General features: G+C 44.6%; 1 protein-coding gene across 9 annotated transcripts; it reads left to right on the top strand.

Annotated features, from left to right (window-relative positions):
- The first annotated feature begins 51,987 nt into the window (after positions 1–51,987).
- PDP1 (pyruvate dehydrogenase phosphatase catalytic subunit 1) lies at positions 51,988–124,736 on the top strand. Of its 9 annotated transcripts, none has more exons than XM_085605273.1 (2): positions 51,988–52,381; positions 120,264–124,736. In XM_085605273.1, exon 2 carries the CDS (start codon positions 120,308–120,310, stop codon positions 121,913–121,915), a length of 1,608 nt encoding a protein of 535 aa, XP_085461399.1. In that variant the 5' UTR covers positions 51,988–52,381; positions 120,264–120,307; the 3' UTR covers positions 121,916–124,736. The 9 variants fall into 9 exon arrangements, with proteins under 9 accessions (XP_085461399.1, XP_085461401.1, XP_085461398.1 ...); XM_085605275.1 differs by having other exon boundaries at positions 51,988–52,385; XM_085605272.1 differs by having other exon boundaries at positions 51,988–52,385; positions 120,261–124,736.
- The last annotated feature ends 19,443 nt before the right edge of the window (positions 124,737–144,179 follow it).

Below are 144,179 nucleotides of genomic sequence, written 5' to 3'. Positions count from 1 at the left end.
AGGGTACTTGACAACCACGACAGCCAAACTGCGGGGCTGGCAGTAGGTGGGGATCCAGGATACAGGAGATTTATACCGAGAGTGTGTCCTCATCCCATATGACATATTAGTAGAAGATGACGGATTACACCAAGGTCAGTTCTTACTACACTGCTCACTACTGGGTGCCCTTGCTTCCAAATGGGGAAATGTAACCAATGAAACCCAAACTCACCTCAACATACAGTATTTACACATAATGGGACATGGTGGACACCTTTCTCGATGGTTCGCTGTTTTCCTTAGACAACACACAGCAGTCACATTGGCAGCGCTTCGGTGTCACTGGGAGGATGACTTGTGACATCCACTCACAGACCGCGAGTGGGCCTTAGTATTGGAGAGCCCTGAAAACATCCCTAGGAATGTGCGCCTACGCCAATTACAATACATTACACAGAGAGCATACCTCACACCCGCAAAAATTAACCGGTATTTTGGCCGAGTGGATGCCGCCTGTCACTGTCGCTCCCTCTTAGACGCCGATCTACTGCTTGTGTTATAGGGATACCTCAACATGCATAGGTATTGGACAGAGGTGGCAGACACTCTCACCCAATGTACCGACCGCTCCCTTCCATTTGAATGGAAAGTATACATTTTGTATCTATACCATAGAAGCCGGGCACACAAAGTGACTTCAAGGTTTCTCGATCTGGGCATCGCGGTAGCGAAAAGACTAATCACCCGGAGATGGCAGGTTCCGGATCCCCACACATAGTAGAGTGGCGATACTCCATGCTGACATGGGCTAAGATAGAGAGCATTGCCCTACACCATGGGTATCCACAGGACTCCGCTCGCGGCAAGTTTGGATGTGGTACTAACCGAGCTGCAAAACATACACAATACCAATACAGAAAGTTCACCTTCAGTGAACCTCACTGTATAGGCGTACACACTAAAAGAATAGGATACTGACTGCTAAAAAGTTGATCTGAGAAAACAGGAAGCAGACATAAGTGTGCATTGCCCAATATTCCCCTTTAGACACACAACAGATTACTTTACCTGTGCGACAATACAGAAGATACACTAGGCGGGGGGCCAGGGAACACTCTGGTTCACTATCATACAGGCTATACTTTAAGAACGCTGAAAAAGGTTCTGATCCTGCTTCCCTACGAATGTCGAAAACCTGTGGTAATGGCCCCTGTAACATCCAGATTAGACTACTGCAATAGCCTGTACCTTAACCTTCAGGAAAATCTGCTGCACAGATTGCAGTTATTACAGAATGCTGCAGCTACACTTCTAACCGGCATCCCGAAATCTGCCCCCATATCTAAGGCCACCCGAGACCTACACTGGCTTCCAGTCAAAAGCAGAGTCCAGTTCAAGTCTCTATGCCTGGTCTTCAAGGCCTTAAATGGAGATGGTTCCGACTACCTAATAAAACAATTTAAAAGGTATGTCCCTCCCCGACGTCTTCGATCATCTGACGCCAATCTGATTATGGTCCCCGTTATAAAAAAAGCTCGCTGGGGGGGACGTAGTTTTTCTTATGGTGCAAATGGGGGGGGCCTGCCACCCCATTTGAGACGCATGGATAGCCTACTGCATTTTAGAAAAGCGCTGAAGACCTGGCTGTTCGGTAACTAGTTCTGCCACTTAGGATTATGGAGTAGTGGACAGAAGTAAGTAATATCGACAGTCATAATATAGTTGTTAAAAATATCAATTTTTTTTATAGTGTTTTAAGTGTTAGTATATGTGTTAAAAGTATGTATCAATTTTGGAATGTATGTTTGAAAATTTTTTAAGTAATGAATTTTATGTTATTTAATTTTTGTGTAATTTAATCCCGTAGCGGGTTGTGGGTTTATAGGGGATTAGGGTGGAAGTAATTTATTTATAGTACATTAAATAATAATTTTTAGGAATTATTAAATATTTTGATTTTAATTTTGCGTATTACTTCTGTTGCAGGTTGTGGGTTTATAGGGCAATAGGATGGGAAGTAATTTAATTGTTATTAGGTAATTATTAATTGGTATTGAAAATTAATTGGTTGTTGATTAATTATTAATTGGTAAATAATTTGTGTTAATTGGTAATTAATTTATATTAATTGTTTAATTGACAATTATGTCAATTGTATTAATTTATTATTTGTAGCGGGTTGTGGGTTTATAGGGGAATATGGTGGGAAGTAATTTAATTGTAAATAATTAATTATTGAAATATTTTTTGTATATTGATAATTAATTTCTTATTAATTAATTATTAATTGGTATTATTTGTATTTATTAATTTTTGGTATAGAAAATTAATTGGTTGTTAATTAATTATTAATAGGTAATTAATAAAAAAAATGTATTGGTATTTATAATTAATTAATTAATAAATATTGTGTGATTGGTAACTAATTGTAATACTTTTTTTTTTGGTATTAATAATTTATTTTTAATAAAATATTAAATTATTATTTTCCCTACTTTTGCACTCACTGGAGTGGGAATAGTAATTTTTACCCCTACGCTATCCAACGCTTTCCCTACTGTTGCACTCTTTGGAGTGGGAATAGTAATTTTTACCCCTATGCTATCCAACGCTTTCCCTACAGTTGCACTCACTGGAGTGGGAATAGTAAATTTTACCCTCCCGCTATCCAACGCTTTCCCTACTGTTGCACTCTCTGGAGTGGGAATAGTAATTTTTACCCCTACGCTATCCAACGCTTTCCCTACTGTTGCACTCTTTGGAGTGGGAATAGTAATTTTTACCCCTACGCCATCTGACGTTTTCCCTACTGTTGCACTCACTGGAGTGGGAATAGTAAATTTTGCCCTCCCACTATCCAACGCTTTCCCTACTGTTGCACTCTCTGGAGTGGGAATAGTAATTTTTACCCCTACTCTATCCAATGCTTTCCCTAGTGTTGCACTCTTTGGAGTGGGAATAGTAATTTTACCCCTACGCTATCCAACGCTTTCCCTACTGTTGCACTCACTGGAGTGGGAATAGTAATTTTCACCCCTACGCTATCCAATGCTTTCCCTATTATTGCACTCTCTGGAGTGGGAATAGTAATTTTTACCCTCCCGCTATCCAACGCTTTCCCTACTGTTGCACTCTCTGGAGTGGGAATAGTAATTTTTTACCCTCCCGCTATCCAACGCTTTCCCTACTATTGCACTTACTGGAGTGATAATAGTAAATTTTACCCGCCCGCCATCCTACGCAAAAAATATTGAATATTTTTAATGAATATTACGTTAATATATATGTATTACATTTTTTTTTTACTTACATTAATTATTTATTAATTTTAAAGTTATTTAAGTATTTTTAATTCTGTTTTAGTTAATTATATGTATTATTTCCTTAATTTTACAATACTTTTAAGACATTTAAAAAAATTCGATATTTTGACCAACTATATTTTTACAACGATAGTTTGGATTCTATATTTTTGTACTTACCTGTTTGGAGATAGGGATTCGATATTATGTCATTCTATATTTTTTCCACGATATTTTTGTAGGTCGATATTCTCCTTCTCGATATTTTGTCAGTGATCCTGTATGTCTGCCCTGTTTAAGAAAACCTAATAATAAAAACAGATTAAAGAAAAAAGATGAGCGAATTGCTGCAGAAACTATGGATAGTACCCTTCTAATTTCCTCAATTCGGAGTTTTGTGTCACACACTGCTGATTACAATATTCTGTCTTTCATTAGGAAGACTCTGATATCATAGCACTAATCACAGACCTTTTACGAAAGAACATATTTTAAATTGAATTCATAAGCTACATACACTTTTAATAATCTGAATGAAGAATTCATCCAGACTCTCATTGTGACACAGTCTGATGTATCCAAATCCTTCATCCTTGAAACCAATGCCTCTATCTTGGCTATTGGGGCAGTTTTAATACCCGAAAGACCAGATGGATGGATATCCTATTGAGTATTTTTCTTGGAAATTCACTCCACCAGAATTCAGTTAATCTGTATTAGAGAAAGAACTGTTAGCCATTATAATGTTAATGTTACTTGTATTTATAGAGCGCAAACTGCTACCCGAAGGTGTCCTGGTGCTGTGAGAAGTCCTGCTGTAAGCTAGAAAGCAGAGACATCCAGTTAATTAGAAAAAAGCCATGTTTTTAACGCCTTTCTAAAAGGCAAGAGGTTCGGTATACTTCTGATGGTTAGTGGTAGAAAGTTCCACGACTTGGCCGCATTGATCGTGAAACTCCTACCACCCCAGTTAGCTTTTTTTACTCGAGGAATGCTGATAAGTTTTTGGTCGGCTGACCGTAGTACTCTCTTAGGTGTATACCAGGTAAAGCGAAGTTGTAAAAATTCTGGTCCAATACCATGAAGAGCTTTAAATACCAGGCATAGAGACTTAAATTGAGTATGTTTATTGACTGTAAGCCAGTGAAGTAGTTTTATTTTGGCTGACATAGATTTGTATTTAGGTGCTGCTGTTATCAGTCTGGCTGCAGCATTTTGCAGCATCTGTAGCTTGTTCATCGACCCTTTATGTACCGTAAGATATAGACTATTGCAGTAATCTAATCTGGACATTATAAGGGCCGAGACTACCATTTGTTGTGCTTCCTTTGGCAACAGGGGCATTATGTTTTTGCAGGATTTGAGGATGTATGAGGTGGTGGAGGCAACATGGTTGATTTGATCCCTAAAACTCAATTTATCATCAATCAAGATTCCTAGGTTCTTGACCTTTTTAATTGGCGCAGGTAGTGGTCCCAACTCATCTGGCCAGCAACTAGGGGTCCAGAAGGTGGGGTTATTTCCAAAAAGAACAACTTCCGTTTTACCGGAATTGAGCTTCAGACAGTTCTGGAATATCCAGTCTCCCACAGCGTTCATACATTCCTGCAGTCTTGTGGTTTCCTGTATGTTCTCTGGTAGTAGCGTCATGACAATTTGGGTGTCATCGGTGTAGGACGTAAGGGTAAACCCAAAGCTCTGAATTGGGGGAGCTATAGATGACACATAAACATTGAATAACGCTGGGCTCAATGACGAACCTTGCGGTACCCCACACGGCAGGGAGAAGAATTTAGCTTCAAATCCATCTAATGACACTGTTTAGCTTCTGTCAGTGAGGAAAGTTTTGAGAAGCTTCCACTCGTTGTTTTTGATCCCTAACTTATTTAGTCGGTCCATCAACAACGTGTGATGGACCGTGTCGAAAGCCGCTGACTGATCCAGCATGATCAATACGGCTTTCCCCCCTTGATCCATGATAGTTCTAATTTCTTCTGTGGACTTCAGGAGCGCCGTTTCTGTACTATGGGCCTCTCTGAACCCATACTGGGTTGGATCAAGGGCCTGTGAGTCCTGCAAAAACGTATTAAGTTGGGAATTCAAATTACTTTCTATGAGTTTGGCAGGAAGGGGTAGCCTAGAAATAGATCTGAAGTTGTTGGGGTCACTAGCATCCAAATTAGGTTTTTTAAGAAGAGGCAAGATGGAGGCATGTTTCCATTCCTTGGGGAAGTATCCCTCTAGATAAATGTTGTTAAAAATATAAGTCAATTGTTTTGCAACAGGCCCGCTGCCATTTTTAAAATTGAGCATGGACAAGGATCAGTTGGAGAGCCCGATTGAATTTTTTCTAATAGTTTGTGAGTGCCTGCTACCTCTAAACCAGAAAAAAAGTTAAGAGTCGACATATCAGGATTAGTAACCTGTTGACCTTCAGTTAGACTGATGCTGTGGCCAGATGAGGATTCTGAAAATGTTAAAAAAATACTGTTAACTTTGTCAAAGAAACTTTGAGCAATTTTATTACAGAGCTCTTGGCTGGCCACTATAGGAGGAGTGTGAGGATGAGCCAAAGAGTTTACTATTTTAAAAAGCTCTTTAGGGGAGTTTTTGGTTGATGTAATCTTGTTGCTAAAAAAATCTTGTTTTGTGTTTTTAAGTAGTTGTTTATATAGTGCCAGACCTGCTTTGTATTCCTTTTTATCATTTTCCTTTTAACCCCCCCTCCATATTCTCTCCAGATGTTTGCAGGCCAGCTTTTGGACCTTCAACTTCGAATACCATGGTGAGGAGTTATGCTTTCTGGTATGGCTAAAGCTTTTTAAAGGGGCTAACTGCAGTTACCAACCATTTAGTGTATGCTCTGGTTGCATCATCTAGATTGCTAGGAATAGGAGTGATGGTGTCAGTTAGTGTTTGAAGTAGATCCTTTGCTTCTATCTTGTTCCAAGCTCTATTCTTAGAGTAGATTAGAGATAAATTCTGTACTTTGCGGTCCGGTATTGAGAGCTCAAAGAAAACTGCCGAATGGTCAGACCAAACTAGCAGCAGAGCTTTAGTTACTGAGAGCTGCAAATTATTTGAGAAAATGCCGTCTAAAGTATGACCGGCTAGATGGGTGGCATCCCTAACCAATTGCTCCAGGTTTCCACCTCTCATCAGATCAAGTAGAATAGAGGTATCTGGATCAAGGGGCAATTCAAGATGGTAATTAAAATCACCAAGAATGGTATAGGAGTTAGAGCAAATCCCTCTTTTAAGTATGCTGCTGAGTTGTGTTGGGAAAAGACCTCTCAGGCCTGGTGCTCTGTATAGGAGAGTGCCTCTAAACATATAGCAGGGAGAGAGGTTGAGACAAAACTCAAGTGCTTCGCAATCTTCTATAGCTAAAGGGTTAAAAGATTCAGTGATGGAATGGTGATAAATGATTGCAAGGCCCCCTCCGCATTTCTGTTGTCTATTGGGTGTTTAATGAGATCAGGTCCGCATGTCTGTCCACGTCTCACTGATGAATGCCATGTGTATTCTCTCCTCAGTAATGAGGGAGGCAATTTCTATACTATGTTTCACTAGAGACCTGGCATTAAACAGAGCAAATTTCCAAGGGTAGTTGGAGGCATCCTGCTTGGTTGGGGTTGAATGAGACTCCTATCAAAAATGGGCAGGACGATGAAATTAGGTATATTGACATTGCAACCCGAACAATTGAAACGGCCCCTAGGGTGTATGACCTCAGGGTGAAAGATAGTGCAGTTATGATTACTGAAAGTAAGGTTAAGTTTTTTCATATCTTCCCCTGAATATCTTATACATGGGGTCATGCCAGTAGAATTTGGTCCAAGGGGCTGGCGCTGAGCGCGTTTCGAGTGCGGACGGGTGCAGACAGGCTTGCCTTGTGTGTGCGTCCGCTGCGGGCTCACGGCATGGTGTTCTTAAATAGTGTAAGGGGCATGAGACCTAGCCCGCTGAGCTGTTACCACCAAGATGGCTGCCTCAGTGTCGGAAGTCCCGCTAAGACCGTGCGGTAGACTTCTAACCAAAAGCGGTGAAAGTGCAAAGTAGGCAAGTTATTTTTAAAACAGGATTCATTAAAAACAAAGTACCTCTTAAAAGTTTTAAAACCAATCAGCATAAGCAAAGTGCAAATCAAACAGCGTGGGTCTCTCCTGGCTGAGCCTCAGGAGAATTGAGACATTTCCTTCTCGGAGCCCAGTTCAAGGTAACCGTCCACACCGATCATCGAAATTGAGCAGTTCTATAACAACATGAAGTGCAGGAATAGTAGACAAGCCAAATGGTCCTTTTTATCCCTGCAGTTTTATTCACGATCATGTATATTTTTGGAACATATAACACTGTGGCAGACAGCTTATCTAGGCAATATTCAGAAAAAAAGTTTGTAAAACATGAGGAATAACCCTTCCTCAGGCCTTTGTTACTACAGTAACATCTACCTTTATAGATCCCGTTCGTCTCAGCACTAAAGGACTTTAATTTTATCAATTTAATAAACACTTCCATACTTCTCATTTTAAAATGATTAACTGATTAATCAGTTATCAATACAAATTATTGATTCTCCCCAGAAGTGTTCAATAAGTAATCTTACAACTATGCCATAATTCATTAGTTTCTCGACATAGAGGAAGAAACTCCATTGAGTAACTTATGTAGGAAATGTGGGTAGACAACTCTTCATTAAGATGTTTCCAACTTTGTAGCCTCTTGTAAGATCTGCGCTCAAAATAAATGTGAAAACCAGAAGAAATCTGTTATTAAACCCTACTAAATATAAGAGCTTGGATCAGCCAACACCAGAACGTGTTATATGACAATGCCTTTGACCTTCTACTGACCTGATCTCCAATGATTTTTATTGTGGATTTACCTATGTCAGGAGGATGTACCACCATAATAGTCACTGTGGATTCCTTTACAATATCGTTTTTTTTTCTACATTACCAAGACTTCCGTCTGAGTCAGAAATGGCTATGGTTTTGTATTCAGACATCTTTAGGCTTCAAGGACGATCTGCTAAAATAATTTTTAACCAAGGCCCACAAATAATTTTCAAGTTCTAGAAATCTCATTGTATGAAATTGGGTATTCACAAAGTATTGACCTCTGGATTTCACCCCCAAACTAATAGCGAAACAGAAGGGTTGAATCGAACCCAGGAAGAATTTCCATGCCGTTATATTTTAGCCTCCCATGATAACTCAAAATCCCTGCTTCCAGTGGCAGAAATTGCTTATGGTAACCCTGTTCACTCCTCCTTTTTAATGGGCTCTATCCACAAGAAATTCCAGAAGTCATAGCGATGAAAGACCTGGTTTCTGTGGTTCAAGACTTTCTACAGAAAATTAATCAAGCCAGAAAAATTCTCATATAGAGTTTACAGTCTTCTAACGTGAGACAAAATCAACAGGCCAATCAACTCAGATGACCAACTCCATCCTATAAAGTAGGGAAAAAGCTCTGGTTATGTTAAACATTTCTTACTAAATACTTCAGTAATCCCATAGCTCCTAGGAAAGGGCAGAATCTTACAGAACCATGGGGAGCTTATTGTGCGCACCGCCAGTGGCCTTTGCAGCTTCAAGGTCAATGCAGTGGTCTCCTGGGCAGGCATCTGGGACATTGTTTGTTCTTTGATGGCGCTTGGGCTGCAGGGTCCTGCCACAGCGCCTCAGTTGTTTTCTCAAAGCAGAACGTGAATCAGCACAATAAGCATTACGGGGCAAGTTTGGGTTTCCTCACATGCAGCATGTCTGTAACATGGCATGTGAGGAAAGATCTGAATAATTAAAAACTGCGGCATTTTGAAAATTGCATCCAATTACAAACTGGTTTTGAGGATGTTCCATTTTAATAATTGGATTTTTTTTTTTCTTGACTAGTCCAGGTCAGGCCGGTAATTCTTTATTCAGCCAATATAGAACATAAAAGCACATAAAATAAAATATATATGTCACCTAAAATCAAGCTATGTACACGATTACATAAAGGACAGAGTTTATACATATTCATTTTAACATGTTTACCAGCAATCTAAAAACTTTTGTACAAAAATGCTAATTAAAAACTAATAAGATATATTTATATATAAAGTGTTTGTGCCTCAGTGCATTAATAAGAACATATTCGACAGGCTCAGTCCTTAACAAAAAAAATACCACATTTGAATATATGTAACTATTGACCGATATGCGCAGAATCAGTAGGACGCCCTCTATTCCTTAAATGACTTTTTCCTGTGTCTGAGGGCTCCTGAAAGGAAACTTGCATCTCTACAGCAAATCATGGGGGAAGATAACATTTGTAAATGCAACAACGCTGGCCTTACTTGTGCAAATTTGTTGTTTCTTACCAAATGGGTGAAACTGAAAATTGCACCCAAAGGACCTTTCACAAGGGTGCAGTCTAGTTGACATAGATGTATGTTAAAGTCACCCAAAATTATAACCTGAAAATAAGAGATCCTTGTCTCCCCATTATGTTCCAAAAAACACTCCAATGTACAATATTTGACTTCTACAAAAGGAATTATAGAAATGTACTACTAACAAAGGGGGATTCTTTTTGAACACCGACTCCTCTACTGCCAGGAGGTGCATGGAATTTTAAGAGAGACCAGGACAAGGAGGGCTCCCTTAGCAAGTCCAGCCAAAGAAGGGGGCTCGACCTTAAAAAAAGATGAAAATCCATCCATGTAGAAGGATTTTCCAGTGCCCCATGTTTCCTGCAGAGTGACTATGTGACAGCCCCCAAGAATTTCTAACCATTTTACGTTATCTCTTTTGGCCCTCAGACCTGCAGTATTCCATGTCATAACCCTCTTAAAAGAGGGAATAGGAGGAATGGGGTCTACGTGATGGGACAGAAGGGGTACAGAATCTGTTGGACCCGTGGACCTGGAGCCCGGCAACCAATCCTGTTGTCACATCTGTCAATCGTTGTCATCTAGCCCTATCAAGGGTGTGAACCTATTGCCAAGTGAAATATCAGTACTGGCAATCTCACCCTGAAACATCTTGAGGGGCCTGGGGGCAAACTGACCCCAACAGCCGGGGAAAAAAGAATGGGTGGGATAAAAATATTGTAGAGGGACAATCTTGACCGTTGTACAGTGGTCCTGGGAATGAGTTACTCTGAACCAGGACAGTGGTCCTGGGAATGAGTTACTCTGAACCAGGACTTTTGTATATCTAAGGTGCCTTAGATTGACCACGATGCAATCCCCCTCAATGTTTTTCTTCACATTAGAATCCACCCAAACCACTCTTCTTGCTATTATGATGTATGGGGACAAAATATGCCCTTTTACTATGGTACTATCACACCGGTGTTTGATCTTATGCATAAGATCTACGTGTACTATTGCATGCCTTGCCAATTAGGTCGAACTCCCATCAAAATAACAACCAAGGGTGCTGACTCTGGGGGTAGATGTAAGGAGATAGTGTCACCCACTCATGCCGTGAGAGGCCTACTTGATGTGGGTGTAATAGCACTACCCTTAGTGGACTGAAATGGACCTCTGAGGAGATCCACCTGACAGAGGACAGCTGCGGCCTGTGTAACACAGTTTGACCCTGTCCCAAAAAGACCCCCTCGAGTGATTGACATAACACTCTGGACCCTGGGTGCTGGGCGACTATGCTCACTAGAGGCCTCCCCAAAAGCAGAATAACCCTCAGATGAGGGCCCAGCTTGACAACTGGATCCCATGGCCGCTGTCATGGCCTAACTATTAGGAACACACTAATCAGGAGGGGACAACAAACTGATCTTGCCCTATATTCCTTCAAGCCGCAACAAAATGGGAGACAACATGCTTTTAAACAGTGTTTCAAGCTTAGGGAGTGACTTGTCCATTACATGATCTAAATCAGAGTTGGCACATGTAACCGGAGAGACCACCTTCTTGTGCGACTGGGATGCTCTCTTCCCCCTGACCTTCTTCTTTTTAACCAGGGGTTCAACTAGCGTGGTGTCATCATCTGATAAAGTCTCAGCATGCGTAACTGCTTCAGGTAACAAACTTCTGGCAAGGTACCAACTGCTCCCTCAGAGTCAACAGGGGGAAGTAATCCCTGAGTACTTCTATCCGTCTCGAGAGAAAGTCTCCTTTCAGTCAGGTCTATTTCCTTCCAGATAACACTCGCTGCTCTGATCAAAAAGGAATCTATAGTAGTAATAGTGTCTCCCCCAGATGTGCCTGCATTCATCTTCCTTTTGCCCATAATGACTCATGTTTAGCAGTTTGGATGGTAATGGGTGCACCTGACAATGACTCAAAGTACAATAACCGCAGGCTGGCCCGACCAGGCGTCTATTGCTCTATGTTGGCCTAGGCAAGACCGCTCAAGTGAGCACCACATACCTTATAGGCTCCGGGGGGAATAGGCAGCAGTACCTCAATATTGATGAGTCGAATAGAGGTACCGAGAGGGGTGGCCCAGCCCAGCCTCGACAGTCCGCGGACGGGTGCAGATAGGCCTGCTCTTGGCCTGGACTTGTGCCTCACAGCAGGAGCCCCAGTGGTTTTTGTAGAGCGCCTTCGGGCGCAAGCTGGCAGTGTCAGCAGCTTCCTGCCGCTATGTCACCTTGTAGGCTGCCCCCTGGACAATCCTCTTCCGCTCCCCGGCGGGAGCACTGGTGTTTTTTTGTAGAGTGCCTCCGGGTGCAAGCTGGCAGTGTCTGCGGGTTCCTGACACGATGTAACTTGGGGCTTGTAGGCTACCCTGTGGAAACGTGTAATATTTTACATTAGCATAAGCGACAGCCATTATGGCTGTGGCATCCATTTAGCTTTCTCGTAATTCTTTCGTCGTCTGCTGTTTGCCTTTTCACCCTGCTTGTGTCATCAACTTTAGTTGACCTCTTTCGACATGGCTAAGCAATGTACGTGCTGGGGGGTTTGTAGCTGCCGGTGCACCTGGTCTTAGAGGCTATCTATTGACCATTTACTGCTGTCATAAACATTCCTGCTCCCCCTCCTTATTTGCCGACCAAGTGGTCATCCACCTGCCCTTGTTTGCTGATAGTTATTGCTGTGTCTAAACTCGCTCTTTCCATTTCTGTCCACATGCTTGCATTGCAACAAAATTGTATATAAGGACAATGGTTTGTGAATTCAGTGTACTTCCTCCCACAACACTTGAGGGTGTTGTTCGGACGCAGTCCTGCTCATGAGCATTTAATAAACTTGGTTTGTTTTACTCCACTCCAGTGTCGATCTCTCTTTTGTTAAGTCTTCAGACCCATGGACGAGAAGGGTGACCCTGCACCAGCGTGCCCTCACGGGGGTACATTTCCACAGTTGGCGCCCATTACGTGGGGCCCCATCGGAGACGCTGCCGTCTGAAGGAGTGGTCTCGACAGAGGATCGAAATATTACTGAGGATGCGCACTACAGGCCGAAGTGACTTTTCCGGTTTTCCCGATATGACCCTCCGGGTGGTGGACGGTCTCGACTGGGGCTTTCTTTGGCGTATTCTGAAGTGACCATTAGGTCGACCAGAGATCAGCAGATGGGAATTGGAGACTTCTGTTTGGTAAGGTCGCTGAAGAGCACTCTTGATTTGCCTGGTTTGTTTTTTTTGGTTTGGTTTTAGTATTCATTCTTTGCAAAGACTGAAGGCAGGTAATGTGAAGATGTTTCTCCTTTTGGAATATTTGTTTTGAGTAGTAATATTTTACATATACTTGTGAAAACATGCCTGTTCTCAGCACACTCCGTAAGTGGTGTTGCTGCTCTTGTGGTACCAAGAATGCTTTAGAACAAAGTCAGCCGGCTCCTCCAGAAGGGACGCCAAAAAGAGAGATGTATATTAAATATGGTATTTGTCCCACAATGTACGGTTCATTGTGGAATAAATACACAAAGAAAGAGTACGATTTACAATGGCCAGTGAATGGGTCATTCGATTTTAAGAAAGCTCAGTATGTAGAACAGTTTTTATTTAAAAGAAGGAGTAGACAGGATATGTTTAATTGTGTGCGTATGTAGGATAAGGAAGTGTGAGAGAGAGCAAAGAGAGAGGAAGCTCTAGCAGAGAAAGAGCAGCGGAAAACAATATATCAGAAAAGGGTGGAATTAAAAGACAAAGAAATGAAGGAAAGAATAGAAAAGGAAGATAGAGAACATCGATTGGCGTAAATAGCCAGTATCCTATTAGGAGCCCTATCTATCCACTACTTAATACACCTCAGGATGATTGCATCCTATTAGAAAGACCCCCACCCCATATAAATTCCCCACTCCAAGTGCCCCTGAAGGAGGTGCTTCTGATGAGGAAATCTCCTCATCAGATGATAAGGACAAAGATCAGCGATCCATGCGACAGACTCGCTCTACTCTGTCTAGCGCAGATAAAGATAAATTGAAGAGCAGTGCTAGAGAGGAATCTCGTCGGAAGACTACTGCGACGATCCTCACAACTACAGTTCAGGCTTCGGAAGACGCAAAACAGTTATATTTTTTAGGAAAGTTCTGTTGGGAGATATTATATAATTGGCAACATATTTCTGACGAATTAGGCCCATATGATTTGAAGACAGATTATAAGCAGTTAAGAGATGGGACTTACACTTTCAAAAACATATCTGACACAATTAGATGAGCGGTTAAATTACGGGCTGATACATTACAAATGCAAAAGGAAAAAGAATTAGCTAAAAAGCAGCAAGCAGGCGTTGAGACCACAGAATCTCAGACAGGGAAGACGGATATTACGGTGGATGCGAAGGATCCCAGCAGTAGTGAGTCTGCTATGAGACCAATGCCTGAAGCTGCACCCCTATATGTTCCCCCGAAGGGTGTGGGAACAAATGATGATAAGACTTCCGATGATGCAAAGGGATATTTTATATATAATTGGGTCTATACTCCCTGGAGTAGAACAGATGTTATGGCCCTTAAGGCTGCCTTGCCTGACCCCCGGAAAAATCCTGCCGCCTTTTGAGAGGAGGTGGAAGGAGCATTAGTTCTTGTACTATGATATTAGCAGATATAGATATGTTCTTTGGGCTTATTTTGCCCCCTGATATGTGGAGAACGATACACAAAATCAATGACGCTGAGGCATTTGGTTACACTTGGGTAATATTAGAAGAAATAGATACGGATAGGTTACCTGCTCAGAAAACCCAACAGGAGATATTAGATCTTAACTAAAGCTATTGTGACTAAATTGAAGACTCTCATACCCCTAAGAAAATTGATTGGACTACGTTAGCGGCTTGTAAACAGAAAAAAGATTAATCAGTCTCTGATTTCTTTTCAAGGTTTGAGGAGACATTTCATGATTTTAGTGGCCAATCACTGGCCGATGACACGGGCAAACATTTGTTTGTCGACAAATTTGTTGCTAATATGTTACCAGAAATATCTAGTCGCCTTAAAGCAAGGGAAAGTTTTTGGACTACTTCCTCCCCAGTTTCCCGTTTGACAATGGCACAATATTATGAGCGACAGGAACTAGAAGCGAAGGGAAGGGAGGATAAAAAGGTTAAGGAATTGAAAACAAAGGTGATGATGGCTCAAGCGTATGGTCCACCATTTAGGAGAGGTGGAGGGGGCGCACGTGCAATGCATGCGCCGCCTGATCAGTGTGCCTATTGTAAAGATACAGGGCACTGGCATTCTGAGTGCCCTGTTTAGCAAGGTCAGCAATATCAGCCGGGACGGGAAGTATGAGAGGGCGTCCAGGGAACGTAGGGAGCAGGGGTGGTGCAAGTGTTCGCCCCTGGTTTGAGGCAGTTGAACAGGGACCGAATTACCCTAATGCTTTTGACAAATGACATCAGTATCAAATGATTGACTATTCTGCTGATACACCCATAGATTCCAATTATGCATAGGGATGCCTAGGACGGTGTGTGGGACTAGTTGAGGTGCCAGTAGATCAAATGAGTCCCTATGTTGACACAAATGTCTTGGGATCTAGCGATCAATTTCTGGTTGATACAGGGGCTACCCGTAGTGCCCTGTCTAAAAGACTGGTTCCTAGGGTTCCCCTGTCTGACACAATGATAACATTGATAGGGTTTGATGGAACACCTACACCTAGCCCACTATCGCAGCCACTTGAATTTGGACTAGATAAATTCACTACAGAATGCCCATTTTTGCTCTCCCCTAACACTCCAGATAACATTGTAGGTATCGATATGCTAAAATATTTTCGTGCTACAATACGCTTTTCCCCGGAAGGTGTACGTGTTATCCTCAATGACAACTATCCAAACATTGATAGATCTTGCCTTATCAATGAGGGCACCGCTCTGGCATCCTTGCCTTGCACTCTGAGGGCTAGATCAGATACTGATGTGGGTCAAATGGTTATTCCTCCTATACAAATTCAAGTGAGAGAAGGTGTCTCATTGCCTCGTTTGCCTCAATACAAGATATCTCGAGAGGGTGAGGAGGCACTAGCAGGTATTGTCCAGGACTTGATTAAAGTAGGTGTAGTGGAAGAGGTTCCCTATAATACTTGCAATAGCCCTATCCATCCCATTTTGAAAAAGGACACTGATACTAAAATCTACAGATTCATTATTGATTTGCAGGAGGTTAATAAAATTGTAGTGCCCCAATATACGGTAGTTTCTGATATCACAGCCCTCCTCACTATGGTTCCTCCCACTGCCACCACATTTTTTGGTCATTGGCTTGAAAAACGCATTTTTTTCAATACCTATTCACCCTGAAAGCTGCTATCTTTTGGGATTTACACAAAAAAATAGATCCTTCCCTTTCTGTAGCGCTCCACAGGGCTACACAAAGAGTCCTAGTATTTACAGTCAGGCTTTGAAGAGGCAACTTGATTCCTTCCCCGTACCAAAAGGGGTGGCCCTCATTCAGTATGTTGATGATATTCTATTAGCTGCTGACACTCCTGAGCAATGTGAAGAAGGTACATTGTTACTGCTATCGTTTCTTGCATCACATAATCACAAAGTCTCGCAAAAGAAATTGCAATATTGTAGACAGAAGGTTACCTATTTGGGTCACCTCCTGTCTAAGGAGGGACGTGCACTCATACCAGATCGCATCCGACCATTCTAGACACTCCTGTTCCCCGTACTCTGCACTGACGAGATGTAGGATTCAAATGTCTTATTCTGTTTGTTCGTACAATGTAATGTTAGCACAATGTATCTATGATGTTTAATCAATATGAAGTCGCAGTTTGTTATTCATGTGCTGCAACCCACTGAGCTATATTTGTAATGTGCAAGCTTCAGGTGTATAGAATTGTTCCTGTAATGAGGAAGCTTTTATCTTATTCTTGCCTTCTCAGTAAAAGACCTGTTATGCTACATTGCTTTCCTCCAGTTAGGTTTATAATAATGGATGTTTTGTATGTTGCTGTTATATGGAATAGAGGCTTGTTAATGACAGAAAGACCTCTGATGCAAACGCTTGATTCTGCAGCTCCGTGCAGGGCACAGTTCCCCCTCCCTCTTGGAGTTTGATTTACTGAGAGCAGCTGAAAGTGAACTGTCTTTCCTTTCTATCTGAGGCCCAAGGCCGTGTCGGGCCTTGAGCCTATGATAAGCGCATTCTTGCAGTCTCTGTTCCTGTACTCCCATGCCTGAGATAGAAAGGGAGGCACCTTCCTGACCTTCCCAGCTCTGAGCTAATTATGTTTGCCATATATTGACCTTCCTTTCTCTCTGAGCCAATTTGTAGATTTCCATGTGCTGACTTCATGTGTTCACTGAAAGTATATCTGTCTGGTTTTGACTGTAAGTCTTCAGTCTTCCTCGGCGCACCTGATGGGTGAGGGTCGATGAGGCTCCTCTATGTAGAGTTCTGTTGTGGCCAATAAACGCTTGAACCTTCTACGTTGCCAACTGCTTATTATTGACTTGATATTGCGGGCCACTGGTAAGTGTGGCCCTTGGGATTACTATTAGATTACTACAGTTGGCGACCCACGAAGGGACCCCGTGATAGGGCCTTCCTCCCCCGTAACCGGATGGTTAGGATTGGGGGTGTTCTGGTCAAGTGAGTGAGAGAAGAGAAAAAAATTGAAAATCTACCATTTTTGGTCTGCACCCACGATCAGAGTGCCCTCTACTGCTAGTGGCCCTTCACCGGGGTCCTACGAGCTTAACCCAGGAACTGACCGTGTTGGTTGTAAGAAGTTGGCAGCGGAGAACGAACATTCGTACCTGGGTGCACCCGGTGAGTTATTTGTTTGTTTGAAGCATGCGCTGTTGAGCGGTGCATTTGTTTGAAGCACGCGCTGTTAAGCGGTGCATTTGGAACAGTTAACTGTATTTGATTTGAGGGGTCGTGAGTACCCTAGGAGAATTACGGAGGTCTTGCAGGGTGGTCCGGTAGGGACTGACTGTAGAGACTCCGCGGATCTTTTGTGATATTTTGAGATACTGATCAGATGCCTAGTTGTTACCTGTGAGTAATACACGGCCGGATTGCACTCGGAAAAGCCTGTGGCTGTAACTGGGTAGCCATGAGACATATCTGAAGTACGGCTTGGACTACATCAGAACAGTCTCAGTGGTGAACCAGGGAGGTCATGGGATGGTCCGTAGTCCAGTTCGTGGTTACCCCTGTCTGACAGCCTCTTGCCAGTCTGTTGGAAGACTGCTTGTTGTGATTCTGTCGGTCCCTTTTGAATAATTCTCCACGAACGGGAGTCGACGGGCTCGGTTCGTTTGTTTGGATGCATCAAGTTTGGATAGGTTGAACTGCAGAAAACGTTATATAGGAAATGTACATGTCATTTTGGTATTTGGACCTATTTTGCATTTTGTTTTGGTAAAAAGTGCCGGCATGCTTTCAATCACGTGTTGAAAAATGTGTGTGAGTGGCGAATATATGCCTGCAGTATAAAATATGGGAGTGTGTGTAACATGGCCATGTAGATATGAGATTGTATGTTGGTAAGATTGCTCATTTGAATGTAAGTAAGCTATTAGTGAATAAGAATGTGAATAAGAATGTTGTGGTATGGTAAATTGTGTTTTGGATGTTGCTAGCACTGGAAAAAGCGTGTGATTGAATGACTGTGAATATGTAAAAGAATTCTGAGAAAAGCATGTGATTGAATGACTGTGAATATGTGAAAGAAGTCTGAGAAGTGAGATTGTTGAGGAGTAAGTTTAATTTGGTCTCATCACCGTCAATGCGTCGCAAAAGGAAATTGAGAGGGGTGTAGCTAGAGAAACAGCAACTCCCGTGATTTGATGACACCCCGAATGTACAAAAGTATTAATGAAAAGTAATTAGGGACCGGTTAAAAGTTTAGCTTGAGAAAAATTTTGGGTATTTCGAATTTGCAAATTGTTCCTATGCAGCTTTGTGTTCTTGGTGGTTCAGTGAGCCAATGTGCTGGGTCCAGACGGTTGTAGGTTCTGATTCAAGCTGAACCTACTGAGACTCCCATCCATTAGAGGTTGATAAAATAAGTACCATTGAGTGAAGTAATAACCAATAATCTGCTCTGTGCTAGTATGTTATGTGCTGTACATTATTCACGGTGAGCGTTTTACTAATCTGAGATTAGAAAATAAAATTATGATCCCCTGAAAAGAAATTGTATATCGAAATTAATTTTTCAATAGGGCGAATTATTGCAGTTTAGATAGAATTGGGAAGACTTTTTGTCTTTGACAGCTTCAGAGTGAGGAGAAGGTGGGGGCTAAAGAGCGCAGAATGCGATGCAGAAATTGAAGGCAGATTTTGACCTTGAAGACTGTAAGGTGGGGGCTAGAAACAGGAGCGAGTAAACCAGGAGGTGAAATCACTGCTTAGAAAGCTTCTCTGACATGAAAATGTGTAATGCTTGCAGCAGGAGAGCCTTGGAAGGAGGTGGGGGCCAGGAGTGCTCACATTGGCTGGCTCTGCGCTGAGGGGCTATTTTTAGCTTCTCTGATAAGACAGGGCAGCTGAGAAAGGAAACTCAAGAAGCCTTCCTTGGTTCTATTTTGTGCAAGACCAGTTAGAAAACAAAAACAAAAAAGAAAAAGGTGCAGTGCCTTGAAAATGTCTATGGCAGACTGTTTTTATTATTTTTTAAAATGTTGCATTAATTCTAGACAAAAAGTAAAATGATGCTCTTGCTTGAAATTTTAAGGGCTATATGCCTATATAAAAACGATTTTCAAATTAAGAATTAATTTTCACAGTGGAAATTGTGGCCCAAAGCTAACATGGAATATCAGTGAAGTAATTTCACTTTTTAGAAAGTTAAACTTAGGTGGCCTAGTGTCACCAGCTGACTGACAAGATGATAACAGTTAAGTAATGGAAATTCATTTTTGTGCATTATGTTTTGTCTTTTGATTAAAAGTTATAAGTGTTATTCTGTCTGTTATGGGACATGTCTCTGTTTTGTGTGTACTGTATTTTTCTGCTTCTGCCCACAGATCATTCATGGATTGTCCGGGGTGGTTTTAAGGCTGACAAGACACGTGAGTTGTATTGGCAAACTGATCAAAAGGTTATAACTATGAGAGGAAAAGTGAGATATGCGCCTTCAAATGGGAAATCAGGGTACATTGTGTTGAAATAAATGTATTTTTGTCATAACACCTTTCCAAAAAGAAATGTTCGTGTGTTTTTCATTTTGATTATTCTTGCTGGTCCTGTGCGTCAGAAGCGACACAGTCAGTTCAGCTGACAGCTGGTCATCATTAAGATGACCTGCTGTCAGATGGGGGTGAGTAAGGTAAGAAAATCAGTTATTGATTTTCAGCCTGACAAATTAAGCAGGCCAAACTGTTCGACTCTGAGCTGTAGGTTCAGTAATTGCGCATCACTGCTCATTTATATATGCTATCGTAATTTGTCTATGCTTTCTGTGCTTGGTATATTGATGGCTTGGCATATGTATTTTTATTTTATATATGTTTTGTTTTTGTGTCGTATTGACAATTCTATTTTTATACTAATACAAGTTCTCCTGTGCGGTACAGAGATGGTCGTGACGACGTCAATCCCTGCGCAGCAGTTGGCTGGAACTTGTTCAAAATTACTAAATTCCACAGACATGATATTATCATTATCATGCTGTCAAAATAGCAGACAACACATTATCAGTGTTTGTCTAATTGGTATTGGAGATGAATAAAACAAAAAAAGTTATGCAAGACTAAAATATGTGTCACCTGTGGTTAGCCATGACTGCCCTTCTCTTATAGACAGGCAGCCGTCGGTCATATGTTTCCAGATTGGATATTATGGAACCATTATGATTTGTAGCCCCTGCCAAAAGGTGACAAATGGCACAGGAATGTTTACTTAGTTAAGACTTCCTCAGAGTGAAAACTCTGCATTTTAGACTGCTGTAAAGGTTTTCCACAAATGAGGTTCAGTATTTTGGGTAATGAGAAAATATCTGACAGGATTTCCTTTTCTTAAAAGTCTTCTTTTAATAAGCTCATTCTTGTAAATGGTGGCGCAAGCTAAGGCAATGAGATTTGTACATTTGCTAGAAGGATTTCATAGTGCTATGTATCTCCTATACTTTTGCTTATGCCCAGTTGCTACACACAGGGATTGATAGTGTTGACAGCATTGAAATCTGTTTCAGATTTCCTCCTGTCAAACCGGGGGGAGGAAGGAGGAGGTTAGCTTCCCGCTAGCCTCTTAGAAGTTAAGCCTAGGTAATTATGTGTGTTGCTCTTCCCTTTTCTCATGTTTTATTGTGATGTTTACGGGGAATTAGCTGTGGGTAGTTTTTGTTCTACTAATCTTAGGCGACACGGCTAGTTCTTCATTAACTAGTCTGTGTGAATACACTCACAGTCTTTACTAGAAGCTGATGTTGAGTAATTTGGATTAGGGAAAAGCAGTTTTTGTCTTCTTGCAGCCCTTGGTACGTTGTTCATGTATGCATTCCCAGGCTATGTACCATGGACCCCCATATACCAGATGGGTTTATGTCCACTTGGACTATAGTAGACACGTTTTCCCACCTCAATAGAGAATACCTTACGCTGATTTCTGGAACATGGCATAATTACAATGCCTATTTCAGCTGATTCTTACCTGTATGTTCCTGCTGTTTTGAATGTTGGTGGGATCAGATGGGTTTCAATAGTGGAAATACCAGGACTCTCTAGTCCTTGTCTTTTGTCCCCACATTTCTGATCATCAGCCTGCATTTCATCATGCACCTAATACACTATTATTTAAGGAAGGTATCTGTATGCCTCTGATAAGTCGTCTCATACGTTTCCTTTTTGATAGGTTCCAGATAAGAACTATAGGAGCACATAGATGTAGTATTTCAGGAGATGTTTACCCCATTATACGATGCTATTATGTGTGAAGACATACATACAGATAGAATTCCCCTGTAGCTATCTACCCCTAGATGACAGAAGATAATAGAAAGTGCCCAATTGAAAAACAGTACATTTTAGAGTAGTCCCATGGCGTATGGCCACTCCCTCAAAGATTGCAGGCCACCTGCTTGCAGTCACCTTGTTAAATACTAGGAATTGTTTTTCTGTACTTGGAAGAAAATTGATAACTATGTTACATTTCCTACATCACTAGGTTCTGCGGGATCTTCTAGAGTAAAAGGGAGAATGATACCCTGCAGAACGGTGATAAAGATGAGTCCTAATTCCCATCAGTGTCAGCTACAGATGAGGGCTACATGTCCTGGCCCTACAGTCTCAACACCCAGAAAGTAGTAAAATTGGACCGCGATTGCCAATGCTTCATCAACTGCAGCATCGTGCTTGCTTCATTGGATGGCGTCGGACATCAGAGAAGGAGGAGGCCTGTTGGCCGCAGAATTTCAGTGCAAAAGTACGAAGGAGAGGGATCCCCGTTGTTGATGGCAGGGCCGTCGTTCAGTTTCTTCAGTTTTCTACCTGTCATGTGCTAGTAACCTCTGACAGCGCGCGGTCCCCTGATCCCCTTGGCCTGAGTTTTGGCCAACCCCCTTTTCCTTTGTATCAGCGGAAAGGCAGTGCACCGGAGAATCTACGATTGGCAAAAGGCACTATATTTGTGGTACCCATGAAACAGCAGCCCGAATGTTCTCTGACACTGAATGACGAGTGTTGGAGCCTGAGGGTGTAGCTGAACTTGAAACTTTCTGCACGATATGATCTGTGTCCATGATAGTGCCTGCCACAGAGGAAAGATGTTGGTGCACTGCCTAGTGACATTGAGACTTTCGAGTGAGTGTTTGCCAGGAGGGCACTCCAACAGATACTACGAAGAACTATTTTCATGGAGGGCCTGATCAAGAGGCTAAATATGATGATGGAAGCAGACTTGATGAACAATAGAAGCCTGCCAGAGAGGCTTCGAACGGACTCTGGGCATAGTCGTATTTGCACGAGCAGTTGGGTGTTATGAGACTGATTCTTACTGTTTTTGCTGGCACTGTTTTAGAATAGTATTCTGATTAGTGGAAGTAGGGTCAAATTCATCCTATGATGAAACGTACCCCCAAGACTGACGCAGATGGAGTAATGATAGTATCTATTAGTTGTAGGGTCCACGGATCGCTTCCCACTCTGTCTAGTAAAGGATGATCTGGTTTTGTCCCTATTCTTGTTATAAGTGTATAGGTAGATGGGCCTAATTATGGTAATGTAAATATTTATCGCGCTCCCAAGTGAAGTAAAATTGGTTTATGAAGATGTCCTGAGGTACAGTGTATTGCATCGGAGATAGATCTTGAGAGAACTGTAACGAGGTATTATGCATCTAAATGCCTGTCCAAAATGTAATGAGGGAAGCATGAATTTTCCTTAACAGATATGAAAATGAAGTGTAGGATTCCAATGGTTCAACCTCACTGAGTATGCTGGTTCTTTCCCTTGAGCAGAATGTTTTCTTTGAGCAAGGCAGTGATTTTGTGTAACAATGTGTGCATTCAGTTGAATCAGTAAGATGTATATAATGTGAAAATGTCATTATTAGAAAATGTATCTGAGTACATGTATATAATAATGCAGAACATATCATTCCATATCTGTCATCCAAGAGTATAGGCTGACCTAGGCTTTAGGTCTCAATTTGAATTTTCCTCATGCCATCTCTTTGGCTTTCAGAGACATGATTGATTAAATGAATGTTGGTTTAGTGCAAAGTAGTGGTGATCTCACCCTCTGCAGACAATGGAATGTCCGATTCTTAGTTTCAATGGCACTTACGGATGAGGGAGTGTTCTCTGTTTAGTTTTTGTTTAAATATTGGCTACATCACGCCAAAAAGGGCCGATCCCATTCAAAGGCTGCACTGACTAGTATCTGAAATTCATGCAGATACAGGTACCTGGTCCATTTCTGGTTGGTTTTGGGGTCTCCTTACCACTTGGGGATGGAAAATATTCATGACTCTCTTAGGAATAACAGGTGTCCTTTTCACCTGTTGTGTCTGCATACAATGTGGACCTGCTTGCTGTTCTTATTGTACTGATCGAAATCGTCTTGCCCTCCCTGAACCTAAAATAAACCCAGCAAAGATAGGTACTCAATTAGCACAGAAGGAAATATACGACATGGTGCAGATAGATGAAGGTATCTTTGAAGATTAATTTGGTATGTTAGCTACATTGTGCTAAAAGGGCCGTTCTGTAGGATTCAAATGTCTTATTCTGTTTGTTCGTACAATGTAATGTTAGCACAATGTATCTATGATGTTTAATCAATATGAAGTCGCAGTTTGTTATTCATGTGCTGCAACCCACTGAGCTATATTTGTAATGTGCAAGCTTCAGGTGTATAGAATTGTTCCTGTAATGAGGAAGCTTTTTTCTTATTCTTGCCTTCTCAGTAAAAGACCTGTTATGCTACATTGCTTTCCTCCAGTTAGGTTTATACTAATGGATGTTTTGTATGTTGCTGTTATATGGAATAGAGGCTTGTTAATGACAGAAAGACCTCTGATGCAGACGCTTGATTCTGCAGCTCCGTGCAGGGCACAGTCCCCCCCCCCTCTTGGAGTCTGATTTACTGAGAGCAGCTGAAAGTGAACTGTCTTTCCTTTCTATCTGAGGCCCAAGGCCGTGTCGGGCCTTGAGCCTATTATAAGCGCATTCTTGCAGTCTCTGTTCCTGTACTCCCATGCCTGAGATAGAAAGGGAGGCACCTTCCTGACCTTCCCAGCTCTGAGCTAATTATGTTTGCCATATATGGACCTTCCTTTCTCTCTGAGTCAACTTGTAGATTTTCATGTGCTGACTTCATGTGTTCACTGAAAGTATATCTGTCTGGTTTTGACTGTAAGTCTTCAGTCTTCCTCGGCGCACCTGATGGGTGAGGGTTGATGAGGCTCCTCTATGTAGAGTTCTGTTGTGGCCAATAAACGCTTGAACCTTCTACGTTGCCAACTGCTTATTATTGACTTGATATTGCGGGCCACTGGTAAGTGTGGCCCTTGGGATTACTATTAGATTACTACAGAGAGCATGTGAGTTTAGTACAGACTTACTTGTCAATATTTTTACCGACAGCCAGTACGCATTTGGGGTGGCACACAATTTTGGCCGCTTATGGAAAGAAAGGGGTTTCCTTACCTCACATGGGACACAGACATTGCATGGAGAATTAGTACATAATCTTCTTACTGCCCTAACCTATCCTAAGAAAGTGGCAATTGTTAAGTGTAGTACACACAAGAAGGTGACTGATAAAATAAGAGCAGGTAATGCCTTTGCGGATCACACAGCCTGTGAGCAGCCCGTGAGACCGCAATGCAGTGAAGCACCACATCTATGTATGTGGTTAAGTCACAAGCTGAACGTTGGCATGATGCCAGACAGGAAGTGCTGGACATGCAACAATCTGCCTCTGCTGACGAACTAGACCAATGGTTTAAGGAGGGAACACTGGATGATGAGGGCTGCTGGAGGAATAAAGATATGACCAAATGGAGGTTACCCACAGCATACTTATACCCCTTGATTCACATGGCACATGGGTCGGCACGTGTTGGTGCATCCTCAATGGCAAAACAACTCATGCAAGTTTGGGATCATCCTGATATCACCGGCACCGCTAAAAAGACAGTTCAGTCTTGTCTGGTCTGTCTCCAGTATAATCTTGGAAAGGGAACGCAAACTCCAACAGGAGGGTTTGTGACACCATCTGCACCTTTTGAGGTCCTGCAAATGGACTACATTCAGTTTGAGCGCTGTAATAATATGAAATATGTCCTAATAGGGGTTTGTGCCTTAAGTAAATGGGTGGAGGTGTATCCTACAAAGGATAATACAGCTCTCACGACTGCGAAAGTTCTCTTAAGGGAGTTCTTTCCCCGCTTCGGCGTTTGTCGGGTCCTATGGAGTGAAAACGGACCTCATTTTATTGAGCAAGTTGTAGAATATGTCATGAAAGGGTTGGGGATTAAGCAAAAATGTTATGCTTCTTTTCACCCACAGTCAGCAGGCCTGGTGGAGCGTTACAACTCCACCCTGAAACTGAAATTGGCTAAAATACAGGCGTCCACGTCTTTGAAATGGTCTGATGCACTGCCCCTAGCCTTGCTTTCTATCAGATCAATACCACATACACGATCTGGCCTTACGCCACATGAGATCGTCTTTGGGAGGCCCATGAATACTTGTGGGTTCCCTAAGCCTCGCCCTATACATGATGTTCCCCACATGTTGATGAGTGACTATTTGTCCCAGTTAACTGACAGCTTGTCTTCTATTTATCAGCAGGTGCGGGAAGCTCTTCCAGACAGGTCGCAAGGTGATGATCATGATCTGCGGCCTGCAGATTTTGTCCTCACAAAATCATTTCAACAGACAAGTTGCCTGGCACCTCGCTGGCGAGGCCCAGAGCAGGTCCTCCTTGCTACCAGAACTGCAGTCCGAGTGACCAACAGGAAGAACTGGGTCCACGCCAGCCACTGCCGAAGGATTCCGCATACCTTTGTGAGCCCTGCTGTGCTGACAGATCACCGCGACATTCTGGTCACCGAGAGAGGACGAGCTGCGTCACATGAAGGGCCTGAGGAAGTCTTCCCAGACCACACGATTCTCGGTGCATCTAGATACCTACTTTGATCCAGGAAGAGTGACACTTCATCGCAAAAAGAGACTGTTTGAGCCACTGTCCTGGGTGGTTAAAGACTGACTACAATGTTAGTGAAGAAAACCAACGCCTGCCCAGGACCTTAGGGCATCATCTATTTTGTTGTTTGTCGACGAGATGAACATGCCTGAGGAGAAGAAATCAAATCCTACAAGATCTGTAGCGGCTGCACAATGTTTATTACTGGATTGATTGACTTTGACTGCTGTCATCATTGCCGTGGTAATGTGGGTTGTGGAAGAAGTAACTCTGGTTCGAAACTTATTGCCAGCTACTACTCCTGTCCCCATGGAACATTATTACTTCACTCTTCCCTATAATAAAAAGAAGCATCGAATGTCATATCTCAATAACCCTTTCATACAAATGTTGCATCATACTCATAATGCTACGAATACTACCAACTGCTGGATATGTGGAATGATGGCAGCCCATCAGAAGAAGGGAGGAACGCCTCTCATTCCCCTGCCATTTTCATACAATGGCTCTTGTAAAGCCTGGTTCGCACTTTTGTGGGCCTCTGATGTTAGTAATATTGCTCCAGCTGATGTAGGCGGACTTAATACACAGTTAAATAAAGTTTGTTACAGGGATGATGAAGGCCTTCCACAGCCAAAGGAACTATATGGGAAATGGAGGAGTATCGCTAAGGAAATTCCTCCGCAAGCTACGTTTTCCCCAATACTCGAACGGCCAAGGGTAACAGGCCTCCCGTTATCGCTGTTACTAGAGCCCAAGCAAATCTTTGTGTGAGCAGTTTTGGCAGTATCCCTGTGGGAAAAAGTGACTGTACTACAGTATTGAATATCACTGGAACGAACAATAGCAGTTTTCTATCCTCACATAACACTTATTTCATTTGTGGAAGTAAAGGTTACTACTATCTACCAATTGGATGGTCTGGAATAAGCCATGTGTCCTTGCTTCCCCCTGTGTTCTTAGAACCTGCATCTTATCAGAAAGATCACAAATTGTTTAATGACATTTCTTTGAACCGATTCAAAAGAACTATAAATAATGATGAAGTGGATCAAACTGACACTGCATTACAGCAATGTGTTGACTTTAATTTGGGACTCTGTTTCTTTGTTGGTGCGGGTTTTAATAGTAGAAAAATAAGACGCTTGACCCGAGTGGTAGTGGCAGTGACTAATGGAACAGCGATGGTTCTTGGAAACATTACAGAAGAACTCCAAATCACGAGAATTGTGACTTTTGCAAAATAGAATGGTTTTAGATGTAATATTAGCTGATCGTGGTGGAGCATGTCGCATTATCGGGAGTAGTTGTTGTGTGTTTATCCCTGAACACGTCCCTTCTGTTTATGATGCCATTTCCAAACTGCATAAAATAGCCACTGAGATACATCAAGACCCAGGAACATGGACTTGGACTGGATGGTTCTGGAACTTATTTTCTGTATGGGGTCTGAAAGTATTGTCTGCCCTATTCATAATTATTGCAATTATCTTCTCTTGTTGTTTATGCATACATGTGGACCAATGCTCTGTTCCCTCTGTATTTCCACTTGTACTACTTGTGTACCATCAAAAATGAGTGTCCAAAATGCAAATGCCCGTTTAGCAATGGAACGAGAAATTTGTGAAATGATGTTAATTGATATTCACGATGTATATCATATCCCTTAGAAGGGACAAGAAAATGTCTTAGCTTATTCTAAAAGGGTCGTCTGTGGAAACGTGTAATATTTTACGTTAGCATAAGCGACAGCCATTTTGGCTGTGGCATCCATTTTGCTTCCTTCGTAATTCTTTTGTCCTCTGCTGTTCGCCTTTTCACCCTGCTTATGTCATCAACTTTAGTTGACCTCTTTCGACATGACTAAGCAATGTACGTGCTGGGGGGTTTGTAGTTGCCGGTGCACCTGGTCTTAGAGGCTATCTATTGACCGTTTACTGCTGTCATGAACATTCCTGCTCCCCCTCCTTATTTGCGACCAAGTGGTCATCCACCTGCCCTTGTTTGCTGATAGTTATTTCTGTGTCTAAACTCACTCTTCCAATTCCTCTCCACAGGCTTGCATTGCAACAAAATTGTATATAAGGACGATGGTTTGTGAATTCAGTGTACTTCCTCCCAAAACACTTGAAGGTGTTGTTCGGACGCAGTCCTGCTCATGAGCATTTAATAAACTTGGTTAGTTTTACTCCACTCCAGTGCCGATCTCTCTTTTGTTAAGTCTTTGGACCCGTGGACAAGAAGGGTGACCCTGCACCAGTGTGCCCTCACGGGGGTACATTTCCACAACCCCCGGTCAATCCTCTTCCCTGCAAAGAGGGAAGCCCAGCTGTTTTTTGTAAAGCATCTCAGGAGGCAAGCTGGCTTTGTTGGCAGCTTCCTGCCGTGATGTCACCTGGGGCATGTAGGCTGCACCCTGGTCAATCCTTTTCCTGACAAGTCCATTTCACATTTTACTTTGGAATCTTGTAATTTATGTTCCTTACTTGACACTGTGGTTTCCAAAGAAACATGGAGGAAGATTCCTTCCTGTTTCTTCTGTGCCACTTCCTGAATAATCCATACAAAAGTAGATGGGTAAAGCGAGTTCTTGTTGTGTCGCAATTATGTTCATTGCCCACTTGTTGGACTAGTTTGGTTCTTCTCGTGTATCAGTCTTCCTATTTTTTGTCCTGATGAATCCTGGAGTCCAACTTGCTGCTTGTCCAGTTGATTGACCTGAAGTAGTTGGAGAGTTTCTTTCTTGTTTTCAGTTTTTTTCCTTCCTTCTGTATTATTACTTTTAGACTTGCAGGTAGAGGTATTTGCCCATCCACCTCGACCCTGTCCAGATGGGTCAAACTGGCCATTTCCAAGGCTTTCGAATTAGCAGGGAGGGAGCTTCTGGGTTCAGCCCAGGTGAGATCGACAAGGGGGTCTCTACTTCCTGGGCAGCCTTCAAAGGTGCTAGTTTGAAAGATGTTTGTTGTGTGGCTACACCTCACATGTTTATGACACCCTACAGTCTTCAGTAAGGAGGTTGTTCTTCAACAAAGTTATCTGCAGTGCTTGATACTTGAATATTTATATTTTTGTTATTAAAATACAGGTGTAGCATTACTTCTGTGCCTTCTATAATTCTAGGGACTCAAACCTAATTTTCTGTTCTACTTGGGTACTGACTCATCAAGTAAGGACTGGACGAGGGGGTAACGTCCAGATTACTTACCGGTATTCTTCATTAATGCAAGTCCAGGTCTTCCTCATCACAGTCATGAATTCCTACCCACCCAGATCCCTACCAGCTATTATTGGGTTTGAATATTTTTATAATTTTTTTCTGCTTGAGTTTATACAGGAGGATGTGATGTCATCTTCCGGTTTTAAGGCATGTTGGGATCCATAGGTACTATTATAGGTGCTTTTGTTTTAGTTGGGATTGGCAATCAATATCCACGTGAAGGAGATCAACACAGGAAGTAAGGACTACGGCGAGGAAAACCTGGACTTAGGAGTAATGAAAATTACTGGTAAGTAATCAGGACATTATATACCTTGCAAAAAATAGCAAGATGTATTTTTGATACAAATATGTTTTCATTATTTCAATAAAATAAAAATATCTAAAGCACAAACAAGAACATACACTGCAGTTTGAAATGGGGTAACTTCTGAGATTTCCACTTCTCGCATGTCATGTTTGGCTTCACCATAACAGTTTAATACTTTATTTTGTCTGTCTCTCTTATTTCATAAGGCTTCACATTTTTTTGTTTGAAGCACATGGCCACTTAACTCTCTGCCCAAATGTAAACAGGCAGTCAGGCAATGATGGGAGGTCCAATACGCATCCACGAGAATCATTCTTACATAGGGCTTATCTGTTTACAGCCCGGTATTTTGATAAGGAAGGCGCCAGACCACTGACGTAAATGCCACTAATTAATATTGGTCTTACAGGGCCATGCACATTCAAGCCCTATGTGAGGATGTCAGGTCTGTCAAGTCTCTGAAAGACCACAGTTTAACAGCAGTCTGTCTTGAGTGTTTCCTTGAAGGCAGATGTATGTAGGTAAGTGAAACCTTCATAAAAATTCACCACACCACGTTCTTTATTCACAGACTTTGCAACTCATATCCTAATGAATTTTCTCAGCAAATGTATCCTTTTTCTTTTTTTTTTTTTAAAGCAAGCAATTCGGTTGGTGTTGAACCTGGCGGTGGGTCCTCCCTGGATCTTACTGCGGTGTCCATCTCCTCTGAGGTCTTCAGACCTGCTGGTCCCTCTCATCTTAGCGGTCTGGAGGTTGAGCGGCAGTCGCTAATGGCCGGGGTTTACCTGACCACATTATTTCTACATGTCTTGTAGGTTGTCCACTTTGTCCTCTTATTCTAAGCACTGGTCTGCTTTCAACCGGTGGTGTTCTCTCCATTCTCTATGCTCTTCTTCTTGCTCTATCTCTGCCATTCTTCAGTTCTTTTAGAAGGGTCCAGTAAAGGCTTTGCTCTCTCTACTTTGAAGGGACAGTGAGTGGCTGTCTGGGCTTTCAGGGATCCGACTTCTTTGTCCTCTGCGGATGCCCTGTTGGTGCCCCAGCTGTTCTGCAGCTTTTCTCTCTCCTCCCCTACTGTCCGGTCTTTGGTGCCTCCCTGGGATCTTTCTCTGGACCTGCGTGCCCTGCCGTCCTCTACTTTTGAGCCTTTGTTGGCGGTGGATGTGAAATTCCTGTCTTTTAAAGTGGCTTTCCTGGTGGCCATCACTTTGGCTCAGAGGTTGGGGTACTTTCTGCTTTGCATGGTTCTCCTTTTTTTTTAGGTTTATAGAGGATGCTGTGGTGTTGCGTTTGGATCCTAGTTTTCTTCCAAAGATTCCTTCTAGGTTTCATACGCCTCAGGAGTTGGTGTTGCCTTCTTTATGCCCTTCCCCTTCTTCTCCTGGGGAACTTGTTGCACACTCTTGATGTGAAGCGTGCTTTGTCCATGTATGTAGACAGGTCTGCTGCTTTTCACTCGTCTGACAGTCTGTTTGTGACTTTTGGGCTGGCTGGCCGTGGGAAGGCTGCCTCTCAGCTGACCCTGGGTCATTGGATCAAGTCCACTATTTCTTTGGCTTATCAGGGCTATGGTTTGCCGTGTCCTTCAGGAGTGCAGGCCCGGTCCACAAGAGGGGTCTCAGCTTCCTGGGCTGCCTTTAATGGGGTGGCTTTGGATGAAATCTGTAATCCTGGGACTTGGGCTTCTGAGTCTACCTTTATTAAGCATTACAGGTTGAATTGTGCTCTGGGTGACCGTTTGAATTTTGGGTATGGTGGTTTGCGTATTGTGGAGCTGGATGCTCCTAATGAATCTTTCATGCCATCAAAAATTCACTATGGTGCGCTTGTATCCTGTGTGCTGTCTGGTTTGTTTTCAATTGTGTTCCAAAGGCCTTCACTTTGGGGAGGTTGCTTTGGAAAGCCTCATGTGTAATGACTGGGTTGAGGGATGTAAAGGTAATGTCTTGATCACTCACTGGTAATCCTCATTACTCTTAGTCCTACTTCTCCTCGGCCCAGTGATGTTTCCCACCCAATCTCCCTCTGTTAGGCGTTTGTTGAGCTTGTATGTCAGGAAGTGCTTTGTGCTGGCTATTGTATTACAGCTTTGTGCCGGACAATTGTTGAAATGCACCTATGTTTACCTATGTTTAGGTCTCGCCTAGGTAGTGCGCATGCGTTGCTCTAGGAGAGAGCCTTTAGGAATCAGTCTTCACTTTTCAAGCACTTGTGCTTGTGGCGGCATCCCCCTTGCAGGAGCGAGCAGCGGCGCGGCCACGTTAATTACAAACAGATGGCCCTGCACGCCGCTGCTCGCTCCCGCAAGGTGGATGCCGCCACAAGCACAAGTGCTTGAAGAGTGCAGACCGCTTGTTATATAGTGCTACATTCAGCATTTTTAACACACCTGCTATAGTCCCGCTCAACCATGTCTTTTATGTACCCATTTGCACCTAATAGAAGGGGGAAGGGTATATTTTATGCATATTAGGTCTTAAAACGTGCATTACTGAGTGCAGTTTGGTTTTTAGAAGACTGTAAGGCCTCACACACTTAAGAGTTAGAGCCGCCCCAATCCATTCCATGATTTTGCATCCTTTACCCAGCAGCTTAAAAATACGGCATAATACAGTGATGCCTACGTGCGTAAAAGGAATCCATACCTGACTCAGGGCGTTGTTTTCTCGGCTGTGCCTCGGAGCGTCTCCCTAAGTCGTACTCTCAGGCGCTGTCGTTTATTAAGGGTCTGTCTGTTTCCTAAGAGAAGGTCCTTGGGCCAGGTCTGTAAGGATTTCGCAGCCTGCTGCTTGTCTGTACCGCTCCCCCAGCAGGATGGGCTTTAGGTACCGTACAAGCTTCTGTCCACACTGACTGCCCCTGCTCCTTCTTATTGGGCCATTTGGTTTGGAATTTCCACCCCCTCCTTCCGACAACTACCCCTTTCCCAGGCAGGCTTCCGGTCAGAGACCCCCCCTTCCCTCGGGGTGTGTGCGGGCCCCACCCATGGCGCTGCAGGTGCATAGGCAGAGAAGCACATGGTTTACAACACAAACAGTTCAAACCAAGTATTGTGCACTCCGAGGTGAGTAAATGGCAATTTTCTACACTTCCTTAACCTGTTTCCTGCGAAACACAGCTATCCCAGGGCCTGAAATGGAAATATAAAAACAGGTCCTCAGTATCCCAGAATACTCGTTTGTCCTAAGAAGTGCTGGTACTCTCCCTCTCAAATTAAAGACATGCAGACAGCCAGCCTCTGGTGGAGGCAGCAGGCTTCTCGATTTTCCTGTCACTTTTCTCTACACGCGGAGGCCTACTTGGCCCCCATATCTCAGAAATGGTTTCCCCCAAGGGTAAGGCACAGTCTTGTCTTAGGTCTCAAAAGTTCTCCGCGTCCGGCAGAAGACAGTGACGTAGCAGGGCTGCCAGGGAGCGCAGTGCTAGCAAGGGATATGGGTCCCTTTCTCTAAGGTTTGATATCGGGGGCCCCAAAGCCCCAACTCGGGTACCTCCGGGCTGCCTGCGTCAGCAGCGACTCCCAATTCTTGATCCCCTTTCTCTTTCTAAACACTAAACTCCACCATCGCATTCCCCTTGCAGAAATGTGGTTCTGACCGTGACCTCCATTCGAAACCTGCTGTAAACAAGCATTGGCATAGCCAATAGGTCTCGTCTTTGGGACGTCATACGTGTTTAGCCATGCAACAGTTGATGTTGTTGCACCAAGGATATTGTGCTGGAAAACTAAACACTTATAAGGTCCCAAAGGCAAGAGCTATTGGCTATGCCAATGCTTGTTTTTCTATTTCTAGGGATTTGCAGACCAGCATGTTCAACAATACAACCTTTGTTTGAGTGGTGGTTATTGGCACTCAGTTTTCTTGCACTTTTTTGTGGTCCTTATGATGGCTGCTGCATTCCTTGTGGGAGCATCGGGCTAAAACGTCGACTCATCCACTGTTTTTTACATATTGAATTTCCCTGTGTCTTACCTAGTTTCTTTTATTCCTAGCCTACGTATGTATCATTAAAAGTAGTTTAGCATAACACAGAGCGACTTTTAATCTACACTTCACTTGTTCACATATCCCCTCCCCAGACCCTGCTCATCTAGAGGTTTAGTCTACCTCATCACCTCCATTAAAACACCCCTGAGCTCCTCCCACTCAGAGAGGGGGTTGTAGCCCGCACTACGACTAGGTTCGTAGTGCGACGAGATCCCTTATGAGGAAGCATGCCACCCTTGGGTGGGTGAGGGGAATCGTCCTAAGAAAGGGATACCCCAATCCTTCATTCTGGTATTAGACACATTGGCCTTCTATTGTGTTTTGAATTATATAGTGGGGACTCGGTCTCTTAAATTCCTCAGGTAGTCTTTTGGTGTGAAATATTGTATTATAGCCCCTGGCATGAGGGTGGGTGGAGCAAGCAAGCATTTCCTTTTTTGTTTCCTGTCAGTGAATATACCTCATCAGTAATGACTGGCTCGAGGACGAGTAAGACTAAGAATAATAAGGATTACCAGTAAGTAATCAGGCAATGCATCTGCATAGTTCCTTAGATGATGGCGGCCTCTTGGGGGACTTAGGGTGCATGACTGAGGCTTTCTGGGTGAGATGCTGCGTGAACCTGACTGCAACTCTCATTTGCAGATGTTTAGTTGCCCTCTGCCTGAGAATTTGTATCAGGTGTAACCCATTTATTGAGAATGTTTTCATCTTGTAAATGGTAGCCCCTGTTCCTATTATTGATGCCTTAATAAACTTTATGTCAAGGTGGAACACCACCATTACGAATCTCCTTGGAAGAACTGTGCTTGGTTGTTCGCTGCAATACACGTTGGTTCTCTCTGCCATACCACTTTCAAATTTTACTGGCGTAAAGGTGAGAGTTGAAGACATTGGAACTAGGGAACCAGGTTTGAGTCTTTGCGCTGGGTCAACATCCTGTGATTCTGGGCAAATCACTTAATCTCCCTTTGCCTACAAAAATGAACGTGTCCTTGTGTGATGTAAATGGTGCTCATATGGAAATCTTTATTGTTTGATTAATTAAAATCATGAAAATCAAAACAGTACTTCTTATATACAAAAATAATTTTAAAAAGCGAGTCATTATTGCAAGGTAGTTTAAAAAATTTGGTGTTCTTACAAAGAGTTAATAAGGGTAAAATGTCCCTGGTAACTAATTGATCAGGATTGTCCGGGTTTCTAGTTTATCGGATGTAAAACGTAAGCGAACTAGAGCCGTATCATAATTATTGAAGACAGGCAGAAACAACGAAACGTTAACATTCTAAAAGATGTAGTAAAGATGAGTAAGACAATAAAAACAAAGGAGCGTTATCGAAATCAGTTCAAAAGGTTCAATAGTTTGTTTACGGCACTCGTGACATCATGTGTTCTGGTTGAAGCAGGGATGCTTGCAAGCCCATCATTCCGAGGTTTTTGGCCGCTCTGGTGAACCGGATGTTGAGCATTGTGTTTTCTGGTTTCATAGCAGCTATGATGGCTTGACAGCACGATCGGACTCCAAGTTTGTTCCATTCGCTCCGCAACAGGGAACTTCTATCATTAAACAGAGCGGGACAGTCACAAACCACATGCTCGATTGATTCCGAATGGTAGCCGCACCCCCTTCACTCAGTGTTGTCACTTGAGCGACGCCATTCAGGTAAGTGTCCTAAAAAAGACCATTCATCCATTCTCAGTGCCACAAACCTTTTCTTTCATAAAAGTGCATAAGTGCTTCAGCCCCTTGCCTAAATTCCGAGATAACTGTTCAAGCGTGTTTTATTTTGGACAATTTTGCCCTGTCTGAGTGAAAGGACCAGGGTCGAACACTTCTCTTGATTAAGAGTTTTAGGGCCTGCCGAGGTGGGTTTGTTCCCCAGTGTTCTTCACCGTTGAGTAGTTGCAGGGAGTGTTCCAGGTGGCGTCGATTTTATGTCCGTTTTGGCCAGTTGATATTTCTTGTCACAACCTGGCCTCCAGGTTCTTTCCCGGGAATTGCGCGGTCTATTGCACAGCTTGATAAACACGCCAGCCTCAGTGCCTCGATGATCTATTAGTCCGAATTCAAGCCTAACCTGGGCTGGTGAAGATGATCTCGGGAGGTGCAATACTTGCTTGATGACTCTGGTTGTTATTTTGTTCAGTATGTTAAAGTTGGTCCCCAGCACGATCTCATGACCGTATGATAAATAATTTGTAATCTTTGCTTTCATTACTGTTAACAGCGGGGATAGGCTTGGGCCAAGTAGCGGCCTCGCGAGCTTCATTAGTGCAGCCTCAAGTGACAGGGCTTTTGCCCTGACCACTTCTTTCTGTTTTAGGAAGATTCATTTGGATTCCAAGAAAATCCAGAGGTATTTATAGGATGACACTGCTTCAATGTTTTTTTCTGTTAAAGAACCACCCGCCACCAAACTGCTTCTGCTTCCCAAAGGTTATTGACTTTGTTTTTGATAGATTAAATTCCAGGGCATTGCTTATTGTATAGGGAAGCAGATGATCAAGTAGTCTCCGACCCTTGTGTGGCTGAGTAGAACCAAGTCGTCAGCAGATAGCAAGTTGGTAATGCGAATTCCACCCAAATGGGGAGGGTGGGAATTGATGTTGTCCATACATTGAGATAAATCAGAAATAAAGAGATTAAAAAGGATGGGAGCCAACACGCACCATTGCTTAACACCACTAGAAGTCTGTATTTTTCTTGACACGTGGGATCCCTCTCCCAGCTTTATAAGGATCCATGTGTTTGAGTGGAGTTGGATTATGGCCTTTAAAAGAATGGGGGGTATACCTAATTTCTGCAGTGTTTGCCACAGCCGACCCCGCGGTACCCGATCAAAGGCCGCTTTGAAGTCAACGAAGCAACAGTGTAGTGGCATTCTTTGTGCCACTGCTTTTTCCATCAGTACCGATAATGCAAGTAAGTTACTTGTGGTACCTGATTTGGCCACAAAGCCTGTCTGATTGAAAGGTAGACGCTGAGTTGTATGTGCCCAGGATGATAGTTCTTCAAGCAGTAGGCTGGCGTAATATTTGGATTCGACGTCTAGAAGAGCTATCATCCTATAGTTTTTAGGATCATTTCTCCTGCCACTTTTGTAGATGGGATGAATTATGGCTCCTTTCCACGACTCCGGTATGTTGTGGTTGAGCCAGCAATATGAAATCAGGGGGGCCAAGTGTTCAGACCACACCAAATGGTGCTCATGTAGGGGGGGCGCTAGAGGGCGCACGGCAAGATGGCTGTGCCTTAGTGCAGCTCCGCTGGCTGAACTATCTATCCGCCCAATATCCTTCGCTCATCGTGCCATCCTTCACCCTAGACTCTGGGGGCAACGTCTGTATCGCATCCTAAGCACAGTGAGGGTGCTCACACCATGCTGCTAGGTGCGGAAATCGTGAATTGGAGTGCCCTGTTTGATCGGGCCTGCAGGCATCATGGCAGCAGCTCTTGCGCCCAAGCCTTGAGAGGCTGAAGCTGATCTTCATGTCTGCCGGCCGAGTCCCTGCACAGCTGCTTCCATACTGCTGGCAGGAGAAGCGTCTGGTCAGACGGACCAGACGCAGTACTATCGGAGACCCGGAGTTTGTCCCGAGTGGTGGCGGTGATATCCTGTGTGGGCTGCGGACTGCAGCCGGCGGCGTGATTCCCTCAGGGGGTCGGTGGAGCGTCGGAGGTGACTGCGCTCCATATGCAATGCCCCTGCACACATCGGCGGTGAGTGTTCACCCCTGGGGGGCCGTACAACCAGCGGCGCAGGGACTGTGATCTGGAGCCGGGTGGCGCGGCGCCCCTCTCCACTGAGGTAAGCCGCCGGCATATAGAAAGTCTCACGCTGGTTCCTGCTGGGCCATTCAAGTGCACCCGCATCGCCATGGGAGGCGACATCAGAGGCCTGGGTTGGTGCCCCGCGCCAAAGCGCTGCTGTGCCTATATCATTGTTGCGGGGACCCGCGCCCCAGCGCAAAGAAACCTGCATAATTGAACTGCTGTTTCATACCTGCTGGAGCTAGGATCCGGTGAAGGCACCAGTATATTAGACTGCCTGTAGGCCTCAGGAGAGTAGCTGGGAATTGCAGTGCGCGCGGAGCCTGAGCGCCTACACAAAAATTCTGTAAGGTGCGTGTAGGAAGCACGAGGACTGCCTTTCATCCCCGAAGTTCCATACTAGTCAAGGGAGATCCTGGCTCATCTGGGCAATGGTTTAGCCTACCTACTGCATTGCATCACTATCGTTGACACTGAAGTGACGGTAGGGCGCATGTGGGTGTTCTGTGTCGCGGATTGGAAAGCACTGTTTAGATTCTGAGGCGGGTCCTGCAGGACCACCATCTTGAGTTTGTGCACCGGCACACCAGCACAGATGGCGGCGGGAGTCCTGCTCGGGCAACGTGGTCGGCAGCAGTATTTTGTGGACATCACCAGGCTGCACAATGGGCAAGCCGAACAAAGCTCAGCCACGGCTCAATTTTGAAGGGCGCAAATCTTATAAGGCACTACGAGGGGCCACTTCGGATTCCGAACTGGAGGCCCCGACGGAGAGTAACACCGCATTGGAATCGACTTTGCCGGCCATACAGAGAAGCCTGTAGGGCTATTGATGGGAAAATTGATGCCCCCAACTTAAGGATGGACCACACGTCTGCTAAATTGGACAAAACGTATCTCGGTTGCAGAGGGTGGCCAGGAAGTGGTCACCACTAAGACACATGACACGGAGAAGATGCTTGCAGTCATTCAGGTGAAAAACGAGGACTTGGAGGCATTATTCCACCGCAACAACATCAGAATCACGGGTCAGCCAGAATCAACGAACACAGGCAGGATGGAGACGTATATTGAAGACCTGCTCAGAGAAATCTTTAGATCTGAGCACCTGTCTGCTATGCTAGTGGTCGAGAGAGCACACCGCGCTCTGGCTGCCCCTCCTCAACCAGGAGCCCCTCCAAGGCCGGTAATTGCCCGCCTTTTGAATTACCGGGACCCTATCCTCAGAATGTCCAGTGAGAAAGGGGAGATAGCACATCAAGGTAATAGGCTGTCCTTTTTTCCAGACTTCACACCGTCGGTCCAGGCAGCCAGGAGGGAATATCAGGCGGTCAAGAAGCTACTGATTGCTGAGAAAGTTCTGTATGCCATGTTGTATCCTGCCAGGCTGCGAATAGGCGACGACAAAGCTAAAATTTACACAAATCCCAAAGCTGCCATGGAGTATGCACAGTCGTATCGGAGATCCCGACGCGAGAAATCTCTACAACCGGAGGATGAGGAGGACTAACATGTGACTGGATGCCTGCGGCACTGAAATGTTGGGAAACCGGCGGCTCCACAGATGGATGTTTGTATCTCCAGTGAGGCCTGTATACATACTCATATGCATATATTCAGTTATTTCCTAAATGCTGTACTGTTGGCAAGTTCTGTGTCTGTCGGGCTGTGGATGCTTGCGGTTGGCTTGGGGATAATGTTGCCGGAGGATCCACAACATGTAGGACAATGTCTGCAGAGACAATAGTTGCCTACTATTTTATACTTAGGCCTGCATTGATTCATTTCCGTTTCTACCAGTTTTTTAGTTAATGCCACATTATAACCGATTGGTACATGCTGGTTTATAACTGCACTGTATGCCACTGTATGGTCCACTGGGTTTTGCCCTGCGGTTTAGAAATTAGTGGATGAATGGTAGAGATACTGTTCAGCCCCTCCCCTCACACCTGGGAGGTTGAAGGCGCTCTAGCAACCCTCTGTGGGTATATCCCGCATCTATTTCCTGTGCATGTTTGTTGTTTTTGCTAGGGGATGGCTTTGGCAGGTTGGGGACGCTAAAGTGGGAGAGGGGCGGGCTGGTTGGGTGGGGTTTACAGCAAGTGCGGTGTTCTGCTTACACTATACTGATGATGTATTAAATAAGGTCACTAGTTGGGAAGGAATGTATGTTCAGATTGACGATAGTCTGCGGGCATGGGTCGTTTAACAAAGTTTATAACTTCGAACATACGTGGGCTCAATAATCCTAAAAAGATCAGGGCTGTGTTCGCCTATTTGGATAGAGTGAATGTCAACATTGTTTTCCTACAGGAAATGCACCTTACCAAATGGTCGGACAAGAATGTGGTGGCAAAATGGGCCACACTGAAAGTTGCATCATCATACTCCTTGTATGCACGGGGTGTGCTAATCTTAGTTAAGAAAGGAACCCCATTTACATTGATCCGTTCTGAAATAGATGAGCAGGGCAGGGTGGCGATGGTATTGGGTAGACTAGGGGGTACGACAGTACTACTGGTCAATATTCATGGTCCCAATGTAGATGATCATGCGTTCTTTAGTGATGTATGGCGACAGATAACCTTGTTTCCCCCTGCAGCGCTGATCTGGTGTGGGGATTTTAACTTGTGTATTGATGCTGGCACGGACAGGTCACAGGCTGTGGGAGTGAAGGGAACACATGCCTCACGGGTACTAAAGGAGGTAATGCACGCGGAAGGGCTTCGTGACATCTGGAGACTGCGCTACTCCACTGCTCTCGAGAGCACTTTTGTCTTCAGAGTGCATGGATCGTGGTCCAGACTGGACTACTGGATTGCACCAGAAGAGGTGTGCCCCTGGGTAGTCACAATAGCTCATCTGCTGAAAACGCTTTTGGATCACTCTCCTGTTTTAATGGGCCTGCAGGTCTCTCATTGCGTTAGACCCCCATTTCAATGGCGACTTCAGCAGTCTTCTCTTAAGCACCCGATCTTCCTACACACTATTGGCACTGCTATTGGCAACTTTTTCGGTGAAAATGAGGGATCTGTGGAGAGTGCAGGCATCTTATGGGAAGCTTTTAAAGTCACGATACATGGGGAATGCATAGGTGCCCAAGCTGGGGTCCTGAAAGATCTTAGACGCAGAATGCAGTCGCAAGCTACGCAAATTACAACGCTGGAGAGGGACTATGAACGAAGGCCTGACTCAGAAATACTCGCTAAAATAATAGATCTAGTCACGGAGTACAGTCAAACTGCGGAGCAGGAGATCTTGCATTGTTCACGAGGCTGGAGGGCACGCTATTATGGGGAGGGCGGCAGGCCGAGTCACTCACTTGATATGAAAATAACAATGCCCAGAGGACAAGCAAACATTATAGAAATGACAGTACAAAATACTCCAACTCTGATATATGCAAGATTTTTCTAGATTTTTACACATAGCTATATGGGGACAGGCCGGACGTCGGGGAGGAAGAGATAGGTAACTACTTAGATGACATAGTGCTGGGCTGGCTGTCAAAGGGACAGAGGGAATATCTTGTACAATCCTTCGATGTGGACGATGTGAAGGCTATTATGTCATTACGAACCTGTAAGGCTTGGACGGCCTACCAAGTGAATTTTATAAGACATATATTGATGAGATAGCGCCCAGACTCTTAAATGTGTATGCTGAGACCTATGAGACTGGGATTCTACCTCCGACTGGGATTCTACCTCCGACACTAAGAGAGGCATTGATAATAACCATATTGAAACCAGAAAAGGAACCCAATAAATGCGAATCCTATAGGCCTCTATCTCTCTTCAATATAGATGTTAAAATTCTAGCTCAGATAATTGCTAAAAGGCTACAACCGTTAGCCCCGAAACTGGTCCTGCTGGATCAGTCCCGCTTCGTCTCCAAACGCTCCACAATGCATAATTTAAAAACGCTGTTCGCAGAGCTTCACTGTTTTGAACCAGACTTTCAGGCAGTTGCGGAGTTACTGGACGCCGCAAAGGCCTTTGATTCTCTGCGGTGGGTTTATATGTTGAGTGTTCCAAAGGATGGGCATGTCGCCCTTTTTTTAAAAAAAATGGATTTGCCTTCTTTACGCCGAGCCTGTGGCCAGACTGTGGGTAAACGGGTGGATGTCTGAGGCCTTCCCAATACAGAGGGGCACGCGACAGGGCTGACCCTTGTCCCTGATGCACTTTTCCCAGGCGCTAGAGCCGTTGGAGTGTAAACTACGACAGAAACACGCGCAGGCTGCTTTGAGATTTAATATGCGGCCGCTTGCTGTCTCCCTCTACGCGGACAACATGGTGCTGTACGTCCGCGAACCAGGGACATAGCTCCACGCTCTGCTTCGTGAATACTTAGTGTTCGAGCACTATTCTGGCCTCGGCATAAACTGGGCCAAATCAACTGTATTCCCTCTGACTGCCGGTACTAGGGAGGTGGCACTGGACTTTCCATTAGCATGGTCCATGGACCCGGTCAAGTTTCTAGGCATATGGGTTCACAGAGACCCTGAGGTGGTGGTCACCATGAACTATGGGTGGACTAGTGCTAAAATCTCAGATCAGGTCACGAGATGGACTCACCTCCCCCTCTCACTCGCAGTTAGGATCGCTATCTTAACAAGCATCTGCAATGCAATAGGTCTCGCATTACTGAAAGTTTGAGCTAATGGCGTTGCATTATTATTTGCCACGCCAATAGCTCAAACTTTCAGTAAAGCGAGACCTATTGCATTGCAGATGCTTGTTTAAAAAGTATCTATTACATGTTGTATGTGCAAGCGATCATTTTTAAATATAAAAGGACTTGAGAATAGTGAAGGCCCAAACAAGGTGTTTTACTCGGAAATATGGCCTGCAGCATCCCCAGCCCACGGCACGATGGGGGAGGGGTAAACTATTCCAGCCCAAAGGGCATTGCACGCCTGTTTTGGCACTCCTGTTAGAGAAAATCCACGCTGGAGAACGTTCGCTGATGGCTGGGTGGGATAATGTGTGTCAGGGTCGCAGGGCAGCGTGTTTGTACAGCATGGCTGACAAGGGCGTAGCGAGGTGGGGCCGGAGGTTCATGCTGCAAATTCGGACAAGCTTGTCAAAAGGGGCCCAAAAGACAGATTGGCAGGGGCGGTTGTCTATTAGAAGCAGGAGACAAGTGGGAGGAAGGGAGAGTGTCCAAGCGTGTCAAGTTGGATGGGGGGATGCAAGATTTGTTCTGTTTCGGTCAGTAAATCAGATTTGATGGTGAAAAGGATCTCCACTGTACTGGGTTTTCATAAGGTTAGATCAGAGAAAGGGGGAGGGGATCTGTGACAGACTTTATTGATGGCCTTGTCATGTCGTTGTATGTTGAGTCTATGAAACAAAAACACGTAGAATCCATGCAAAGCAGAGACAGTAGGAAGTCGTAGACAAAGAAACGGAATGCCAAGGTTTCATAAGAGAGGCCAAAGAGGACGTTTTTTTAGGTGATCCCAGACCGGAAAACAGGGCATATAACATCCACAAAGGATTTATGGGCCGGAAGTGTGGATTAGCGCCATGAAACTCTTCACACTCACCAAATCGCATACAAAATAGTCTGCTGAGAAGAGCCGCCAGCTTCAGGTGAGGCGCTTTATACATTTCAGAAAGTGAACATCGTGTAGCTAAAAAAGTAATGTGCACGGCTGCCATGAAGATCAAGTGTGGTGTGCCGCTGCATAACAAAGTATCATTTCAATAAAAAATGATGTGGCGAGCCACGTTATAAGAAAGGTGCGTGGCCGCCATTGATCCAGCTGAAACGCGGCATGCCAGTTCGTTTGAAAAAGTTTTACGAGCCATGCATAACAAATCTTTTTTTAAAGGCGTGGCCGATATTCTTAAAAGTGAAGCTGGCGTGATGCGCTCCTTTACTCTGAGATTGTGCCTGTGTTAATAAACAAGACAAGCCCGGCTTCTAAAGTGGTCCGGACGCGAGCGGCCGCCGCGCGAAAGTGAAAGCAAATTTGTCATATGGCGTGGCGCGCGCACTTGGCGGGGGAGCGCATTCCAAGCGGGGGAGCGGACCCTTTGAAGTATGATGCCAAGGGCGCCAGTGGGCTGAAGCGCTTCCCCAAACGGATTGCATGGCAGCACGATGCACGTGATTGTGCGCGTGCTCGCCATGCAATCCACTTTTGGGAGCACTTTGAAATGCCCCTCTTACTAGAGTCTCGCATAGCAATTGCGTGAACGCAATAGCTAGGCGAGACCTAAAAATGACCATTTTACCGAAGCTATTATATCAATTTGTTAATATCCCGATTAGGCTTAATATGGCTCTCTTTCAGTCCCTCCAATCTTGTTTGCTGTCCTTGGTGTGGGCTCGAAAAAAGCTGCGCTGTAGCTGTAAAGTGCTCACACAACCATTTGACAGAGGCGGATTTGAGGCACCTGATTTCCGACTATATTATTTATGCGCGCAAGCGCAGTATGCGCATTACTGGTCCTTCCCCCAAAAGTTTCTGCCCCACATGGCTGTGGAGGCTGACACTGCACTTCCGACACCGCTGATAGCAATGACTCTGCAGGGCGGGGATGGTGCAACAAGCAAAGAAATAGAGACAGTGAAGTTTACTGCGTGGGCCTGGAAGAGTCTCGCCAGGCGTTCCGGCTTTGAATATATTTATGCTCCTGAACTCCCGCTGGCGGCGCACCCGGCATATCTGCGGCGCAGGAACAGGGAGCGCTGAGAGTTTTGCAGAAATCAAGGCTTACCGTGATAGGAGACATGTACCATAATGGGACGTTCAGGTCCTTGGCCGATTTCCAGGCAGGGAGCACATATAACACCATGCTGGGACATTTGTAAGAGTGCACCAAGTGATGCGATCCATTTACCCAGGATTTCCTGCCGAGCCGACGGTACTCAAAGCATTGCAGGTAGTGCTGGCTGGGGAGGAAAGCAAGGGGCTAATCACTAGGCTTTATATGGTTTCTCAGGCAGAGAATGCGCTAATAACCCCCCCCCCAATCGCTGGTAAAATGGAATACTGTGCTGGACTCGCCGATAACGCTCGAGAATCAAAAATTAGCTAGCATTCGCGCCAAGAATTTTCAATTCTATTAAGGACACGGAGGCGAGGATTATGCTTCTCTTTCTTATATTTGCTACTCACAGCAGCCAATGAACAACGTTTTGTATGCAGACAAAAACTACATTTCCCATGATGCTCGCCCATACATCACATCCTGTATAGCCCCATAAGAGCCACAGTGTGCCGTTTCTCCTCCTCTTTCTTTGCTCGAACTTAATAATCAATAACAACATTAATACTTTAGTCCAAAATAGGAATAGGAGTCCAATAATCATCCTCCAACGTGGCAGAACCATATCCAAACTGGAATTGCACGTCCTCTACACCAGAAGTACACCTGCTCCGTCTTCTTTTCCCAGAACCTGAAAGGAATGAGACAGGGAAAACCCGTAACTTCTGCTTACACAGAATATCAAATACATGCGGGTGGGTAATTATTACCAATATCGTAATAAACCGGGTGGGATAATCCTCGCCTCCGTGTCCTTAATAGAATTGAAAATTCTTGGCGCGAATGCTAGCTAATTTTTGATTCTATTACAGGACCGGAGGCTTCGGATTATGCTAGTTTAACGCTTGTCCAACTCAACTACATTCATAACACCCACCGGTTGAATAATAAACAGTTTAAATAGTACAGTCATAACACCCACCAGTTGGAAAATAAACAGGTTAAAAATAGAGTGAGAAATCAATCAGTATATCTTGAAATATCCTGTACTATAGGAATCCGCCAAACACTATTGAAAGATAAGGTCCCACAAACAGACTGTCTCAAACATTTGGGTATGGATATCGTATCCCGGCATAACTGCCATCCACCACCGGCTATAATAGCCGTGGACATATGTAGAGGGTCTATAATGTAATCCACAGTTATAGCACAACAATTATATCACAGCCTCAGGAGTAACACCAAGTAAACTCCCTTGTAGACCTTGAGGCCTGGAAAACACACGTAAATTGCATCAGTTGGAAACATAATGTGAACAGGGTAACACCAAGTAAACTCCCTTGTAGACCTTGAGGCCTGGAAAACACACGTAAATTGCATCAGTTGGAAACATAATGTGAACAGGCCTTGACCAGATGTAAATCTGACATTAAGTATAATGAAACTTCTCGGAGTAGATACTGTACCTGTAACATCGTGGGCCTGTCCCGACAGTGGAACACCGAAAGGTAGAAGGTCTCGTAACACAGCCAGACGATAGGCTATTCTCCGCCGACATATTTTGTCGGCCGCGGTTCCAAAGAAGAAAACGAGAAAATCTCCCACAGAGGATTATTCTGATTTGGGTTTTAATGTTACTCTATCTAAACTGACCTACATAAATGGCTACTGCGAAGCGAACGTCGCGCAAAAACCGAATAACAGTACCTGCTGAAATATACACACAGTAGGAAACTCAGCCCTCACGGAGATAACACGACGGTACCGACCAACAACGCGATCCGCTGACGCCTAAAATATTGTGGTTGCGCGGGAGCGCTCAGGGAAGCTAAATGAGCACCGACAGCGTGTCCGAAAAGTGTAGATCGTAACAAAAAACAATGTGTTTAAAATATATATATACCACCTAGGGAAACAGAATGTACAGGCCTGACATGTTTCGAGCCCGGACCCCGTGCCATCAAAAGGCGCCTGACTAACCTTTGAGCTAGTTCCTTGGTATACCATAAGGACCACTGCCCCCAATTCACCCTGCGCGCCACGTGCAGGAAATGGAATGCTGTAAGGGGTCACGGAGACTGCAGAGTCGGACGCCGCCGACTCGAGGAGTACTGAAAAAACAAAATGGAGACTTCCCTACCAGAGTTATAAAGATCGCTTCCGCTAAGCAATGCAATTTTTTGCGTCACATTCCCTGAAATGTGGGTGGAATGGAGGAAAGAACATAGTTCAGTCCCACCGACAACCGTGAGACACGGCATACACCTGTACCCCCTGGATTTTATCTCCATCCGAACGTCCGTGATGAATCCTTCCTGCCACTAACGGTCTGCGGAACGAGAACCCAGAAAGGCTACAACCACTGAATATCCTTCGGGTGAAGCTGCCCCCTACCGCTATCAGGAGATACCCGAATTACCAGTCGGCCACTGCGCCCTGTCGCTACGGATTCTATTCCGTAATGACTCAAATCTAATACCTCCGGCAGAATGCCACAAGTCCGTGACCAAGTCCCCTAGGAACATAACCTCGTACCCTTTGTCCGGCCGAGGACTCTCACACCCGAGATATTATATGGTGTGGGAAGTGCATGTCAAAAGACCTATGTGGAAGAGGGACTCGAAAAACTGGAGGGCAGAAAACAGTTTGACAGACCGTACTAAACGCCTTACTACTGCGGCAACCGCCCGAAATGGAACCCTCTGCATGGGAACGTCAGACTGGGCTCCATTGAAGCTCCCAAGTAGGAGCTGTAAAAACAAACCTGACCTATGAGTAAGGAGATAACCCTGGAAAAAATCTAAGCCAAGCGCCACAAGTGCATCGAAGGGAATGGCCGAAAAAGCCAACACAAATTGTAACCCCGAGGGCAAATTGGAATCCGACGAAGAAAGCTGACCTCGGGAGGATGAGAGGCTAAATTCTATGTCTGTGCTAGGATCAATCCACATATATATATATATACATACACACCTATATGTATGCACACCCCTACACCTATAAACCGGAATGGGACGCCCTGTTCCCGTGAGGGAGCCATCACCGAAATAGAAAGCTGGGGAGATTGTACAAGTCCTCCTCAAGTCCAGCATTGGAGCAGCCGCCAAGGACAAGGAAAAAACTGACGACCACGAATGCTCTCCCGAAAGCCATATAGTAGAAAAACTTGTGTGGAACCTGGTGGGAAACCCATTGCTAAAAAACAGAGTCTCTAAACGGTTCACAAGGACCAGCCCCGCGACCGACCCACCGAAGTCCAAAGCGCGTGACCAAAGGCCAACCTGTCTACATATCCTAGATGCGACCCGTAACAAAGCTGTCCCAGATGGGTTCCGTCGCCAGGGTCAGCCCCCTCAGGACATCAAGATGTCCATCGCCGCCTGCGTCCGACCCTGACTCGGAGGTTGTCCTGGCAACCTGGCAGCTCCGAGAAACCCTCTCTGAAATTCCTCGTACAACTAGCAAGAAAAGGAAAAAGAGGGACTCTTCCACCGTGATCAGTCTATCCGGCCGCAGTTCTCGAGCTATAACTATTGCGCCCCTGATCTAAGTCCCGTCGAGCGCCCGCGCGTGCCCTAATATTGTCATGTCGAATGATATAGAAACAAACCTGCCCAAGGAAAAAATGACTCAAGAGTGCTGGGCGTCAATCAAGCTTTGCGTGCCCGAGTTAGGGGCTGGTACATCCGGGCCCGGTCGACGTACTCAAGGGCGTGTAGAGCCTGAGCGTCAACATAATTATTTCGGGAGCCGTGCGCGCTCCGTTCGACTAGATCACATCCTCCTTAAATTTTCCACCCATGCTTGTCATGGGGTGTCCGTATTCAACCAGAAGTGCCAAGCACAGCGTAATGGAGGAGTAGAGGGGGAGCCAACCCTGTGCACACAAGTGAAAACTAATAATGTATCGGCTCCTCAGCAAAGCTGTAGTCAGATTATTCCAGCCCCATGGGCGTCCGAGTCATAGCGAATTCTCAGGAGCGTGTGCGCACTCCAAGGGCCAACCGATTGTTACAGCCTGGAAGGCGTACAAGAAGCCTGCCCATGTAGGGCCCGAGGCTCCGTGAACCTGTGAAGGAAAAACAGGGACGCATGCGACGTGCGTAAATCAAATTGCCGAAATGCAGCCCCATTGGGTTACGCACACCGGAGCGTTATGACTCCATAACCGCACTCGGCTACTAGGGAAAGCCTTGGCGGAAAAAGCGCGAAATCGCGCAACAAACAGAGCAACCCTATGGAGATGACAGGGTAAAGTTAAAGCAGAAAAACCATAAACATTGAAACCTAACCGTTGAGTAATAATCTAGACCCAATCACTGTCCCACAGTGACTCATTTTGAATGCTGCAACCACAGCGCTGTATCTCAGCTCTTGAGGGAGCGTTATAATTCTGTCGTCAGCCGAACCAAGTCCTTCCCATGAGGATCAACAGAGGCCCAATCAGTCAAATCGCAGGCCTTATCAGTGCGCCATCTCCACTCCAGCGGGAGCGCCTGGATCTGAATCGGGGCGGGCCGAGCAGTATCAAGACTGAGCATGTATCAGCAAAACGACGCCCAAATTGTAAAAGGAATTCCATGAATAATGTAAAATAAATCTAGTCCTGCGCAAAGTACAACCCAGAAACCTTGGGTGCGAACCCCGAACCTCTGGGGTTGGAAGCATGAGCCTTGCCCCTAGGCTACATGGACCTGCTGTAAGCCTGAAGCGCGAGGGGAACCTGAACTGAAGCCGTCCAAAGCAGCGCGGCACTTACAAGTCAGCGGGAACACCCTTAAGCCCGATCAGACCGGCCACCTTGAGATTTCCCGCTCCTGGCGGGGAACGCGCAAAACCCGCTTCGATATCGGGAATGGCGGCGCGAAATGACCGAATAAACGGGAACGGAACCCGTAACAGTGCCAGACTCAAACCTGAATATAGGCACAGTAACTCCGCCATGCGCGTGAACAGCGCGGTACTCGGCGGCCCGCAGGGAGTGAACCGAAGGCCGTCAGCGCAAGTATTCAAGCTCCGCTCCAAGCGGGAGCGCAGCACCCCAAGCGGGGACGTAACGGGGCCTGCAATCCATCAGGGATCGGTAACAAATAACAATAGCGCCCGCAAGCGCTAACTCGAGCATGAAACAGAAGACAAATAGCCCCCAGTACAGACACCGGGTTGTTAAAAAGCATATATTCCATCTAGCGCGACATAAGCGCAAATATATAACTGCAATATCAGCAACAAGGCAACAGTCAAAATTACATCATGTATAACTGCAATATCATCACCGACAAGTCAACAGTGAAAAATTACATCGTAACGTTCTGAGCACTTAACTGTCTGCGTGAGCAGCAAAGAAAGAGGAGGAGAAACGGGACACTGTGGCTCTTATGGGGCTATACAGGATGTGATGTATGGGCGAGCATCATGGGAAATGTAGTTTTTGTCTGCATACAAAACGTTGTTCATTGGCTGCTGTGAGTAGCAAATATAAGAAAGAGAAGCATAATCCGAAGCCTCCGGTCCTGTAATAGAATTGGGAGGCCTGTTGTGGTTTGACTGGTCGGCTGACAGCAATCTGTAATATCCGTATTAAACACAAGTACTTGCATCAGCTGTACTATACCCCTAGTCAGCTTAAGAAATTCGGGTTGTGCGAGGAGGCAAGCTGTACTCAATGTGGTCAGGAGGAGGCAGATTTCCTGCATCTGGCATGGGCGTGTCCTAACACAAATGTATTCTGTGGCTGGATTGTATGTAAGATATCAATAACGCGCTGTGCCTGCCACGCGGGGTAAGAGGAAAGGGTGGGAGAACGCGTGTCCAGGCTGGCTGCGGCGCGCAGGAGACAGAGGAGGAACTGGGCGAGAGAGCCCACTAAGTAGGGAGTAAGCCGCGCCCCCCGCCCCCCCCAGCTCCACGCGATAGGGGTTTTTCCCAAGTGGGCGTCGGCCTCGCGCGCGAGGCAGCAAGGGGGGAAGGCTCCGACGGGCGGCCACTAGAATGCTGCCCTGCTGATGTCCCACCGCGTGGGACGCGGGCAGCGGCATTCCAGAGGTGGGTCTACTGGGCTTGATTAAACAGTTTAAACGGTGCAATAGGAGGCTGGTCGCTATTTCCACTTTATTCGCCAAGCGAGCAGTTGCGTTGAATTGGGGTGCTAGGACTGCCCCAACGATTCGGCAATGGGTCCGAGCCTTGGTGTATTGTAAGGAGCAATTGAGCATTTACGCAGAGGAGTTGCCCAAAGCCTCGAAACCAAACGATTTCTGAGCACCACGGACTTTGTTTCTGCTACAAAATCCTGACCTGCAGGCGACGTGATGATGTACATATTCTGGACTTGTATAACTATCTGTGCTGGCCCATCTCGCCAGCATAGCTATAGATGTAATGTAAATTGTATTTTTTCTATGTAACACTGTACTTGCTGACTTTCGGATGTTGGGTTGGGGGGGGGAATGGTTGGAGTTGTAACATGCAGAAAATGGTTTGCACTTCTCATTGAACAATGTGTATTGGCAGAGAGGCTCGACTCTGCGCTGCTGTGTAACGTGTGCAAACAAAATAAAAAACAAATGGTGCTCATGTAAAGCGCTCCAATACCTGAAGGTCAAGTCTGCGCTATAGAAAACTGCCCAAAAAAGTGTATAAAAAATAAATAAATACAACTGAAGAGCTCAGCAGTTTTCCTTATACAACTCTTTTTAATAAGGTGTTACTCTGGAAGGCTACAAAAGTCACTGAAGGGCTCACTGCAGGCATTGAAATGTCACACATACTGAAACACGACAACTATGTAAGAAGTTAAACTCGCTGAATGTATCAAATGACACAGACAACTCGACAGCTAAGAAACGCTTTTCCAAGAAATAAAAAACATGTCGCTATGGCAGTATAAATCTGTCTCATGTCTTAAATAGCAAAAAAGTGTCTACAAAAACACAACGTGTCCTACACAGCATCAAAATACAAGGTACACATCTTCCACGGTTATCACATAATTCCTTAACGCCTGTGACACACTGTTCAAATCCTGGGCTTTTTTTTTTTTACAAAGCCTTGTATTCGGACGTCGGTACACTTCACTTCAATCGCCAAACAGGAGCAGAACTAACCCAAGAAAGCTTTAGAATAATAAACGAAAACCCAGGTTGAGCCACACAGTCATCTGATAAACGTTGAAGCATTATTTGACACGACATGTCCAAACTAAAAAGAATCGTCTGGGTACAGGGTAACAGTAGCACCGCCTTATTACAAGCCGATGCGAATGTAGGTAAGTGCGGAAAGAGCAGGGTTGTTTCGCGTTTGCTGCTGCTTCGGTCTGCCCAATCCGAGAACGTGCGAGACACTGGATACCGACATTCGGAGAATCAATCCTCAGTTTCAGAAAACACCCGTCTTCCAAACAAGTAGAACTATCTAACGCACCTAAACTAAAACATCAGTCCATCAGCAGGCAACGGTTCATTCACCACTTCCGGGGCAGCGTTGCAGTCTCTCCCGGGGCAAGGGGCGTTATCTTCCGGCTGACTAAGCTGGCTTTTCCGGGCAGGGCCCTTCATTTCAACCAATCGCAGGATGGATAGGGCAGGACAGTCGCCCACCCTCGCTAGTGTCGCTTATTTGTCTCCCAATCAGTGCTGAGTAGATTTCCCATTGCCACTCCCTGCCTTCAGTATTTGAAGTCGTTTACAGTCGAAGGCCAGGCAGAGGCAATCGGATTTTTACAGATTCTCCGTCCGGAGGCGGGAGGTAAGCCCTGCGACCGGGAACCTCCCGCCTTGTTCGGGAGGAGTATAGTGTGTGCTTGGGACCTGCAGCGGGAGCAGCTCTGCCCGGGGGCATGCCATCTCACGCCCGCCACCATCACACTTAGCCATTGCATTTCACCCATCGCTGTCTCTCCTAGGCAGTCTGAGGGCAGGGGGGTTGGCACCATCCAGCACTACTAATGCAGCCGGGTGTGTCATCTCGTGTCTGTTGTCGTTCCCACACCGCTGATGCGAGAGAGAGGGTTGGGTTCTGCCCGAAACACGCATCCGACTGAGTAGGTATAGTGCATGAGTGTCTACCTTCTTATTTCACCTGGCTCTAAGTATCTCTAATGCACGAAGTTATTGACACGCTAAACCTTCCATTATCAGGCACCTGAAATGCAGGGGTCATTCATGTCTGTGCTTGCGGCTGTCGGGTACCTTTAATGCAGGTCAACGGCCCTGTCATGCCTACCTCCATCAGTGCAGGGGGCGGGCGTCTCTCATCTCCCTGCCACGCTCAGGCATCGTTAACGCACCCGGGTGTCATCTCATCCCTTTGCATATTAGGCCAGTGGTAGTTATAAAAGTGGGGTGTGTGGGTCTGTCATCTCATGCCTACCACCATCACTAATGCAAGGGGCGAGGCTCCCGCTCTCAATGGCCCATGTGCGGTGATGACACCACGGTCCGCTCACCACCGGTGTCTCCCCCGCACGTTTGGCAGCGCGGACACTTTCCGAGTTGTGGCCGCCACAGACAGGGAGACATCACAGACAGGGAGAAGGGCGCGATCCGGAACCTGGGCCGCGACCCTGACCCCGAAGCTTCCCGCAGTCATCCCTGGCGGAAGCAGAGCGGAGCCGGAGCCAAGAAACCCGTGCAACGGAAACGGCCGGCCGGTGCTGCACAAAGGTACAGAAAGGCAAGGGGGCTGTGATCTCATTCTGGGATGTCCTGCAGGGTGCGGGATGTCACTGGGACCGTTCTCCGAGTAGCATCCAAGAAAAGCGCGAAGTGGGGAATTACGCGTAGAGAATTTAAGAACCTGATGATGTTTATTTTCCATCAATATAATAATAAAATGATTAAGATCGTGATCTTTAATGTATTCCTTCTTGGCATTTTTAGCACAGGGAAACTTACCACATGTACTACTACAATCCTGCGGTGCATGCATGTGCATTGTGTGAAAAGAGATGGTAGGTTGTGCATTCAGTGGGCCAGCTGGACTCCTGTCAGTATGTGCACATCTCATGTTTGCCCCTTTTCAGTAACAGCACTTCTTCGTGTGGGAGAAGTGCTGCCACTTTGCGCGTAAATGAAAAGAAGCTTCAAAGCAGCAGGTGACAGCTCAGTGTGTGTTCTCTTCCTTGTTCATTCAGTGTCTGCTGCACTACAGATTGGCAAATCCACCCGGACTTTTGTCCGAACCTAATCCTCCAACCTAGTGACTCAAGCATACATCTAAACACCCATTATTTTGATCTTTGGCTGCAGGAGGGCATGGGAAACAATAGAAGCAATTAGTCACATTAAGAACTTTCTGATAGCTTATTTACTCTACTTCAGAGAACCATTGTAGAAAACAACTCTTCTCCATTCTACCCGACGAAACGTTTCATTTGGTTTGCGACAGGCTACTTGGAGGTACACAAATCCAATGAAAAGATGTTTTAAATGCCTGTACTGGACTGGGGTGATAACCAATAGTCTTCGATGCATTGAACTTTACTAATTTTGGGCTGGAGTAGTAAATTGAACCAAAGTAAAAACAAGTCATCTTTCTACCTACTATGTTTTTATTGGTGATATACCCTGCCCTGCACGTTTATAATGTAAGGGTTCTTACTCTAGTAGCTGTCAACAGGTCCCATGTCATGAAATATGGCCCACCGAATTGGTGGCTGGCGCCGGGGATTAGGTTTTTAATCTTGGCTTTGGTGCTTGAACGAAGATTGTTTGATTCTATGTGATGTGCTTGTTATCTCAGTGTCTATGATGTAAACAAGTGGAATGTAATTCAGTAGTAATGTGACGTTATTATAATAATAAAAAAATGGCAGTGACCATTTGGCGCATATTATCTTATATTGTCTCGCAATCACCATTATGTACAGGACTCTCTTGTTCTAAAGCTTGTGAGGAGGTGGGAGGGGGGGGGGGGGGGTAGTCACGCCAGGTAAATATCAACACATACACACAGTAACTTTTACCCAGTCCAGCTTTTCTCATTTAACCACACAAACCAAAAACAGTCCAAACAACCAGCAATACTGGGACATGCAGGTCTGTACATAATGTCCAGCATGCATGCAGCTGTTGGCTGAACAACCAGAGTTGGCTAAAAGGGATTACCATGACATGGGGGCAGTTAAAAGCCATGCACTTTTCATCTGCCCATGTTCAATAGAAGTCATAATTTCAGGCCAGTATTTGACGAATGTATATGCATTTTACTTCTTTATTGTTAAAAATCCTAGTATTAGACGGCATTTTTTCTATTTTGGAGAGTTCTAATTGAGGGGGACTGAGAATGCTAATCAGACGTAACAGTGTTGCCTTCTAAATCGATCAATTACTGTTGCCCTATCTGCCACCTTGGGAGAAAAAGCTTGGGGTCACAGGGTTAGAGAGACTGCTATAAGGGTAACACGTTTCAACTCCAGCTGTCTTCCTCCAAAGATGTGTCTGAGTACTAGCATGGGTCAAACGTTCACACTTCAAAAAACCGAGTTTAACTCCCTGGGATTGGAAAGTGTAACCCCGTGAAGTATCTTACTAGAAAGAGGATATTTTTTTTTTAGCTCTTTATTGGAATGCATTGTGCCAAACGATTTTCAAAACGTTAAATTATTGTTTCGTATAGTGCTTCATATACCGGACGAGGTCGTAAAGCACTCCCATTTAGATTGGTACCTGGGCTCCCGAGAGAATGGTTGCAAGGGCGTTGGATATAGTCTGTCTTTTATGGAACATGTTGGGTGCAGTGTCACAGTACTTTGATGTGTACCCTTGGCTTGGTAAGACTTCTGTAGATACACCGAGACTGATTAATGCATACTTTGGAAATGCCATTAAATTGATAGCTCCTAGGTAGGCGCTTGAATTGACTAGCACCGCTTCTTACCGCAACTCACTCCCCACCGCTCCCCCCACACTGCACCCTACTGATGGCACTTCTCGCTCCCTTTGAAACTGCTGAATGCAGGAAGACCGAAGGAACCCGTTTCTACAGACACCTTTCCTGCGCAGCCTGGATTGCACCGCTGCTGGAGGAGTCTAACGCCTTCCCGTGTGACAGAACAACACGTCTCTGCAGCAGAGCAGCTGCCTGTCCTGTTGGAGCTGAGCCGTGGCCGGCTGCCAGCCCTAGCCGGCGTTTGGCAGCCCGTCCTATTGGAGCGGGCCTGGCCGGCCGCCAGGGCCTGTGCAGGCGTTGAGCGGTGAGTCATGTGGCTCGGATACTGTTCAGTGCAGGCTGGCGGCGCTATTAATTGCCTCTGTCCGTACAGCACTGCGCTACGGAGGGCACTGGAAAGATGACACAACGGTGCTCCTGTTAGGATCGGTGCTCAGTACTTGGCCGTCCCATTATACCCCCGACCGAGCTAGGTTTACTGTTTCCCCATATCTTTGAAGATCTCATTGGCTGTTAAAAATGGCACTTGCTTCGTATTACCCTCTTTCCAGCAGTTATAGGAAGACTCAACAGCTCGGGTTTTGAATGCATTGATTTTACATCGGAAGTTGGAACTTTATGTAACCTCCAAGGACGGCTGTCGCGACTGATAACTGAAATATACCATCCTTCGGTCTTTATGTTGCAGTACTACTCGGCGTGTTCATGGGGGGCGGGGTGGGGAAGGTAGTGCCAGCATCTGCGTCTCCGTGACATACACTCGTTGCACTTTTCTTCCTTTAAAAAAAAAGTAAATAATTAAAAATATGTGTGTATATATTTATTCATATTTAAAATCCTTGACTACGCCTTTGGCACTGGTTTCTCGAGCTTGTTTTTCACGTGAGAACGGCTCAGAAATGGATCCGGTCTGTTCTGATTACGTTGCCAGGATCCTGTCGCCCGCCTTTCCTGGGCCGGCTTTAGGGTAGTGCGAGGGCGCTGACCTGGAGGGAGGGCGCTGACCTGGACGCGGCTGTTTTGAGCAATAATTTACCATTTAAAAGCAGCTGCTGCAGAGTTCCTTGTGCCTCCAGCTTTCAGGCAGCAATAAAAATGTCAAGATAACTCTTGTGATTAACGTTCCTGCTCGAGAGAGAGATCGGAGGTTTGTCTAGCAGCCGTTTCGACTAGCCATAAAGTAGTACTGAGGGTTAATATGCCTGCTGCAAATAACAGATCTGTATTATATGTGGATAGCGGAGTGGATTAATAAAGCTAGCCTTCACCAGCTCTGGAAAACTTAAATGTATTTGAGAGAGTGTCAATGGAGAGATGAGGGTCACTTTTGCCTGGTGGTAGTGAGGGAATCTGAGGAGGAGGTCATATGGTGCGGCTAAAAATATTTGTGGCACAGAGCGCCACCAGTGCTAAAGCCGGCCCTGTTCCAGGGTCTCTGAGACCTGAAGACTCGGCCCTGTGCCAAGGGACACTGAATTACAGTGATGTAGCAGTGGCACACTTCCAATTAGCTGCTGAGTTTTGCATTCTAAAGGAATAGAATAAGAGAGAGCAGAAGTATTTTATGCTATGGACGTATATCCGTTCCTCGCCAGGTTCTTGAAACCTACTCTTTTGCTATGCCCCCAGTGGAAGAAAATAATGGGCAGGTTGGGTAGATGAAACTGATTTTCCGTAGTCACCTGAATATCTGCTTGTCTACAACACTCTGAAACACTGAGTGCCTGTGTTGGAAATTAATAGAGAGAAGTGCAGATACTCAATATACTTGAGTATCTGCTTCACACAGAAAAGTTCTGGCACTCTTATATTAGTAGTATTGTATCCCCACCAAGAAGTTCTGGTAGTCTTCTTATGGAAAGCTGCCTCGTGCCTTTGATTGGACTCCCCAGGCAAAAGTCTCTAAAATGGAGTAGGGGATCCTCTGTGTAGAGCAGAGTTCTCCCACCTAATGATTATTTAGTTCTTTCTCTCACACTAGTAACCAGAGGGAGTTAGTTGACAAACACTTACATGCTAGGACTTCCCAAATAATTCTGTGCTTAAGACAGAAGCAGCAAAGATAAATCTTGCTTTGCAGCCGTGCCTACGTTTGGAATTGGGTTTCTGAATACAAAAATGTGACAGCACTGCACAAGTTTCCATCTTGATAATTGGATCTGGACAGAATATTGGTACCCATATACTGTTATTCTTTTGCGAATGAAGTAGTATTTTGAGAACTGACTGATGTGCAAAAAGCTATTGCACTAAGCAAATAATCCTTGGACATTTTATTTTTTGTTCCAAAATTTATTGTTTTAGAAAAAGAGAGCAGCACAGAATTTACTGCTTTTTCTTCTTAAATTATAAAAAAGATGCAATATCAAAACATCATAAAAAAATAACAAATAGATACCCTGTATGTGTTCCCATAGGACGAAACAATAGAACCCCGTCATTCCTTGCTTCTAAAAACAACATAAACGCACCACATCTAGACAAAATTAAAGAGCACAAGGAAGCGAGCCATGAGGACCTAGGGGACAGTCTACAAAGGAAACAATGCCTTCCTGACCATTCAAACTGAGGATCCTCTATATTCTTTTATCCCAACTTTTAGCTGCTTTATGGAGCTTCTGGTTTGTTGATGTTTCAGTCCCCCTTCAATAATTTCTGGAGTCCATCCTCAGGACTTAAAGGTGCAATCGTTTCAAGGTATTATAGTTATCTGATACAGTATCTTCAAACCCTCTCAAATTTTCAATAACCCAAACGATCAAGTCGACTCATAAAAAACCACACTCTGTACAAGCAGCCTACATCAACGTATTGGTCTTCAGGCTCTTTGATTCATCCGTCGGGAACTGGCATGAACACTGGGTCGCCCGTTCTGCAGCATTAAAAACCAACTACATAACAGCTTGCATACTCGCCTGTTTAATGTTGAAAGCATTCTGAGGACGAGAGGACACTGCTGGCAACGATGGAAGCTTAGCTGCTGGCAAGGATGCCTAAGGTATGCTGACAAGTGTCCACAGATGATCCTGACGTGCCCCAGGTTTTGGTAAGCTTCGTGAAGTTATTCGTGGATCGAACATTGAGGGAGAGTTGCCTTATTTGATGTATCTGTTAAAAGGTTAAGGAGATAAGTGAGTTGAGCTACTCGTTCTCTTTGGTATCCTTCCAGGTTTTAGGCTGTAGATCTGAAATGGTCTGCTGGGGGCTCGCACAGTTCTTGTGTATGCTTTATTTTTGCGGTTGGGCATTCCGGCTTTAGGAACTAAGCAACTATGCTGTGAAGTTCTCTTTTTGGACTTCATAGATACAACAGCAGTAGCAATAACCGCCTTTTTGCCTTTCCTTATTGCACCTTTATAGATTCTGTAGTGATATTGCCTTATCAGTTTGCAGTGGGGTATGTTGGGTGTCCCCCTTCCTCGTGACTTTCCAAAGATCTTTTGTTTGGTTTATGTCTAGATGAGGTTTCTGAGGACTGATGTGTTTGTCTGTGATGACATTAATGCTGAGATTGTTAGATACAGAAAAACACTAAGCTGAAAGTAGAAGGTGGCAGGGTCCAGTTCTTTTCAACGCTTTGGAAATTGGGCCAGCAGACCTATCTGGAAGGGAAGTTATGTGGAGGTTCAACTGAATTATTGCATGAAAGTAGATCGCAAGATGACTATTAGTAAAATTGAGGAGGTTCTGAGGGGTGCCAAATGCTACCAAGGTATGGTTGCAGAAATGGTTGGACTTAAGACCATTTGCATTAGATTCAGTGATTCCATGTTGAATAGCAAACATTTGTAAGAGGATGATTTTATTATGTCAAATAATTAGTTACAATGGCAGGGGAGTGGCAGTAGACACATTATCTGAGTCCAGCCGGGTGTCAGTTGAATTGCAGGGTTAGAAGTGGAAGGAGGGGAGGATGGAGCGAAGAAGGAAGAGTTGGTAGTGTAGGTGCTTGAGAGAGATTGAAAATATGGAAAGTTCGGAGTGAAAGGATGATTGGCCTTAGTACCCAGGAGGAATTTGGAAAATGTAGGATGGTAGAGGGATCCGTTAGGATGTGAAAGTAATGGAGGAGGGAAAAATATTGATATCCAACCATCAGTAAGTGAGAATGCTACACCTTTGTTTAGCATATTTTTGTCTAGATGTTGACATGGTTGCAGGGGTAAGCTTTTGAATGGAGAAGCTACATTGAATGTGGTGGGTTTGGAGAGGATCAGGTGCATGCTGCTTATTTATTTATTTATTTTGGGATGCAGTGATTAAATCAGGTGGGACAAAGGCTTGGTTATCAATGTCATCAGTGATGGTTCAAACTTTGAATTGTGATGAAGTTGTTTGATCTGGAGCAGCTGAAGTTCAGCTACTTTTAATACAGGTTGTTGTTTCCCTCCACATATTTCTTGTTCACTTAAAAGCATACTATTACGTATGTTGGCTGTAACAGTAGATATTCCAGTCAGAGTTTCGGAGCCAAAGCAGCTCCCTGTCTAAAACATCAAGGTTTACACTACTGTTAATTTTGGTTATTTGAGGGACTTTGGGGGTTCTCGCTCACGCTCACTCTCACTCTCACGCTCACTCTCGCTCTCACACTCACTCACTCTCACACTCTTACTCTAGAGCACTGTAGTAGTTGTTATCATAGACCAGAAAAACTGCAGGCACTGCCTGAGCTACTGTTTTTAGGTCTCATCTGCCAGACAGCACAAGCTGTCTGGCTGCGAAAAACCTTTTGTGAACTTCCCAAAATGTGCAGTGGAGTTTAATCCCACTCATTACCCACTGTTGATTGGCTTTGTCACTCTATTTCCTTGCTTCTTATTGAATGACTTGCCTTGTCCAGCGTGTTTTTGTCCCTTCCCTGGAGCATACCCTCTTTACCACCTTTTTGATTTGTATTCTTCCACTGCTCACTTTTAGAGAACTACTTTTTTCTTTTCCTTTAAGCACACCATGAGAGTGAGTGTCTTTTCTAGATCTCACTTTTGTGTGTTGCTTTCCTCCCCATACCACCTTCCCTCCAGTACGCAATGTGTTTTTCTCTCCGTTGTGCTTCACCTCCCACCCCCTAACTCCCACCGCCGTGTGCTCTGTGTTGTTCTCCCTAGTGTGCTGCTCCACTTGCACTCCATTTTGCTTTCTCCCTTGTGGTCTACTTTTGTTCTCCTCCACCCCACCAGCTCTTTCATTGCTCTCCCACCCTTTGTGGCTATTTCCATATTTGGAGGACCTGACAGCTGTCATTTACAGCCAAGTGCTCTACTACAAAACGCGCTTTCACACACTTAGCACAGTAAAAATTAAAAAAAGAAATGTTAAGTGGTGTCTGACATCTTAGACTTGTCAATTAAAATAAAGAAAAATAAATGGCACCTGTGCCATTCTGCATGCGGTCGCATGCTTGGGAATGACGAGACCGATAACAGAGGACACTTCATCATGCCTTTTGTTTTTCATTTTAGGTTTTGCCTCAGACAGTACAATCGGGCTAAAAAAACATTGACCAGGCCAGTGCATCTTGCATGTTGGCTTTGCCAATGCTTGCTTCTTTTTGTTGAAGTACTCTGTGACAGTGCATGTGTTTAGAAGCTGTCTCCATTGTATTCTTCATTCTCTCACCCGCTGTCCGTGTTGTTGCTTCCCCCTCTCGCTGTCCCTGTTGTTGCTTGCCTCCTCCCGCTGTCGTTGTTGCTGCTTACCCCTGTGGAAGCAGAACCGTGTACCCCAATATTTAGGACATCCTAATATTCAGATCACCCCCAAATTTACCTCGGGCAGTTCTACTCCCGTTTGACCTTCCGTAAAAAGGCACCCTCCTAAACATCAATTTAGCAGAGTAGCATAACAAAGCATTGGGGCCACTCAGTAATTGAGTTCTAGATCAGAAGGTTTTATTACTTAAATCTCAAAATCAAGCGGTACAGAATAAATGCCATGAAGGCTCAAATGTAGAGTTACACAGAGTAGTTAAAATCAGATATAATTCCAAGTCACAAGTGTGCATCAAAAATACGAAAAGAAACGGGCAGGTTTCCGAGTAGAAAAGGAAGTCTTCTCGCTCACACCAAAATTCAGGGGTTCTTCTACATAATTCTTGCATAACATATCAGTAAAACATCAAACTTCTCATGGCTGACAGTAACCACTCATTTGACAAATCGCAATTATCTGTATCACTACCGAAGTTCATAAGCTCTATTCTTCCTTTTAAGTAAGCGTTCAGCATATTCCACGTTTTTGATATCTGGAGATGTTCATACTAGTATAAAACATTCAGACAATGAACTTTTACACTGTTAAATAAGACTAGGCTGAGCAACTGAACAACAGTGAAAGGGTCTTGGAAAAACGTTACAGTTAGGAACACTAGAAAGTTCATTCAGAGTACATAAGGAAAATTACATCAACTTGTCTTCGTTCCGCAGAGCTGTAGGGAAAGATAATGGGAAGGGGGACCAGATGGGATGGTGGTGAATACAGGAGGGTAAACAGCATCCGTCTTATCTAAGATGGAGTTTCATGTAAAAATGTGGCATAAATAAATCATGTTAATAAACACACTTCTGTACGTCGTAGTAAACTATTTTCTTCTGCAATCATATTAATAAAGCATTTGCGTATTGAATCATAGATATTAATCATTATTCACCATTATTATTCGCCCACAAGTATATAAATCCAGAAAAAAGCTACTACACCCTTTCCCGCCGTCCATGTTGTTGCTTGTCCCCACCCGCCATCCTTTAGTTGCCTGTACTGCCTCCCACCTGCCATTAAAAAAGCACTATGATGTGGCCAGTGCTGGCCGCGTCATATAAATAAAAAAAATAAGGATAATAATTTAAAAGGTTTCTGCTATACTGCACATCAGCAGCACATGGCTAATACACTAACAAAGCCAATAGCTCTCATAGTCGAGGCTTATTGGCTTTGCCAATGCCTTTTTTCCAGCCATGCTGTAAAGCAGCTGTGCTGCTGTACAACATGGGTAAACTTAGAAAAAGCCAATAGCTCTTGTCTCGTAACGGCTCTTATCTTGAAGGCGAGACCTATTGGATTTACCAATGCTTGTTCTTTTTGCTGATGCTTCACAGCATTGGCAAGCAAGCTAAGTGCATAGGTGAGACATATTTGCTTTGCCAGTGCTTGTTTTTAATAGCACTTTAGCCGAGTTGCACACTGGATTCGGACAGGGCAGCACTACACTGAGTATTTTCGGGGCGGCCACTAAACCCAAATCACCCGATGACTTCTAGCTTCCTGTATCTGAATAAGGCAAGCACATTTGCGCTGTTAGGCCTGCGGCGAGCAAATGAGTGCTTGAGGAAAAGTGTGAGGGTGCTGATACCTTGGTAATAGGGCCACGGAAAGGCTTTTGAGCGAGGGACGCCGAGGGGATTTGTAATTTGATGAAGATCTTGAAATTGAGACTCTAAAGGGAAGCTAAAGAGATGTGTATGAAGGGGCAAAAGACCCTTTGTGCATTAACTGTATCTTTAAACATTCACGAAAAATGAAAAGAAATACAGCGAGTGCTGTGAATGTTTGTCATTATTCCTCCCCTTCACCTAAGAAACATTGATATGTTGTATGATGTATCCTTTGCATATTTCCTAGGTTTCACAACTGAGTTTACAAAAATATTTCTGCGGCTTCTACAGTATTTTCCTTGTTTTGTATATCTCTAATTAGAACTGATCACATTATGGTAGTTGGGATGCAGTACGAATCATAGAAGAGCTTTGATACTGTGGCCCTGCTGCTCAAGCAGAAATGTTGGCGTTATATTAGGAGTTTAAATACCCAGGACAAATCCAGAGGACTGACCTACATAATGTCCTTTACACATGCCTAAACCATCCAAGCAAGCCACAACCTGAAGTAGCCAGGACATCTTGTAACGCTTTCATGCAATGCCCCAGCTCAGGTGGGCCCACAACAGAACCCAGTAGAGAACAAGTCTTAATAAAGCTAACCCGGAAATGTCCAGCATCCCAGGGTGTAAAAAATGGACCATGTTTATTGCCGACATTAATGCTTTTTCACCTCTTTTTCAAACCAATAATGGGAAATACAATTAGATGGCTCCTTTAGAGCTGGTGATTGCGTAAGAGTAAAAGACAGATGCTCTGCAACAATATTGTGCAGCTCTGTATATTGTTGTAGCTCAAATGCAATTTTTTGTTTATATCCAAAACGGATTTTATGAAACTGTTTAAAGAGCAGAATTGCTGTAAGTACCACCGTGGCCCATTTTATTCCCTGCAGCTTGCTGAGGTATAAGTATTACCATTGTTTATAATATGCACAAATATAGGATGGAACGCCTTAGTGCGATTACTGAAGGAATATTGTCACTTTCAATAGATTTCATATCGATCATAATGCTGCACATAGGTTAATCTAGCATTATGACAGCTACTATGCTTTTGCTAGAGCCATTACTGACCTTCCCCCATCTCCCCCTTCCACAAATACACAGGGGCTCGACTTCTAATCTTGCTCCACTCTAACATAGGAGTGCCCCGATTTATGTCTTCTTTACTAATCATCGTATAATCGTTTCCGGGTTCAAAGTTGTCATTAAAATCACCAGCAACCAATTTTACAAGCCTATTTCCGTCGCCTCTGCAGCCAGCCATTGTGGAGCCTATCACCTAAGCAGGCTGAGGTTGGAGATGCTGCTTTATGTATGTTACCGCTATTAAAATCATTTAAAATCATTAGTTGCTTGCCTGTCTTAAAAGCCATTAGTATTTGTTGTATCGAGATCATTTGTTGGACCTGAAATTAAGTCCGATGTGTACGCATATTGTAAGACCAGCAGCTGGCCTTCCTCTCATTTGCCCGACTGCTGGTACAATACTGGATATGTATTCTGACTTCTAAATGGGTTCTAACCCCCAAGTTTGCAATAACCCAGTGGCATCCCAGTTTAATATATCGATAGGTAAGATTCATCAGGATCGCTTTCATTGACATTAGTACCCGCCATATTGCCAAGTATGAAACGCCCTAAATAGGTGAATTTTACATTTTTGCAAAGGAAGCCGCATCCAAGGTTAGTGCACTCGCATAAGGCATGTCCTTTTATTATTGCCAATGCTAAGAGTGGAATAGTGGTTTGTGTACAAGGAATTATACTAGCCTCTCACCCTCTAAACAAATGTACTTTCTTGTTTTATCATTTGCCCAAGTTGTTTATTTGTAGCTGTTTAAACGAAACAGCCTTTTGCTCAGCACATCTACCTTATTATTGTCATAATCTCCATTATGTATGATTAGTGTATGGGGCAGCCTGAGCAAAAAGATATTTCGGCTCCATAACCTTAGATGGTAGTATTCCCATTTGTTGGCAAGATTTTCCTTTTGAGCCAACGCTGCTCTGCATTGTCCCATACCCTCCCAACATACCCTGTTTGTGGCCCTGCTTCCCCCATCCCAGAATAATACAGAAATTCAATATATGACCTCTAATTTGAAGCAATATCATTGGACCCTTTACAATGACACAGTAAGTTCAGCAGATTCCCCCTATTTAGGATGCCATCTGGACTCTAAAGCATCATTGTTGCTCTAGCAAAGTGACACATTTGGATTGTTTCCTTACCCTCTTCTAAACTAATGAATAAATATGGAATCCTTCACATCACAAGCCCTTGCTGGAGGAGGGGCTGGCTGCATCAAGTTCTAATTAGGCACATGGGTTTCCTGCAACACAGATGCTTTTTTGGGGGCCTAAGGACTACAGATCCCAGAATCCCTCCTATTTCAAGCGCTTGCCGGAGGAGGGGCTTGACTGCATCAAGCACTCCTTAAGCTGCTTGACATCCCAGCAGTACTGGATAAGGCCTGTCTGCGCTCGTCCTTGCCTGTTCGAGGCTGGACTCATACTCTTAGGTTGCTTTAAGCTGTGACATGGTGTGGGCAAAGAGTTGTCTATTTCAAAAAGCTCACAGGGGATGAGTGCCTCCAGGAACTCCTCAATTATGTTGTATTGACTTCAGCTGTACGGGCTCTTACAGATTAGTTCCTTACAGTTGAGGAAGACATCAGACTGTGACGTTCCAGCCCTGTAGGGGTTACAGCGAATCCTATTTCCGTCAATTCTGTTCAGGGCACTGCAGGCCTTAATATACAGACTAAGGGGTCGGCCGTAACAACTGTTGTGGATGTGCATCATGTCCCACTGGAACTCCCCTCCAAGCTCGTGCCACCAGTGTGTAAACGCAAGAAGAAGAATCTCTTTAAGTTTTGTCCATGGGGCACAATGTTTCTAAGGCTGTTAAAAGGCCTAAAAGGAAGGTGGACTGATATGGAGGATTTGGGGTTTGCTTGTCGAAACATTGACCCTGCTTCTGTTGGTGCTGTACCCCCGCTTGATCGGTTGGTGGCACAGGCTTCTTGTAATTTGGAATGCCAGGCCAAGACTATGTTTGTTGCCACTTTATGCTCAGAGCTATTGAGCATGTACCTTCCTGCCTACACTCTCATTCTGTTACTCATGATGTCACTGTCTTGTCTGTCCACCTCCTGTTTCTTCTCCGTTATCTTCTGTTTCTGCATCATTACATCTCCAAATCAGTGACCAGACTGTAATAAGATGAGTGGTTGGCAACGTAGTTCCTTCATGTAATGTTCCACCGTAGAACAAGAGCTTGGCTAGTTTGGGTGAAGTAGAAACAACAGAACTGTTTACCCTGCTTGTTGGGCACCTTCCCCCTGTTCCTTCACTGTGTGGGCATGCCATCCCTGCCCCTCATCCAGTTGTGCATAGGCTTGAAGAAATGGTGATGGGGAGGGTGGGAACTAGCTCACTTATAAAGAATGGCTTACGTGTGAATTCGGACCCCTACCCTTAGATTTCCCTCCCAATGTTGCGCCATATGTGTTGGTTCTAACCAGCATCCCTCTGTTAAGTGAGGGGATTCTGAAGACCACAGAACAACTCATTAACAAAGTGGTCTATTGGTGTAGTGGGCGTATCAGTGATGGGGTTTTCTTTTTCAATCATATCATCCTGGTCATGAGGTTTGGTTGAGTTGGCTGCAGCTGTAATGGGGAACCTGGGGATTGTTGGTGATTAATTGTGATCGTCGAGAAATAGTGGCAAGCCGATTTCACATCAAGCTCAGGATTATGGTCATGACTCTAGGATTAGGGTCTGTCCTGTGGCCTTTTTTATCTTCCTGTCTATGGGCGATCAGGCTTCAGACTGTCTCACTCTCGGATTGGGACACAAGGGCCCCATGCGGGGAATTTTGTTGTGCCAACTTCCAACCGGTTCTTAGCTTTAAGTACTATAGACAAGGTGGATTGACGTGTTCTGTGTCCGAAGGACTCCAGCCCCTCTTACATTGTGGCCAAGGATAGGGATATTACTCCATGATCTGTAGGCACTTCCAGTTAAGCAGAGTTGTTAACTTGGACTATAGCTAACAAATTGAATGATCCTTTATGGGTTAAGTTTATTCAAAGATTTAGCATTGTGTGCTGTCAGGAAACTTGGGAGGTAGCCAATTCTCTTTGTATTGATGGCTACAGTTCCTCTCTTTTCTCCTTCTATTTTGTCAAATTCTGGTAGAGCAAAGGGTGGTTTGACTACACTGGTTTCTCAACCTGAGCTGTGTGGCCACTCTCTGTGACACTGGCTCTGCTTATTTGTTGGGGGTTATCTTAGCATTTTCTAAAACGAATAGTGTTTTTTTGTTGAATTTTATAATCCTGATGCAGCTTTGGAAACTTTAGCCCAGTTGGTAGCCATTTAGGCTTTCTTAGTTCGGCTAAGAAGGGATTCTTATTTCTTTATCCTAGTCGTGCTCCTCTGAGATTTTAACCTGCGTTTGTGCGGTCAAGAGGTGGGTTTGAGTTAGTTGAGGAGACGGGCCTCTTGCTACATTTTGAGCACACTCCTCAAGGAGAGATGTTGAGTGAAATCCTTTGTAATTTCACCCTAGTTTTTGACTGGAGCAGATTAGGTGTAGGCCTTTACAAAGCCTTTGCACTAACTTATACAGGTAGAGGGGGTTGCCACCACTATTGATTATGTGCTTCTCTTTGCCCCTTTAAATCCACTTGGAACAAACTATTCCATTATAAATCAGACTTCCGGTCCGGACCTTGCTTCTGTCTTATCCTGTTCCTCGCTCTTGAAGAGTAGTAATATAGCAGTTGCAGCTCAAGATTAAGGATTAAATGGAAGATTTACCTGGAGGCCTTTTTAAAAGAGCTCATTAAGTCTTCCCACAGAAATTTCGAAATTTGCCTCTCTCTGGATTCTGTCAATGGGACAGTGGTGGCCTCTGTTGCTAACATTTGTAAGTGGATGAACTTAATGGTAACTCGACAAGGGGAAAGGGTGCGATCAGTGTCTCGTAGGCAGCTCAGTTGATTTGATCAGGAATGTTTGAAGGCTCAGCGTGAACTGCTACAGGCTCTTAATTGTAAACGTAGATCGTCTCTTAGAGTGGCTAAATGCAAGTGGATTTACAAAGCTAACAAAAGGATCTCCTGAGGCAAGAGACCTTTCGGAACTCAAAGATGCCTGACCTTTCAAGTCTAGTGTGGAACTTTGGGAAATAGTCAATTGCCCAGTTTTTTCTAGCACCGACTCTCAAGCCATACATGACAACATTGCTCCTGATAAGTGGGTGGCTCACTTTAGAGGCTGTGTTAAATTTTGTGGAATATACCTTTTGTTATAATGTTTATATTGTTTTGTTTTAAATATCATACAGTGCTCGCTTGCATGATGAACTCTGATTCAGCAAGATTCTGTAGAATTATGCATTAAGCTGGCATTAGACTGATGGTGATGGTATTGTGCTTTAGAAATAAACTTTGTTTCTGCAAACGGAATATTCGCTTCATTACAAGTGGCTCCTGACAATAAGGAAAAACTACTTTCATTTGCAGGTTTATGTGAGTACTGTAGTAAATTTATAAAGAATTTTGCCACAAAAATGGAACCTCTTAGGGAGCTTACTTGCAAAAATGTATGGCATTGGCGGTGCTTTATCCCAGAAGTGTGGTGAAGGTATCTGGAATTTAACGTTTGCCTCTCGCACTCTCAACAATACTGAGAGGAGATATGCTGTAACAGAAAATGGGTTTTTAGCACGTGTGTGGGCCAGTGAACACTTTATTTGAATTTAGGGTTCCTGTTTTTTTTTTTTAAGAACCGGGCATAAACCACTTGTAGGGGTCCTTTTGCCTGGGAAAGGCTGGAATGCCACTGCACGCATTGCTAGGCTTATATCGAGGTTGCAGGAGTATTGCTCTAAAGTAGAGTGTGTGCCTGGTAAGATTAATGTAATGGCAGATTGTTTGTCCAGATTGCCATGTTCTGACAACAGGTGTGAGGTGGAAAATGTTGAGGTGGGCATGGTGGCTAGCGTATCTCATCCTGTATCAGCCAAGTTTGGGATCATTGATGAAGGAAAATGGATTGAGTGACAAAAATTATGATCTTTTTAAAGTAGTAAAAAGATTTGTGATGAAAGGATAGTCTAGCAAGAGTGATATTCCAGTGAAAGTGTTACCTTTTTGGAAACTGACAGAGGAGTTGGAAGTGGAAGGTGGTGTGCTTTTCAAAGCAGGCCAATGTATCCCGCCTACAGGTATGCAAGATACTACTTTGAGGTTGGCTTGTGAGGGACATCCTGGTATGACCTCTACAAAGAGGCTTCTCTGTACATATGTTTGGTGGCCGGATTTAGATAGTATGGCTGACTGGGAAGTGAGAGAATGTGAAGTGTGTGCCAACAGTGAAAAGATGTTTAGAACTCTGCCTGCTCCCTTTCAACCTGTCGCTTGGCCAGAGTCTCTATGGGAAAAGGTTGGGTTCGACATTTCAGGACCTTACTGTTCTTTGCCCCATGATGCTCATTTCGCATTAGGTTTGATGGATTATCATTCTAAGTAACCGGAGGTTAAGTTTGTTCCTCAAGCTACCACCAGTGCCACTATTTGTTTTTTGTTTAGAGAAATGTTTGCAAGGGAAGGTTACTCAAAAGTTTTGACCACGGATAATGGGGTGAAGCCTAAATCCTGTGAAATGGAGAGTTTTCTTAAATATAGTAATATTTGTCATAATACCACTGAATTATATGAACCACATGGTAATGGTCAGGTTGAGAGGTTTTACAGAGTTTAAAAAGAAAGCTTCACTTGGGCACGTGGTTTTGGTGGTGTTTGAAAGGCTACATTTAGAGAGAAACTGTGGTTGTGCCGTATTACTCCCCAAACCACTATCGAAGTCAGCCCATAAAAGCTGTTGAAGGGAAGAGATCTGTTGTCTAAGTAGTGTCCATGGTGGTTCACAAAAAGCTGGGGGAAGGAGTAGAGAATCTGGTTAAACATGTGGTTGCCATTAGAGTAAAAGTAAAACCGGAGAAAGTCAAACAAGTGTATGATGCCAAGTGGAAAGTTAAAGAACCTTTGTTTGAGGTTGGGGATTGGGTGAGAGTGAGGAAACCTGGGATTGTGGGCAAGTGTGCACCTACATTTGGTAAAGCAACGAGGGTAGTCAAGGTTTACAACAAAAGTGTGCTTACCTTGGATGGTAAAGTATGGAATGTGAAGAGAATAACAAAGTGTAAAAGTAATGGGAGTGATTCTAGTGACCAGAATGGAAGAAGTTCTTTAGTGAACATCGGCAAATGTCCTTAAGCTACGTATGCCTGCCAGCATGATCAGTACACAACTAGGGATAGTGAGGTTGAAACTGTTGATTCAGATGTTTGAGGTACAGGATTCTAATCTTACACACTCTCATGAGGTTCAGGAAGTGAAGGAAAATTATATGGATTCTGCGGCTTCCAGAGTTAAAAAAAACTTGTCGTAACAGGCATCTGCATGTGAGCTACAATGATTTTGTATAATTTAGTTGTTCTTTATAAGTTGTTTTGTTTGTTTTTCATTTTGGGTGTAAGATATGTTATATTTTGGGGAATATTCCTTCGTTATAATGTTTATTTTGAATATCACACTGCTTGCTTGTATGATGAACTCTAGAACTTAGAGGCTCTGAATCAGCAAGGTTCTCTAGAATTCTGTATTAAGCTGGCATTAGACGTTTGGTGATGGTACCGTGCTGTAGAAATAAACTTGGAGTATTCACTTCATTACAGGTATTTGTGGTTTTGCGGACACCGAGGGCCAGGGTGGTGAGCATTCCTACATGTCTGACCCTTCTAATGTTTTCTTTCAGCTTTTGGGAGTCAGGGAAGCGATTGACTGGCCTAGTAATAATAAAGCTCCAGGATGTGATATGGTCCCTTCTGATGTATATAAATTGGATACTGGTTTGACAGCACCCTTGCTCACCCAGTCTAAGATTCCCTCTTCCTGGTCATACTCAGTGATTATCCCTATCTTTAAAAAGGGTGTTAAGACTGACCCACACTAGAATAGACCGATCTCCCTACTTGATTAAACTGTTAAGGTTGCTGGGAGGGTGATTTTATCATGTCTTCAAGAGTGGGCGTAACAAAATAGGATCTTATCTAACATCCAATATGGGTTTAGGCAGGGGAAAGGCACTATTGATCATTCCCTTAATTTATATTTGTGAACAAATTCACTGTAGCCAGGTGCGGAAGTAGTCACTTGATGTTCATGGACCTCTCATCGGCCTTCGATCGTGTGAGCTGGAATAAACTATGGCCTATGATGACCTCAATGGGTATTGATGTGGATATTGTGTATTTCATCATTGATCCGCATCGGAATATGACCGCCTCTGTGAGGTACAGTGAGAATATGGACTGCACGGAGGAGTTTGACATTAAGCGTGTAGTTAGGCAGCGGTGCATCATGGCTCCTTTTTCATTTACCCTTTGTGTTAACCATCTGGAGGGTCATTTGTAAAGCGATGGCTGCGACGTGCAATGAATGGGCAAGATACCTATTCCAATTCTACTGTTATGTTGACAATGCAGTTCTGTTAGCAAGACTGCATTGGGCCTCTCGGGTTTACTTGACTCCTTCATGAGTTTTAAGGCTTTCCTCAATTTATCTGCTAATTTGAGGTAGTCCTATGTTATGATCTTTGGCCACTGATGTACTAAAAGCAAAAAGAATGTTATCTTGGGGGTGTAAATTTCAATTGTTTTTTCTATCCCTTCTCTCTCCACAAATGTTCATGGTCCCCATTGATTTCCTCTAAACAGCCTCACTTTAGGAGGGCGGCGGTAGGTCTCTTTGACTTTGCTACTAGGAATGGGAGCAAGTAGATTCAGACCTTGCGTAAGGTATATGAGGCCAAATGTGTTTCAACAATGCTGTATGGTAGTGAATTGTGGGGGTATGTGGATTGCTTGTTTATACAGGTTGTAGATAATCTTTGTTTAAAGCTGTTACGTGCACTCCCATTCTCAGTGTCCTCTTTTATTGCTTATGAGCAGCCATGACAGAGATAAATATCTGGCACTACCATTCGACCGTTATTGAAATGGCTCACTGTTTGAATCAATCCGGATTTGTACCTCAATAGGTAATTTCTGAGGGCCTGCCTTTCACTGAACTATGCTAATAGAACCCCTTGGCTTTGTTATGCAAGTGCATGCTTTGCGGACCTTGGCCGCAAGATTTGTTTACAGCTCCCACATCTATCAAAAAAGTTGATATGATATGGACAAAAACACTTTCTTTGCACTTGAAAGTCCAATAGAGAGGCTTTGGAAATGCAGAAAAGGTCTGTTAAGTGTGCATGCTAGTCTCAAAACGACCCTATATCTGATTGTCGTCAGTAATATTTGTCATCGATATATTTTGATGGAGTTCAAGCAAGGTTTGTTACATCATTTGTTGGCTGTTCCCAAAGGATTGTCTTTGGTTAATGACCTTGCCCCCTATAGTTGTGATATGTCCCCAACCCAAGATATCTTTCATTTTACTCTATTTAGTGATTTTAATTCTGATTTATGTTATAATTTTATTTTAACTCTTCTCAAGGATATGAATTTTACTCAGGCGAGACCTTCACCTATTTTCTTACAAACACTTTCTTGTTAATTTATTACAGGTTTTCTAAATGGTATGTTAAAGAAAAGTTTGCCCTTTTTATAAGAGGACTGATTATATTTTTATCTTTGTTTTTATATATTTTTATTTGTCTTGATGTTTACTTTTTATCTAACATGAAAGTGTGTTATCTAATCTTGTACTTGTCTTACAAAATAAACATATTACCAAATAAATAGGTTTCTCCTTTGGAGCATCATGTGTAATCGGGCAGCTCTTTGGTTTCTGTAACAGCCGGTCCAGCCTAATGAATTTCCATAATTTTTGCGCTAAATATAGTTAATTAAAAAGATTCTCTGTTTGATAATGTTTGCTGCGATCTCATCATTGGCTTTTGTCTCTGCTTTAGCCTGATTCACTTTGTTCACCACTTCCATGCCAATGTGGTTGGGATGGGCATCACTTGCCTTGTTGAGAGCAACTGTCTGCAATTGGAAGGGTGAGGAGGGTTTGCATATTGCAACAAATGTCTTCTGCATTATAAGGATTGATTGGAACAACAGTATAGACGTCATGCAGTGATCTCTGAACATTTTACAGCTACTTCTTCAATTGTAGTGCTTTCCTGAGATAGACCCTTTTAATAGTCCCAGGCCTGCCATGGCGAGAGGGTACTGTGTGGCTTTACAGGGATCTAGGGTGCAGGGCCATGATTGGGAGCTTGGGTACCCAGGTGATTATGTGTACCTGTGCATTATTTAATTAAGATGTTGCGTTTTTGTAGGAGGTCTGCTGTCTTACTCCGAATTCTAAGCTGCGCCCCACTCTTTTCTGCCTGGGCAATGGTGGATATAGAAATGTAGTTCAAAGTGTTCACAATAGTACGCATTGTTTCAAGCACTGGAAAGGCCAGGGGGCATTATCAAAAGTCTATTTCCCTGTATTCATGTTTAACCTCCCCTGCCTTATTGGCCTTGACCCATGTGTGTTGACACTGCCAGTATGGGGCACCTCAAGGTCTTGAGCTCCCAAACCTTTCAGATCTTATAGGGCCTTGAGTGTTTTGTCTGTAATTGTCATTTCTTTGCGAATTTGAAGGGAGCCATGAGAGGACTGTTGGATAACCCTCTAAGTTTAGCACGGCCATTGATGGAGGCTGTTACCTGATACAGAAATTGAAAGATCTTTCAAAAACCTTGTAGGTGCTGTAGAGGGATACCCACCTGAACAGGCAGAGATGCCGGAGTTTGGAGTCTACAAGCAGGGATAATTCCCAGTGGCTCAGTGCGCGTTTTAAAGAAGGAATCAAGAGTTCTCTGAACCATCCACCCTTGCCCTGGTGCAGGACTTCACATGGGTTATCTTGAAATGCAAGGCTAACAAGCCCATCTGATTCCTGGGTGGGAGCAGAGCTAGACTAAAGTACATGTGAAAATAACAATATTGTGTTTAATAAGAACATGTGACCCAGTAATTGTTGAGGACTCATCCTTGTTATTGTAGTTTTTGCTGTTTCCCCCGCTGCTAAAGCTTGAATTAGTGATGCTAGCAGTAGTGGGAGTCGTGTATGCATAGAGGGGCTATGAAGCACTCTCTTTAGTACAAGTCTTCATTAACAAAATTGACAAAAGCGAAAAGTAAATTAATGACAGACATACCCAGCAGAACCAGTACGTTCTATTTGTTCTTATACATAGTGTTCCTTCCATAGAATACTAACTGCGTTGGTGCTGTTTTGAATCTGCAATAAGACATGCAATAGTTACTGAATGACTTTTGCAGAAGTCAGTGTGTCAGTAGAGATAGCCAGTAAATACTGGTGGTCCAGGAAATGGAACACAGTAATAATTGAAAAGCAACTGCTGCTTACCTGCGCCCCCAGGCATATCCGATCAATCAGCAAAGGTCAATGCAAAGCTGCTGCCTCCACCCACAGTTATATAGACCATGTGATCCAGGGGCTCTTCAGTAGTGCATAATGTATTTGCGAAGATGCTGTTCACCTTACTCAGTGTTGCCATAAATAATGCCATAGGACAATACCTGAAGATGCCGAAAGTGAATCCTCTGCGACTGTTTGAAAGAGGCACGGCCCAAGCAGTCACTCCGAGTGCCTGCATCCTGCTGCACCCTCCACACCCATAGAGGGGCGAGCATTGTGGTGGGGCGGGGGGCTAACGGGCTGCATGGGGGCCTTACGAAAGGCCTCAAAAAATCATTACAATGTTACTAGACCTGCAGGTCTTGTAACTTCAATAATCTAATCAACCTAACTGTAATGTACTTAGCCCATAAACTGGTCTCATTACGTCATCCGAGGCAAATATTTTATTTTGCAACGCCACCTTTTTGTTCATGATCACATATGCGAGTACCTTCCAGTATGTGAGTTCAGAATGTCAGCTGTACATAAAATCCTATTTGGTTTGATTTAATAGACTCAACATTTGCTCCATGCATAATAAGAATCTAGCCCTCATATAGTGTACACATGACTCTATATGTCATGTGTACCCTAATAGCATTGCCATCAGAGCGGGGGCAGGAATAGTTCTCAGTTTCATGTTTAAAAACACACTTTTAATAAATGCTACCAAAGCATGAGGTGGTAGTGCATTGTCATGCACTGGTATCAAAAGAAAAGGAAGGGGGCTAGGAGCTGATGATGGTCCAGTGCCCGTGCTCCATACAATCAATTCAAGGCTGGTGGTGGGGGGTGGCACTGTTCCTATAGGAATGATGTGGACAAACCAGGGGTGGGGCAGTCAAAAAGAGTATTTATTGTTGCCCTCACTTATCCCTGGGGATGTCTTACTTCATCATCCGGGGGGCTGCTCCTCGTTGATCACTGTATTCCCCTACGGGTCCCACAAAGGGTCACTTTGTTGGAGATGTTTTTAATTTGGTTGCCGTCAGATGAGTGCGAGGGTGTCCAGAGTGGGGTAATGAGTAAAGTATGGTGGTGGTGAATTAAAACTGACTAGGCAATGTCAAAGACATATTTATTCTGTAGACTCTCCTGTCAGGTTTAAAAAACAAGGATTGTGAGTGCTACTTCAAGGGTCAATGACGGGCCTAAGTAGCCAGTGTAATTCAATGTGGGTCAACATGTTCCGTGCCTCTCTGGTCTATGCAAGTTCCGCTGCTCTTCTTCAGGACCAAAGGAAATGGTGAAATAGTTTCCACACTTTATATCAATATGCTAGGTTCCCCCTTATAGGTGGTACCAGATTAGTCTGTGTATAGAGATCATCCCACCGTGAAGGTGGTCAACCAAGCCTTCTGGGTAAAGGCAAGGGATGCACACTCTATGCGGGTTGTCTGCAGTGCTCCTCATGAGGTGCACCTACCCTGTCCCTCTGCTTGGAACTCAGGCGTTCCAGGTTCCTCTGCTTGTAACTCGGGGTTGCTCACCTTCATGGTACCAGCCATGTAGGGGGAATCTCGCATGTTGATATAAAGTGGGAAAACTATTTCGCCGGTCTTAAATTCATTGTCATTTACAGACAGCACATTTCCCACTCTCACTATATAGAGTATAAACAATAATCTGTGGGATTTGGATTTCAGCAAACATATTTGTTATTTGAACATCACCAAATAAAGTGTTCTGATTTGTTTTCATCCTATTAAATAATTGATTTCATCAAACAGAATTACAAAGAAAGATCATTCAGAACTACTGAAATGTATTTAGAACTGTTTGTACTGTAAACAACGTTTACCACAAAACTTTTTCCCCGCAGGGAATCACAACGCGGTCGTTACTACGACCGCGTTGTGATTCCGAATACCATTATTCCGCAATTCGGAACAACGACTTGCGTAGGGGGGGGGAAGGTGATGGATTTAAAATCCAACACTTTCCCTAGTGTCCACACAGACTGGAGTTGTAATAGTAAAGTATACTATTCCAACATCGTTGTTCCGACTTGCGCAATAATGGTATGCGGAATCACAACGCGGTCGTAGTAACGACCGCGTTGTGATTCCCTGCGGGGAAAAAGACTGCGGGATGACGAGATACATTCGTTTGTACAGTTCACTTATTAGCTGTTTGAATGTGTGTTAGATTAAAACATGACATCCTTCAGCCTTTTATTTCACACTTTTTGTAAAGCACGTTTGGCAGACAGTTCACTTTAAAAAGTACTCGAACTTTGCAGAAAAGTAATTGTAGATGTAAAATGACTTTTGACCTCTGTTTTTGAACACAGAATAAATGTGACAGGATAAAAACGAGATTTAAATGAATCTTTAATACTTCTTCACTTTGTGAGTGAACAGAACACCTTTTTCTCACCTTGCCAGAAGGGGCGAGTAGGCCCTAAATATAGCTCGCCTTGATAAAATCTGACTTACCATAGCGAGTGGGCGAGTAGATTTGTTGGGCCTGTACAAACCTCAGTGGGGCGGAGGCAAACGGGCGGCAGCCAGCCACACAACAATCAATCAGACTGGCTTATCAAGGCAAAAACAGACAAAAGGCAAGCTGAGTTCTAGTCCCCTTATTCTATGTTCCTCTGTAACACTGCCGGCAGCAGTAATCTGCCATTCGTCCTGTGGGCGGGCACAAACACTTTAGAAGCTGTTAGACAGAAAGGTTGAGATGACAGTTTAAGTAGTTTATCCTAATGGTTCGTTTATGCCACTACTTTAAAACATAAAAAAGGACATATGTCCCTATGTGGAATAATCTGACTGCTGTACCAGTGTAATGGCATGTGTAGCTGTTTAATTCACTTTAAGAACTTCGAAGTTCTGTTCACATTTTTTTACTTCTCAAGTTTTATTTCTTTTTGTCTTTACTCTTTTTTGTATATCTTTGGATTGTTTCCTCTATACATTTTCCTTTTTTTCTTTTGTTTTGTCTTTTATTTTATTTCTTATAGTGGATAAAGTTGTGTGTTTTTTCTTCTTTTCCTGCCCTTCCATTGTTATTGTACTTTTTTTTTTTTTTAACCCATCATTGCCTTTTTTTCTTATTTTCCCCATTTTGTCCCGCATGGGGGACCCAACCCAGCAATTTCCTTTTTTCCCCTCTTCATTCTCACGTTCCTTTGTCTGTTTTTCTGTGCGTTCTGTAACTTCCCCTTCCTTTTTTAGTAAAAAAAAAGAATTCAGAATGTTGATTATTTCACATTTTGTTTTACGAGTATTGCTTTAGGAATATTGAATTTCCTAGTTCAAATGTAATCAGTTTTCAGGTAATACCAGAATGAACCTATGCCTTACTGCAGTGGTTTGTCACGATTGCCAGTTGCAGTCAGTCTCTGATAAACGTGGGCTGTTTAGTATTTTAATGACGTAACGGCCAGCGGCAGACTGAGCTGACATTTTGACCTTCTCTGTATAGTTTTCATTAGCTCCGTGAAACTGCCAAAGCCGTCTTCATCCACTTAGACGTAAACCACTTTTGGGATGGAATGCAGACCTGCAAACTTTGAAAATCATTTTACAGTAGAAGAGGAGGCGGAGCCTTGAAGGGGCAAAGTCTGGAGCGGGGATCGGGTTTGCCACCTGGCCAACCATGTAGGGATGGAACTTGCAGTCCTGCTCTGCCTTAACTAAACCTCCTCTAATAGAGTTTTTTGAGGCTATCTCCAATCTTTTAAAACCTCTGATAGATTGGTGGCTGCAGTCTCCAAGCGCAAGCTGGAAGCCCATTCTTTTTGGGGGTTTTAGTTCATTTTATGTGACTGTGTGTGATCTCAGCTGTTCTCAGACCATATGAAAAGAGTCTATATTGCGTGGAAATGTGTGAGTTGGCACGTCTTGGATTGGTTCAAGCATATTTTAAATATTATGAATTGTGCAGGCCTGATCATGCAGACTCTACCCTCCGAAATGTGTGAAAAGAAGAAATGCATCACAGTGCACTGCACATCGTAGTCTTCATAGAGGTAAATCTGACGACTGAGAACTATCTTTCTGATGTCCGAATTCATCATCACGGAAGCCTTTCAGGTCCCAACATGGAATGTTCTGCGGATGATTGATGTGTAGCGCTTTTTGCTATACTATGGTTACCAATTAATAGTCTACTTCAATGATGAGAGCAGATAACTGATCTCTGGGCAAGGGTACCTCTAAGCTCTGGATTTAGATTCCAAACCCTGTCCCCATATGGCCCATTGAACAAGTTCAAACCACCAATACAGCCAAAGTTAAGAGGATCATGTGAACTGGTTATCAGAAACTCCTATCCTGCATCTTGATCTGCTCCAGGTATTTATGGAAGAGTTGACTCCCCACACTAGACTTAGTTTTTTTTTTTACTCCGAACATCATCGCAGAAACCTGGATTGGAGATACCACTCAAGCCAGAATATGTGTAGTCGTCCCCAGTGGATACCTATCACTCTACAGAGACCGACCAAGCAAAACATGTGAAGGCAGAATAGCTCTGGTGCATAAAAACATTAGTAATTATATCAAAGATCACAAACACCATAGTGTGAATTCTTACTTGTCCACAGGCCACACTCCTGACTTTTGTCTGCCTCAATCACCGACCACCTCCGCACAGTGCATGCCTTGCTGACATCCTCTTGGACACCGTGTTTGACCACTATGCTGGATCTCAATATCTGTTTGATAAACGTGATCTCTGCCATGATTACTCGTTGTCTCTGAAGCTCTCCATTACAACCAGCTGGTTGTAGTAACATCATACGATGCACACTGTATCCTCAATTGCCCATTTGCCTTAAGAGATCTACCACAGTCAAAAGTGGCATCCCATCCCATTATCTGGAGTGATCATTAATGTCTGTTTAAACCTCCTGACTACCCTGCTGACACAAGTGATACGCAGCTCCATGTCCCTTTACAGACCATGGAAGAGCCTCAACACCTTCCAGACAGAAGTCTCAGTCCTGTGGCCACTTAACCCATTAATGTCTATCAACCAATTCCACCTCGGGATCAGCAAGACATTTACCAAAAAGGCTTCCCTTTCGTAAAGCCTCATCACATCAGCAACTATGCCTGAAGGCCAACTGGCTCAACTTGGGCATAAAAAAAACATCGGAAACCCTTGAAAGACCATGGAAAACCGTACATAACCAGGAAGAAAAAAAATGGGTACAGTGATAGTAGAGAATCTCATAAACCGTTAAGTCATGTTCCTCAAAATATATGTTGGATGTCCCTTATCTGACCAAAAAACTTTTCAAAATGTTCTGTGAGTTTCAAAGTTGGACTTAACCTCTGGCTGAGCAAATCATTCTCACAAATTCTGCAATTCTGTTACAGAATACCACGCAGAATAGTTAGAGACCTTCAGACCTACTTCCTAACAAATGAGGTTCATGACCATCTGACTGCCAATTGTCCTAAATTCTGTCCATAGTGACAACAGCCAAATCTCTGCTCCTTCAACCTACTCTCCATTGCAGAAACCAATCAACTAATCGAAAATATCAGGATCACTGGCTCGCCTTTTGAATTGCACCCACAAATAAATTCAAAAACATTCTAAACCTTCCTTGTGGCAATATCTGCCAGAGCAATCAATTAATCACTTTTGACTGGAGAAATTCAGAGGGAATTAAGAATATCATACATCAAGCTTATTCTGAAGAAGAAAAGACTCTACTCTGAAGACCCATCACATTCCAGACTTGCATTGAACGGGCGATTTTTGAAAAAAATAAATTGATAAAAACAGCATTCATATAGATCTCAGATTTCTTGGAAAGAAGCAAGCTTCCCTCTGGCAAACAGACCGCTTTATGAGTCAAAAGAGGCACGGAATCCACAAAGGTTGCAATCTGGAATTCAAGAGCACTGACTCTGGTGAAGTCATCGTGTTCCTCCCACTAGTCCTTTCAGCAACTTTTGATGGTGTGGACCACCAACTACTATTCCAGAGATTAAATTATACAGGAATGTTGTAGCACAATATTGTGGCTGAAATATCGAACTCCAGATATATTGCGATCATAATATTAAATCCCCAAATATCCTCGCGGAAGAGGAGATCTCGCCTAACAGCCCGAGCTGCTAATTTTGAAAGTGGTGATGTTGGCGTTCCAGCGTCACCTCAACATCCTGTGATTGTGGGCAAATCACTCAATCTCCCCATGCTTTGAAAAAACATCCCTGTGTAATGTAATCTAGTGCTTGTGTAAAGCTCTCTAATGCCCTTAGGCCAACTTTGTTGAAGGAAAAAAAAAGCTACACGTAACCTGAATGATGTTTCGGTAGTTATGGCCATGGTGTATGTGTAGGTCAATCTTTGTACTGTGAATTTGTGACTTATAACTGACGCAGGAGTAGATTGTTCTAACTCGCAGCCAGAATAAAAATTATGACTCTGCCTCCATTCTTTTCGGCTCCATCCTTGAAAAACATAGGTGTCCCCCAGAGCCTCAACCAAAGAACTCTCTCCCTCTTTTTAAACATTGTATAATTGTACCTATGTCCTGATCTTGTCTTTGCTTTTAAGCTTACCTAGTAGACTTCTGCTGGCGGTACATAGCATATTATGAAACTAGAGAAGCTGCCAGAGCTGGACTCTCAAAGTGCCTAATCAGTAGACACCCAAATGCTATAAAATCACCTGAACATAATTCTGCAAAAACTGTGATTCTTATTTGTGTACAGTAGGAAACCTGTGACCCTTAGCATGGCTTGTGGTAAGGAGACTGGATTCCTCCCAATACCTCAACATGGGTAAAAAATATGGATGTGATTATGGACTCAAACTTTCACTCCAGAGTCCAGCCAATAATGTCACAGCCAGTGCTTTCAACTCTAGGAAAACATTATGACATACCTTTCCTTACTGGATTACTTCCACGGGGTGCAGGCCTCAACAGCACTAGTGGTCACACGTCTATGTGAGTGGACTATATATTGTGTTTAATCATCGAAATGCCAATAAATTCAGGATGCCTCTGATGTTCAACTTGATAGCCTTATATCACTCGTTTTCTCATGGGTCTGCACTGGCTACTTGTCCCAGGCTGCCTCACTTTCAAAGAAGCCTGCATTGCCTTCTGGGTACGCCATAGTACTGGACCAGCCATAGTACTGGACCACTTTCTGTGCAGTCCATATTCAGAATCTACACTGAGAAAGGCACCTTAGATAATTCCTACTGTCAGAAGCAACCACACAGGTTGACTGTCTTTTTCCTTATTAACTACCAAACGCTGGAACACACTACCAACAAAATAAGTATAATCGGCAACCACCTAGAATTTAAAACCACATTGAAAACATTCCCCACAATAAAGTTCCCTAAAATAATATTCAATTCACCCCAAGTCTGTAAGTTCTCAGGTGGGCACATCGTGTAAAACGAGACTTCAGGTAGTGCGTCTAGGTCAGGAGGTTTAACTTCTGGTGGGTCTTGGCACTCTCCCCTTTACTAGTCACATGAAACCGTTCCCTGCTGGCCTCATAGCCTCCCAGTTTTCCCCACCGGGAGAAGCTGAGACAGTATCTCCTACGCCTACGCCTACTCCTCAACAACCACTTCTGTGTCCACGACTGTCTTTGGAAAAAGGTAAGTAAGCTGCATATCTGGCTATGCCAACTCTTACACAGCTTACAACACCACATGTGCACGACTTCGCCTCCACGTCACACTGCTGATGAGGAATGGAGACATGGGCATCGGGTTAATGGTACCACTTTCTGGAGGGTTGGCTACCTGGAGAATCTCCCGCCGACCCCCCCCCCCACGCACCGACCCCTCTCCGCTCCCCCCACCCACCCTCGTGGTTATCTGAGATCAGAGCCAACATTGCACGCCCGCACCAGTCGACTGGTCAATGCAGCATCTTCCTGGCTGAGTTTTCTGAATAGCTGGACACGAGGTAGTTGATTTATTTGTCAGGGTCGTGGAGACCAACCCAGTGGTTACTGTTCAGACAGAGTCACAAGCAAAACCTCCTGTTTAGGCGGAGTCAGGCGGTCTGTTTAACGTCTGCATCAACAAGCGAGGCTACTCATGAAGGCATTTCGCCACTAGCTATCTCTCTATAGATAGTGTAGGTCTCTCCGCGTATTTCCATAGGAGCGGATTCATGCCTCGCAGCGCTTTCTAAATCTGTGTAGAAGCAGCAGAGCTGGGCGAGGAACATGACTGGGCAAAAAAACTCAATTTGACGTGGTGAAAAAGAGCATTAACCTTTGGCACATTAATATTACTGTTTCGTAATTTGATGATGTTAACAGTTGTCTATATTGGTTTGTCACTAAGAGAGCCTTTCTCTTACTTGACTGTCTTACATAATAATGACTTGATTCTACAGGGAATTGACGTATTTTACCCATTGGTAGAAACCTCCTTAGGGTTTGTCATTGTTTCATCAGGTGCCTATGTTAGGAAACAGATGTGGCACATCGATGTTTTTTCCCCCCCACATATATCAGTGTGTGTTAATAAGGTTTATTTGCAATATGTACAAGCAGGTAATGGTTATATAACATTTGGAGTCCACATGAAGTGAAGTAAGACTTGGGATCAGATTGTGTTAAGTGTGTACCGACTAGTCCTGAAACAAAACGTGTTCGACCTCTGCAAGAGCACGATTTTTAACTCACTGACGTTTATTTGATAGTGCACCAGTTTGAGAGGAACTAGCAGTTGTTTTATACCTTTTTATTCTCTAAATTCTCCTTGGCCGTCATTTCTTCACCCTGCACACACTAGTCTCGCGCCTCAGGTTCAACTCTTCCGTACCCTTAGTGGGAATAGGAATGTGTTGTAGATAGATGCAGTAAAATAAACCTCTTTCCAGGCATTTGAAGTGCCTTCCTTTTATTCTGAACTGTTCTAACAAAAATACTTTTTGGCTTTCTTTTTCCAGCACTTTCAACTTTTGCAGCAAAGCAGCCTTGCACTGAGTGCAGTCAGTGGTTTAAAATGCTTTTTTGGTTGTGCACACCAGGGTGAAAAGTGCCTGCGGGAACTATCAAACTCAAGCATGCAGCAAGGCCTGTGCCTAACTGGCCGGTGTGGCTTCCAACATTCCAGCAGTCAACCCTTTCTCGATGACGCAGTTTCCATGGAAACCGCATACCTGGCAAGCCTGATGTTCCAGCAATAGCTGGATTTGGTTGCACTTGCAAATGGCGTATGTGGCTGATTGGAACCTATTCCGTGTTATTTTAATCGGTGCCTGCCGTCGTTCATCGAATTTCTCTCATTAAGTGGTTGAGAGAGAATATACGCTTTACCAAGGTCTGCTCCAAATGCATATTTTAAATAGTTGATAATCGTGTTTGGGGCTGAAGATAAGCAAAATATTCTTGTCTTATCTGAAACAAGGTCACTTATATGCTCCATGAGGACAGTTCTGATTTGTTGTTGTGATGTCTTACAGGAGCTGTATGGAATCCCAGGGAGTTTGTTACCATATTAAGACATTGCATTGGCACAGTTTATAGTTGATGGATTATGTTCTGCAGAAATACGCGGGACAGTGCAATATTTAACAACGAAATTAGTTAATCGTAATAAAATCGCGTAAGTGTCAGAACCGAACTAAATTAAGAAACCATGATTTGCACTATGTTCTGAACGCTGTGCGTGATAGGCTGTTCATTTTTCATATCACAGCTATCGTATTTTACATGTTTTAAGGCACTTTAAAAGTACCTAGTTGTCCGGTCATTCATCAATTTTGGATTAAAGTTTGGCAGCAAATTAACAAAATATTTCACACGCATATCCCCTTTTCTATCTCTCATATTTTTCTAGGTAGTGTTGCGGAAGTTTGGTCCTCATCCACTTCCCTTAATACCCTCATTATTGACTTACTCATTGCTGTTGCCTTTCAACAGATCACTAAGTCGTGGAAAAATGCTTCTAATGTTTCTTTTCAGGCCTGGTGGTATGGCGTTTGCTATAATCATAGGTTAGATAGAGCTTATGTTTACCCGATCACTCTGGCTATTAAACGTGACCTCTTGTGGCTTTATGTTAGCAATTTTTTAGATTTATCTGCTCAATCATTACCATCCCATGTTCCAGCCATAGAAGAAGTTTCCAAGCCTCCTTAAATTAAGGTTACTTACATTAAGGTAACTTAAATGTTGTTCTACTTTATATATACTCTCAATATATAAGTGAATTTGTGGTAGTGAGTTCATTATGATGTACCTGTTATATTTTGTGTATAATACTTTTCTATGGTATTATTATAGGATTTACATATATTTTTCTTTTTCTCTCCCTCCCCCTTCTTCTCCCTTCTCCTCTTTTTCTTCTTTCCTTATTATATATAGCCTATTTTCTATTAGTATTGCTTCTATATGCTAGATTGTATTATTGATGTATCTTCTGCTTATATTCAATAAACTTTCTTTAAACTTAAAAAAAAAAAGTACCTAGTTTTGGTTTGTTACAACACTAGCTGAATACTTGAATTTGCAGCCATCTGATTTTAGGTCTCATCTGCCAGACAACATTTAGCTGTTTGTAGGCTCCTATCGCCCCATTGTCCCTGTTGCATTTTCCACCTCAAGCCTTCTGGTTGTCCGTGTTGCAAATTCACCCTCCCACCGGTATCCTTGTTGAATATTCCCCTCCCAAGCTCGTTGTTTGTTTTGTCCCGCTCCCTCCACCTTAAGAAACAAACAAGCATTTGCAATGCAATAGGTCTCGCATTACTGAAAGTTTGAGCTATTTGCGTTGCAAATGATATTTGTTACATTATTTTTTTGGTGCAAAAAATATCCCAGTAGTAGCATAAGTAATCAAATAAAACCCACGAAGCAAGAAAAAATTGCAGTACCACAGGCTGTTACTAGGTGTCTCTGTGAAGTTGTAAAGGGACCTCTTTTAGCCACATAATGTAATGCATCCTTAGTGCAATTATAAAGAGAAAGATTGCAGCTGAGCATATGTTTCCATTTGTTTTTATTGGAAGTGAGGTTTATCCGCTGGTCACAACAAAAGCATTGCAGACAGATTTTAAAACGTTGATGAATCTGTGTGTAATCCATTACTTACAGAGCAAATCCCTGCACTCTGCAGTTATCAGCACACCCTGAGGGAGCATCAACTTCCTCACTTACCCTAAATCTGCCATTTCCCGCTCCCACAGTTGGAATAAGCGCATGTGCAGAAGGTGCCCTCACAGAATGCCATATAAATATATGACGGTTTAGGGGAGCAGCGTGCTCACCCTCTGCCCGTGGAATCTGTGGATGCCATCTTGGAGTTACACAATTCCTGTGGAAACGAAAAAACAAAAGAGGAATTGAACCCAGTGTTAATTTCTTCATAATATTAGTTGATTTATCTACAGTCTAATTGCCAAGCATAGGAACCTGCCACATGATTACCAGGATTCAATAATCTGGAAATTCGCAGCAGTCTTACTCGGTAAATACATTTACTTGCATGCTGCTAACGGACCACAGGTTAAGAACCGCTGCTCTAGAGCATTGTACTCTCACTTCACACTTACTTTTAACACTCTTGTCTCTTTGCTAATGCCATATTATATAAACAACAAAAGAGTGCGACTTACAAAGAGCCAGCAAGAAAAAGTCACTCTAAGGTATTAAAAGAACCCTCACTCACCAACCTAGTTGGTGACATGCTTCATCGTTGGGTTCCCACCAGAGAGGCCGAATGCCTCCCTGGTGTGCTACAACGCCTGTTTACAGCGGAGCATGTTTTTTTGTGTGGTGTGAGTGTGCACAATAGTGAGTACAAAAAGACTTGCCTGTGTGGCAATTCGATAAACCCACCTCTGCTCTTTCTCAAATAATACCTGGGATGATTTGTTCCCTGGTTTTATGTGTTCGATAACGGTCCAGTGTAAATCATTAGTAGTGTGATTTGAATTAAGGAAATGTTCAGTCAGCTTAGTAGTGTTCTTCCTACACCGGTGTTCGCACACTCGTTGTTTTATTTTCGTTATAATCTTAAGAGTACTAAGTAGCAGCATGAGTGAAGTCACTCCTGGACATGTGAATGTATTGTGCCACTTTATGTATTGTTTGTGACTAGTATTGTCATTTGTATTTGTGTTTGTCTTTTTAGAAATATACGGTTATCAGAAATTCTGAAGACATTTTCAAAAACCGTGAGTTATTCCGGTCCTCTTAACCACCAACGGTTAGGGTGCGCCTTAGCGTGCGCTCACAGCCGGGGTGGGTTGGTCCTGATGAATGCCTCGCTAATAGCATATAGAGGCAGAAACATGTTGACCACTCTTTCATCTTTCACTTTAGGATACATATGGTATAATTAACCAGGAGTTAGATATCCTTCATAATTGTTTTTTATCAATGCCTGGTTTTCCGCCAATAAAGTTCTTTGGATAAAACCAAGGCATTTTTAAATCACTTATTTTTGCACTCACTATTTTGCACACTCACACCACACCAAAAACCTACTTTGCTGTAAAAAGGCGTTGTAGCACACCAGGGAGGCATTCGGCCTCTCTGGTGAGAACCCAATGATGAAGCATTTCACCAACTAGGTTGGTGAGTGAGGGTTCTTTTAATACCTTAGAGTGACTTTTTCTTGCTGGCTCTTTGTAAGTCGCACTCTTTTGTTGTTTATATAGTATTATTCCTGAGGGCCTAAGAGTGGCTTAAACTACCCTCTCTCTCCTGTTGTTTAACTATCGTTGCTAATGCCGCCAATGATTATATTTTCCATTTACTAAGTCCACTACTATCCAAGGACCTGAATATCTTAAACCTTTGTGGGTATTTTTGGCGTCTAGTCATGAAATTATTTATTTGTACTCCAGTCTTAATTAGTTTATCTCCTTCTGTGGTTTAGACAGTCATTTGCTAGTCAATATTCAATAGTCTTATTGGAAACCTAAGTTAATAGGAACCCCCCTTTTTGATCTCAGGTAAAAATAACAAAGCATTTCGTTAGAGAAGTAGAACCAATGCTGATGTCATTTGACAACAAAAGCAGAAAAACAATTTTTCCACTGATGAGCAACACTGGGTCTGAGCGGTCGGTGGGTTTTTGGCCAGTGTGTGTGTATATGTGGGCAGGTGTGTGTGTATTATTTAGGGTGCCTACTAGGCATTGTTTGGGCTTTATCTGACAAATGCGAATGACCGGCTGCTCTGGTATTACGTCCTTGGGCCGAATGTAGGCTCTCGGCTGAGCATTTGTGTTTATGAGTGTGTATCTAACTCGTTTCTTTAGGTATTACATCCTGGGGACATGTGATTTACCGCTGCAGTCTTCCAGGTGTGTTTGAGGCTTGTTTCATATCTGGTGTTTCCATCAGGGGAAGCACTAGGGGTGGACAGAGGGCAGCTGTGTTATGTTGAACTGATAAAGGGTCACCCTGAAACTTTAAAAAGTGTTTTATTGTGAATTTGCGTAGCGCAATTGCTCTGGACTCCTAAAAGTGGGACTGTTTTATAAATCTATCTGACGCTAACATGTTTAATATCAATAACTTTGGGATGCAGCGGATGGAAGACAGGTTATGATAGCCGCTTATTACTTGAGCTTACTAGGTCAAAACATATCTGTAGTAATAATGTATGCACATTGGTATTGATATTCTAAGTTGGAAAAGAACCCATGCTGCAAAGTGGTTCTACGTCATTTGATACTGCAGACGATACTGATTCTTTCAGTTTGCTTTTTCAGACTTTGTTTTACTTTCCCCATTTGAAGTTTAGATATAAAGCTGTCTCACAGAAATGATAATTTGTACGTGTGTCCGTCCCTTGGCACATATAGAGATTCCATTATGAACATATTCGCACTGATGTTTCACACTCCACTTTTAGAAACCTCAGCCACTCGCTGCTGTGAATGCAACGACGTCCGGTGGCACCCCTAATACTGCTAACATCTGAAGATGTGATCCTTCTGAGCCGCCGTACTGCGCCTCCTCCGTCAGAAACCCAAGCCGAGCTATTTATATCGCGTGGGATTGTATGAACTGCACCGCTTCGCAGTCTGCTCACGGCGCGCCTGCCTGTGCGCGAGGCCAGATTGATTCTGATAAATCTTGGGACTATATTTCTCCCTCCGAAGGTCGAGATAAATAAAGTTTTGCTGACACTTGCTAATCCCAGTGCAGGAGCCGCACATACCGACGAGATGCACATTGTGCAGTGCACCAGCCTCCCGACTCTGCAGTATGCTCTGAATACACAATGAACTAGCTCCGTGCAGGCTTCGCCACCCAGCCTAAGGCACACCAAGTGCTTTCTAGTTGCAAACTGCAGCGCGTTTACTCACCCCATACACAGAAGGGCATTTCAGACTGAAATACATGTGGACATGAGAGTGCCGTTATTAGCAACTAATGTGAATTCACATAGGCCCGGTTCAGAAACATTTCAAAGAAAGCCTGATATTTATGAATGGAAGGTTTCCTTTTACCAGTTCCCAGCCCTAGTCATGTATTTTTGTTGTTGTAAATCGTGCATTTTCATGCGTAATCCACTTTCTCGTCACCTACTCCTGAAGTATGTTCTCCTGGCTGAAAATAAGCAGGCGTAAATGCCCTGGACATAGGAACATCAATCACAAATGTTTGTATCCACAGGTAAAGCTTGTGTTTTTTCATTTTGTGAAACACTTTTCCCTGTGCCTTTCAAAAATGTGGCGGTGTTTAGAGAATATTTTCAGCCTGTTTATGCAGTTGCAATTTTTTTTGAAGTATGTTAGCTTCTAGAAACTGTCTAGAAATCCATTGGTAAGGTCAGTAAATATTTATAAAGTTATGATGGGGCGTTTGGGGAGTGACTTACCTTCCTAAAGACCCATAAACTTAGAAGTGCTGAAAATCCGCCTACTTGGCAGATTTTCAATGATACCATGTGCCATCGGCAGATGTAAATCTTGCATATCCTGATTGTTTTCTGGGATTCTAAATCGCAGGTAATTTTTTGGGGCATATATGATAAGCATTTAGTAAAGCACTTTTATTATTTGAATTGGTTTGAAATTGCTGATACTGCCTGCTTAATACAAAATATCCAAAAGATGATGGGAGGCTGCTTGCAATACGTCTAACCACCGCGCTCGGGGTAGAACTCCAACCCATCGTTCTTTTGATCACCATGCCACCTCAGTTTGGATCCAGCCATATGAAAATCAGTCTTGACCCTGTTCCTAATGGGAGCAGTCCAGCCTGAATTGCCAAGCCAAGTCCTAACTGAATTACACAAGCAACCCAGGATTGGTTTTGCCTTAGTTGTGGGCTCATCAGCCGGGTACAGTTTGGTTCTAGTGACACAGTGGGCATGGGACCCACATCTGGGAATACCCATGCCACATAGGACGGTACATGAAAACACATAATAGATGATGGGTGGCTGCTTATAATCAGTCTAACCACTGGCAATCACTCTGGGTAGCACTCCAAGCCATTGTTCTTTTGTCACCATACCACCTTAGTTTAGACCCAGCCATATGTAAATCAGTCTTGACTCTGTTCCTCATTGCAACACTCCAGTCTTAACTGCCAAGATGGGTCCACCGTGGACCGGAACACAAGCAACCCAGGACTGATTTCGCTTTAGTTATGGGCTCATCAGCCGGTAACTGCTTGGTTTCAGTGACACAAAATACCTTCATCTGACCTGTACCTAGCAAATAAGAACACCATTTTATTTAAATGCATTTGTGTTAACCAGACATGCTGAATCCTTAACACAAGGTATTTGGTGTCCCATAAACCCCTAGTATCGCAACCAGTAGCCGCATTAATACGTTCTGGCAGCTAATGGTGCACGATATGATTTAAATGCTAATTAAAACAAATAGAGAATGCATATCTTGGATATTTCGGCTGTATTTAGACTACCTTTGTGCCTTTCAATTTGTCTGGATTCCACTAGTAGGTGTTATTGATTATTATGTGTCTAATCTGAGTCAGGATTTTATTCTGTGTATGTTTAGACATTTGTCTGCAGGTAAATCAAAGTCAAAGTCAAAGCTTTATTTCGATAAAAAGTCATTATCATAAAAGCAGCTCAGTGTATAAAAAGTTACAGTTAAAAATAACAGTAATAAATTTAAAAAGATTTTATATCTCTGTTCCAACATTTAGGAAGGGCAATAGTTTCAAAAAATGTTTGTTCAGTTAAACTAACCAACTAGTTGGTTAAATTTTAGAGGTTAAACAATTATAGCAGCATTTTCAGTTTAAGAAATTTTTCTAGCAAAGAATTAGACAGATTGTTTTAGCTTTTTGGCTCGGATAGCCCAAGCCCAGGATAGAAACTTGGCTAGGGCGCAAGCATAGGGTACGCTACTGTCCGAAGTAAGTATCCTGATTGCCACATCATGACTCCTAGTCCCCAGCTGACGGCATAGGTTTTTGAGCCAGACCCTCCTTGGAGTAGCATATTCGCCGCACACAAACATAAAATGTGCTAATGTTTCCGGTTTAACAAGACACGATGGGCATAGCTCAGACATTTCCATACAGGATTTCCATCTTTTAGTAAAGGTATTAAGTGGTAAGGTTCCCATTCTAAATCTAAAATACAAGGCCCTATCAAAGGGTTTTCCAATTGCATCCAGGTACAGTTCCCGCCTGGGGCAGTCTTTGAACCTCAGAAAGTCCTCTGTTAGTCTGCCCAGGGAGGTGCTAGAGTTTCTTTGAGAACAAATCCAGTCCCAATAAAGCTTTTTAAGTGTTTGCTTTGGGGGTGAAGTTCTACTTAGCCATGATTCAAGTTGACCCAACTTAATTAATAAGTTTTTCATGTCTTTTAGCCATTTGATTTTATACCAGCTTGGTGATGACATGATTTCCTTGAGGCCTCTGGCATATCCGCTTAGTTCTTCTACCCGCCAAATACGGGCCCATAATAATAAAGGGCGAAATTTCGCGATTTCGCCAATCTGGGTACAGCCAAGGTCCATAAATAAAGGAAGTGTCGGGGTGCCTTGTGGAAGGGACATTATTTCTCTGCAGAATTTGTTCTCAGATCTCTGCAGAGCGTCAGTGGACGAAAAGTCCCAGAGTTCCGCCCCATAAAGGGCAGAGCTAACTCCTTTAGCTGTGTAAATCTCAAGGACTGTTCCTATAGGCCTTGTTGTACTGGAACGTTGCTCTCTTAATAGGGCACCTGTAGTCCTTTTGTGGCTCAACAGCATTTTATCTAGGTGTGGCGTCCAGTCCATTTTATCCGAAAGGCGTATCCCAAGGTAATCAAAGACCTTTACCCTTTCCAGAAGCTCAGCGTTTAGGGTGGGGGAACGCACATGTTGTTTCGGTGGATTGAGGACAAGGTACTTCGTTTTGTTAGTATTTATTACCAGACCTCGTTTGGTACAAAATGATTGGAAATTGTCCAAAAGTCTCTGGAGTCCCATTGGGGTTTTGGAGATTAAAAGCGTATCATCCGCGAAGAGGAGGGTCGGTATGCGTTCGCCAGCCAGGGATGGCTCGTCAGATGGATGTTTGAGGAGATGCTCAACCACCCCATTGATGTAGAGAGAGAAAAGGGTGGGAGCCAGAACACATCCCTGGCGGACTCCTCTCTCGACCGGAATACTGCCCGTTTTCTCCCCTCCAGGGCCCCACCTGACCTGGGCAAAGCTGTCCTGGTGTAGTCTGACTAATAGGGATAGTAGATAATGTGGCAGCCCCATGTCAGCAAGTACTTTCCATAATAGGTCCCTAGGTACAAGGTCAAAGGCAGTCTTTAAATCGATAAACGCGAGATAAAGACTGCCCTTGCCTATAACCACAACCTTCCAATATGCCATCATGAGCCTGAATGCCTGCTCAATCGTTCCAGTACCCACTCTAAAACCTGCCTGGAAGTCGGAAAGGATTTTATTTTCTTCTACCCAATTTAGGATTCTAAGTAACAGGACTTTGCCGACAACTTTTTGGCTGGTATCTAACAAGCTGATTGGCCTATAGTTAGATGGGTCATCCCTCGAACCTTTCTTATGGATGGGGACCACCTCCGCCCCTTTCCACGATGAGGGAATAGGGGCACCCCTACAGATGGCAACAAGAAGGGAGTGGATCAATTTGCCCCATTTGGTGCTATCGGATTTTAGCAGGTCCCCGGGAATCCCATCAGGTCCGGCCGCTTTTTGTGGAATGATAGAGCTTATTGCGTATTCCACTTCCTTTAGCGTAAAATCAAAGTCAGTGGGGCAGAGTGCATAGTTTGTGGTAGGCAGGGATATAGCAGACCCTCTCCCGTTGGAGCCGTCATGGCAGGAGTAGAGTTTGGAGAAGTGGTCCTCCCACACCTGGCTTGAGATGTTACAGGTTAGCAGATCACTGTCTGGTCTGTTACGTGCCCTTGTAGTGTCCCAAAAATATTTAGAGTCTTTTTTCAGGCTGGCTTCTTTAAGGGTTAACCAGTAGGCATCTTCCCACTCCCTTTTGGCCAACCACAAGACCTTTTTATATTCTCTTCTAGCTATTTGAATTGATAAGGGGGACTTCCCTTTAACTGCCTCAATTAGACATGTCTTGGCCTTTCTGCATGGTGCAGAATACCAGTCGTGTCTGCCTTTGGGTTTGGTTAGAGGTTTGGTTTTCCCTATAATCCCTTTTACCCAGAAAAGGTCCCCTATAGTTTTTATGGCTACTTCGTAGACAGTTGTTACCTTATCTGCTGCCATAAATAAATCTATGGAGCTGATTACATCTTGTGTGCCATTAATCACCTCTTCAATAGTGGACAATTTATTAATATTACACAAGATCTTATTCCACTTAAGGCGTCTTCCACAAGAGGAGACAGTAATCTCCTGTGGACAGCTCGGTGGTGCTAGCGGCGCTCTGGTAGACCAAGAATTCATTAGGGTTAGGGAAAGTGAGTTATGATCACTCTCTATGGTAGGAATAACAACCATATCGATGACCGAACTCCAGAGCCCCCGGTCCAGCAGAATATAGTCTATCCTTGTGGAGTGACCAACTCTGTTGAACGTTGGGGCACCCATCTGATCAGAACGTGTGCGGCCATTGGCTGCTCTTAATCCAAACTCTAATGTAAGTGCGTTAAGCTGTATTGCACTGCGAGTCCAGCGCTTAATGGGTGGGATAGAGAGGATGGGAATACCCCACCTACTGTCCTCTTCTCCTAAATCGGGTATTCCTTCTAGGGGGAGTGGCTCATATGTGCAGTTGAAATCTCCTGCTATTATGATATGGCCAGGTTCGTTATGGTCCCCTAATTGGGCCTCAAGTTCCGCTACTGTTGGTGAGATGCACCCATTTTTGGAGCCTCTAACGTAGACATCGTAGAGATCTACAAGTAGTCCCCCACGTTGGCCCGATAGAGAGATACCAAGGATGTCTGGGTTTCCTGCCTTTTTTATGGTTATCCGACAGTTGAGCGAAATGCTTACCCAGATGATAAGCCCCCCTGATGGCCGCCCCTTCCCTGCCTTAGGTTTTACAGCTGGTGTATAAAATGTGACAAACCCGACACGGTGCAGTGGCTCAGTGATCCAGGTCTCTTGGAATACACAAATCTTGTGGGCGTCAATCAGGACGTTCCACTCCGGGAGGCCTAATTTCCTAGAGATCCCCGCAAGGTTCCAACTAAGAATTTTTATCTCGCCATGTGTTGGATCACCGTCGGGGATGGTAATAATTTTAGAATTTGGTGGGTCTACACTGTCCCTAGTAAATATGTGGGCAAGTGGTATTAGGGGTGCCTCTGTTGGGGATTCGGAACATATAGGGAGAGATGTGGCTGGCGGAACATCCTCCATATCGTTATCGGTGATAGTGAGATTTATATCTGGACCTTCCATGAAGTTGAGTCAGTCTACCTCATCTAGCACACAGTATCTATTTGGATGAGCGAATTGTGAATACGAGGGGTCGAAAGAAGGGGGCAAGTCCTGCCATGGCTGTTGCCAATGATGATTAGCGAATTGTGGAGGCTGAAGGGGTTGCTGCCACTGCTGAGCAGCCTGATATAGGGGTGGTAGATGTTGAAAAGGTTGTTGCCACTGAAGACTAGCATGATGTGGGAATAAAGATGAGAATTGTGGTGGTTGTTGCCAGTGTTTAGTGGTATGTTGCGGGGGATACACAGACCCTCTGTTAGTTGGAAAAGTAGGCCGATGGGGATTTAGTCTTGGCGGCATGGGAAGGAAATAAGACAAAGGGAGTGGATTGATTTGGGTAGCAGGACCACTATTGGGTGTATTGCATATGTAGCTGGCTGCCCCTATATCCCTAAAGTTAACTGTAATTACATCCCCTGCTATTGTTTTCTTACTCCTGCCCACCCAGTCCCCTCTACGCACTGTAAGAATTTCACCACTCATATTGCTAGGTAAAGGTTTGTGTAGTTGAAGCCACTGAGCACATTTGTTTTTTAGCTCTACAAAGGTTTCTTTTACTCCCTCCTTCAGTGGGGGAACGGCTGTCAGCACAACCACAAAAGGAGAGACTTCCGGTGGCAGGCTAATTGACTTAAAGCGCGCCTGCTTTGGCTTAGAGCCTTCGGGCTTGTTTGTAGAATGAGGAGCTGCAGTGTTAGTAGACTTTCCTGTGAGATCTTTTGCTTGTAAGTTGGTAGTTTTATTTCCACCAGCAGATTGTTGCAAAGCCGAAGTAGGACCCACCGCCTTCGGAGTAGATAGGGGTGGGGATTGAGCAGAAGTATTCCCTGTTTGGGACAGGTGTAATACAGCTGAATCCTTGGTAGCTGATGGTATTTTTGCCTTGTTAGATGCATCTTTAGGGGGCTTGACGCAAGGTGAAGGTTTGGGAAGCGTTTCTTTAATCCCTTGTGACTGAATAGACCCAGGCCCATTCATCTTATTAGGCCATTTCAAAGTTATTAGCGACGTGAGTCTGTCAAGTTTGGAGATTAAAGGCTTTATTTGCGCTGCTATTGTGGCCTCAAGGTCCAGTTTAAGATCTGTTACCATATTTTCAACCCAGCAGGGTATGCCTGACGTCAGGTGCGGGGTAGGCGATATCAAGTTGTGATTCCTTGCTTTAGCTTTAGGTTTTTCCTTAGACTTGGTCTTGGACGCCACCTTTGTAGGAATAGTAACCCTGCCCCCAGTGTCGATAGGTACAGAAAGTGTTCCTTTGTCCATTTGCCCATCTAGGCTTGGCTTCGTCTTTTCAGATGTCTGGCAGACTTCTAGATCTGGGGTAACCTCAAGATCAACATAAGACGGATCCGAGTCAGATTGGGTGACTGACAAATCGACAACGTTCGGAACTGTGAATTCGCCAGCGGTGGTCAAGGGTAGGGGTAAGGAACAATTAATCAAAGCTTGCTGGGAGGGTGAATTTGCGTTTGCAAGAGAGCCCAAGGAAGAGCGCTTAGCGTTCATGAGGTCCAAGGAAACTCTTTTTTCCAGCAATATAATACTTTTATCGATGGTCTCATTCACCCGTGAAATAAAAAGATCTATAGGTCCAGTCACTTGTGCTACCGCCATGGCTTTTTTAGTACAGCTTCTAGTTCTATTGCGCATAGTTGACATCTGTGGTGCTGGATCAGATGCAAGAAGGGGCCTCTCAAAAGCGGTAGATGATAGGGCTAGGAGGCAGGCACTATGTGTTTATAAAAGAGATGGAAATCACAGTTCCGCCTACCTTGCCAACGGATGAAGGGCGAGGATACAGGGGTTCAGGGCCAGGGCCGTCCTCTGCCTTCCTTGAACGGCCTTAAACGCCCCGGCCTTTGCCCCGCGCGCGTCCCGCGTGCGCGTTGCTGCCACAGCTTATCTAAGGAGAGGTCAAGTGGAGGGGGCGGGAAGAGGACCAGCTGTGACCGATCCGCGCCGCTAGGCACGCTGGTCCTCGCAGTCCCGCCTCTGACCTTGGTGACCAGCTGTTGGTTTCCAGGAAGCGCGTTGGTGTTCATGCACGTCGAGGGACAGGAGGCTAAGTCCACAGTAACCAAAATCTTTGCCTACGAGCGGCTCCCGCGAAGCGGGGGCCGCGAGGCGTGGCGAAGTGGCCGGAGAGCAACAGGAATCAAGAGCAGCGCTCCAAACAGTAAGGGACCCTGGATGGCCAGCTGGAGGTGTCTGGGGATGATGCGGGTCTTCTTGATGTCACGGGCAGCGTTGCCGGCCAGCTCCAGGATCTCAGCGGTCAGCGTAAATACCTATCCAACTCGCTGTTCGGGCGTCTGCTAGGTGCAACCTTCAACGCTGTAAACTGAGCAGCTCAGCCGAGCAGAAATATGGCTTTCAAGCGTGGTCTGGCCGCGGACAAAGATGACCTTTCCTCACTCGATCGCCGGCTCCCACTGAAGCGGCTTCAGTGAAGAGCATAGTGGTTAAGCCAAGTTACATTTGATTTTTGCTATAATTGTGTCCTCTAAGTCCATCTAAAACAATTGAATAAAGGCACAGCATACACACAGACTGATTTATGCTAAGCACAGACTAGACTAGAGGATTTAAACTGATCTAACATGGAGAGTCACTCCAGATATTAGACCAGAGGCAAGTCATATTATCCTTTACTTTTGAAAGAGTCCATCCATTTTTGTGCCTGCATTCTGACAGCTGACCTGCGAGGAGTCCTATTTCTTGCAGTAGACTTTGAGTTGGCTTTATTTCCAACCTATTGACTTTGTCTTAGCAGCCTCTTTTAGGCATTAGTTTGAGACTGGTAGTCATGTCTTGACTTAGCCCAGTGAAGTATTTATCTCTCACTGAATACTATTGGCTGGCTGGGTAGATCCTTTAATCTCCCTTTGCTTGCATTGAAGCCCATGAGGGACTACTTTACAACTAATAGCCCTTTCTGTCTGCTTCTGCTGACTCCGTTCCATGTGTGGGGCTCTTTTCCTCTGCAGTTTCTTCTCTCTGTTTCCTCCCTTCCCTCCCTCCTTGCCCTGTGTGCTTTTCCTCTGTCACCTTCTTGTATCTCCCTCCTTTATGTACTCCTACCCCCCCACTAGCTCTTCCCTTCCGATGACTTCTTATAAGTGCCACTTGGACTGTTTTTTTGATTGTTTGTTTCATAGAAATAAAAGGCAGACTAAATTGAAGTTACCTAAACTTTTTTTTTTTTTTTTAACTATCATTTTGGCAATAGAGAAACTGATACAGGCATATATGGACATTGACAAAATCTTGGCGTGAGAACAACGTTCATGTAAAGAGAAAACACTGAGAATGCTTGTCTCAATGTAACCATAGAATCGACATATCGCGAACTGATAATACCCTTTTGAACAATACAAAATGGCAATGAAAAGATAGCCCTCTAGGCCAACCCATGTTTGCAAGCTCCGTAAATTGGCGATAAATGCCCAAGATTCGGTCACAGTTAACAGATACTGTAAGTAATAAAAACAGCCTGATAAACTGTGTGAGGGATTGGAGTAGAGCAGACCGGGCTAAGGAAGCGGTAGGATAGGCACCTACCCCACACCGTTAGGGACTATGCCGTTTTGTGGCTGAGAGCTGGCGTCTTGCTGTAGACTGTTTATGTACAACCTGTAGGGGCCCCAAATGTCTTTAGGCCGCGAGGTCCTGGGGTATGAGACCAGCATATACTTCACAATTTGTATTGCAATAAGCCAGGCGGCGTAACCAGCCTGCCAGGGTGGGAGCGGTTCTGCGACCCCACAGTAGGGCAATTTCGCGTTTGGCTAACAATAAACTGAGGAATGCAAAACGTCTGACATTTTTGGGAAAGTTCACGGTATATCCCAGTAGTGCTACTTCCGGAATGTGGGTAAGGGTCAACTTCGTGATGGCACCTAATGTGCCGTGCTCTTCCTCCCAGTATGAGTGAAGTTTTGGGCAAGTCAATGTGAGGTGATCAAAATCGGCTTGTGGGGCTGCGCATTTGCGGCATGTGTGCTGTCTAGTAGGGTCCAGTCTGTGTGCTTTAGCTGGGGTGAAATAAATTCGCCGCAGGAACTTGTAATGTAACGGTTTATGTCTACTGTTTAATGAGACGTTATGTGTCACTGCGCAGCATTTAGCCCACTTATCACCCATGATAGGGTGCCCAAGGTCTGTCTCCCAGTCTGCGCAGACTTTATCGTTATGCACGGGTCGTAGGGACGTGCAGGATTTGTACAGTTTGGAGATTAGATGAGCCCCAGTAGCATTTTCTATTAAAAGTGTTAAGGGCGGGAACGACTCCGGCTCAAGGGGGAAGCCAGGCATCGCAGCGCAGACCGGATAGGGCTTAAAACGAAGCTGTCCATGAATGTGACGGTCTGAAAACGGGCATCTTCCGACGGGGAAAAAATATGCCCCTCTGGATATAAAACCCGAAATGTAGTAATGTCAAACTTAGTTAAGGTAGGCTGGATCAATTTTTCGCCGGTGATTGGAAACCAACGAGCGTTAGGGACAGGCAAAGCGGAGGAGTATAGCAAGGGAGCAGCGGTGATCCGTCACAGCTTCTCCCATGCCCAGCTAGTGGTGGAAACTGTCTGTATGTCAGAGGGATCACGGGGCACTCCCTTTCGCAGCACGGTAGATAACCGTTCCGGGAGGCCAAAATCAACTAAATAATACAATTGGAAATCTGCTACGCCATAGCCACCTCTTTCGTACGGTAAGGTAAGGATTTGCCAGCGAACGCGTGCTTGCTTACCACCCCATATCAGTCAAATAAGGACTTTGCACAAATGTAAAAAACAAAAACATTGGTGACGGAAATAGGAATATTGTTGAAGAAATACAAAAATGTCGGCAAAACAATAATTTTAAGAATTGCGACCCGACCAGCCATGGACAAAGGCAAGTGTAAACATCTCTCAATCTGAAATTCGAGTGTTGTGATAGCTCAACTGTAATTGAGTCGAAGGATCTGGGCGGTATCAAGGTGTATATGAATGCCCAGGTATTTGACGGAGTCGGTGCACCATTCCAAAGGGAATTCGCATTCCCAGGGAGTCGTGCTGGGGGTAAGCGGGAAGATCACCGACTTATGCCAGTTTATACCAAGGCCGGAGAACAGGCCAAACCGAAGTATTTCTCTGATGAGGAGCTCCAAGTTTCCCTGGGGCCTCGAACGTAGAGGATGGTGTCATCTGCGTATAGGTAAACTAGGAGGGGGCCAGTGTTAAATTGTAAGCCCCTTTGCAGATGTTTTTCCAGGGGATCCATGGCCAATATAAATAACGAGGGCGAGAGGGGATAGCCCTGTCGTGTGCGACGGTGGGGAAAGGGAGAAAGGACGAGATAAAGTTCTGTTCATGCGAAGCCGAGCTGTGGGGCCGCTGTACAGTAGGGCAGTGGTGGCTGTGAATCCCATCGGCATGCCCATGCGGCGCATAATCGAGAAGAAAAAGGGCCATTCTAAATAATCAAAGGCCTTCTCGGTATCTAATAAAATGGCTGCCGCCGGAACTGCGGGATCGATTCAGTGGAGGACCGAGAAAAGTGTTCTAAGATTTAAAGAAGTGGATCGGTGGGGGAAAAACCAGGGAAATGATGAATTCCATCAGCTGGGAAAGGCGATTTGCCACTATTTTGGCTAATATTTTATAGTCTAAGTTTAAGAGGGACAGGGGCCTATACGAACCACAGGATGTTGGATCTTTTCCCGGTTTGGGGAGAAGGATCACAACCGCTTCTCTGAGTGTAGGGGGCAGCATCTGTTTTTCGAGGACCTCTACATATACCTCGATCAGTTACGGGACCAGTAAATCTGTATACGTTTTATAAAAGTCCCCGGTGAAGCCGTCGAGGCCGGGGGCTGAGGAGCAGCGGAGTGTGGCAACCGCACCGCGGACCTCTGATTCAGTAATCGGTTTGGCGAGGAAGTCTTGCATGTTTTTTTCCAGATACACCAAAGCTATTTCTGACAAATACACCTCCTGAGCCGAAAGGTCTCTTCCCGTTCTAGTGGAGTACAAGGCAGTGAAGTATTCTAAGAACTCCTCACGAATTTCTTAAGTGGTGGTGAGAGTCTGCTCGGATGAAGAGTGTATCTCAGTGATGCATGCTTTGCTGTAGGCAGGCCACAACATCTGTGCCAATACCCTGACCGGCCGTTCGCCCTCCCCGTATCGTCTAGCTCCTGGATATTTACCCAAGTATAGGATCTCACGGTCCGCTGCGTCACTGAATTCGAGCAGCAGAGCCAACCGACGGCCTGATGCGTCTGGGGTCGCGGAGTGTAGTGTGGCGTCGTCTAGGGCTGCAAGTTCACGTTCAATCGGGAAATGGTGGTGCGGAGACTTTTCAGCACGCCCGAATACTTGGCTATGCACACCCCCAAATGTATACTTTAAAGCCCTCCCACAGGACCGCATGGGAGTCTACCGACCCAGTGTTTATAGTGAAGTAATCTTCAATCGCTTTGCGCACCTCTTCCTTAAACAGATCATCAAGGAGTGCTCGGCTAGGGAAGCGCCATTGGCGTTCAAACCCCTCCGGGCGAGGAATTGTCAGACGGAGCAGAACCGGCGAATGGTCCGAGTAAGTTCTAGGGAGTGTCTCGAGAGTCCGAAACCAATTGGACACTAACCAATAATCTATTCTCGTCCAGGTGTGGTGTTGTCGATCGTAATGTATATAGTCAGTGTTGGTGGGATGGCGCTGGCGCCAGATGTCAATTAGGGAAAACTGGTCACAGAGGGCCGCGAAAGCGCATCTGGAGCGCGGTTTAGTGTCTGGGGTGGAGGCCATGCTATCTAGTGTGGGGTTAAGGAGTAGATTAAAATTTCCCCCCCCCCCCCATCAGGAACAGGCAGGGGTCTAGTTTAAGTAGCTGTGCTTGTAGTGCGTGATGAAATTCAGGTGAGTCAGTGTTCGGAGCGTAAACACATACCAACGCCACCCTGTGTTCCATGAGTAATCCCGTGACTAGAACGTATCTGCCTTCCTTGTCACTGACAATGGAACCGAAGCTAAAGAGGACCCGTTTGTGGATTAGTATGGACGCACCTCTAGCGTAGTTACTGTAGTTAGCAAAATAGCAGTGCGAGCCCCAACTGGCAGCAAAACGGAGTGGGTCCGCCTGGGACAAGTGTGTTTCCTGTATATAAGCCACATTTACGTTGTGTCTAACGAGGTAGTGCAGCACATGCCTCCTTTTACGATTGTCATTTAGGCCTGACCAGGACATAAGGGATAAGCCTGAAGGACCATCTACATTACCCGGCTGCGCCATTGTAGGTGTATCTCGCACATGTCATGTAAAAAGAACAATGAAAACAATCCGATTGCGACAGCAAGTATGTCAGTATCCAAATGAGCACCTCTAAGCCAAAATCTTGTAAACTAATGTGTAACAATCCTACATTACCCTCCCCCACTCCTCACCCAGTCTCTACTACAAGAGGAGACATTTCCCAGAACTTGAAGCGTATCCAAATATACCAATTGCCTTCACGCTGCAGTTACAAGAACCCCAAGAAGGTATATACAACTACCAAGAAAGAAACCAAAGGTGTACACCATGGGGGGCAGCAACGCCTCACCAGTTAAGCAGACATTGAAACCATACTGATGAACTGGACCTAGATATCACAATTTGAGAATGTCATTCAACAGTAACCAACAAGGTGCGCTTGTCAGCCTGTGCCTGCACTGGAGAACAGTTCCATGCTGGCGTTGGAGCCGCTACCCAGGGGCGAAGACCTGCCACCGTTCCCCCCAGGGCTAGTGTTGTTCTGCTTGAGGGTGCGGCAAAATTCCTGCGCTTCATTCGGGGTGTCGAAGATGCGTGCATGGCCATTGACGTCGACTTTCAGCCTCGCAGAATAGAGCATGCCGTATCGCATGCCTATGTTTCTGAGGGTGGCCTTGACCCCGTTGAACTTGCGGCGGGCCTCCTGTACCATAAGAGTAAAGTCTGGGTACAGCGCAATTTTAGAGCCCTGCCAGTCAGTTTCTCCCTTTTCTCTGGCAAGGCGCAGAGCAGTGTCCCAGTCGCGGAAGTTCATTATGCGGGCAATGATGGGCCGTGGGGGAAGGCCTGGATACGGCCGGGGGCCCAAGGAGCGGTGAGCGCGTCAACCACAAAACCCAGTGTGAAGGACTCCCTTCCGTACATGTCCACCAGCAGATTCTCGATGAAAAGGTCCAAGTGGCCTGTCGCAGTCTTCTCAGGGACCCCTAAGATGCGTATATTATTGCGCTGACTTCCCGCTTCGAGGTCCTCGTTCTTCATAGCAACATCTTTAAGGATGCGCTCCACACGTTCAAGCCGCTTGAGGGATTGGGCCTTTCCTTCTTCGATGTCTGAAATTCTTGCTTCTGCCACATCCAAATGCAGATCGTGCGATTGGATTTTGACCCTCATGTCTTCCAAGCGTTTGTCCAGCACATCGAATCTCCCATCGAGCGCACAAAAGCCCGCCCTCTTTTCCAGGAGTAGGGCACTGATTAGGGCTGAGAGAGGAACTGTTTGTGCTGGACTATGCTCAAACCTGTTGAGCCAGTGGGAAAATGCACACCGTCCGCAGGTCAGGGCCCACCGATGTACAGATGGTGGGGAGGGGGCATCTGCCGACAGGATGCGTCTGGTGTAGCTGCTGTGGTGCCCACAAGTGCCCTATAGAGGTGTATTGGGGAAGCAGACTCCTACTCCCACTGGCCAGGCACAGGCCCGGCAGGGAGCAATGCAGGCAGGGTCAGCCCGGCTGTTGAGGAAAGGGGGCCACTCTAATGTCTCTGAGCAGGGCGCTGTGACGTAGAGGAGAACAACACTCCTGAGCCCACCACAGGCGAGACAGTCTGCAGAGGGGCCGTCAGTAACCGGCACAGTATGAGGTGCACGCTGTGGGAGTGGGGCCCTCCCTTGTGATCTTTAGTGCCCCAGCAGTGAGTAGGCGTTGAGGTAGGCAGCAGCAGAGAGTAGAGGGCACCCGGAGATCTCACTGGTGGCACCGGGTGAACGGGAGTGCCCCCAGGGCGCGCCTTCGATGGCAGGGCTCCGGATCAGCCAGCCGTCTCCCCGGGACCGAGCACCGCTAGGCAGCGGAAGCGGCAGCTCAACCCACTCCGCCTGCACCCCACAAATGTGCGCCCTTCGCGATCGAGGCCCGCCGTGGCCCCTGTCCCCGCGGGGCCTACCGGTGTGAGGTGAGGGGGTGCAGGCCTGTGCGGCGGCTCAGGCTGGAATGCGGCGGCAGTATAACGGGCCTATGAGGGGGGGAGACCGCAAACCTCCCCCTCCACCCAGCATACTCATCTTCCAGACCAGCAGGCACTCAGATCGGGAAGTCAGTCCCAGCGCGCGTCTCTGCCACAGGCAGGCCACGGGAGGCAGGCAGGGCCGTGAGTGTAGTATCGCTCCTCCCCTATCTCTTCCGATGATCGGATCTTCGCCATGCCTCCACAGAATCATGATCTGAGCATATCGATGAGTAGCGAGATATCGCTGCAGGTTACTGGCGGAGCTTCAATGCTGCGCGGCCATGTTGGTCGGCGGCTTGGCCACGCCCCCTGAAGTTACCTAACCATGAATACCAATGTGTTTTTGTTTTTGTGTTAGAAGGAGGTCAGGTAGCCTTTATTTTACTCCTCTTTCTGTATCATATAGACAAAAGAACTATGAAATAGAGGAGCCTTTCTTCTCTTGTGTGGTTTTAATGCACTTATGCTGCAAACCCAGACCTGTTGGCTTTACCAGTGCTTGTTTGTTTTAGTTGTGGTGCTCAGGTGCCACAATGAGAACTTATTTCCAATTTTGCAGTAAAACTGGTGCCTAGATCAAGAACTGGAAAAAATTCTTCAGATTTTTTAAGGGCTTCTGTAGCTGTGCATGATGACTGTGCATATCGGAGTAATATGGATGCACTGGTGCAGGGTTCGCTTGGTCGCTGCAGTAGTTGAAGCATGTCTCGTGTTGTAGTTATTTTTCTGCGTCGTCATTTCTGTGTTTTTTTCTTGCTACTTTTGACCTTTTACTGCTGTGCAGAAATCATACTGCTGTTATCCACCCTTCCTGCGATTTTAAGGTTTGTTTCTTTAATTCTTCACAACTCCCCCTCGGAGCTTGATTATAACTGAGTAACCATGGCACAATCATAGTTAATCTCTTTAAAGGGATCCCAGACCCCTGACTTTCAAAAAGTCCTTTTTTATTCACTGGCTCACTGCTGGAGGTCTAAAGAGGCAGTTAAAGAGAATGTTCGAATTAATTATACCCTATGTGCACACGGGTCCACAAAACAGAGATTTAAGTTGCTTTATTCTCTCCAGTCCGCCCACAAAATAAGGCCCGAGCCACATGATGGCTCATAACACTTGCCCTTTATCAGAACTTTTAAGCTTCGCGAACAATGGCATCTTGTTAAATGTTATTTTATTGTAATGCAATGGTTTTAATTAACTTATGCAAATAAACTTCAAACTTCTCAAGTCTTCTTTTAGAAATATCAAAAGATTGATCTGCAGCACCCTTGATCGTGATTCTGCATCATGTGAGTGTTGAGCGCAGTTCGAGGGGCCCTTCCAGCCCACAGCAGGATTTGCGTTGTGGCTTTTGACTGTTTTAAAAAACTTTTCAGCCATCTCCTCGGGAGTGTTTTGAAGCATGTAGAGGTTATTTTGGAAGTCATTGTATATAGTGCTGCTGTCCCCACCAGTGACTACGGGATTTTCCTATATTGCTCTAGATCTGGTGTGTATTCATGTAGGAGTCAACGGTGCATGAATTCTTTAGGGTCAGTTGTAATGAATAAAGTCAGATATTTAAAATACTCGTATGTCCATTCTAGGGGTAGCCCCCATCCTGTTAGCGAATATGCCACTGATTTTTGCCAGTTTATATTTAGGCCCACATACATTGCAAATATTTTAACGATTTTCTGCTTCCTTGGAATTGAGGGGATCTGACAGGTATAGCAATAAGTTGTCTGCATACAGAGAAATGACATCTCAAACTTGAATATTTCACTGAGCCTCAGTTCTCTCTGTTTTTAATGCTGCTACCTGTTCAATTCGTCCCTTTTTTTTTCTTTTTTTTTGGCACGCCCTGTACCACTAGAGCAGCGGTTGTTAAACTTTTGAATTCTGTGGACCCCATTCAACCACTATTGAAAACCAGCGACCCACTGCCGAATCCATTTCAATGATTTGAACCTCAAAAAATACACAAAACTACAGAAGCAAGTATACATTAAAGAACTACAGAAATTATGAATTTGTTTTAGTTCATAAACATATATACAAATAACATTTTTAAATATTTATTGGACAGCTGGAGCATTTCAAAATTTGATTTTATTTCTAAAAGACAAAGTACTATGCTGGACTCTTAACATAACTGTTTTTTGCTCCTAATGCACCCCCTTTTTGTCCGCGCATACTAGTGTCTCAGGTGAGGCCACCAGCCGCACAAGCTACTTTTTGCACGGTTACCATGAATCCAGCTAAAGGTACAAATGTTCAAATCCCTAATTGGCTATAGAGCACGTTGACATTTTCAATTGTACTTTTTTTAATGTGTGCATTCTTAACCTGATAACAGATCCCAGGTTAAGAACTGCTGCACTAAAGCATTGCACTCTCACTTAACACTTACTATTAACCCCCTTGTCTCTTTACTAATGTAGGCAATGATTATATTTGCCATTTACTAAATCCACTACTATCCAAGGACCTGAATATCTTAAACCTTTGTAGTTATTTTGGGCGTCTTGTTATGAAATGATTTGTACTCCAGTGTTGATTTGTTTCTCATCGCCTTCTATGGTTTGCTAACCAATATTCAATAGTCTTATTGGAAACATAAGTCAATAGGAACCCCCCTTTTTTGATCTCCGGGAAAAATAACAAAGCATTTTAGTTAGAAAAGCAGAACCAATGCTGATGTTATTTGACAACAAGAGCAGAAAACCAATGTTTCCACTGATGAGCTACACTGGGTCGGAGTGGTATGGGGGGGGAGGGGCGTGTGTGTGTGTGTGTGTGTGTCAGTGCATGTGTTTCTCAGTGCGTGTGTTTCTCAGTGCTTGACACTGCTGCTGCCGGTATTGTAAATTATCTAAGGAACTGAACTTCTACAGCTGTTGTATATGCTGTGCTTGCTTGTTTGTAAGAGAAGCTTGCTATCCAATAGCAAGATTGTTATGGTATGGCAGCCTTCACTCTGGATAGGTAATACCCCTAGAGAAGCTAGAAGGTCCCAGCTGTCATGGCATAATTGATGCCAAGATAGAAGATGGTCTTGACTTGGGTAAAATGCCTAGGAATCTTAGAACCTGATGGAACCTCGTGAAGAAGAACTTGACTCACTGGCATTTCAGGCAAAAGGTATAGAATTCAGATAACGTGATACAGCAGAAGGAGGCTTAACCTCGAGGAGGGAGAAGATAAAAAAAATCTTCAAATCAAGAAAAAGAGTCCAGCACACAACAGAAAAAACAAGCAAGAGAGGACTGACCGGTGCAAATTGGAGAAGGAGGAAACCAGAACTAATATTGAACAGAAGCCGAGAACACTGGAACGGACTGGTAATACTGTGCAGGAGCCATTACACAAGAAGAAGCTGACTAGTCTGGAGATAAAGGTGTGTTGAGTATATCCTTGAGAATAACTCCCTTTTAAAGGTCCTTCAATTTTGGGCGTGGTTGGAATGTAGAGGAAATAGACTCTGATCACTTGGAACATGCTCTGTTCCATAACCTCAATCCTAGAAGAAGATACTTCACTAATACTGCTTTCCTAAGTTGTGTACTGACCTCACATGTGGATACAGTTCATTACAAGGGGGATACATTTGTTGACTGTGGGATTGCTCTACCGTGTAGATTGCAAAAACAAGCATCACTGACGTCAGGGGACAGGTCTCCATGTCAGTCCTTTGATTGATTGTACATTGCACTTTGTGTGATTTGTTGTATACTCAAGCAACAGTTTAGTATTGTAATAAAAAAGTTAGGAAAGTGATAGGAATTTTGCACATGCAAAGCACAGGTTGTTTAGTTGCAGCTACCAGGAGTTTAGCATTTTGGGTGCAGTACTTTGTAACCTGGTGCGAGTATTAATAATGGAATACAGGTTGACTCGGCGGTTTCTAAAGCACTTCGTGGCACGAGACCGGAGTCTTTGAATATCCGAAACTCTAGACTTGGAAAAATATATGATGAGTTTGTTACAAAAATCTTGAGCGATGACCTGCAAAGAATCCTGATCTGCTGCGTGAGTTATAAACTCCTTAAGAATTAAAATAATTCCTGCGTGGAATTTTAGACTCCATTATATGGTTTGATTAATTAGGACCTTGAGCAGCTACGGTTGATTTTTATCTATATATCCCATAGTGCCTTTTACAGGCTATTGTGTCAGATTCTGTTTTTTATTTGCTCTATTTCCTCTTAAGATAATCAACAACTTGTTTTAATTTAGCAGGCTGATGGGAAAACTGTTTATTATATTCTTTTCTAAATCATACATTCTTATCCACAGGAAAGCCACTGTATGTAAAGTGTATAAACATGTTGCATTAAATTGATCTGGTATTACAGTGGGTGTAGACGTTATACAATTTGCACAGCTGAAGAGAGAGTAGCATCCAAGACATCTCTAAAGACCTGAAATAACTTCCTCCTAACTTCATTTTTAGGTCTCGCCTACGCAGCATAGGAGGGCCTTTAGCCGTCGCTCTGCTCATTTTCAAGCACACACTCATGCTTGTGGCGGCATCCACCTTGCGGGAGCCAGCAGCGGCACGCCACAAGCACAAGTGCAGTCCTTGAAAATGAGCAGACTGCTTTCCCAAGCGCGCGCGCACCACTCGCGCATTCAAGCTTTTATCAAATTTATGTTTGGTACTTAGTGAAACATTGTATGGGTTGTGGTGCTTTAAATGTTATGTTCAAAAGAACCTCTCAGTGATTGCTGTGACTATTTATGGATTACAACAAAATTCTACCAGAATGTTTATTTAGAAGTGTTTTGTGCCCGGCATGGGAATATGAGGCCTACAGTAAATCACGCATCTTTCAGCTTTATTAAGCAATGTGATCTCCAAACAGTTGAAAACGTTTCATGTCGCACTGCACAGGAACGTTATCATTCTCGGCTTTTATTGTTTATTCAGTAATCATGTCGCACTGCACAGGAACATTATCATTCTCGGCTTTTATTGTTTACTCAGTAATCCTGTTCCATGTGCGCGCGTCTACAAACTGACACCTAGTGACTAACAGTGGTAATAATAAATAATTGTTAAACACTGTATAATTGTGCGTGAAATAACGATCTCGTATGGCGCGGGACTGAACCGTCGTGAGCAGATTAATTAGTTTGGAGGGTTCCGGGACTCACTTTTTTTATTATTATTTCTGCCTCTTGCTAGACTTTCTTCTTTCAGTTAAAAAATGTGCATATCGGCTTTGTTGTTTTTTTTTTTTTATACAGACCCTGGGAAAGCCGACACCGAGATTCGAACCCGGTTCCTTAGTCCCAAAGTCGGCAGCTCTGTTCTTTATTTGTTGTGGCAGTAGGTGCCTAGACAGGCTTCATGCGTAGTTTCTTCTGTCCTTGATTTCTTGCCTTGACTCTTTCACGCAGATGATATTCTTCGTTCAGTGCAGTGCAGTGCTTTTTAACTCCATGACTTTTGTGTGTTTGTTTGGTTCTGTTTACCCCTTCCATTACACCTCCTGCGTTCGATCACGTGAATGTTCTACTTGAAAACCGAATGTGGTTTGCAGCAGCCGGGTTGGAGAAAAGCCCCAGGCTCCGTGGGCCTAAGCGAGAGTGAAGTCAGCCCGCTGAGGCCAATCATAGCCGTGATTGCCCCCGTACAGCATGAGAGGAGATACAAGGCGGCGGCTCAGGTGCAATTTATTTATTATTTTCCTCTCACTCCTGCCCCCCGTGTTGCCCCACCACCCCAAAATTGGAGCAGGTGCAACTGAGTGGGCGGCAAAAGGTGGGGCACAGTGGTTCGCTTTCACACCACTTGCTCCCATCGTGAATGACTTCCTCCAATGGGAGACTCATGGGAGGAGGAGTGGAGTCTTTAAACATAACGGTTTGAAGAGTTAGTAGTGCCGTGATGCTCTGTGTGGTCAATACTAGCTTAAATACGCTATTACAAGCCCGGAGTACCTTAATTTATTTTTAAAGGCACTTTCTAATGTAATAACGTTTCTACAATAAAATAATCTGCACCATGTGGTAGGGAGTCTCCCAACTTACTATATAATTGCAATGCACCATGCAGCCTGAGAATTATTTGCATTGCATTTCGAGCATAGTATTAGCGAATTTAAATGTACTAATTGTGTGTGCATGCACTTGTTTTCTTGATCTGAAGTACATGATTGTGATAGGCGACTTTTTCAGTTTCTACTCCTTCCAGGGTTGGTTTTGAGTAAATATGGGTGAGCCACTAAATTTTCGACCCTGGCTCTTACTTTTGAGCCAATCACAGACCAAGCTTTCATGTGTGTTTTGCCACCCACCCTTGTGCCACAATTTCTAGCCGCCCCCCCCCCCCCCCGCTCTCTGCACCCCTTCATTGCAGATGAGGAGGGTGCTGCCAGCCCTGTGCGAGTTAGTTTTGCAGGTGGGTTGATAGTGAAGACCCTCCATAGTGCTGTGAAAGTATTTTTCACTTAGCACTTTCATAGCCCTCTGCAGGGTATAAATAGTCAACCCATCAGAATGCCGGCCTTCTCCGGGCTGGCGAGGGGGGGGGGGGGGGGGGGGGTGTTTATGTAATTCAAAAAGCCTATACGGTGTGGGTTGTGTGTGTGAAAGCTTGCCGGCACCTGCGTTCTACACTATGCTGTGTAATTTGCACTCTGTGAGCTGTCCTAGTGTTTTGTTTTGTAATGCATGCAGTTGCGTTCACTAAAAGTTTTCTGCCTCTCATGAAATCTCTTGAAATCGGTTTCTTTGTTAAGTCAGTGGAGCCAATTTGTATCAACATTAAAATAGAGTACCACACCTTCCCATAACTTTATAATCTTTTCTAGAGAGACTTATTGTTTCAGCTTGATTTAACGTATATTATGTCTATTCATTTAACACCGTGTTCTGCTGTTGCTCCTCAAAGAACTCAAATGAGAGAGCGAGAGGAAGAGATGCTGATTTAGTGCCTGAGTTGCACATTGTGAAATCAGGAAACCTGTGACCAAATCCGCCTTCCCCTCTTGATTCAGTGTAGTGATCCTGGTCAACTGCCTGCGCCTCCTTTTCCCTTATCATGGCCTTGATTAGGATGTGTGCTGTACAAAAACCTCTCTTGCATATATGTTAATTTAATGTAACGCTGATCGATCGGTGATGTACAAGGCCACATCTAGGGTGTTTCACTAATGGTATCACTGTCAGGACAGTGGGGGATAGGCATGCATGTTTCCAATTTCATATTTAGTAACTATCACTACTAATAAATGCCAGCCAGTCAGTTATACAGTCTAATGTACTAAAGTGAAATGCTTCCATATTCGAATTCTGAAGAAGATCATATTTTTACATGACGTTTGTTGGACAAGTTACATGCCCAATATGTTGATGGCTTGTGTTAGGTCTCTAAGAACCATCCCATACATTTCGCTCGCCTCACCAGACTATGCCTTGGCTACGTCTAGTTACAGTGAATACTGTTTATTTGGCCAGTGCTTTAATTGGGACAAAAAGGGTAGGGCAGTGTTTCACTGAACAGGGTGTGGACTAAATAAGCATAACTAATAATCCTTTACGTGAAGTCTGGCCTAAAACCTGTGACCTAGAATCCAGTGCTCACCGCAGCATGTCTCTTGACCAGTACATAGGTGCATAAATCTGTTTTCTGTAAGTGCTTCCAAATGCATAACACAATGAGCTTATACACCTAAAATTAATCAGACCCGTTGCCTTTACCAGTGCTTGTTCGCACTGATTTCAGTTGAGTAGCAGATAAAGTGATGTAATTTTCCCTTTACATCACTGTTCTCTGCAGTCTTCCCCTCTGCACTAGCCACGTACGCCCTTTTTATCCACACATCTTTTTCTCATCCTCAGGTCTCACAATTCATTTCCTTTCTCTCCATTACTTGTATTTCATCTCTCTGCTTCTGCTTGTTCTTCTTTTTGTCTCCTTCCTCACACATATCATCGACTACACACGGAAACACATGCACTCTTCTTTTCTCTTTCCTTTGCTGCCGACCGGATTTCCTTCGTCGCTTATGCCCTTTGCACTTTCCCATAGATTCATAAATACAAATGGCACAAATGTCACCATTGCTCTTAGCGCACTCTCCAGAAAGTCCAAGAATTGAAAGAGCATGTAGTCTCAAGACCATTATGACCCATTGACATGAATGCGAGAAGCACTCACTGCCTTAAGCCTCATGTCCATAGCTAACACACATCCACACCCACAACTCGCCCCGAAATCCATAGGTGACTCTGTTTGCATTGTGCACTAAATAAAACTTGCAATGTGAAGTAAAACGTGAAATGTAATTGGTACTGCTCACTGACTTGGGATTCCTTTAAAAGTTCTTACATTATTTGACATAGAGAAATCAGCAGTTTTTGCTTGCTAAGTTAAGTCCATGTATGTTAGCTCGGTAGGGAACCATTTCAACGTCTGTGCATTTTTGGTCTTGGCTAGACAGCACATGCGCTGTCTTAAAGAGACATGTTGTGTTCAATCTGTGGGCTTAAGCCCACCCATAGGCTTACCATTTGCTCGCTCCATCATTGCTCTCATATCCTTTGTCTTAATTTGTCCATGGCATGCATGCTTCATTCCTCTTCTTGTAATTTAGCCCTCCCCCAGGACATAAACCAAGTAAATTTGTCCCTCCACTGCTCCCGTTTAGGAGCTACCCTTTTCTTTGTGTTTGAGCACTCTAGACGAGTGCTCATGTTTTTACAAGCTCCCTGTTATCCTTCTGCACAGGCTTGATTTTGAACTATGTATAGATTGTTAAACTGCTTTTTAACTGGCACATTGGAAATTCCAAGCTGGAGTTTTTTTGGGTGGGGAGGTTCTTTGCAGTTTTATATAGCGCAAACTCAACCCATGAGTTATCCAAGCTCTTCTCATGAGCACCAGTTACATTACAGACAGACCCATTCATTTTTAGCCATGGAGAAATTAAGTGATTTTTCCCAGAATCACAAGATGTTGAGCTTCCCGTCTAGACTTGAACCCAGTTTCCATGCTTCAAAGTCGGATGCTCTAGTTTTATTTATTGACTTTACTCTGCTCCGATGGTCATCCGGTCTGTCAGGAGCTCGGTGTTTAATTGTATCTCCAGCCAGTTACCACTGATAAGCTTGGAACTGAGCCGGTGGCTAGTCCATTTTTCCCCCTATGTAGTTTCATTTGAACGATACAACCTTCACACTGTGCTCAAATTCCAAAGGAGGCGGGCGGACAGTGAGCTTGCAATACAAGGGCCTCACGGTTTCATATGCTTTGCTCTTCAGTCGCCATTATACTGCAAATCACCCATGAAACTCTGTGTTGGGACCCTTCTACAAATACAAAGGTTCATGCTTTACAAGTGAGGCTTTTCCAGAGGCTAATTATTTTGTCTTTCCAGGCTTAGTTAATCACCCACCTAGTAACATGCCACCACATTAAAGGGGCACTTTTGCTTGACATGTGAAAGTTAACTAACTTCGTTTGAAGTGTATACCCTTGGAACAGTTTATACGGTCGGCGTGTCAAATTGCTGATGTAGTACCAGGATAGTGTGACCAGGTGTTAAACCGACAAAAATCACGACAAATGATGAGCACAAAAGTAGGACTATAATTTCATCATCCACCGAGTTCCACGGAATTGTTTAAAAAACAGGGTGCAGCAGCTTAGAAAACTCAGCCAAGGCACTAATGTAAAAAACATAAATGCAACTGGTACAGAGTTCCATATGTGTTAATTAAATTGATTTATGAAATGGCTGTTAGCTAATCCTGCAGTGTAACACACAAAAGCTCTCCTCCCTGTGTGGAATTGGCCATGTTCTGACCTAAGTATAATTTGCCAGGACAGAAGATGACAACACAGGAATTTCCCCTTAAATCCAGGACGCCTTGTCACCCTGTAACAAGAGCTACTTTGTAATTATTTTTTTGAACACAAACTTTTGTCTCGTATGGTGTGGAATAATTCAGTACAGTTGACAACTTTCTTCCATAACGTAATCCCGTGTATGGGTTTATCCGCGCTTCTTGATGTTGAGCAGTGAAATCTTACTTTGTTCCAATGTTTTACCACTTCCTGCTTTGATACTGGGAGACATGAAGAGCAAACTGGTTTAAAATGGAACCACCTGGCATCACGGGGAGGCTGCTGGAAATTGCAAGTGTCATGGCACAATCGGAGCACTTAATTTATTAGTTATCTTTCAACCTTTTATGCAGTATCGACTTGCTTGCAAGAATATCAGTGCACCGTTTTTACACACACATGCTTTAGACATTAGACTCTCTACGGAGCCAGGTGAAAATTTAACGTTCCATATAAAAGAGATGGCAAACCGGCTAAGGAGAAACTCGCTTAAGTTTAATAAAAACAAAACTGAGCTCCTGGGTTGTGCCCCCTCTAAGGGACCATCCATGCTACCGCGTAACCTCTGGCCCTGGAATAGCTTTGAAAATCGCAGGACCGCTCAGCAGGTACGGAATCTGGGAATAATGATTGAACGCCTATCTATGGAGAACCATATTAATAAAAGGGCAGCTATATTCTCTGGTATTATGAAGAATTGAAAGAAAATCGTTTCACTGCTACCTCAACCAGCCAGGAAGCTAGTGATACAATGCACTTTCTTAAGCAGAATTGGCTACTGCTATGTTTCGCTATCAGGGCCAGACTACCTAGTCAAGAGACTAAGCAGGATACACACTCTGGCAGCCAAGCTTGTCCTGGATAAATCAAGACAGGATGCAGCCTTGAGCACCTGGAAGGAGATTCTCAAGCCACCAGTAAGAGAAAGAATTGTCTGTATGGCATTATGCATAGTCAATAAAGCTGTCAACGGCTCAGATCTTTTGCAACTACAAAGAAAATAAGATCGTAAACACCTTGTAGGCTGATAAGACTTATCTTCTTCAGCAAGCCTGGTATGTGTGCCAAGCTTTAAGAAAGTAAGGTCAGGCGGAAGATCCTTTCAGGTTAAGGCAGCTCAGTTATGCAACAAATTGGCAGAGCTCCATAGAGCCAAAAGAAACTGGCTCCACTTTAGGAAGAGTCTAAAAAGCTGTCTCTTACCAAAATGAGACGCAAGATTGCGATACTGAGGATAACTGATGCAAGGTAGGAGGTACTATGATGTTTCAGGCCATATGATACCGCCATGATACCTGCAAGATGAATTGTTATTGATAATAATAACGTATACGATCTATTTTTTTTACGCACTACCAGTTGCTGTGAAACATGCCTTATGATGAACAAAGCACTGATTTATGTTAAATGTGTGACATGTTGTTTTGTTGACTCCTCTTGTTATGAAATCTCACGTCTCGGTGTGTAATCACAATACATTATTAGGATTGCGAAAAAGCTCCCACAAGAATGTACATGAGGCGCGTGGCAGATTTTTTTTAATAATAAATAAACGCGATATGACGCAGCCAGTGCTGGCTGCATCATAGCGCTTTTTTCTACGTTTCTTCTGTTGTCGGTGTTGTCCCCCCATACACACTCTATCCCACCCCCAAAATCAATACAAAAATGCACCATGTTGCTTCCAAGCGCTGGCCTGCGTCAATTTTCTTTATTTTTATTTTTTTTCTATAATTTCAATCATGGTGCACAGCTATCGTGCTGCTGTAGGTACAACATGGCAAAAAATATTAACTAAGCCAATAGCTCTCTCATAGGCAAGACCTATTGGTGTTACTATGCTTGTTTTAAGTACGGCAGGGCTGTCCACTGAAAGCCCTGGGATTGATAGCATTAACACTTGTTATCAGGTGCAGTGACTCATGTGCAAGTTTCATTTCTTCTGAGACTTCATGATCACTTAGTGTCGCATGAGGGTGGCCAATTTTACACAAAAGTAGAGTACCAAACCTTTTCGTACCCCAGTGCAGAAACTCACACTGACACTGCAGTATGTTCATAACGATTGTTTGGTAGTCGTTGCATAACTGCGTCCATTATACACTTTATTTCTTAGTGCGCTTGTACCGTTAGACACATTTTTGCTTTTGATTGAGTAGTTTCTAAGCTGGCACAGAAGAAAAATGTTGAAATGCTTGGTAGTGTTGCTAAGGAATATGAGTTATTGTTTGGTTAGTTCTTTAGCTGGAAGTATAGGATGTTTAAATGTGTACATAAGGCAAACACCTGGACCAAAGTGACTGTAATGGTCACAGGAACTTTCAAGGCATGAAAATGTAAGTGAACCACAGAGCATAACAAAGTAACGTACTACTAGAAGTCAGGCTGGATGAGATCTTGCAAGCCCTACATCTTCTTAAGGCAGATTTGCAATGCCTTATACATATCGCTACTAAATTGACTACAAACAACGGTCCAATCGGGAATCTCAGTTTGACTACGCCGGACCATTAACAAACTTTCTTCCATCCTACCTTGCCGTCACCTCACCCCACAACCAATCCGATCTCATCCCTCCTGAAGCGCCCGCAGTCGAGATGGAGAACCCGCTCCTGTCCCAACTCCCCCTGTCGACCCACTAGATTTGATAAAGACTTCTTATCGGAGGAAGATATGCACTCCCTCCTACTATCATGCAGTTCACTGCACAATAAGAGCATCGACAATCAGAGTCAAATTCAATCCATCTCTGCAAAGCCACACAAATTCTAAACCCAACCATAGAGCTATACACAAAGGCTACCTCAAGAGAGTTACCCTTACCCAGACTTACACCTGTAGCCCTAAATCCTTTCTGAAATGTATTCTTCTCAATTGTAGATTGGCTGCAAGACATGCCATGGGTATTGCTGACCGAAACTTAGCTAAACAATTCCCTAGCATCCATCCTTGACATACTAGTCCCTCATTGTTATGACCTCATCAGACTTGACAGAACCACCAGACCGGGGGAGGGGGGGGGGGCATTGCATGTATTCACCGTAACAGCCTTTCAGTGACACAGTCACAGTCCCCTGCCTTATCATAATGTGAATATCTATGTATGGACATGACATTGCATGTTACAACAAACCTCTTTGTAAACTTCACATGTTCTGTCTTCCACCTGGGGATAACTTTTACTTCGTAGAGCAAATTAGGGATATCATCACAACAAACACCGGTCAACATGGCATTCAAATCTTCCTTGGTAATTTCAACCTCTACTGGAATCATCTGAACGACCCTATAGCTAACAGCCTCAAAGCATTTCTCACTGACCTCAACTTGATACAAATCTGTGGCAGCCCACACATAACAAGGCTGTCAAGGCAAGATCTTATCATCACAAATGATAACTCTATCCAATTTGAATCTATCCTCCCCTGTGATTGGTCTGACCATCACCGCATCACACTCCTCATCATTATACCCATGAGAACTAACACCACAAAAGCACTCAAACCCAAAATTTGGAAAAGAAATTCGAGAAATATCAACCTTACAAAACTGACATCCCTCAGCGATAACATCTAGTACCAACAGAGGGTATGCTAGATTTACACGACCTCACTAACCATTGTACTAGCTCCATGAAGAATATTCTTGTCGCGACTGCACTCCTACACCTAAAAAGACTATCGACCAAGGACTCGCAACCTTGGTATAATGATACCCTTAACACTGAAAGACGTAACCTGAGACTAGCTGGACAAATATGGAGATCCTCTCTGTCGCTATCACAAACATCCAAGATCTCCTAGGAATACTTACTACAAAAGTATTAGAAATGCCAATGCAAATTTCTTCAGAATCCAACTGGAACAAGCCAACAAACGTCCAAAACAATTATTTGAGTTGGTCAAGCATTAATCTAGTGGTCTACCCAAACGCTCCCCGGATGGATCCAACCTACTACCCAGCTGTGAAGATTTTGCCGCTTTCACCCTTGAAAAGACAAACAACGTGAAAACTGACTTCCCGATAGTACAGGAGCATTGTCCTCGCTCACTATACACTAGAGTAGCCCTAAACTGATGGGTGGGCCTGCATACTTTCCGGTGCACATCCTCAAAAACAAAGCTTCCTGGAGCTCTTTCGAAGCAATTGATTAAACACAATCCTCAATAGTCTAACAAATTTAAAACCTTCAAACCACTTCATTGATCCACAACCCCCCCCCCCCCCCCCTTCCCCATGCTCTTCAACGAGATCATAATGTCCATACTCTCACTCTGGACTATGATTGTAAATGCATCACTTCTACAGGGCAAAATCCCAAACAGGTCAACCCTATCCTACAAAAACCAATGGCCGATCCAACCAACCTTAACAACTTTCACCCCATTTCCAACATTCCGACTCTTGCGAAGATTCTTGAAAAATGTGTTCACGTCCAACTCTGTAACCACATTGAGCAATTCCATCTTTTGAATTGATTTCAATCTGGCTTCCGCTCTGGGCATAGCACAAAATCGGCTCTGACAAATGTAGTGGACGATGCTTTAAAATTGTTTGATAAAAATAATCATGACTATTAATCCTCTTGGACCTATCCTCAGCATTTGATACAGTTGAGCATGACTATCTACTTGACTCATTAGAGCACAGGATGGGTATCTCAGGGTCCATCGTAAACTGGTTCACCTCTTTTCTTCAAACTAGAATGCAAAAAGTCAAGGTAAACCAGTCTCTCTCTTAGATTGTCCGGTCACACTTGGGGCCCCTCAAGGCTCCTGGCTCTCATCCACCATCTTTAATCAATTCATGGAACCACTAACAGAAATCCTAGGTTCATCCAAAATCCACTATCGTTTGTATGCGCTGATGATATCCAACTTTATCTGAAAGTATCCTTCCCTGAAGACATCCAATCCCTTTATACTTTCCTTCAAAATACAAAAAATTGTCTGTCATACAACCACCTTGAACTTAGCAATCAAAAAAATTTATTCCTCTTAATTGCACCACCTAATAAGTTGCACACTGTCAATGAATAGATGAAGCAATTAACAGCATTCAATTGCACACCACAAATTATCGATTCAGCAAGTTCACTAGGAATTACTCTCAACAATAACCTTAATATGCAGAAGCACATTAGTGCTGATACTAAAGGAGTAAATCTCCAAATTAACATATTAAGAAAAATAAAACCCTTCCTCCCCAAAAAGACCTCAAATCTGCAGTGCAAGCCCTCGTGATTCCCGGATTGGGCTATGGAAGCGCAACCCTCTCATGCCTGCTCAGATCGACAACAGCCCCCTTAAGGGCCTCCCTTAACAGTCCTGAAAGACTCATTACTGGATCAAAAAGGAACAATCACATTTCTTCCAACCTGAAGTCCCTCGACTGGCACCCGTAGGCAGCAAGAATTCAATTGAAAATTGCATGCATGACTCATAAAGGTCTACACTTCAATACTCCAAGCTATCTCACTAAGAAGCTTGAACTTTCCAGTGGCTCAAGATCCTCTAGAAAGAAGCTCCAGCACCTTACTGCTAAAACTATTGAGATTCTTCTGGAAGAAAAGCTGTAATAGAGTTTTCTCTGGCATTGCCCCTCGCATTTGGAATTCTCTCCCCACTGAAATAAGAATGATCTCTTCAACTACATCTTTCAAGAAAGAAGTCAAACTTCTATTTATGAATACATTTCCAGAATAGATGTTCAAAATTTCCCTTCCCTTTTATGAATAAACTTGTCTCCTGTCATATATGTAAATAGACCATGTTTTACGGAAATGTATGTTTGTGCCTTCATTCACTTGTAAAGCGATCTGATTCCCCAGAGGTTCACGTTTGCGCTATATAAAACTTTTCAAATAAATGAAATATATGCCAACATTTTAGAAGAGAAGATTGTAAGATTTAAAAAAAAAATCAGGAACTTTTCTTTTTTTTCCCCATTGACTTCTATTGAGGCCTGAACCGGGTCTATTGTCATGTATGGGACTTGCAAGTGTGCTGCTAAGATATCAGAAATGCAAATATGTTATATTTTTCTTAACTGTCAGGAGCATGGAGAAAGCCCTATGGCAGGCAGAGAGAGCATGACAAAAATGTTGTTCACTGGCCTGCAGGAGTACGTAGGTTGCTGGCAGTGCATGCTTCGAGTCACACAAGACCAGTCTCAGTCGGCAGAAGTCCGCCGATAAATTTGGTTTTTGCATGCAGGAATCGGGAGGCGCGCATGACTAGCCCCTTCAAATCAGTAGTCTTTTGCGTAAATCAGGATGGTTGGCTCGTATGACAAAACAGTATAACAACACAGTTAAACCCTAAGAGGGCTCATCACAAAAACGGTTCAAACACTGCAAAGAACTGCAGTGCTACACAACAAAATCACATTGCAGTAATGCTGCACAAAAACAGAATAGCACAAAAACATAACAGAACATGTCACCACCTCAAGATGCCACGCAACAAATATGTACAAACGTGCATTCCACACATTACCACCTCCCATTTCTGTTTTCATAATATGGTGCTAAAAGGCGCTTAGTATTAACCTGAGACTGTGCTTGCTCCAAAGACATGAAATAGCACCAGTCAAATCTTTTGTGCCCCTTCTCAGAAGCTGTTCAGACTTGCATTCCTTGCCATCTGAACAACGCAACCCTGCACTTGCTCGGAGCGGCCTTAGGGAATTAGCATTTAAAAATGTACTTTTTATAAGCCTGTTATGTAAATCTTATGGAAGTAGCTTTCGAATTAGAATATTGCCCGGTGTTAAACGATGGTTTTCTTCCTGCCAAATATAAAGTCTTGCTGTGCGACTAACATTGCATGAGGTGTAATTTACATTTTGTGTATGTTTAATAAATGTGTATTGACATTTCAAACACATGAAAACAATAACACTTTGCAATAGAACAATATATATGTAATTTTAGGGGCAATATAAGGAATGTCGCACTACAAGAAATGTTTCTGTAATCATAGACCAAAGCACACTTAAAAATTGAAGGGATAAGGTGGAATAAACCTGCATTTAAATCTAATATCAAGATATTATTGGGATTACTTTGTTTCTCTTATTTTTTTATTCATGATTCATAGATGTTCTGAGGGGGTGTGGAGGAAGTTTGGGCTCTCCCTTGTTTCTTCATTGTACGATTGTGTTGCTTTTAATTGTCACCTGACCTGACCTAACCATCCCTCCCTCCTTTCTTTCTTTTTTTAGCAGAGATTCCAGTGCGAAGTGCCACTCCGACCATACTCACTGATGCCATGTCAGCACCAGCTCACCTGCTGTTCCCCTTAATGCGCAATTGTGAACTTGGCAGGATCTGTAGTGCTGCCTGTTACTGTCACCGCAGACATCTTTGCTGCTTATCCACTCATTCGACTCCGAATCCTTTGAGGTATGTACCTCAGAAAAAGAACCTCACAACAGTCTGCCGGCCGAAGGAGAACTTGAGGCAGCTAGTTCAGATCAGAAGATATGTCACTACGCCGCAGAGATGTTATCTTACTCCCCCGCAAGTCAACAGCATCCTGAAAGCCAATGAGTACAGTTTTAAGGTTCCAGAGTTTGATGGCAAAAATGTGAGTTCAATCCTTGGCTTTGACAGCAACCAGCTACCAGCCAATGCCCCAATAGAAGACCGGAGGAGTGCAGCAACATGTTTGCAGACTAGAGGGATGCTTCTGGGGGTTTTTGATGGCCATGCTGGCTGTGCTTGCGCTCAGGCTGTCAGCGAGAGACTTTTTTACTACATTGCGGTTTCTTTGTTACCTCCTGACACTTTAATTGAGATAGAAAATGCAGTGGAAAGTGGACGAGCTCTCTTGCCCATCTTGCAGTGGCATAAGCACCCCAATGATTATTTCAGTAAGGAAGCTTCTAAATTGTATTTCAACAGTCTAAGAACTTACTGGCAGGAGCTTATTGACCTGAACAGTGGAGAAACAACAGACGTAAAAGAGGCCTTGATTAATGCTTTCAAAAGGCTTGACAGCGATCTCTCTTTGGAAGCTCAAGTAGGGGATCCCAACTCTTTCCTAAACTATTGGGTCTTGCGAGTGGCATTTTCTGGAGCCACTGCCTGTGTTGCTCATGTGGATGGTGTTGATTTGCATGTCGCCAACACCGGTGACAGTAGAGCGTTGCTTGGTGTGCAGGAAGAGGATGGGTCTTGGTCGGCGGTGACACTGTCTAATGACCATAATGCGCAGAATGAATCTGAAATTAAGCGACTAAAATCCGAGCACCCAAAGTCTGAGGAAAAAAGCGTTGTAAAGCAAGATCGGTTGCTTGGATTGCTGATGCCTTTCAGAGCTTTTGGAGATGTGAAGTTCAAATGGAGCATTGAGCTTCAGAAGAGAGTGGTAGAGTCTGGTCCAGATCAGTTGAATGACAATGAGTACACTAAATTTGTTCCCCCAAACTATCACAGCCCTCCTTACCTCACCGCTGAACCAGAGGTCATCTATCACAAACTACGACCCAAGGATAAGTTCCTAGTTTTGGCTACAGATGGACTCTGGGAGACCATGCACAGGCAAGATGTAGTTAAAATTGTAGGCGAGTACTTAACTGGTGTTCATCATCAGCAGCCTATCGCTGTTGGTGGTTACAAGGTCACGCTGGCACAGATGCATGGTCTTTTAATGGAACGACGAGCCAGGATCTCCTCTGTGTTTGAAGACCAGAATGCAGCTACTCACCTCATCCGACATGCCGTGGGTAACAATGAGTTTGGAGTAGTTGACCATGAACGTCTGTCCAAAATGCTTAGTCTTCCAGAAGAACTTGCTAGAATGTACAGAGATGACATTTCTATAATTGTAGTTCAGTTTAATTCTCATGTAATTGGCGCTCACAACCAGGATTAGTGTAAATAGCAGGCATAACTAGTTACCAAAGTAAAATGCAACGCATTGGCAAGGATAGAGCAAAGAAGGCAACTCAAGACATTATTAAACAGTAAGACCCATACATTCCTATATTTAGGGGCTGTGAGGTTTTAAGCATGAAAATGCACTGCACCAACGTAAAGTATGTTCCCAAATCCAAAACCAAGAACGCAGAACAAAGGCCTTCCCCAGAATTGTGATTTCTGTGGGGGTGTTGAGCATTAAACTTTACCTCTCCAATAAATACTGTATTCTGAATTTCAGAATCCAGCCCTTAGAACAAAGGGATTGGAATACCTGCAAAATACTGATATTCCACCCATTATAAATTTATCAAATCGAGAAAACCCCTTTTACTGTCTAATAGAAAAATACAGTAATGGTGGCATGTCCTTCTAAGGTGACTAAACTGAGAAAACAACAATCACATTTTGAGCTGCTAGTCTTGAGTAGGTTGTGGTTAATATTTGGGCAGATGGGAGGGAATGCTATGGTTTAAGCATAATGCCTCTCGGTGGCTTATGATCTGTGGCGAGTGACAGCAAAGAAGGTGATGTTAACACAATCACTTTCAGGAGCAGAGACTTGTCAAGCCTAAGAATGTCCTAATAGTCCTCTGAACCTTTTAAAGCCATAAGTAGACCAAACCGTGATGCATGTGCTGAAATGATGAGTTTTCTCTTCACATGTAGGCAGCTTGACGTTTTTGAAGTATATCTATCATGTTTAAAGATTTTTTTATTTTATTTCTGAAATCAATTAAGTTCCTCCCATAAAAGGTTAAATTCGTCACTCTGTTATGTGGAAATGTTGACAATCGTTTAAGCTCTCCTAACCATATTATCTCCTCTTACTTTACAATCTAAATACATTCTTTTGAAGTTTAGGTTGCCTTGTGAACTTGATTGCACCAAGAGATGAGCTCTTTTGTATCGGTTGTAAAGGCAGAGCAGTGTGACGGACATCTGAGGAATTGCAGCTTCCTGGACATGTTCAGAAAACCAATCTGTTGGTTAGCAGAGCTGTCGTAAATAAGCAGGAGGCTGCTGTGCATGTCTTGCCTACAAATTCTGACACTCCAGTGTCAAACTGGTGCTGCCCAAGACTGCAGCTCCCAGTGATTGAAGATTCACTAACATCTCCTCCAGTCTAGTCATGTACAGCTTCTGGCCACTTGATAATGCGTCAGCTGCAGTATTAATCCAGTCCCCCCTGTAATAAAACCGGTTCAATTAGCGAATGCAGATTACAAAGTGTAAGTACTGTTCTCTCTACTTTTTATGCAGTTTCCTTGTACCAAAACCATATGTCAAGAACACCATTCTGGGAATCTGAATGTTAAGGTAGCTATCGTACTGCAGGTAACAGACTGGCGACCGATGGCTGTGGTAGAATATCTCTGCTTGATCATTTACAATCTGTATGTTGTCAAGATTTTATATCCCTCTTCAGAAAATTGATCATTTGGCATTGAATCATGAACATTAAGTCTACGAACAGTGACTAACTCCATGTATGTTTTAATGTTGCCGATATTTCTCTGGTTCATAATATGTTTTGTTCTGAAGTGGTGTTCGGTCTTTCTGTTGTTCTACTGAAGACCTCCAACTCCTCTGCGAGATGATCACAGACCAGTGCAAATGGATCACAAGTATAAGGCATACAGCATTTTATACGGTTGTGATGAACTGGAGTAGAAAGTGCAATAAAATGTCATTTTGTTATAATGTATCTTAAATAAACACACACCAGCATTCACTGTTGATTGCTGGTTTCCTTTGTGAGTCAGCAAATTTTCTTTTTGAATTGCAGCCCTTGACGGGTTGCAGCTCAGGAAAGACTTCTTTTCTTCCTCTGTATGCTGCATGTCATGAAGAAAGGCGTGTATCACAAACGCTTTCACCGGATTGCTGCTTTACCGACCTAGTAATGGACACAGTCTTCCATGGGAATGATCTTCTCTATCAAGTATGTTCAGATATCAAAGCGGTATCTTTGTGTCTCTCACAATCAACTGCGTGCAAATACTCACCAAGTTCCCAATATACTACTTACATACATGTTGCCATAAACTGTTGATATAGAGCTACATCATAAGTGTACCTAATTGCAGTTCTGTCAAGTATAGCCTTCTGTTTTTTAGGAAGCATCATCTGCAGTTTGGAAAAAACAAACCACGTGTTATTGCTTTTCTTCCTTTTTTGCCTGGAATATGTTTAATGTGTGGCTTTGCAGCAAGTGAACAAGCGCATGTTTACTTAACGGGTGCGGGAAACTTTGGCCGAATTTTCCTCATTGCCTTTGTGTGTTCATCGCAGCGCTCAGTGCTTGACGCCTTTATCATAGCATATTATATAGGTCAAGTGAAATCCGTTAATCTTTTTTGTTACATTTTCACTATCAAAGTATACAAGAGGTGTTTGCTGTTACAGTGTCTGGAATCATGTGTTCCTACTGTTGAAGGTTAACCATTCATTGAGGTATTTATACTTAGATGTAGGGGTATGATTTGTAGACAACCATTTGTGGGTGGGGCTAACGTTAGGTAAGCTGCACACTAGTACTGTAAACTAGATAGCGCTTGGGGACGGGGTGGTTTCTTATAAATGCTGCACAAATGCAAATAAGTATTTATATTGTTTTGAAAATGTTGCTGCTCCGTCTAAGGTTTGTCCTGAAAACTACAGCAGCATTATCTGTATGTACTTGCTAAAATATATACATATGTTAAAAAAGATCTCAGAAATGACATAAACAGAATATCTTTTTATCATACTTTAAATAAAAGATTTTAAGTGCATTGCTGTTTGTCTTTACTTTTAAGACTTTACTTTAAAATGCTGTATTCATGCATTTTAGTGGCACATTGTGCGATTGTGTCCTACACTGATGTCTGGAATTCCTTCTAGTATCGCATATTACCCAGCACCATGATCCTGATTTTCAATGCATTATGAAAATATGATTAACTAGCACATCAATCTTAATGCTAGTTGTGAGACATTGGGTTATTGGTTTGGGGGGTGAAACCCTTATCAAGCAATAACCACAATTCTTGCCTGAGTGAGCCACTAAAGTTACTAAATTACCCTGTGCTTAACCTGGTAGCTTGGCACAAAAGCAGTCAGGCTTAACTTAAAAGCAATGTGTAAAGTTTTTATGTAGCACACTGAAGTGAAGGAAATTACGCTGTATTGATTGAACTCCTTTAATAGATATTGATGAGTATATGAGTAGGAAACAGGCGAGTGCCAAGTGCACAGCTACAGTTACAACTCCGCTCTGAACTCCCCGTGCCCGGCTAGATTCCATGACATAGTATACATTCCAAAGCTCATACACCACGAGCACTTACAGGTGCAATCACTATAAAGCGTATACATTTAAAATGTAATAAGAACACAACACAACACCCCCCCCCCTCTTTAAAGGTACAATCACTATAAAGCATATACATTTAAAATGTAATAAGAACATTCACTCTAGTATGCCCCTCACATTTCTTGTCTCTTAAGTCTCCCTCAGTGGAGTGGGTATGTATGCCCCTCACCTCTGAACTAGTTGTTTTCAGTGCCTCGAGATTTAAGGTATATTTTAGCTAATCTGGCTCAGTGAGATAAAAACTCATCGGGAGTTGCTTGTTTTCTCATGCAGATGAGCCGAGGGCTAGCAGTTGGAGGAAGATTGTTCAGTTATGATTCTGCTTGTACTGATTTTACTTGCACTTGTTTACTCCCTGATCATAATGTTACATGTGATCTAAAACTGCTCTGAGCTAGGGTATAATTAGCTCTCACTCAATCATTACCACTTCATTTTTTCTTCCTAGTTGTTGTTTTTGATCCTTACAAAGTTCCAGGAGCAGCAGGTTACCCCGTGATCAGACTGGTTTCGTTTACATACATGCATAGATTGCCATTAGCTGGCCAGAATCTTCCAGCATCTTGTCCAAGAGCGGATAGTGATGCCCATTCTCCACATTTTAGACAATTAATCCTAATTGCATGCATCCTATCCATCATTTAATAAATATGATGACCTCTCTTAAAGTGAATCTTCTTGGGAACCTGTATGGATACTGTCATTTAGCCTAAACCTCAATATTACCCAGGCCATTCTCTTTATATTGACTTATTCAATCTGTGATGAGCTAATTACTCAGAAGATGGTTCATTTATACTTCTGCTAAGTAACAATCTAGCAAACTGATTAAATTACTGTTGTCAAAAATGTGAGTTTAAACCAAAAAAAAGGTTCTCTGTTCCTAAGAGAAGGCAGGAAGTGTTGTTTTTAGAAAAGAGAGAAATCCCATGGGATGTCATGCTTCATCATAGGGCGGTGCTTCTCGTCGGGCCCGTGCTGCAATGCCTTACTGGTCTCCCAAAGGGTCACTTTAGCGGAGATCTTTTGTTTGTACGCCATATGATCAGTGTGAGGTAGTGCTCATGAAGTGGTGAGTGAGTTTAAAAATGGCTAGAGGATATCTATGCTAGTCAAATTCAATGAAAAGAATCCTCTGTCATAAATAAAAAAAACGGTTGTGGCTGCTGAAGGGTATGATGACCCTAAGTCAGAGGTCTTCAAACATTTTGATGCCGAGACCCCCTTGTCAATCTTTTTTAGACGTAAGGACCCCCTTCTGACAAAAATTTCTAGAACCTGGTACGCCTCATCATCGACAACCATAAAAGCCCCCAATTCCCACAGCAAATCATTTTTATGTTGGTGAAATAATATTAAACGGGGTTTAGCAAACCAAAGGTCGGTGAGCGTGGGGGTGCAGTCAAAGGTGTAGCTAAAGACAAAGGGCCTCGTTTAGGAGGAATTGGTGTAGGGCAGTGCTGCAAATCTTCTTGCGGCGCAGCCCTATGCCAATGTGAAAGGGCAGGAATGCACTATATTTATGATATACGGTGCATTCTTATCCTTTTCCCTTGCATTGGAGCACAAATTGCTCCCTTGCACTAACATAGGCAGGGATGTTTCTGTACAGGAATCATAAGAATAATGCAGACACTTCTAAAGCATGATAGCTACCTCAAGCAGAGGTGTCCCGGTGCTAAGCCATCGACAGTATGCAGATGGAAAACCAGTAAGCAAAGCCACAGACCCATTATTCTGCCATAAAGAGCCAGGTCCTAACTTTTTTCCTAAAAAGAGGCTCTGCCTCAATGTTGCGTAAGTCGTCTGGTAGGGAGTTCCACAATTTTGCTGTCCCAACCGTAAAGGATCTACCGCCTAGGCGAGCCTTGTTAAAACGGGATATGCAAAGCAGGCTTTTTGAATTAGACCTTAGCGATCTCGTCTGCTTATAACCACGTAGTCTTAGTTTCAGGTAGCTGAGACAGTTGCCATGGGTAGCTCGGAAACCAACGTCCGCGTCTTAAATTCGATCCTTTTAGCAACGGGTAACCAGTGGTGTTCTTTTAAGGAAGGGGCACCTTTCTTCACAAAAACAATCCAGAGAGACGTTTTCCTCTTTCTATGCAGGATGCAGCGCACATGGGAAGAGGAAAAAAGAAAAGAAAAAATTCCTCCTCGTTACTCCTCCACTAGGAAGGAGTCCGTTTTTGGAGCTGCCCCAGGTTTATGTGATTTTGTAAATATGGTGTAGCATCAAAATCCATGGGTGTTGCTCGGGAACTCCACGCAAAGCCCATGAAACACCTCCTTGACGCAGAATAAGGCAACGCAGAGGCTTGCGCTGCTATGTCTTACTCCATATCTATGAGGCCATGCAGGGTGACTTTGCACCGCCTTATAGGTATGGTTGAGAGGCTTGCGCCATTGGAGCATCAAAAAGTGTGATGCTCTGGTGATACAAGCCTCTCATAAATAAGCACCATAATATTTTGTAGGTTTTTTAGGTCTTTCACCATCAGCTATTTACATATAAAATATTGAGCAGCATAAATGAAAAAAAAAGAAAAAAGTCGTTACTCAGTGGAAAATGCCCTGCAGTGCATAATGAAACTTCTATTAGTTAATGCACTCAGAGGTCTGTGTGTAATCAGAGAGCCACAGAATTAAATCTGGATTGGTGCAGTGGATAATAGTGATGTGTATTTTTAGAGCAACAAGGTTCTAGCCTGCGACAGAAAGCACTGAAAATATGCAAGTCATTATTTTATACTTGCATTACACTCCGTGTAAGACAGAATGCTGCAAAACGTGCAAGTAGTTTTACTATAAAATGGTGCTTCCAAAATGTAGATTTTAGTAGTACAAGAGCGTATGTAATGCAATTTTTGTTTTACATAATGGTCCCTTCAACATCTCTTTAGGGGTACTAAGAGCTGTGTAAATGCAGTTAAAATTAAAAGCAAGCACTTCCCAGCCCAATTGTTACCTCTTTTTTCCAAAATGCGCGACCCCATTTCCAGGAATCCAGGGCCACCCTTGGGGACGTGCCCCACAGATTGAAGACCTCTGCCCTAAGTAACTATGATATATAAGTGTGTGACTGAAATTGTGTATAGGTTAGGTCGAAATGTTTCACGCCCTTGATGGTCTCAGGAGGAGATCCCTAGCGCTTCTTCAGGACCAAAGTAAAACGTGAAAAGTTAGGCTAAGTAGTTGTGTATTGGCGACGGCCTCCTCAAATTGAAGTAGTGCCACCAGTAGGATCCTGGTGGTGGTCCAATATAAAACGACAAGAGGAAAAACGATGATTGAAAAAAAAATTTCAAGGAGAAAAAAAGATTACTTCAACATTTCCTAAATGCTTTGCCCAAATAGTTCAGTCACTTAAAAATACATGTATAAATAGTCCAATAATCTTATCAATGGAATAAAGTGCAAAATAAATTAATTTGATGATACTCCATGCTTGTAGGTTCCATTCCCGCGTGGGGTCAACAATTCAGAACAAACAATTAAAAATATTATTTAAATGTCGCGGAAATAGTTTCAAAAGGTTTAACGAAAGACCCAGCCTCTTGCTTATGAGCCAGACTTGGTATAAATATCGGCTAAGACCATAAACTATAAAAGGGCTGGTATCAGTCCAGTGGATTCAACAAGCTGCTTTAAAATGTCTCACACCAAGTGTTCTACAAATAGTTTCAATCCACGTCCTCCTCGGCCTTGCATACACAGGACAGAAAAGTAGTAAATGTTCGCCATCCTCAGTTGCGTTATTGCAGAATGTGCAAAAAATAAAGACTTACCTGAATTAGAGCTTCAATTGCAGGTGAACATTCTAACCTGCAAAGTGCCAACCTAAATTTTATAAACCATATGCAAGCCGAGCATGGTAAAATTGTAAACACGAGATGATGGATGGAGTGCTGAAACTTTTCAGACAGTCATCCCCAGTCACAGATCTGGGTTTAATCCAACATCATTCTTTAGCTCATTTCGCCACCCCGGTTCAGACCCAGCCATATGCAAATCAGTCTTGACCCTGTGCCTCATGGGAACAGTACAGACCGAACTGCAAAGCCAGGTCTTCCCTCGACCGGAAACAAGCATCCTGGGACCAGTTTCGGGGTAACACCCCTCATCAGCCATGCTAGCTTGAATCCAGTGGCAAAGTGAGCAACTTAGGGCAAACAAAGCAAACACAAGGAGATGATGAACGGAGTGCTGAAACATTTCAGACACCCCCAGTCACAGATCAGGGTTTAATCCGTCGTCCTTGTAGGAAGCTGGCTCTGGATATACTATACCAAAGTGAGGTGTAGTGTGCACAGTCCAGTGGATCCCCAAAGGTAGGCATTGGTAAAGTTAGATAGAACCTTACTCTCTATTTGTGGTAGTGTGGTCGAGCAGTAAGGCAGTATCAGAGGACAGTGTTAAGCATTTGTTGTACACATTGTCAGCAAATGAATTCGCACACTCAAAGACTGAACTTCAGACCAATTGTTTTTGTACAAGAATATTCTTTTAGTTATTTTATTTTCTAGAACCAAGCAAGCCTGGCACAGGTAAGTGATAAGTACTTTGCAGTAAATATACAGTTGCAATTCAGTTTGGACTTGTAGTAGTATATGCACTGTGTTTTGACATACAGTATGGTTTCAGAGAAATGCAATACTTTGTAAATACCGTACATAGACTTGAATGGGCTTTTCAGTCAATTACAGGTAAGTTACTATTGAGATTACTTTTCTTCCTCCGAGTAGTATACCTGGATACTACTCTGGGACATTTCCTGCAAACAGGAAAGTAAAACCGTTTTTGTTAGTTAGTGCAATTTTAAAGTATTTCTTCAGGTTTTCAAACTCCACACTTAAAAACTTTTCCAAGAAAAACAGTGTTATCCTATGGAGAAAAATAGTGTTATCGGTTTTAAGTTAAGTATTTGGTAGTAGGAGTTGAGGTTCTGGGGGTCGACTCAGGGGTCCCCCAGGGTCAAGGATGCACTCTTGTTACACCCTCAGCAGCACTAGGGCGGGCGGGTGCAGAGTGCTGCAGCCCAATGTTATCCAATGGGGGATAGGGGGCCTCCGGTTGGTGGGTGCTGGCGAGCAGGCCACTTGGATGTGGGAGCAAGCCTCCTGGACTTTAGCTCAGGGCAAATGGGGAAACAAAGTAGCACCAAAGGCGCACCCTCAGCGGCACTAGGGCAGCCGGGTGTAGGGTGCTGTTTCGTTGTCGGGTGCCCTGTTGTTTTCAATGGGGACTGCAGGCTTGGGGACGGAGGTCTTCTGGGTGCAACCACCACTTCAAGAGGTAAGTTGAGAAGTCAGGGGTTGGTTAGGCACCGTCGGTTTGGGCACACAAGGCAGTGGGGCGTCAGGTGCAGGGTTGCCTTTTGGGGTCTTAACAGCTCCTGGTCGTGGTTGGGGGGACCTTCTGGATTTAGGCTGCAGGCGTCGGCTGGAGGCTTGAGGTAGGTCAGGGGTCACGGATCTCAGGTCAGGATCTCCGGGGTGACCGCCTCGTGGTGTTTGCTCACTGGAGCACGGGCCTTGGACGGCGGGTGCAGAGTAGGGCGGATTTGCAGTGTCCCGCCGGAGCCAGAGGTTGCAGATGAACAAATCCGGTGTTCACGGGAGACAAAGTCTTTGTAGTTGAAGGCAGGCAGATCCTCCGGGGTTTTTGAGGTTGCTGGCTGCAGGACACACCAGGATTTCGCAGGAGCAGGTTCGAGGGGGAGACAGGCTGGTAGGGCTGGGGCCAAGTCAGTGGGTGTCTTCCTCTTGTTAGCTGCTGCATGGCTGTTCGGTCCTTCTTCTTCTTCTTGTAGTTTCTTCTTGTCTGAGGAAGCAAGGGTCAGGGGTGCCCCTAAATACTAGATTGAGGGGCGTTACAGGTAGGTGAAAGGCAGGGACCAATAGGTCCCTTCCCTGGGGTGGGTACACCCCCTATTATGCCACCCTCCAGTGGGAGGGAAGCATGAGCCTGTCCCTGGTTGGCTGAGTCCCCCCATCTTCAAGATGGTGTGGACTGAGAGTTGTGCTTCACCTTGCCTCCCCCACCTGAGGGGTGGAGTTAGCAGAGGTGGGCACACCTCTTTTCCTCACTTGTTTTTCCCGCCTGTTCTCCCGCCAAAGGTGGGGATCAGAACCAGTGGGGACCAGTTGCCGAGAGCAGCAAGTGGCCTGGGGAAGCTCACAAAGGCGGCAAGCCTTTGAAGCTTCCCCTTTGTGAACCCTGCCCATCCTAGGGGAGGAGGCTCTGCACCTCGACCCAGGATGTGCATTGTTTCAGGCCCCAGAGAGCAGCAGGCTCTCGACCCAGGGGTCCAGAAACCTGTCTGGTGGTGGCAGGTGAAAGCAGCCACTCAGCCTGGACACTAGTAGTAGGTTTGTTTTCATCGGGCATCTCTAAGATACCCTCTGTGTGTATTTTTCATTAAATCCCACACTGGCATCATTGTGGGTTTAATGTGCTGAGAATTTTTATATCAAACTTCAGTTTTCAGTGTGGCCATTATGGTGCTGTGGAGTTCGTAATGTCAAACTCCCAACACCATATACTCTTAATGGCAGCACTGCACTTACAATGTCTAAGAATGGACTTGGACTCTGTAGGGTTACTGGGCTCATGCACCTGTACCCTCGCCACTGGTATAATGCACCCAGCTATAGGGGTGACTGACCGATGCCAGGGCAGTGGGTTGGAAGCAGGGCACACAGAGATGTGTGCCATGTCGACTCTTCACTTTGTTCTGCACCAAAACTCGCATCGTGTAAAAGCTGTGTGTGTGTGTGTGTGTGTGTGTGTGTGTGTGTGTAAAGGTACGGGGCCTCTAAGGGTGGCACAATAAATGCTGCAGCCCTTAGAGGTCTTCCCTGGTCACAATGCCCTGTGTACCTGGGGTACCACTTACCAGGGGCTGACCTGTGGCTAGAGATGCCAATTGGGTTAGTTTTGGGGAAAGAACACAGGCCCTGGGAACCTGATTGGCAGGGACCCAGAGCACATCAAATCAAAGTGTATCCGTAGTCTGGCAAAAAGTAGGGGGGTTACTGCAACAGAAACCCACTTTCCTACAATCATTCTTTAGCTCACTTCGCCTCCCTGGTTCAGACCCAGCCATATGAAAATCAGTCTTGACCCTGTGCCTCATGGGAACAGTACAGACCGAACTGCCAAGCCAGGTCATCCCTGGACTGGAAACCAGAATCTTGGGACCGGTTTCGGGGTAACACACCTCATCAGCCAGGATAGCTTGAATTCAGTGGCAGAGTGAGCAAGGAACCCACCTCTGTGCATACCCTGCCAACTTAGGGCGAACAAAGCAAACACAAGGGGATGATGGACGGAGTGCTGAAACTTTTCAGATACTCACCCCACGTCACAGATCTGGGTTTAATCCATCATCATTCTTTAGCTCACTTCACCACCCCGGTACAGATCCAGCCATATGCAAATCAGTCTTGAACCTGTGCCTCATGGGAACAGTACAGACCGAACTGCCAAGCCAGGTCATCCCTAGACCGGAACCAAGCATCCTGGCTAGCTTGAATCCAGTGGCAAAGTGGTTAAATTGTATCCATATATGGTTGCATAGCGGGTACAAGTTTATGGATAAGAACACATCTGTTACCCCCCCTGATTTACCATTCCTATGGATAGAATAAATTATATGGTTCCTGAATACTTCTTTTACCAAGGCTTTAGTAATTTTTTTTAATTGATACAGGATTATTCCTGTAAATACTCCATCCCTGGTCATTAAATTGTGTTTTAATATGTAAAAACTATGAGATTAAATGCGCATTCCTCAAATTCTAAATCTTTTATGTGGCAGACCTGTACTGGGATAAGTCTGGGTTGACCACATTCTTACCCAAAAAAGAGGCCTTAGGATAGCTAAATCACCTATCCTTTTAAGCTCTGTGTCAAAAAATAAGGAATCATGGGGTTCTTTGTGGCAAACTGAGCAAAGACTTTAAAAGGCCATTTTCTTTAGTAGCCAAACCCAGCAGTGTCCCCCCACATTTCCACCCCTTAAGGGCTGCCGTCTGTGTGTGCCTTTGCTCGATATATCTCAATAACCGAGTAACGGATTTGGGGTGATGGCTTTGTTTCTCTTTGTTACAGTGGATGCAGTATGTAATGGCGACAATTCACTTTTCTGGATTTGTGACTTCTGTTCTGGATTTGTGACTTCCAGTTGCATGATTCATCCATCATCTTTCCCAGATAGTCAAAACTATCAACTACTTGTAAAGTCATCCCTTTCATTCGAAACCCACCTCAGTATGATCTATGTGGTTTGAACACCATGATCTTAATTTTTTGGGTGTTCACTTCCAGATCAAGACGGTCACAGAAGTCAACAAAGTTGTTGAGCAGGTTCTGTAGCCCTGGTTGTGTGCGGGAGATTAAGAAAGTGTAATCTGCAAATAGCAGTGCTGAAACGGAGGAACCCACCAGTCTAGGAGAGTCGCGGACACACTCACTTAGATGGTTGGTGTCATAATTTATGTAAAGTGAGAACAAGTTTAGGGTAAGCACACACCCTACAGTCAATAGGTATGTAATCTGTTAGCTCGCCCCCTTACCACACCTCACTTGGGCAAACTTTCCTCGTGGAGCCTGATCTGATAAGGATGTTTAATAGTGCAGAGTTCATTCCCATTGCTGCAAGGGTGGACCACAGTTGCTGTCTAGGAACTAGGTCAAAAGCTGATCTCAGGTACACAAATGCCATATACACATGGTCCCTTGGAAAGCATTAACTATTTCAATGCAATATGGTTGAGGCAAAACATCTGGTAAATTGTGCTCACCTTAGTGAGGAATCCTGCCTGACTTATTCGATCCAATCAAGCAGTTTGTCAAGGACTTCTGTAGGTTATCAATTATTCCAATGGGTCAATAGTTACTGGGAATAGTTCTGTCACCTTTTTTAAACAATGGTATGATCTCAGTTCCGCACCATCAGTTGGGGTTCTTCCCCCTGCATGATCCTATTTGCTAACACATTTATGTAGGGACGCCATACAGCAAATTCTGAGTGAAATAAGTTGCCTGGCACCTTATCCAGGCCAGGATCCTTCCCTGGTTACAAGGACTGGATAGCCCTAAGGGTAATGTCCAGTGAAAATTGGATGAGATCGTAATCCTTTGGACACTTCAAAACCTGTGTGTTAGGCATAGCTACTGTTATGGCTGTTTCTAAGCTGGCTGATGCATACATTCCTGTAAAATTATCTTGTAATTAATTGTAGTTGCACGGATAATTCTACGAGGCTATGATAATTTAAACTGCCTTGTGGAAAGATGTGCCAGAAAGTTTGGGAGTCTTTTATCCTGGAAACCTCAACCATGGTCAGCCAGTTAGAATCAGTTCAACCCTGTTTGGAAGAAGTCGTTCCTAGCTTGTACTGGGAGCAAGCTATCCTGATTTCCTTGTGATCCCCTCGTTTGATGTCCTTGATTAGTTTCCCTTTAGCCTTACGACAATCATTTGAATACCAGGTAAGTTGCTGATGGACGACTGTTTCAGTAGGATGTGATTCTTTGGTACCTAAATGTTGCTGGGACTCAAACAAGTCAAGGTGAAGATCTACTAGTGTGATCGTGTCAAGTGGAGAGTTTGCAAACGAGTCTAGACCGTCATTAAATGCATTATTTATAAATCTGTTCTGTATCAATTCTAAGGTGCACGTTTGACCATTTAACGGATTTCCTATTATTCCCTAGGGTTAGGCCTGTCTCTGATCTTAAGCCTGGACCAGTAAGTAGTGCCTGTGAACGGATTACCTTTCAAAATTAGCAATGGGGCATTGTGATCGCTCTCTGATCCAGACAAGATTTCAAAATCCTACACTACATGCCATAAGTCGATGTCTATATTGACATCATCTAATCTACTCTGACTACTATCTCTTACAAAGTGGAGGCCCTCGGTCTATCTGATTGAAATCTCCAATTAGAGGCACACAGGAAATAAGTTAAGGTAGTAGACAGTCACAGCATTGCAGTAGTTAACCATGATTGTAGGGGCTCAGTTTCCAATTTCTTGATGTCCCTGGCCTCATCTTCCATTTCGATGGCTGGAGCAATACCTTCCAATGGTTCAAAAGTTGTATTAAAGTCTCCGGCAATCAGGATAGATATATTATCCGATCTCCCAAATAGATGTTGCATGATCAGTTTTAATGTAGGGGATTGTTTGTTTGTGTGCACTGTGCTATTGTACACATTATATATGTTAATTCTACGGCCTACACTTATGGTCAATCTTTGGATGGCTTTACTGTCAATCTCTAGTTTTTTAATAGTCCCATTCAATGAATTTCTTTCCCAGATTAATGGACCGCCAGACGGGCGACCTGCTCTAGAAGTGTTGCTTCGATGCTGTAGAGTATCCAGATCTAAAGGGTTTTTCCAATGCCCAATTCTCCTGTAAAGATATGTTGTAAAAGTGACTGATAAAGGTTTCCCACTCCGGGTCTGTGTTTTTCCCAATGCAAACCTGCTACATTCCACGATGGTAGCAGGATTGGAGCCGCACTCAAGTTTGCAGCAGGGCAAATCTTTTGGAGGAGGTTGTGTGGATAGGTCTCAACTGGTTTACACTGACATTGGGAACTGGCACTTGTATGTGCTGGGTTGTTGATAGTAGCAGTAAGGGTGCAGGACAATGGAAGTAAAGGTGAAGCTGAAAGGTTCAGTGTAGAAGATATAGGAAAAGATGAACATTCTGGTTCTACAAGTGGGGAATGCATGGAATTCCAAGGAATGCCAGCATACATCTTGTTTGGTGAGGCACAATGTAGTCAGTGGACCTATTCGAGAGGGGTTTACTCGGGTATCCCAGCTATGGGCAACTTCGTCTGTTCAGTGTTACCATCTCGGTCCATGCTGATATGAGAATTTTGGGTGATAGTTTGGACGTGATTATTTAACATGCGTGATCTCGGCGAGGAGGGCACCATGAGGTTTTGAAGACCTGGTGTGCTTGAATTGTATGCTAGAGCCAGAAGGAGGAAAGAATCGAGCATCTAATGCTAACAGGCTGCCTGTTAGGCTGCCTGTTATATTGATGTTTCTCAAGATCAGCTTGATGGTATCATGGCCATCGTGTTTGGACAGGTGCTGTGCGTAAACAATGTTGGAATGTATTCGAGAGAAACAAAGGCGCTGGAAGCGAATCCAATGGGTCACTTTATATACAAGGGACTTGGGTGTCTCCCTTTGTGCCACCCTTAACTTCGGGACATTAGTCATATAGACTAGTGGCTACCTTGTGTATCAGGCAGAGTAGCAGGATCCCTACAACATGCAAGGGGTGTATGGACTATTTATTAACACTTGGTCTATCTGAATGCTGCATACCTCTGGCATTGCCTTAAGATTTAAAAGGATGTTCATTATGGCTCGAGACAGGGGAGAAACTTTTCACAGGATTAACTTGCTTTGCGTTCATCTCAACCCAATCGCTACCCTCCCCAGCACGGCTGTGATCATCACTATAGCTAGAATGGGAGAAGGCAGAAGTACGGGAAGTAACCCCACTTGCAGTTGCTCGACTACCCAATGCTTCCCCCGCTTCATTTATTGATCTTATTTGGTGACTGGATTGCTCCACTCGATGAATAGAGCAGGCACGGGTCTGATGAACTGAGAGTTCCTTGATGAGACTATTATTTGCTCCTATAAGATATGGTACACTTTGATTTAATGTTGACATTACTGCATCAAGTTCGCTCTTTAGGTTCAAAATGGTGACTCTTATGTCCTCCGTGCTTGTTATGGTCAGTTCTGTGTCATGGAAGGAAGACTGGGACTTTTCGCTAACAAGGCTAGCCAATGCAGCATAGCGGTTGGAACCGTTGAGGTCTGACTATTTGCAGATGAAATCTCAATGCCCAGTAATTTTCTAGGGCATGGAGCCTTTTTACTGCCAGTATTTTTTTAATCCAAGAGGGAAGCAGAATGGTGGAGTTTCTTCCTGGGGCTGTCCTTGGTTACTCCTATAAAATTGAGTTATCTTTGACTTGAAAACAAGTACCCTGGACTTTTTCCTCCCTTTATTTATCATATCCTTTACTTCCTCAATCAAATTCTCTACAGTTTAGTTTTCACCGTGTGTCTCTTTGTGGGATCTAGCTTCTTACCAGTGCACGTTATATGGGGTGCTGCCTTCTTTTTACCTATGTTTATACTCCACCTGAGGGTTCTCACTGCTTCCAACATTTTCGACATTCCACCAGGGGTTGGAGACTTTTCCTGGGTGCAGAACTAAGGGGGGTGGCCCGGCCCTGCCTCTTTCTGCCGCTACAGGCACGGACAGGCCGGACCTTGGTGCATCCCCACGCAGCAGTGGTGAGCAGCGTGCTTTGAAGCGTTTGACCGCAGCAGAGCCCACCCTCCTAGCAGCACCCTCTCCAGAGGGATTATGGACATGGCAGTCCCTTCTGGCCTCATGCACAGCGGGGGCGTGCAGTGTGCTTTATAGTGCTTGACAACAACAGAGCCCCCCTCCTTGCAACACCCTCTCCAGAGGGATTATGGGCATGGTAGTCCCTTCTTCTGGCGTCCCATGCCGCGGGAGTGAGCAGGACGCTTTGTAGTGCTTGCAACAGCAGAGCCCGCCAGCTCGCCAACACCCTCTCCAGAGGGAGTATGGGCATGGTAGTCCCTTCTTCTGGCGTCCTATGCCGCGGGAGTGAGCAGGACGCTTTGTAGTGCTTGCAACAGCAGAGCCTGCCATCTCAGCAACACCCTCTCCAGAGGGATTATGAGCAAAGCAGTCCATTATCCTGGTGTCCGCTAGGTGGGAGTGACCAGGGCAGTTTATAGCGCTTGACAATAGCAGAGCCCACCTTCCTGGCAACACCCTCTCCAGAAGAATTACAGGCAAGACAGTCCTTTCTCCGGGCGTCCCCTTCTTTTGAAATTGTTCCTCATAGAGTATCCCACCTCTTTCCACATTTACTCCTGAATTCAGGCCCCATGTTTTTGTGTGTCTGGCAAGTACGTTTTGTGCCTTGTCATGCAACCACAAGTATTTGTTATTACTGTTTATGTGCTCAAGGCTTCTTTGTAAAGATAAATATGAATGATGTTGTTTTCTATCCGGTTCTGCCAGGTGCTCTTCCGCATGCTGATGAATACTAATGTCACATCCCAATGTCCCCTTCAGCACTTCATCAAGGTAGCCACTCCCGGAACTGAGGCAGTAGCAAAGGTCTAAGCTCATGATTCTTCTACACGTTGCCACTGAGAAATTGACATTTCTCAGCATAACTGCCTCTGAGAAAAGCCAGAATCATGGCCCAGTATAAAACCCCTGTCAGCTCATATTATAACTATTTTAGAAAAGAGGTAAGTAGTTTGATGCATGTCGATGTGGGAATAATAGGGTACCCCAAAATTGAGACACCCCAAAATGTACCTTAATCCGACTTCCCACAGTTTTCTGGATTGGAAACTGTGTTCAACAACAATTTCACAAGGCAATGTTTCCCCACGTCCTATACATCCAAAATCAGAAATGTAATTAATTAAATGAAATTGATTAAATAAACCCACTCAATAACTGAGTTCTAGATTAATGGAAATTAAGGCTCTAATTTGCAGAGTTATACAGAGTATGTAAAGATCAGAAAAAAGTCTTGATGAGCAGCAACATCAGGAAAGAATGAGACCGCCTCCCTTGTAGAATTGGAAAGTGTTCTGGCTCATCCCCAAAATCAAGGGTTTTTAAAAGAATTTCAGCTGATTCACCATAGTATGAACAAATGTATAATTTCTTCAGCAAATTAGGGCACATGAAAAATAAATGTTGCATTACATTTATACCCAAGTACTAAACCAACATATGGATAAATTATTAAGCACTCTCTATGCTAACATCATCTGGAGATGGTCAAACAGAACAAACAACATTAATAGCGTGTTATGTGAATGAATACATCTCAGTGAACAAGTGGAAGACCTTTCAACATGTTGCAAGTTACAGTTCAACTAGGAAAGTTTAATCGTGAACCAAACAACAATGGAAATAATCCATTATATTTCAGCTTTATGTGCTGCAGGGCTTGTGGAGAGACGATATTAGAAAAACTCACTTCTACACATCATAGGAAATTTGTTTAAAAAACAATCATCCTTGGGCATGACCATAGCAAAAAGGAACATTGCACAACGATGGGGATCCAGGGTTAGTCCCACTGCCAGTCAATGGTGCAAAGACATGGACATGGCGATGATGGCAGAAAGGTCAGTCTATATTCATAGAGGATGTCCGAAAAAATGGGAGAAGGTCTGGGGAGGCTGGAACACCTATAGGGGCAATATATGCGAACCCCCCCCCCAGCCCCCCCCCCCCCTCCCTGGAAGAAATGGAATCTTCCAGATGGGTGCACGCTGAATGTTTTCTCATTATGCGTATCTGTGGGTAGCATTGAGATGCTGAAGATGGGACTACGGGCTCTGTACTATGAGACATGTCTGAATGAATATCTGTATGATACTAGATTTTGTGTCTGTTTAGACATGACAAATGATAAATTAATTAACCAGGAAATTATATCCAGGTCTACATCACTTTTTGTTTCTTTCTAGTTGTTTCCTACATCATCTTTAGCTGGTTGTAAACTTGATTTTTAACGTCTTCCATTTCAATCTCTTCTTCTCTCTTTTGTTGTAATGATTTTCTTTTATCCTTACATCCTCAATTTTTTAACAAAACCCCAGATAATTTGAACAAAAAGAACAGAACAATTGAGCGCTAGGTGGCGCTAGCCAAGATGGCCGCGCTTAGGTGAGGCTCCTGGATGCTTGACCCCTCGCATCCGTCCTCTATCCGCTGTGGCTGTCCCAGGTGTCCCCTGCTGACCGCCGAGTGCTGAGGAGCTGCTGCCCCGTCCCTGGTGCGATTTTCGGCCGATTCCCTGCAGCGGGAGCCGAGCTACACAGCCCGTGAGCTGCACCGGTAGCTGAGACGTGCCCACCTGGTCCCGAAGACGGCAGTGTCCCCTAATCGAGCCCCCGGCGCACCACGAGGGCGAAGGCCGCGGAGCCACCGGAGGCCGGCCGGGGGCCAGAGGACCAGCGGAGCGGAGCCTGGGCTGGTGCCGGGTCTTGGGTGAGCTTGGGGGGCGGCGTATGGTGAGCGCCCCCCGGTGGTGAGGTGATCCTGTTCGGCGGGCGGCTCGGCCCGCGCTGATTGATTGATTGGCTGCCTGAGTGGGACGGCTCGAGGGGCTGAGTTCGACCCCGCCGCTGTCGGTGCCTGCTGTATCCTGGTGCTGGGCCGACACTGCCTCGAGGGGGGCGGGCCCCCCTCCGACCCCTGCTGACTTGGTCCTGGCTCTGTCCTCTCTGGTCGCCCCGGGGTGACGTGGCCCCGCAGGCCTGGTGGCCGACTGCTGTGCCTGGAGCGGGGACGTTCCCTGGCGCCTCCGTGCTGGCCCGTGGGGACGAAGGTATCGGACCTCTCCTGCCCTGCACTGCTACCCGGGGGCCGCTGCCGGCCGGGGGGTCCCCCTCCTCCCGCACCCTGACTGGGCCTGATCCGTCGGAGCCAGACCTTGAGTGGACACGGCGTTCCCTGGTGCCCTGGGCCTACGCGTTGGACATAGACGGAGGACCATCGCAGACCGGGGCGCGAGGCCCGCGGCGAGTGCGGCACGGCCCGGCCCGGATCACCCGGAGGAGGTGCATGTCGAGCGGGCTCTGGGCCTTCCATTGTTGGGGAACAGACGCGCCTTCGCCCTCCCCCTTCTCCTTGGATCCCCCCACTTCTGGCCTGGTGTGGGGGGCGGCTCGGCTTGGCAGGTGGGGGCCGCCTGCCGGTCCACTGCGCCCACCCTCGGGGCCGGCACGTGCTCCCTGGATCCACCATGGGTAAAGAAAAAGGCTCCAAACCACCAGCGGCGTCCCACCAGACGCGGATTGATCAATTCGCCAGCTCGGATCCGCCGGGTGCGGGTGGGGGGGGAGCACCGGCCCCGAACAAAGACTTGGCGGTCATCCTCCAGGCCATCGAGGCCTCCCGCACGTCCTTGGAGGGGATGGTGGGGGAGGTGAAGGTCGATGTTGCGCTCCTGCGGCAGGACCTCCGCAACGCCACGGCCCGCATTACCGAAACGGAATCCCGGATCTCTACGGCAGAAGATGACATTCGCTTGCTACAGGACCAGGTCCGGGAGCTCACGACCCACTCCAAGGAACTGCACAGGCGGGCAGAAGACGCCGAAAATCGCGCCCGTCGCAACAACCTTCGCCTGGTGGGCTTTCCGGAGGGGGTCGAGTCCGGCCGAGCAGATGACTTCCTCGAAAAGTGGTTCAAGTCCTGGATGCCGGCGGCCGATCTATCGACCTGGTTTTTGGTGGAGCGGGCGCACCGGTCGCTGGCAGCCAAACCTCCGGTGGGAGTCCCCCGCGCCCCTTCATTCTTAGGATCCTCAACTTTCGGGATAGAGACGCTATCCTGCGGGAGGCGCGGGTGAGTGGCCCTCTGACTTTCAACAACCACACCATTATGGTCTTCCCAGACTACACCCGGGAGGTCCAGGAGCAACGCCGCTCCTACACGGAGGTCAAGCAAAAGCTGCGTTCCCTGGGCCTTCAATACCAGCTCCAATTCCCGGCCCGCCTTCGTGTCGTTTTCCAGAACACAACACTGTTCTTTGACACTCCCAGGGCGGCTTGGACATGGCTCACTGAGGAACGACCCCTGCGCCAACCCGGTGAGACGTCCTCCAATCCTGTGCCCCAGGGCCACGGTGCAGCTGGGTCGCAGCGACCGCGGCGCAGGAAACGCACGCACTCACGACAGCGCCGAGGCGCAGCGCCGGCCCGGACCCGGTCTGAGAGTACATCTGGGAGACTGGTGAGGGAATCTTCGGCCTCTTCCGGCACATCATCCCAGGCGGTTGGGGGGTCCCGGCGCAGTCTGTCGCCTTGTCCGGCCGGGTCTCAAACCCCCCTCAATGTGCAAATTGACTTGTCAGACCTTTCCCGCAGCCCTGCTATATGACTTACAGTCTGTTCATGCACCTACAGGGGGAGGCGGCGTCCTTGCCAGGTGGCGGGGGTGGGGGGCTCTGCAACCTCACGCTTTCCTGCAGCAACCTGGGACGAGACACTGGAAATCCGTGCTTCAGGAGGGGTCCACCACGCTCTTTACACCCGAGCGCTTAGGCTTGGGGTCTTGTAATTGTTGGTTTAGTTAGGGCGACAGATGCTTCCGTTCTTGAAGTGTAGGGTGGAGGGTGGGGGGTTGGGGTTTGTTGTTTGTGGGTTGTTCCTCCTCGGGGGACTGTTTTGTTTGGTTTGGGTCTGTCCTTCTTTGAGCCTCCTCTGCAGCATCTCACTTAGCGTGACGCCGCGCTTCTTCATGCCACCGCCAGCACACGCGCCACCGTCACTTGCCCTCCTGCGCTGCCCGCGGGCCTCCCCTAGCGAGAGATCCATGGCCCTGGCTTCCCCTGGCCATCCCATTCCCAGCGCGCTTCGTTCCCACCACTACCATGGAAAAACTAGCCTCTAAGGCTCAGGTGCGAATTCTGTCCTGGAATGTGAACGGCTTGCTAGATAGACTCAAGCGCACCGCTGTCCTCAAGTACGCCCAGCGCGCGGAGGCTGATGTGCTCTTACTTCAGGAAACTCACCTGCTGGGCGAGAAATGTCCCTTTCTGGCGCGCTACGGGTACGACCGGGTATGGCACTCGGGGTTCTCGCGCGGATCGCGGGGGGTTGCCGTCCTATTGCGCCGCTCCTTCCCTTTTGTGTTCACCCGGGCGATTCACGACCCCCAAGGGATTGGGATTGTCGTTTGCGGCACGCTTGAGGGTCGGCCGCTCAGTCTCCTGTCACTCTATGCGCCGCCTACCGGGCTGTCCCAGGCTTTATCTTATGCTGCATCGTTATTGACAAATCTCCCGCCGGGAGCTCTTGTTCTGGGGGGGGATTTCAATGCTGTCTCGGCTCCGCAGCTTGATTCTTCGGGTCCGGTCTCGGCGCCCCGCGAGCAAAGCAGATGGCGAGCTGGGTGGAGGCCCAGGGCTTATGCGATGCGTGGCGGATCTGGCACCCACGCGCACGGCAGTACACTCACACCTCGGCCGCCCACCACACCCACGCACGTATTGATGCGATCTTTGTCCCCCCTGCCGACTGTGTAGGCATCCAGGATGTCCGCATCCTTCCTCGGGGGATTTCCGATCACTCTCCGGTCCTCCTGGGTCTGGGCCCCCCCCCTCGTGGGGCCCGCCAGATGTGGCGCCTCAACGCCTGGTTCCTCCAGGACGAGAAGCTCCGCAAGGAGGTGGGGTCCGCACTGACGCAGTATTTTACCGATAACGATGGGTCGGTCTCCTCAGCGGGCACCCTGTGGGAGGCCTGTAAGGCCACCGTCAGGGGGGCGGCCAAGGCACAGGTGGTGCGGCACCGCCGGGCGCAGATCCAGCAGCTCACCGCCTGTGAGGCCCAGGCACTACGGCTGGAACGATCCCTCTCTGGGACCGGGGATCAGGCCGGGGCTAGGCAACTGCGACTTTTGAGGGAGGAGATCCGTCAGCGGTCGCTTGACGCGGCTAAGCTCCTCTGGCGATCCTCGGTGGCGAGGGTATATGGGTGGGGAGACAAGAATGGTGCGCTGCTGCATCGGCTAGCCACGTACCCCAGGGCCTCGCGCATCATCCCGGCGGTGGCTGACTCTGCTGGTCTGCTTCAATCTTCCTCCGTGGCAATCGCAGACGCCTTCGCTCAGTATTACTCGCAGCTATACCGGGCCCGGGCGTCGGACCTCTCCCTGGCTTCAATGTTTGCCACTAGTAACCTACGGCTCCCCCGTCTTCGGTCCAGCGACTGGGAGAGCATGGAG

The sequence above is a fragment of the Triturus cristatus genome, chromosome 5_1 (genome assembly GCF_964204655.1).
Source record: "Triturus cristatus chromosome 5_1, aTriCri1.1, whole genome shotgun sequence".
Classification (NCBI taxonomy): domain Eukaryota; kingdom Metazoa; phylum Chordata; class Amphibia; order Caudata; family Salamandridae; genus Triturus; species Triturus cristatus.
This window is presented reverse-complemented; position numbering and strand designations above follow the sequence as displayed.

Excerpts from the sequence above, each read along its gene's own strand:
- PDP1 (XM_085605269.1), top strand. The coding sequence starts at position 52,703 with ATGCCTACCACCATCACTAATGCAAGGGGCGAGGCTCCCGCTCTCAAT. Across the intron at positions 53,004-120,260 it reads CCGGCCGGTGCTGCACAAAG|CAGAGATTCCAGTGCGAAGT; the intron begins GTACAGAAAGGC and ends TTCTTTTTTTAG.